Source organism: Hyperolius riggenbachi, chromosome 8 (assembly GCF_040937935.1).
Source record: "Hyperolius riggenbachi isolate aHypRig1 chromosome 8, aHypRig1.pri, whole genome shotgun sequence".
In the NCBI taxonomy this organism is placed as follows: Eukaryota; Metazoa; Chordata; class Amphibia; order Anura; family Hyperoliidae; genus Hyperolius; species Hyperolius riggenbachi.
In genome coordinates, this window is record NC_090653.1 from 106,519,795 (window position 1) to 106,663,973 (window position 144,179).

A 144,179-nucleotide genomic window follows, 5' to 3' on the forward strand; every position below is an offset into this window, starting at 1 on the left:
AATTTGCCCCGTGTGGGCTCCTGATCACTCGGCCAAACCCTCAGACCCCCTTCCGATCACCTCCCCAGTGCATTGATTGCATCTATTTTCCCCTCTAACCACCCCCTGAGACACCCATCAATCACCTCCTGTCACCCCCCTAGCACTCCTATCCATCAGATCAGGCCCAATACAACCTGTCATCTAAAAGGCCACCCTGCTTAAAATTCACCCCCTCATAGACCACCTGTCATCAAAATTTGCAGATGCTTATACCCCTGAACAGTCATTTTGAGACATTTGGTTTCCAGACTACTCACGGTTTTGGGCCTGTAAAATGCCAGGGCGGTATAGGAACCCCACAAGTGACCCCATTTTAGAAAAAAAAGACACCCCAAGGTATTATGTTAGGTGTATGACGAGTTCATAGAAGATTTTATTTTTTGTCAAAAGTTAGCGTAAAATAATTTTTATTGGTGTTTTTTCACAAAGTGTCATTTTTCACTAACTTGTGACAAAAAATAAAATCTTCTATGAACTTGCCATACACCTAACGGAATACCTTGGGGTGTCTTCTTTCTAAAATGGGGTCACTTGTGGGGTTCCTATACTGCCCTGGCATTTTAGGGGCCCTAAACCGCGAGGAGTAGTCTAGAAAACAAATGCTTCAAAATGACCTGTGAATAGGACGTTGGGCCCCTTAGCGCACCTAGGCTGCAAAAAAGTGTCACACATGTGGTACCGCCGTACTCAGGAAAAGTAGTATAATGTGTTTTGGGGTGTATTTTTACACATACCCATGCTGGGTGGGAGAAATTTCTATGTAAATGGACAATTGTGTGTAAAAAAATCAAACAATTGTCATTTACAGAGATATTTCTCCCACTTAGCATGGGTATGTGTAAAAATACACCCCAAAACGCATTATACTACTTCTCCTGAGTACAGCGGTACCACATGTGTGGCACTTTTTTACACCCTAAGTACGCTAAGGGGCCCAAAGTCCAATGAGTACCTTTAGGATTTCACAGGTCATTTTGCGACATTTGGTTTCAAGACTACTCCTCACGGTTTAGGGCCCCTAAAATGCCAGGGCAGTATAGGAACCCCACAAATGACCCCATTCTAGAAAGAAGACACCCAAAGGTATTCCGTACGGAGTATGGTGAGTTCATAGAAGATTTTATTTTTTGTCACAAGTTAGCGGAAAATGACACTTTGTGAAAAAAAACTATTAAAATCAATTTCCGCTAACTTGTGACAAAAAAATAAAAACTTCTATGAACTCACCATACTCCTAACGGAATACCTTGGGGTGTCTTCTTTCTAAAATGGGGTCATTAGTGGGGTTCCTATACTGCCCTGGCATTTTAGGGGCCCTAAACCGTGAGGAGTAGTCTTGAAACAAAAATGACCTGTGAAATCCTAAAGGTACTCATTGGACTTTATGCCCCTTAGTGCAGTTAGGGTGCAAAAAAGTGCCACACATGTGGTATCGCCGTACTCGGGAGAAGTAGTACAATGTGTTTTGAGGTGTATTTTTACACATACCCATGCTGGGTGGGAGAAATACCTCTGTAAATGACAATCTTTTGATTTTTTTACACACAATTGTCCATTTACAGAGGTATTTCTCCCACCCAGCATGGGTATGTGTAAAAATACACCTCAAAACACATTGTACTACTTCTCCCGAGTATGGCGATACCACATGTGTGGCACTTTTTTGCACCCTAACTGCGCTAAAGGGCCCAAAGTCCAATGAGTACCTTTAGGATTTCACAGGTCATTTTGAGAAATTTCGTTTCAAGACTACTCCTCACGGTTTAGGGCCCCTAAAATGCCAGGGCAGTATAGGAACCCCACAAATGACCCCATTTTAGAAAGAAGACACCCCAAGGTATTCCGTTAGGAGTATGGTGAGTTCATAGAAATTTTTATTTTTTGTCAAAAGTTAGCGGAAATTGATTTTAATTGTGTTTTTTCACAAAGTGTCATTTTCCGCTAACTTGTGACAAAAAATAAAATCTTCTATGAACTCGCCATACTACTAACGGAATACCTTGGGGTGTCTTCTTTCTAAAATGGGGTCATTTGTGGGGTTCCTATACTGCCCTGGCATTTTAGGGGCCCTAAACCGTGAGGAGTAGTCTTGAAACGAAATTTCTCAAAATGACCTGTGAAATCTTAAAGGTACTCATTGGACTTTGGGCCCTTTAGCGCAGTTAGGGTGCAAAAAAGTGCCACACATGTGGTATCGCCGTACTCAGGAGAAGTAGTATAATGTGTTTTGTGGTGTATTTTTACACATACCCATGCTGAGTGGGAGAAATATCTCTGTAAATGGACAATTGTGTGTAAAAAAAATTAACAAATTGTCATTTACAGAGATATTTCTCCCACCCAGCATGGGTATGTGTAAAAATACACCCCAAAACACATTATACTACTTCTCCTGAGTATGGCAATACCACATGTGTGGCACTTTTTTGCAGCCTAACTGCGCTAAGGGGTCCAAAGTCCAATGAGCACCTTTAGGCTTTACAGGGGTGCTTACAATTTAGCACCCCCCAAAATGTCAGGACAGTAAACACACCCCACAAATGATCCCATTTTGGAAAGTAGACCCTTCAAGGTATTCAGAGAGGGGCATGGTGAGTCCGTGGCAGATTTCATTTTTTTTTGTCGCAAGTTAGAAGAAATGGAAACTTTTTTTTTTCTCACAAAGTGTCATTTTCCGCTTACTTGTGACAAAAAATAATATCTTCTATGAACTCACTATGCCTCTCAGTGAATACTTTGGGATGTCTTCTTTCCAAAATGGGGTCATTTGGGGGGTATTTATACTATCCTGGAATTCTAGCCCCTCATGAAACATGACAGGGGGTCAGAAAAGTCAGAGATGCTTGAAAATGGGAAAATTCACTTTTTGCACCATAGTTTGTAAACGCTATAACTTTTACCCAAACCAATAAATATACACTGAATGGGTTTTTTTTAATCAAAAACATGTTTGTCCACATTTTTCGCGCTGCATGTATACAGAAATTTTACTTTATTTGAAAAATGTCAGCACAGAAAGTTAAAAAAATCATTTTTTTGCCAAAATTCATGTCTTTTTTGATGAATATAATAAAAAGTAAAAATCGCAGGAGCAATCAAATAGCCCCAAAAGAAAGCTGTATTAGTGACAAGAAAAGGAGCCAAAATTCATTTAGGTGGTAGGTTGTATGAGCGAGCAATAAACCGTGAAAGCTGCAGTGGTCTGAATGGAAAAAAAGTGGCCGGTCCTTAAGGGGTAGAAAGCCCTAGGTCCTCAAGTGGTTAATTATCAGCACTTATTCCGGTCCTCAGGCACAAGGTCCTCAAAAAGTAGCACTAAAAGCAAGGTCATAGTATTTCTTTTTTTTTTTTTTTTTTTTTGTAATCTAAACATCTGAAAGAAATACTATGACCTTGGTTTATAAGACCAAGGTCATAGTATTTCTTTCAGATGTTTAGATTACAAAGAAAATGAATCTATAGTACATAACAAATCTCTGCCACAGCATATGGAAATACAAACTTCTGTTCTGCTGATAGATATGCATATAGATTAGGGCCAACGACAACCAATATTAAACAGCCTGTTCACTCACCACCAAGAGCACATTTTATAGCCATTCTACAAGCACCATGTACAAAATTGTTTTTCTGTCTAATAAATATGTTTGCTAGAGCAGGAGATTATCGAAGGGATCTGCATTATATTGATGACACGCTCATCATGTAAACAGGAGAAACCAATCTTATTTCATATTATTTCCAATATGTAAAATATTTCAACAATGCCTTTTAGGCATCCTTTCCACGGACCGCTGATAGGCAGTGAAATGCCTCTCAACTGCTCACTGCTGCCTAGTAGTTGCTCGTTGGTGCATGATAACTGCTCACGTCTGCCTGGAAACTGCTTGCTGAGCACACAGCTCAACAATTCGTGGAAAGGAGGCCTTAGGAGTTGTCCTTTCTTTATTATGGGAACTCTTTTCAGCTGATTGCTACACAGATTAATATTCATAGATGAAAATAGTCATATCAACAGCAGAAATAATTTGTAAGGCTCTAATTAGCCCTCAGTCCTTTGATTGTCTGTCTTGTCACCAAGTAGTGGATTAAGGCACACTTGAACTTATACTAAACCTGTATACTATTAACTACACCAACCAGTGTGTGTAGCATGGGGTGCTGATACTTACCTGTCCAATTGTTTGAATGGGGTTCCCTCTGTTGCAACACTCTGCACCCATTCAATGATGAGCGGTGCATACTCTGTCCACTCCACACTCCCTGCACTCTTATTCTCCCACCCAGCAGTCTTGCCTGGGAGCGTTCTGAGCATGCATACTTGAGAAGTAGCCTGATCAACTCTTTATATGCCTAGTGGTGAACACTAAGGTCTAGTTCACACTCCAAATTCAAATGGCAAACTGTGATTGCAACCGTGACCGCGATTTTGGATTGCGATTTAGCCCGTGATTTGTGTTGTGATTCCCATTCAACAGAACGGGAATCACATTGTGATCACCCTCAAAGTGCAAATCCCAAACGCTGCAGTGACAGTGATCACATAGGGATACATTAGCCGCAGCGGTTTACTGATCGCACACGGTCGCGCACCGCCAGTGCGGGGGGGGGGTCGCGGCCAGAGCCTAGCGCCCGTTTTTGATCGGGTTTTAGGCCTATTCTTTTGCAGATGGAGTGGTCACAGGAGGGAATAGAGGAGTAGCTCGGAGCAGTATGAGGTCAACGGTCCCATAGGTTGTAGTGCATGGAGCATTGTCAAAGTGTCATATACCTATACTACAATGAATAGAAAATTACTTATATGAAGGGGGATCTGCCTGTATACTATACACTATTTATCTGCCTAGCTATATACAATAAAAGGGGGATCTGTTTACATGTACTAAAGGGGGGGGGGATCTGCCTATATACACTAAAGGGGGGATCTGCTTATAGATATCAAAAGGGATCTGCCTATATACACTAAAGGGGGGGGGGGGATCTGCCTATATATGCTAAAGAGGAGATCTGCCTACATACACTAAAGGGGGGATCTGCTTATATATGCTAAAAGGGGATCTGACTATATACACTAAAAGGGAGGATCTAACTATATACACTAAAGGGGAGGATCTGCCTATATACACTAAAGGGGATCTGCCTATATATACTAAAGGGGGGTCTGCCTATATAGACTAAAGGGGGTCTATAAATACTAAAGGGGGGTCTGGCTAATATATACTAAAGTGGGTTTGCCTATATACACTAAAAGGGGGGGGGGAGAGATGTGCCTATATATACTAAAAGGGAGAATTGGCCTATATAAAAAAAATGCAAATAAAATATAAAATAAATAAAATGCAAAGTCAGCTCTCAGAGTAAAATAAGTGTACTTTACAAATATAATTTCTAAATGAATAATAATACTTATGCACAAAAGCAAATATGCTAACCGTATGTCATATAAAAAGTAGGAATACATGTTTTTATTGAATATTATGTCAGGGTTTTATACACTTGAGGACCGCCCCCAGCCGATGGGCGGCGGCAAAGGCTGGGCCTAAACGACCGCAAAACGCTCATCGGCGGGGACGGCGGCGGGCGTGGTTATGTGGCGATCATTCGTGACGCGATCAGCCGGTGGCGACACGCTCAGCCCCCCTCGCGCTGTAACCCGCCGGCTGTTCGGAAGCGCCGGCGGGTTACTAGCTGGCCGATCGCCGCTGACACAGTGTATAATAGGCTTTGTAATGTATACAAAGCCTATTATACAGGCTGCCTCCTGCCCTGGTAGTCCCAGTGTTCGAGGGACCACCAGGGCAGGCTGCAGCCACCCTAGTCTGCACCCAAGCACACTGATCTCCCCCCCCTTCCCTCTGATTGCCCACAGCACCCCTCAGACCCCCCACTGCCCACCCCCCAGACCACTGTTTGCACCCAATCATCGCCCTAATCACCCATCAATCACTCCCTGTCACTATCTGTCAACGCTAATTTTTTTTTATGCCCTAAACTGCCCCCTGCTCCCTCCTGATCACCCCCCACCCCTCAGATTCTCCCCAGACCCCCCCCCCCCCCGTGTACTGTATGCCTCTATCCCCCCTGTAATAACCCACTGATCACCTGTCAATCACCCATCAATCATCCCCTGTCACTGCCACCCATCAATCAGCCCTTAACCTACCCCTTGTGGGCAATCTGATCACCCACCCACACCATCAGATCACCCGCAGATCCGACGTCAGATCACCTCCCAGTGTTTACATCTGTTCTCTCCTCTAAACACCCACTAATTACCCATCAATCACACCCTATCACCACCTGTCACTGTTACCCATCAGATTAGACCCTATTCTGCCCCTTGCGGGCACCCAATCACCCGCCCACAGATCAGATTGCCCTCAGACACCCGCCTTATCAATTCGCCAATGCATTATTTACATCTGTTCTTCCCTGTAATAAACCACTGATCACCTGTCAATCACCTGTCAATCACCCATCAATCACCCCCTGTCACTGCCATCCATCAATCAGCCCCTAACCTGCCCCTTGCAGGCAATCTGATCACCCACCCACACCATCAGATCGCCCGCAGATCCGACATCAGATCACCTCCCAAGTGCATTGTTTACATCTGTTCTCTCCTCTAAACCCCCTATCACCATCTGTCATTGTTACCCATCAGATTAGACCCTAATCTGCCCCTTGCGGGCACCCAATCACCCGCCCACGTGCTCAGATTGCCCTCAGACCCCCCCTTATTAATTCGCCAGTGCATTATTTACATCTGTTCTTCCCTGTAATAACCCACTGATCACCTGTCAATCACCTGTAAATCAACCGTCAATCACCCCCTGTCACTGCCACCCATCAATCAGCCCCTAACCTGCCCCTTGCGGGCAATCTGATCACCTACACCATCAGATCGCCAGCAGATCCGACATCAGATCACCTCCCAAGTGCATTTTTACATCTGTTCTCTCCTCTAAACACCCACTAATTACCCATCAATCACCCATCAATCACCCCCTGTCACCACCTGTCACTGCTACCCATCAGATCAGACCCCTATCTGCCCCTAGGGCACCCATTCACCCACCCACACCCTCAAAACGACCTCAGACCCCCCCCCCCCCCCCCGTGTACTGTATATATCTATTCTCCCCTGTAATCACCTGTCAATCACCTGTCATTCACCCGTCATTCACCCGTCAATCACCACCTGTCACTGCCACTTATCAGATCAGACCCTAACCTGCCTCTTACGGGCATCTGATCACCCTCCCACACCATCAGATTGCCCCAGACCTACCCTCAGATCACCTCCAAAGTGCATTGTTTACATCTGTTCTGACATCTATTCACCCACTGATCACCCATCAATCACCCATCAATCACCCCCTGTCACCACCTGTCACTGCTACCCATCAGATTAGACCCCTATCTGCCCCTAGGGCACCCAATCACCCGCCCACACCCTCAGAACGCCCTCAGACTCCAGCCTTGATCACCTCGCCAGTGCATTGCTTGCATCTATTCCCCCCTCTAATCACACCTTGAGAAACCCATCAATCACCTCCTGTCACCACCTGTCACCCCCTAGCACACCTACCCATCAGATCAGGCCCTAATTTGCCCCGTGTGGGCTCCTGATCACTCAGCCAAACTCTCAGATTCCCCTCAGACCCCCTTCCGATCACCTCCCCAGTGCATTTATTGCGTCTATTTACCCCTCTGACCACCCACTGAGACACCCATCAATTACCTCCTGTCACCCCCCCTAGCACTCCTATCCATCAGATCAGGCCCAATACAACCTGTCATCTAAGAGGCCACCCTGCTTATGACCGGTTCCACAAAATTCGCCCCCTCATAGACCACCTGTCATCAAAATTTGCAGATGCTTATACCCCTGAACAGTCATTTTGAGACATTTGGTTTCCAGACTACTCACAGTTTTGGGCCCGTAAAAATGCCAGGGCAGTATAGGAACCCCACAAGTGACCCCATTTTAGAAAAAAGACACCCCAAGGTATTCTGTTAGGTGTATGACGAGTTTATAGAAGATTTTATTTTTTGTCAAAAGTTAGCGGAAATTGATTTTTATTGTTTTTTTCACAAAGTGTCATTTTTCACTAACTTGTGACAAAAAATAAAATCTTCTATGAACTCACCATACACTTAACAGAATATCTTGGGGTGTCTTATTTCTAAAACAGGGTCACTTGTAGGGTTCCTATACTGCCCTGGCATTTTAGGGGCCCTAAACCGTGAGGAGTAGTCTAGAAAACAAATGCCTCAAAATGACCTGTGAATAGGACGTTGGGCCCCTTAGCGCACCTAGGCTGCAAAACAGTGTCACACATGTGGTATCGCCGTACTCAGAAGAAGTAGTATAATGTGTTTTGGGGTGTATTTTTATACATACCTATGCTGGGTGGGAGTAATCTCTCTGCAAATGGACAATTGTGTGTAAAAAAATAAAAAAAATTGTCATTTACAGAGATATTTCTCCCACCCAGCATGGGTATGTGTAAACATACACCACAAAACACATTATACTACTTCTCCTGAGTACGGGGGTACCACATGTTTGGCACTTTTTTGCAGCCTAAGTGCGCTAAGGGGCCCAAAGTCCAATGAGTACCTTTAGGATTTCACAGGTCATTTGCGACATTTGGTTTCAAGACTACTCCTCACGGTTTAGTGCCCCTAAAATGCCAGGGCAGTATAGGAACCCCACAAATGACCCCATTTTAGAAAGAAGACACCCCAAGGTATTCTGTTAGGAGTATGACGAGTTCATAGAAGATTTTATTTTTTGTCACAAGTTAGTGGAAATTGATTTGTATTGGGTTTTTTTTTCGCAAAGTGTCAATTTCCGCTAACTTGTGACAAAAAAAAATCTTCTATGAACTCACCATACTGCTAACGGAATACCTTGGGGTGTCTTCTTTCTAAAATCGCATCATTTGTGGGGTTCCTATACTGCCCTGGCATTTTAGGGGCCCTAAACCGTGAGAAGTAGTCTTGAAACCAAATGTCGCAAAATGACCTGTGAAATCCTAAAGGTACTCATTGGACGTTGGGCCCCTTAGCGCAGTTGGGGTGGAAAAAAGTGCCACACATGTGGTATCGCCGTACTCAGGAGAAGTAGTATAATGTGTTTTGGGGTGTATTTTTAAACATACCCATGCTGGGTGGGAGAAATATCTCTGTAAATGGACAATTGTGTGTAAAGAAATAAAAACATTGTCATTTACAGAGATATTTCTCCCACCCAGCATGGGTATGTGTAAAAATAAACCCCAAAACACATTATACTACTTCTCCTGAGTACGGCAATACCACATGTGTGGCACTTTTTTGCAGCCTAACTGCGCTAAGGGGCACAAAGTCCAATGAGCACCTTTAGGCTTTACAGGGGTGCTTACAATTAGGCACCCCCCAAAATGCCAGGACAGTAAACACACCCCACAAATGACCCCATTTTGGAAAGTAGACACTTCAAGGTATTCAGGGAGGAGCATAGTGAGTCCGTGGCAGATTTCATTTTTTTTTTTGTCGCAAGTTAGAAGAAATGGAAACTTTTTTTTTTGTCACAAAGTGTCATTTTTCGCTAACTTGTGACAAAAAATAAAATCTTCTATGAACTTACCATGCCTCTCAGTGTATACTTTGGGATGTCTTATTTCCAAAATGGGGTCATTTGGGGGGTATTTATACTATCCTGGAATTTTAGCACCTCATGAAACATGACAGGTGGTCAGAAAAGTCAGAGATGCTTCAAAATGGGAAAATTCACTTTTGGCACCATAGTTTGTAAACGCTATTACTTTTACCCAAACCAATAAATATACACTGAATGGATTTTTTTTTTATCAAAGACATGTAGCACAATAAATTTGGACAAAAATGTATACAGAAATTTTACTTTATTTTAAAAATGTCAGCACAGAAAGTAAAAAAAATCTTTTTTTGGACAAAATTCGTGTCTTTTTTGATGAATATAATAAAAACTAAAACTCGCAGCAGCAATCAAATAGCACCAAAAGAAAGCTGTATTAGTGACAAGAAAAGGAGGTAAAATTCATTTAGGTGGTAGGTTGTATGACCGAGCAATACACCGTGAAAGCTGCAGTTGTCTGAATGGATAAAAAGGGTCTGGTCCTTAAAGAGAATCTGTATTGTTAAAATCGCACAAAAGTAAACATACCAGTGCGTTAGGGGACATCTCCTATTACCCTCTGTCACAATTTCGCCGCTCCTCGCCGCATTAAAAGTGGTTAAAAACAGTTTTAAAAAGTTTGTTTATAAACAAACAAAATGGCCACCAAAACAGGAAGTAGGTTGATGTACAGTATGTCCACACATAGAAAATACATCCATACACAAGCAGGCTTCCTTTTGAATCTCAAGAGATCATTTGTGTGTTTCTTTCCCCCTGCAGCTATCTTCCACTGAAGTGTCAGGCTGTTTCTTCCTGCAGAGTGCAGACAGCTCTGCCTGTATGTAATTCCTCAGTATGTGAAAGCCCAGCCAGCTCAGAGGAGGATTTATCCAGCTTGTAAAAGATAATAGAGCAGAGAGAAGCTGCACTAATCTAAATAACACACAGCAGTGTGCAGAGAGGGACCTGGAGGGGGGAGATGCATCACAGAACCACAACACTGAAGAACTTGGCAGCCTTCCAGACACAGGCTGACAAGTCTGACAAGAGAGAGATAAGTTGATTTATTACAGAGATGGTGATAGTAGAACGTGCTGCAGTAAGCCAGAACACATTAGAATAGCTTTTGGAACTTGTAGGATGATAAAAAACAGGATGCAAATTTTGTTACGGAGTCTCTTTAAGGGGCGAAAAGACTGTGGTCCTCAAGTGGTTAATGTACAAAGGCAATGCGAGCATAACCTCCCAACCTCCCTCCCCCCCCCTCCCCGAAAAGATAAGTGCAGAAATTATACAGCATGCATGACCTGCAACAGTATTGGCCACAGTTTACCTAGACAGTGACATATCCAGTCAAAACCTGCAGTTCAGAAAGCTAAAATAGCCTGAAACAGCTGTCTGCAAACTGAATTACATGTCACTGTAAATGTAATACCTATAAGTGTGATATACAGTATTTCCATTGTTCTACATATGCTAAGCTTACGAGAATGAGGGATTTAAAGAAATTAATTTAGCAGCTTCACTCACTGCATCATGGCTGATACTTCCTGAATATGTGAAAGTGATATCTGCAAACTCCATCTGTTTTAGGAAGGTATATCTGTTACAAACCAGTTCAGTAGGTGACCATTGCCTAGTGATGGTCATGTCTAGGTAAACTTATGGAGAAGCATATGATTTCTCTGATCAGCTGATAGATTTGCAGAGCTCTGCTTTGCTTTGATAACATCTTGCTTTAGCACATGATCCTGACTAGCAAATCAGAGACTTACATATCTATCACATGTTACGGGTACTCTGACCCTTCATCAGGTGTCACACCTGATGAAGGGTCAGAGTACCCGTAACATGTAGTGTGTGCTGTTGCTCAAATAAAGAAGTCAAACGCAAGTTTGGAGCCTGTGGAGTGCCTTCTTCTACGTATTGGACTACGTTGTTGCTTTGCAGGAGTGGTGTACCTGCAGGAGAGGAGCACCGGCTGTTGCTACCTTGTCAAGCGTTAGCAGAGGTGAGACTCATAGGTGTCTAGATTGAACTTACATATCTACCTCCTGTTCAAACTGATCACATGCTTCCAGGGCCGGTTTAAGCCACACGGGGGCCCTGGGGCAAAAGTAACTTGGGCCCCCCCTACATCCCCCCCCCAGCGAAGTCAACCCCCGAACCGACTGCTGCCCCTCGTGGTCTCGCATAGATTTCTCCCATGGCCCCCGCACATAGTGTAGCTCAGCTGCCTTGTAATAACTCACCTGTATCAGCTGCTCCATCCTGTGCTTTGCCTTCAGCCCTGCTGCCTGTGTCTCCTGCATCCGGCACATGTTACATGTAAATAACATGCACAGGGTCATAGAGGCAGGCAGTGTGGCTGAAAAGGGAGCACGGGATGGAGCTGCTGCAGGGACAGGTGAGTTATTACAAGGCAGCTGGGTAGGGGCTACATCAGACCCCTCTGCAGAGATTTGTTGGTGGACACCCCCCCCCCCCCCCAAGTGGACCAGAACAGAGACATACCAGCAGAATCAATCAGTAAAGAAATTAAGAGTGTCGCCCAAGAATGTCCCACAGAGCTATGTATGCCATGTTCCAACAAGCTATTCAGTCATTTAAAAAAATTCACCAGGATTGCACTTTTATTTAGCTTTCCTGTATGACAAGAAAACACAGACACCCAGCACTAGGGGGTGAGGGAAACAAAGGTGAATGAGGGAGGGCTGGTGCACACCAAGAGTGCTTCTGAGCGTTTTTCAAATTGACAGTGATTTGAAAAGCGCTTGGCTAATGTTACCCTGTGACAGTGTTCTCACAGCAGCGTTGTGATTTTTTTCAAAATCACAAACACACTGCATGTAGCATTTTTTGGAGCAATTCATTCAAAAATCGCTCTGAAAATCACTTCACAAAATCGCACTCACAAATTGCTAGCGATTGCTATTGTGATTTTGGCGTGCACTAGCCCAGAGAGAGGAGGAGTGGAGAGAAATTGAGAATAGCCTGAGATGGAGCAGAGAGCTCATCTGCATTGCAGTCGCACATCACACAGAGGCTATTTGCCTGTAATAGGACACCTGTTCCTGCCAGTCTCTCACACAAGTCAGAAAGTAGCCCTCCTGGAATCTAGGGACTGTCAAAAACTTTTCAACTTGTATAACACCTTATCCACGCATGCAGTCATTATAGCAATGGGGAGAGACAAGACAGATGTTTGCCCACGGACCCTCCAGGCAAGCTCTGCATCATGCTGTGTATATTTATCAGCTTGCCTGCCCTCTAATTGCACTTTTATCAGCTAGCCTAGTGTTTCACATTGCCTTACAACAACAAACCTGAACACACCAGACAGGCCCTAAATCACTGAATGAAAGGCGGCCTGGGGGGAGATTGCCCCCCTTCCCCCCTGGCCAGTGTGGGCCTGCCTACCACTGCAGCTAAGCTGAACATGCAGGCATATGGGAACAGTCAGAAAGACCACCCTGGGGCAATTGCCACCTTTGCCTCTATGGTAGCGCCGGCCCTGCATGCTTCTCCATGAATTCTCCTAGACATGACCATCATTATTATTGACAAAACATTGTCATATGGATATAAGATGTATATATATTTCACTTTCCATAATAATTGATTATACAGTAGATTCTCGTTAAAGTAACCTCTGATATAGTAAACCTCTGGCTATAGTAAACTCAGTTCCCAGGTCCCGACCATGCACATATATGAATTTTCAACGTATGACTAATCCTGATATAGTAAACTTCTGATATAATAAACTACTTTGCCGGGTCCCTTGGAGTTAACTATAAAGGGATTCTACTGTATTGTTCATGTAAAATTTAAATAACATGAACTACATAACTCATTTCATAACCCTTTCTTAATTTCAGGCAGCAAGGCAGCGAATAGGTTAGCGCTCTCACCTTGCAGCAACCATGCCCGCAGTTCGAATCCCAGCCAGGGCACTATCTGCACGGAGTTTGTATGTTCTCCCTGTGTCTGTGTGGGTTTCCTCAAGCCATTCCAGTTCCCTCCCACATTTCAAAAACATACAGATAAGTAAACTGGCTTCCTCTAAATTGGCCCTAGACTACAATACATACACTACACGGTGCTCCTCTGTTAAATACAAGATGGATATGTGGCAAGTAACAGGCAGCCACATATATGCGTGTGGGGTTGCGGCTCATTAATATGCATGGCAGCTTTTACCTCCTGAGGTGTAGTAGGGAATATATGCTCAGGGATATAGTTGACTCTTAGCCCCTGATGAGTCATACCTATGATGAAACCGGTAGGGTGGAGCCAGGGATACACACACTGAGCCAGCAACTGGGGAGGAGAAGCAAGACGCTGATAATGCACCTGACAAAGAGATGGTGACTTTCACAGCTGTTATGAATGTTTTACAGTGTACCGGTATCACTGGTTTTAATGTTTGTTATTAAATTAGCGGTTTTACACATGATAGTGTTTTTCTGAGTTACTTGCAGAGATGCCCTATTGAACAGCCAAGGGCAACTATGGGGGACTACAGGACCACTGACCATCAGGGCTATAAGAGGCCATGGGACCACTTAACCACTAATCACCAGGTCTATAGGGTACAAATGAACCACTGACCAGCAGGAAAACTATGAAAGATCACTGACCACTGGGGGAGCTTTGGGGTAACCAGTGACCACCAGGGAAGCTATGGAGGGCCACTGACCACCAAGGGAGCTATGGGACCACTGACCACCAGGGAAACTATGGGCGACCACTAGTCCACCAGGGAAACTATGGGGGACCACTAGGCCACCAGGGAAACTATGGGGGACCACTAGGCCACCTGGGAAACTATCAAGAACCCCTAGACCTCCAGGGAATCTATGGGGTACCACTGACCACCAGGTCAAATATAGGGGACCATTAGACCACCAGGGAAACATATAGGGGCCACTAGACTACCAAGGATCCATATTGAGGGCCATGAGACCACTCTATGGAAACATATGGTGAATCAATAAACTAACTGGGATGCAGTGAAAATGTTACAACAAAAAATACTGTTCAACCACTATTAAAATATAAAAATACCTCACATTCTTTGTGAAATGCCATCAACCACACCCACCCCACCCTCCCAGTAATTAACGTGTTTGCTACTTGACATGCATCTTCATTAGAAAAAACAGATGCTCACACACAGGGGAGGGTGAACCACTGAAACCCAGCTTATGCTCACCCCAGAGGTGTGAGAGGCAATATACAGTACAGGGACAAATGCGTCAATGTAGCGAGGATCAGCCATAGGAGGAATATGTATGTGATACCGAAATGTGACACTGCCTCAAACACTCACAGACTCCTAATGATCATTGTCTGACATTTTCACCAAGCATAAGCCTGAACCCTGAAGACATTCCCATTATGTTTTATTCAAGTGTTAAAAAATACATGAGACTAACAAAAAAAAGTAAGATTAAACATAATACATAAAACGTACCTACTATGAAGCATAATATCTCTCTCATATTATTGTTTTAATGAATTCCAGCAGTATGTACTATGGTATCCATTTTTAATGTTCAGAAAATTAGGTTTAGAACATAATATGCATACATATGCAGCGTAAGCTATCTTGAGCAATAGGCTGATAGCATACAAAACGCAATATTTTATAACTTCTGTAGCCGCGCACGGCTGCAGCTGAGGCCATAACTTGAGTGACCCTCAGGTTACTTTACTTACAGTATGGGTGGCTTCAATGCATAGAGGGATAGAGTGGTGTGACTACAAAGTTCATCCAGAATTCAGAACTGTAGCGCTAGTAGTCTTGTCTTACTTTGAAATGAATTACGGTACATTTAATCAACACATATCTCTCCACCCCTAAATCATATTTTTACTGCTTTGCCAGGGGCGTAGCAATAGGGGTTGCAGAGGTTGTGACCGCATCGGGGCCCTTGGGACAGAGGGGCCCTCCCTCAACTGCAGAATTAGCTCTCTATAGGTCCTGTGCTCATAATAATTCCTTCTATAGATGCTTTGAATAGTGGTAATCATCAACAAGCTGTTCTCCATTCCCTTCTTGCACCTCTGACACTGTAGTTGCCATTGGCAGGTTTTAGTGCACCGTATCAATTGTTATGTATAGAGTGCTTGGGGGGCCCCATTGTAAAACTTGCATCGGGGCCCATAGCTCCTTAGCTACGCCACTGTGCTTTGCTTAAAAAAAAACCTTATCTAAGTGAGTTCTGAATTTATGATCTCTTAATACCAGGGCAGATTTTCCAAGATATTTGAGGCTTCCCTAAAATAATTTTTTTTAAAACCTGAAGTGGAAATTACACTGGTATGATAAATGACCAAAGAGCATATAAAAGCTCCCTTAGGCCTTGTTCACATTGTGTTCCGTTTGCGTGTCCATCCGCGTTGGGCGTTTTTTTCGATTCCCGGCGCTTGGGTGGGCAATTCGTTTTTGTGCTTAGCGGTTTTCTAAGCATTTATTTTGAGCAGTTTTGTAATTCACTCCCTGACGCAAGTCAGGAAGTGAACTCTTTGACCTGGAAAAGAATAAATACAATGTATTTATTCTTAAAAATGCTAGCGCAATCGCCTTATTGCGTGTTTTTTTACGCATTTTCCGATTTTCCTATACATTCCATTGAGGCGGAATCTCCCCCAAAATGGTACAGGCACCACTTTTGCTAGCCTCACAGCGCACGACCCGCGCTGATATGAACCTTCTTATAGACATTCATTGTCCACGCGGTCGGGGGGCGTTTTTAAAAAGTTGAAAACGCCAGCAGTGTGAACAAGCCGACAAAGTAAAGGTCCGAGCACAATAAAAAAAAAATCCACTTACCTCGGGCTTCCTCCAGCCCCTTGCAGCTGTCTTGTGCCCCCACCGCAGCTCCGGTGGTTCCCGATGCAGATGCCGACCTCGCCTGGTCAGCATCTGCTTGCACTTCACCATGCGGAGTCACACTTACGTCACCCGGACTGTACTGTGCAGGCAAAGAACTACTGCGCCTGCGCAGTACAGTCCAGATGACGTCAGCGTGACTCGCAAAGATGCAGTGGGCATCTTGCACCAGAGGGGACCCCGGGCCACCGGTGGGGAGCAGAACTGCAGCGAGGGCACAGGACAGCTGGCAGAGACTGGAAGAAGCCCCAGGTAAGTGGATTTTTTTTAAGGTGCTTGGATGTGTCCTTTAAATCACCTTAATCAGTTGCTCGACAGTTTAGGGCTGCATGCTGTACAAATGTTGGTGTGCCCATAAGTGATACACTCTCTATTGTATGTACAATTGGTAAAATTAAGTTATCAATTTTGCGCTGGGAATCAAATTAGTATGCTGCCACCACTCTAGGTTGATGAGGTAGAGAGACCTCGAAGTTAATTATTCCTAAAAAGAAGAAGACGGTTAATTGCAACCTGACTAACTTCGCCCACCAATTCTCCTCTGGGTAGACACAGTTGTAGAAGGAAAGTTAAAGTATCTGTTAACCACTTTACTACCAGCGGTGCGGATATCTTCGTCCCCTTTTCCACCCTGTCAACACCAGGGACGGAGATATCTGTACCTCCCGCCGCTCCCGCCGCAGTCTGCGCTCCCACTTGCTCGTGCGCGCGCCCCCGCGGTCATGCACGCCGCCGCCCACTCGCCCGGAGGTCAATGAACGGGGAAAAACGTTCCCGTTCGTTGATCTAAGCCCCCAGCAATGATTGGCTGCTTTTATGAGAAGCAGCGCGATCATTGTGTAAAAAAAAGTTTCCCAGCCTCATAACACTTCCTGCAAGCGTACTTCCTACGCTTGCAGGTAACATAAACAAAAAGTTACTGTGGCCGTCTTGTGGCCAAATAGTAAAACTACACCCTAAAGCATTTTTAATATACAAACACATTAGTTTTACACTAAAAAGTAACTCATTACCTCCCACACTCCCCAATTTTATTTTTGTTTGTAATAAAAAAAAAATGACAGTAAAAAAAATTACATAAATAGTTATCTTAGGGACTGAACTTTTTAAATATTTATGTCAAGAGGGTGTAACACTGTTACTTTATAAACTATGGGCATGTAATTAGGGATGGACGCAAAACTGAAAAAAATGCACCTTTATTTCCAAATAAAATATTGGCGCCAAACATTGTGATAGGGACATAATTTGAATGGTTTTATAACCGGGATAAATGGGCAAATACATTTCATGGGTTTTAATTACAGTAGCATGCATTATTTAAAAACTATAATGGCAGAAAACTGAAAAATAATTATTTTTTTCCCACATTTTTTCCTATTTTCCCATTAAAACACATTTAGAATAAAATAATTCTTAGCATAATGGTACACCTAAAGAAAGCTTAATTGGTGGCGAAAAAAACAAGATATAGTTCATTTCATTGTGATAAGTAGTGATAAAGCTATAGACGAATGAATGGAAGGAGCGCTGAAAGGTGAAAATTGCTCTGGTGCTCAAGGGGTGAAACCCCTCAGTTGTGAAGTGGTTAAAGGAAACCTGTAACTTAAAAAAAAAAAGTTAGATACTTAGCTACGTAAAGGGAAGCCTCAGGATCGTCCAGATACTTTCCGATCCATGTTAGAGCCTACCCCTGCTGTGCTGGGTCCCTCTGAACACATCTGACAAGAGTCTGTTGTATATGTTCTTGTAGCCATACTCCCCTCCTCGTATAAGTGCGGCTCACAAGAATGGACATACTTATGCATGCACAGTATGACCAAGCTCGCTCACAGAGGGGAGCATAGGTGCAAACAAGAAAAGGGTTCCAGCCATCGGTGGTGGGGTCAAGGAAGACGTGAGAAGCTTCTGCACCATCCAGCGGCTTCCCTCTATTTGGGTAAGTATCTAACTTTTTTTCTATGGTCACTTTAACCCACCCCAGTCTAGGCAGTTGCTTATTTTTCCCAGTTACATCACACTTTTGCATTTCCAGTATTCCTAAAATTCTAACTATTTAACGTAGTATTTTATCAATGTTATCCTTTTGAAGAATTTGTATGTTATACATCTAAAGTCTACTAACAGTGATACACCTTTACGTGAGGGACTCATACCTCACAACTTTTTGATATACGAAAGAGGGACACCTTCAAGACACACCCCTGCCACACCCCTTGTCATGCATACCACAAAGAATGAGCAAGAATTGATAAGCAAAAGACATAGTTATATAAAGAAACCACATTGGTTCTTTCTATCATCATTAGTTTTCTTAGCTGTGTCTAGTGATAGTAGTGTCATGGATCTTTTAAATTTATCAACACATGAATTGGCATAGTGAGAGGTCTAGAGGTTTGGCAGTTGTCACTTTTTTTCAGTGATCTCCAAAACACTCTTCCAAAAGGGAACAACCTTGGGTCACGTCTACCATATATGCAAATGGGATCCCTCCTTGCCACATCCCCTCCAACGGTCATCCAGATAGTCTGGGCAAAATCTCTTAATAATATCTAATTGGTTAAGCAGACAACTTCATGGGAATCATTTTAGGAAATGTAATTGCTTTTTGGAATACCAAGAAACGCAATGCTATAAATACACATCAGAGTGTTAGCTTATCTTGTGAATGATGAAAAAAGTAATTACCCAGTATGACATGATTATAGCTCTATCTGTATTCTGGCTGTACTGTATGGCCTGTTTACATATTTATGTGTATGATGTCTGTTTCTGACTACCACTCTCTAGACTTTTCAGAGTGGAATTTTGAAATTGTGTATAAAATATGGCGTTGCTCGTAATGGAAATTACAAGCACAACTTGCTGGCCGCAGGAGAGGGACGGTTAACTTACCAATGTTGCCGATGCGGTTCACCCTCGTTCCACATCACTCCCATACGTCCTCCTTCAACCTGAAAGGAGAAAGCATGGGAGTGACGTGGAACGTGAGCCTGTCCCGTGACCAGCAGGTCGTACTCATAATTTCGATCACGAGCAACACTAATAAAATATACAATATTACCACCTTGCCACAGTGTCCCACCTATTATTAGGTCAGATCTCAGTAGACCAGGGGCGTTTTTTGTACATGTTCGTCGTGGCCAATAAACAAAGTTTTATATGGAGAGTCCGCCTTTTCTTTTTACCTGAGATTGACTCATATGCAGGGAATACACGTCTCGATTCTGAGCCATTTAGATGGCTCGACAGATAATATCTGACATGTCCGATCTCCGGCCCGATCGTTTCGGCACTCGATTCTGCATTGAAGACAATGCAAAAAGATAAGAAAAAGGAGCGGAAGATAAGAGAATTACTTCCGGAATCGAGCGGGGAATCGATCGAGCGGGAGAATCGAGCAGCAAAATTGAGCCGTGTATACCCAGCATTAGATCCCTCTTTTTACCACAGCCGTTATACAGTATTTGTACTGCTAACTACAGTAAAAATTATGGAGTCTCTCTCTTGTGCCGTTCCTACCTGCGATTTCCCGAACAATGACCTTTCCCCATAATTATCCTATTGACAAACCAAACATCATGTGATGGGGACTCTTTTGTTTTCAAACATTGTTTTATTCAAGATTTAAAGAGAACCCGAGGTGGGTTTGAAGAATATTATCTGCATACAGAGGCTGGATCTGCCTATACAGCCCAGCCTCTGTTGCTATCCCAAACCCTTCTAAGGTCCCCCTGCACTCTGCAATCCCTCATAAATCACAGTCACGCTGCTGACAAACAGCTTGTCAGAGCTGGCTGTGTTTATCTCTATAGTGTCAGTCTGCTGCTCTCCCCGCCTCCTGCAGAACTCCAGTCCCCGCCTGCATCCCTTCCCTCCCTGCTGATTGGAGGGAAGGGACGGTGGCAGGGACCGGAGCTATGCAGGAGGCAGGGGAGCAGCTGAGACTGACACTACAGATGTAAACACAGCCTCACAGCACGGCTGTGATTTATGAGGGATTGCAGAGTGCAGGGGGACCTTAGTGGGGTTTGGGATAGCAACAGAGGCTGGGCTGTATAGGCAGATCCAGCCTCTGTATGCAGATAACATTCTTTAAACACACCTCGGGTTCTCTTTAACAAAGTTCACATTCATTCAAAACACAAAATTAGAATACAATTTTCAATTAGATTATTGTCAAATCTTTTGTCTCCTTTTTTGATAGAATTTTATTTAATTAAGTATTTTAATATCAAATCTAATCTTTAATCGATTTATTGAAAATTAGCGGATTTCTGTAATGCACAGCACCTCATCGCTATTCATTCATAACGTGAGCGTAACGTGCATATTGTCTAGTAGCACACAGAGAAGTATCTAGAGGGGTGCAGGTATAGCTTGTGCTCATGCCTGCTCCTGTGCTGTGCTGCCATGCCTGACCCCGTCACACAAACCTCAGATCAGATTAATTCTGTTATCTGGGAAACATGGCTATTTAACTTATGTATGTAGGGTGCACTTGGCTTACTGTTAGAAAAGAGGACAGAGAGGGAATAAGAAGAGATATTTCCAAAAAGTAACCTCAGCAATATTCTAAGCCAAAAAGACATAGCAAACCATAACACATGGGTGCAAGAAACTATGCAGTTTTCAGAAGGGAACAGGGCTCTGACTTGGGGGGGGGGGTTGCATTTCAGTGTTCGCTATAGGCTCTGTATTAATTACCCAGATACGCTCCTGGAGCACATCTCAGAGCCAACACACCAATATAAATGGGCCTATTGTGGGACCATGCAATTATAGGTTATGCATAACATTGTGCACAGTATGAATACGTCTATTCATTTTGTTGTCTATTTGCACAGCAGTATTGTCTATTTGTAATCTTATTCTCTGGATTTTCCATGTGATAAGGAATGCTCTATTAAATCGGAACTGAAGATAGATTTAAAACAAGCTGTTTCACTTACCTGGGGCTTCTGCAAGCCCCCAGCAAGTGTTCTGTCCCGCGCCGGTCCTCCACGCGCCTTCTGCCGCCAACTGCTTTCGGTTTCGTCCCCAGGCCACTGCGCCTCTCTGGCCACGCATATCCTTTCTTCGTGTTCCAGTCCGCAATAGCGCTATTGCAGACGGGAACACATAGAAAAGATACACTTGGCAGGGCTGCGCTGGCCTCGACTTACGACTTAAGTCGAGGAACGAAATGGAGCAGCAGCGGGAAAATGGAGGCTCGTGGAGGACCGGCATGGGGCCGAGCAGCTGCTGGGGGCTTGCAGGAGCCCGAGGTAAGTGAAACTGTTTGTTTTAATCCTATCTACAGTTCCGCTTTAAGACACTGCTTTAAGACACTGAATCGAAGAAAAATAGATTCAAAACTTGATTAATTTTTGATCGACACATAATTATTAAAACTTAAAGTGGGATTGTCAGCCATAAAATCAAATTCCATTTACCCACTGCTCTGTGTTTATTAGTCTACAACCTGACCCTGCATTGCAAGCATTCTAATCTAGTCATAAATGTTTCTGCTGTAGTAAATTTTATCTAAGTCAGCATGGCTCTATTCTGGTACATTGCCTGGGAGAAGGAAGCTTGTCTTCACCCCTCCCACATTCCTGCTCCTCACCGATTGGCTGAGGGCAGTTCAGTGTGACATGAGGCTGAATGTTACATACTTACATCCGTAGGGGAAAGCTTCTGGATGCTCCAGGAGCTTCCCAGATCCTGTGCAACCCTTCTGCCGCTGGCCAGGACCTTCTTCATCTTCGAGGCTGCGCTCCCCTCAGTTTAGGAGCACACTCGCACACCTGGCACTAGTGAATTCGCTCACACATGTGCAGTACAGAGTCACCCTTCTTTGGAAGCACAAGTGCTTCTGAAACCTCCCAAGGGCTCACGGAGGTGTATCCGACCAATTGGTCAAGTACACACAACAGGGGGGAAAATGCTGGAACAAGGGGTGCAAGAGAAGACAGAGTAGGCTCTATAGGATCCAGAGCCTTCCCTGTCCATAGGTAAATATCTGACTTTTTTTTCTGCCATTACATACACTTTAAACAGATTTTTACTGAAAACTGATAGGAATTGAGCGGTGCAAGGTGGTAAAATGACTGATACTCACCAATTGGTGAAACAGATCAGGGAGTTATTGATTATTTGACAAATCTTGTAAATGTTACACAGCATATGGCAGGCTCAGGGAAATTTATCAGGTCCAGTGTGAGAGAAACAATAAGTAGATTAGTTGTGCAGAGCAATAAGTCAGGTTTTAACTGGTAACTGAAACAAGGAACCTGACTGATAGTTCTGGGCAAATGCTCTACGTTTGCTCCAATTATCATTGCCTCGATCATGATAAATCAGGTCAGCTGTATCTAATACGCAGCAGTTGCTATGAGAGAATTCTTATCCTATCTGTATATAAAAGCACTTAAGGATTGGGAGTGTGTTGTTAACCCTTAGACTGCCGAAGAAAACTATAGGCGTTTCTGCATCTATATGCCATGGATGTCTGAGGCAGAAACACACTTGTAGGGGCCTTTTTTCCCCCCCACAATTCTCGAGTATCCATCACAGCGCGTTCCCATTTGCGATCACAATTTTTGCATTTGTTTTGCGATTTTTGTATCCAGCGGAATACATTGTAATTGTAAAGAAAGAAGAGCAATTTAAACACATATTTGCCTTCCGGGGCAAAACGTGCACAAATCTAGCAAGTGTGTTCCTTGCGTGAAGGCGATTTAGTACAAAAATACCTCCACCTGCAGCACACATCTATAAGCGTTTTTTATGATCCTGTATTTCTGTGTCCCTGATATTTTATCATAATTAGTATAATTCTGCATCATTATAATTAGCATTGCTATCGATGTGGGCAGCACAGTGACGTAGTGGTTAGCGGTCTCACCTTGCAGCGCTGGGTCCCTGGTTTGAATCCCAGCCCGGGCACTATCTGCAAGGAGTTTGTATGTTCTCCCCATGTCTGTGTGGGTTTTCTCTGGGCACTCCAGTTTCCTCACACATCCCAAAAACATACAGATAATTGGCTTCCTCCTAAATTGGCCCTAGACTACACTACACTATACATAAAAATTAGTAGCCATTAGATTGTGAGCCCCTCTGAGGGATATTCTGCGCTGCGGAAGATGTTGGCAATATATACAGTAAATAATAATGATCTAAAATGTATTTTTGCCTCAAAGGCAAATCCCTGCTGACTAATGTGGACTTTGGCACATATAGATGCTGGCAGATGCTGGATGGTGTACTGGTTAAGGGCTCTGCCTCTGACACTGGAGACCAGGGTTCGAACTGCCTGTTCAGTAAGCCAGCACCTATTCAGCAGGAGACCTTAGGCAAGTCTCCCTAACACCGCTACTGCCTATAGAGCGCGTCCTAGTGGCTGCAGCTCTAGTGCTTTGAGTCCGCCAGGAGAAAAGCGCTATATAAGTGTTTGTCTTTGTCTTTTTTTGTCTTTAGATTTGGCCAAGACACTTAATAAACACAGTACTGTACAAACATAGCTGATACTGGCATGTAGGTTTTTGTTTTATTTTTTATTACAAAATATACTATCAGTCTAAAGGTTAAATGAGTAGGTTTCAGTCACTATACCAAATTACAAACTACTGGACTGGACTCCACCAAATATAATGTTATGTAATAATAATAATAATTATGACACCTGTGTGCAAATTGCAGTTTCATTACACAAGTTACTAAAGTTAATAGGCAATGGATGCATGGGAGCAGCTATACCTGTCATCACTGTGTTTTATTATAACACAAACAGGGCTAGAACATATCCTGAGGGCACTATGACAAGTTTTATTAACTGAGAAATCATTCCTGTCAGGCCACATGAAATCCCTCTCTACAACTCTTCCCACCAGCAAGATGACCCTGACTTTCCTTGTCCAGCAACAGTACAGCTCTCAGCATATAGTTTCCCTCATCTCCCACCTTCCGGCGTCATGTGCTCCTATAGGCAAATCCTGCTCAAAGGGGGGAGTTCTATAGCCTTCTCCCAAGCATTGCTGGCAGCACAATATAAGATGTGCAGTAGCCCCTATCCTGGCTGGCAGTGGCATGTGGTGGGAAGTTGCAGTTCAGGTGCTGCTGATGGACACGAGGCTGCTGGTGGCAGAGATGGTGCTTGTCCTGGAGATGCAGAATGACAGTGGAGTTTTGAACATCAGCCTGGGAGACAGCATAGTGACAGCAGGCGGGACTGGGCTGAGCAGGACAGCTCACAATCTGGTGGCGGTGTGCCTGGGCTTTATCCTGGTGCAGGGCTCCATCTACAACTCCGTAGTGCTGCTCATCTTTGTCAAGTTTGAGTCGGTGAGGACTCCCATTAACATGATCCTGCTGAACATCAGCGTCAGCGACCTGCTGGTGTGCGTGTTCGGCACTCCGTTCAGCTTCGCTGCCAGTGTGGCTGGCGGGTGGCTCATCGGGCAGCACGGCTGCAAGTGGTACGGCTTCTGCAACTCTCTCTTCGGTGAGTTACTGCATAGGGATTGTTGGCTGTATAACTATTGGCAGCATGCATACAAAGTGCAGTACCAGCACAGTAAGCAGTGTTTGTTCACGTTTCAGTTTCAGTGGATATTTAAAACGTAAAAATGTTGTTTTTGTTTGTTTTGTTTTGTTTTTTGCTTACATAATGTATTCTTTTATTTACACTTTATTTTTTTTTTAATCTTGTGCCCCTAAAGTAAAACCTAGGTCTGTGTCACCTGCATAGATTTTGTGAGACTTCTATAGGTTTATTATGATTTATATATATTTATTGGGTGGTGTATTTTTCAGATGTCTGTGAGGTTTGGTTCACACATAAATCTGTAAGATTCGAGTCCAGTCCTGTCCTGTCCAGTCCAGTTTTGCATCAAATTTCTATCAGTTTTAACTGACTGGAGTGGAACTGTACACTTTTTATGTGTGAGCACACCCATAGAAAACTGATGCAAAACTGACAGGACTGGACTGGACTGGAATGGAAATGTACAGATTTTAGTGTGAATACATACATAGAAGAAACACAAACAAAACTGATGCCAGCTATCAAAAACTGACTGGACAGGACCGTAATGGATATGTACAGATTTATGTGTGAACACAACTGATGCCAGCTATCAAAAACTGACAGGACAGGACTGGACACCTTTTTATGTGTGAACCACTTAATTTGTTGCGTTCTTGACATCCAACCTCCCCTAACATTGACATCTTGTTAATGCCTATCCCTAACTTTCCCCTTTAAAGGGAACCTGAAGCGAGTAAAATTATTTAAAATAAAAACATGACATAGCTGCAAATAAATATTACATACTAACCTCACTGTCAGTTCCTCTCACAAGCTCACTACTTTCTTCTTACAGTGATCCCCTTCCAGTTCTGACAACTCTTCCCTGATGCCTAACCCTACCTCCCCTCAAAACATCAACTCTTTCCTGATGCCTAACCCTACCTCCCCCAAAACATCAACTCTTTCCTGATGCCTAACCCGACCTCCCCCAAAAACATTAACTCTTTCCTGATGCCTAACCCGACCTCCCCCAAAACATGAACTCTTTCCTGATGCCTAACCCGACCTCCCCCAAAACATTAACTCTTTCCTGACGCCTAACCTTACCTCCCCCCAAAACATTAACTCTTTCCTGGTGCCTAACCCTACCTTCCCCCAAAACATTAACTCTTTCCTGATGCCTAACCCTACCTCCCCCCAAAACATTAACTCTTTCCTGATGCCTAAACATAACCTCCCCCTTATTTAGTGTGCAAGTGAGTAGGGAGGCTTGCTGGTATCTCACTATTGTGGCAGATAAACTGCTGTTCAGGAAATGCCTTCTGGCCGTAACTACTTTCTCTCTCTGGAATTGGAACTTGATCTCTCTGAAAATAGTTCGAGGCTGAGTGCTGTACAGATGTGTTGCTAGAAGTTATTGGCCGTTTCTGCTGCTATAGAGGGGGGTGGAGGAGGAGAACAATGCGTTGTCAACACTCGGGCATTGCTGACCCTAAAGATCCAGTGTGTGATTCCTTTAGCCGATGTCAAAGCACACACTGAGGCACCCATGCAAAATAGTGGCAGAAGAGTTCCACTACTGTGTGGCGGAACTCTGTAGGAACAGTGGCGGGGGTGTGATAGCGAGTATCTGCTCGCTGGGAGCAGTAGTGCATCAGAGTTTGGTTATACTGTAGCTGAACTCTGAGCTTTTTAATTACTAGCCTGGCTTGGTCGGTTAATTAGTGGGGTAAGTGTTAGGAGTAAGGTGTGGGTAATTAGTGTTAGGTGTAGATAGTGGTAGGTTAGTGTTAGGAGTAAGTGGTGGGTAGTTAGTGTTAGGTGTAGATAGTGGTAGGATAGGAGTGAGTGGGAGTAGTTAGTGTTAGGTGTTGATGGTGGTAGGGTAGTGTTAGAAGTGAGTGGGGGGTAGTTAGTGTTAGGTGTAGATAGTGGTAGGTTAGTGTTAGGAGTTTTTCTCTGAGGCTACCGGCAAGGTATTTCCTTCTTCTCCATCTTCCTCCCCTCTCCATAGGACATAAGGTACACATCAGAGAGCCAAGTAGCATGTCTATCTGTCAGGGGCGTAACTAGGCCCCCCCCCCCCCGGACCCCCCTGCAGAATTTCAGAGCGCCCCCCCTCCCTGGGGCCAGCTCGGGGCCGTTTTGTGGGGGCTGGAGGGGTGGCAGCATGAGGGGAAAGCCTTGGCCACAGTCGGCAGGGAGAGGGGAAGTTCCCCCCTCTCCCTCACCTCGGGGCTCTCCCCTCTGCGCCCCCCTGCAGCTTAAGTTATAGTGTGGGCAGCGGCGGGCAGATACATACCTTCCGTGCCTTCCACCGCATACTCCTCGCTCTAGCGTCTGACGTCACTTCCGGAAGTGACAACAGACGCTAGAGCGAGGAGTATGCGGTGGAACGCATGGAAGGTATGTATCTGCCCGCCACTGCCTGCTGCCCACACTGTAACTTAAGCTGCAGGGGAGCGCAGAGGGGAGAGCCCCGAGGTGAGGAAGAGGGGGGAACTTCGCCTCTCCCCGCCGACTGTGGCCAAGGCTTTCCCCTCATGCTGCCACCCCTCCAGCCCCCCAAAATGGCCCCGAGCAGGCCCGGGGCCCCCAGCGGGAGCAGGGGCTGCAGGCCCTATTGTTATGCCAGTGCTATCTGTACTATCACTGTTATCAAACTGTCAGCCAAAATGATCACACAAAGTTTTAGGTAAAAAGTGTTTAATGTATTGCTTAACTTTGTTTATAGACAGACAATCATATTGTTAGGATTCCTTCACAATGGAAGCAGTGCTGAGTAACACGCGCAGATCAGTACCACTGCTGCATTGCTGGGTGGTGTGGTGCAGCCCTATCAATATAACTTCTTCTTTCCTCAAGTGGCATAGGAGCGTTTTCTGCCCCCAAGTGGTCCTCCTGCTAAACTCCAGTCCCCCTGCCAGGCATGCCTTCCAGCGGCACCACAGTCCCATGGCAGCTCAACATCCTAGCTGCCCAGCTTAAAGTGGACCTGAACTCTTGCACAGGACTGCGGGAAAACAGTAAGAAATGCACCCTGCATGTATTTAGAGAGTTTAGCCTGTCTAATTCCCCCTAATCTGTTACTAATCACTAGTGTAATATGATATCTCAGCTGTGTCAGCTGGCTGCCTCGACAGAGCAGCTAATTTGTAAATATGAGAAGTTAACACTATGGGCTTGAATCTCTAAAGCGTGATAACTGCTATCGCAGCAGTTATCCCGTGATCTTCTGCGCACAAACCTCTGCTTATCACGTGCATTAACCACCCTGGCGTTCAGTTTCCCCAGGATTTCCGTGCAAAAAGTGTTTCAATTAATTTCCAATAATTTGCAACCATTTTTTTTTTGCAACCAATTTTTTTGTAATATTAAATTTAATACAGATTATTGTATTGAATTCAATTTAAAAAAAAAAAAGTGTTTTCTGCAAGATGTTGATGACGCTGTGTGACCCTGGTGTCATCAACGCCGATCAACGGGGGACATGTGATCGCTGAGGAAGAAGCAAAATCCGCCAAGGGACATGGAAGAAGACACTGGGGAAGCTATCAGAGGTACGCGACGAGGGATATGCATGCCAATGGTGAGTATAAGACTAAGATGTATAGGTAGAAGATGTGCAGCCAGGTATAGTTAGCCAGATGTGCAGCCAGGTATAGTTAGCCAAGTATAGTTAGCCAGGTATATAGTGAGCCAGGTGTTTAGCCAGGTATATAGCGAGCCAGATGTTTAGCCAGGTATATAGTGAGCCAGGTGTTTAGCCAGGTATATAGCGAGCCAGATGTTTAGCCAGGTATATAGTGAGCCAGGTGTTTAGCCAGATTTATAGGTAGCCAGATGTCCCCCTCCCGATCCTCCCCCCCCCCCCCCAGCACGCTGTGGGTAGCGATCTGTGCTACCCACAGCGTGCAGAACAAGCATCCAGCCACCCTAGGGAATCCCTGGGCAGCCAGCGGGGCAGAGAATGTGCAGGGGATCCCCCTTGTATGTGGAGGCTGTGCTGGTGGGGGATCCCCCTCTGTGCGGGCGGGGGGAACCCCTTCATATGGTGGCTGTTGCGGGCAGGGGATCCCCCTCTGTGCAGGCGGGGGGATCCCCCTTCTATTGTGGCTTTTGCGGGCGGGGGGATCCCCCTCTGTGCGGGTGGGGGGATCCTCCTTCTATTGTGGCTTTTGTGGGCGGGGGGGATCCCCCTCTGTGCGGGTGGGGGGATCCCCCTTCTATTGTGGCTTTTGCGGGCAGGGGGATCCCCCTCTGTGCGGGTGGGGGGATCCCCCTTCTATTGTGGCTGTTGCGGGCGGCCTATCCCCCTCCTCCCCCTCCCTCCCGATGTCCCCCCTCCCGATATCCTCCCCCCCCCCCTCTCTAAGCCCATTGAGTAAATAGATTTACTCACCGAGGGCTTTCTCCAGCGACGGCAGCAGCACTTCCTCCTCCATCTCCGAAGTTTTGTTCTCTGTACAGTTACATTACGAGACTTGGTGACGTCACCAAGCCTCGTAATGTAACTGTACAGAGACCGGGACTTCGGAGATGGAGGAGGAAGTGCTGCTGCCGTCGCTGGAGAAAGCCCTCGGTGAGTAAATCTATTTACTCAATGGGCTTAGAGAGGGGGGGGGGAGGAGATCGGGAGGGGGGACATCGGGAGGGAGGGGGAGGAGGGGGATAGGCCGCCCGCAACAGCCACAATAGAAGGGGGATCCCCCCGCCCGCACAGAGGGGGATCCCCTGCCCGCAACAGCCACCATATAAAGGGGTTCCCCCCGCCCGCACAGAGGGGGATCCCCCGCCAGCACAGCCTCCACATACAAGGGGGATCCCCCGCACATTCTCTGCCCCGCTGGCTGCCCAGGGATTCCCTAGGGTGGCTGGATGCTTGTTCTGCACGCTGTGGGTAGCACAGATCGCTACCCACAGCGTGCAGTCAGGCATCCAGCCATCCTGGGGAATCCCTCTGATAAGAAAAAAATGCAGCCGGCGGGGCAGAGAAACAGGAAATCTCCCTGTCGGCATGGACGAGCTCAGCTCGTCATTAACGTTTTTTGCAAGTTTTTGCTGGACGAACTCAGCTCGTCCATACCGCCAGGGAGGCTAACTTCACATGAAAAGCTCTGCGCACAGAAGATCGTGTGATAACTGCTGTGATAGCAGTTATCATGCTTTAGAGAATCAAGCCCTATGGCTTCAATTCATCAAGCATTACCGCATTCGGTAATGCTGAAAACAGCTGACTTTACGGAGCACTTAGTAAAATGTTAATTCATCAAAGCAGTTACCGCATGAGAAGCAGACATTCCTGTGCAGAGAGATAAATTACCCACTTGTTAAGTGATTACCTCAACACATGTCAGTAAAATGTCAGCAAATGTTAATTCATCAAGCTCACAGCATTGTGACAGGACCGTAGAAACCTCCCCTGTCCCCTGCAAGTGCTGCTGATAGGTTGGCCAGGCTTCTCGGGTGGAACAGACCCCCCCAGGCAGCCAGGGGAGAGAAAAGAATTAAAGTTATTTTCCAGGCACCCTTCTTTTCTAGGCACCCTTCGGTAGTGTAACCCCTTGAGTGCCTGTTTAAATATGCAGGGATGCAAGTGGGAGCTCGTGGCAAAATTACCTAAGCAGGGAATGTGTAATGTTTCTCAGCAGTTCATCTAAGCTGTGGCAAGTAAATAGAAACTTAAGACTAATGAGACAGATTTAGCAAGAGCAGAGGCAGCACAACAAATATAAAAGGCACATGTATAGGGATGTCGGTGCTGCCTCTTTCCTATTGTAATGCCCTCACTGCACGGACCTCTTCGGTAACTTACCGAACATCTACCACATGTGTGAAAATATTGATGAATTAGCACAGTGAAGTGTAAAATACCGAATGCGGTATTTTAAGGACTGGGATTTTGTTATCGAACACCCTTTGATGAATTGAAGCCTATGTCTGGTTCCATGAAAGCAGGAAGTGGACACACTTCAGATTTATTGCAGTATTTGTATCAACTGTAATAAAGTAATGTTTTTCTTGAAAGGTTATTATGCTGTTGCTTATCTTCTAGAGTAGAGAGGAAGTTCTGAGTTCAGTTCCCCTTTAAAGTGGACCTGAAGTACCTAAATAAAAAGCGCGGAAGCGCCCTGTGCAGTTCGAAAAAATCTCTACTGTGTCTGCGCTGGCAACAGGAGTGTGAACGAGGACATGGCCTTGGGGCTGGGCAGGCGCAGTGGACAGCGACTAAAGAAAGGGAAACTGAGCCGCGGCGGAGGAACGGAGGATCGTTTGGTAATGGCACGGGCACAGGGTAGCTGCAGGAGGCTGGCAGAAAACCCAGATAAGTGAAACTTATCTTATCAGGTGCTCCTGATGAGTCACATGATGAAACGCGTAGGGCGGAGCCAGGAGTCACGTGGGACGCACCAGGAAGTTTGAGCAGCGGGGACTGAGGCGTGCAGTGGGATCCAACCGCGGCGGTGCTCACGCACATCAGATAAGCATTTGTTCCATTTTTATTTGGTACGCAGTATATATGCAGATTTTAGAATAAACTGTCTAAGGTCTTACACTATGCGGAGTCCACTTTGTATCTTTTAAGGGCTTGCTTTTAAAGATTGTGCTGCCCAGGTGTCTTAGAGGGCTTATATGCAATATACACAAGAAGTGAGTGTGACCCACTAGGGGGGCATAAGACCCCCAAATATTGAGTGTTTCCTGGTGGAGGCCCCTTTTTTTCACTACTTCTTTGAGTGATCACTGGGTGCTTCATATATGCAGTTTTGCGCTATGTAAAGTTATTCTTCTAGGTTTTATCTGGATTTTTGATTCAAGGATTGCTTTGCCCAGGTGTTTGGAGGGCTGATACACTTAAAATCAAGAGGGAAACACAGTGAGTGTGACCCACTATGGGGGCATAGTGTCCCCCAGAAGTATTTAAACAGCCTTGGTGGAAGCTCTATACACTTATTTTTTGGAGTACACTACGGGTGGTCCAAATTTTACAGTACTGTGCTATGTAAAGTTCGTTTCCATTAACAGCTTGCATGCAACCTATTAAGTACTCGTCTCTCCCACTGCGAAGAAGTCAATCCTCCATGGGAGGGGCCTAACACTAACTAAATCCTAACCTATGTATATGCATAGCCTGGGTGCGGCTAATCAAATAAAATTGAAAATTGCGCAAAAGGTGGATCAGCGCAACACCAGGCCGCCTCCGAATGGCCTCCATCAGAGATGCGCTGAGCGCCCCCAGGAACTACAAACGCACCTTGAACCCAAACAGAAGCTCTGCATATACACCAAAAGCATGGCTGTTAAGTGGGAGCAGCTGACCAAAAACGAATTACATTAGTACATAGCAAGGAAATGAGCAGCGCTACTTAAAAACAGACTAGTGCCTACCTGCAAAAGAGTGCAAGCCCCACTTGTGGGGTCGAATACACACCGAGCATACACATGACCTGTCTACCACTAGAGGAGGATGTTGGTTTACATTAACAGCTTGCATGCAGGAGGCGGCCTGGTGTTGCGCTGATCGACCTTTTGCGCAATTTTCAATTTTCGATTTTATTTGAGTAGCCGCACCCAGGCTATGCATATACATAGGTTAGGATTTAGGTAGTGTTAGGCCCCTCCCATGGAGGATTGACTTCTTCGCAGTGGGAGGGACGAGTACTTAATAGGTTGCATGCAAGCTGTTAATGGAAACCAACATCCTCCTCTAGTGGTAGACAGGTCATGTGTATGCTCGGTGTGTATTCGACCCCACAAGTGGGGCTTGCACTCTTTTGCAGGTAGGCACTAGTCTGTTTTTAAGTAGCGCTGCTCATTTCCTTGCTATGTACTAATGTAATTCGTTTTTGGTCAGCTGCTCCCACTTAACAGCTATGCTTTTGGTGTATATGCAGAGCTTCTGTTTGGGTTCAAGGTGCGTTTGTAGTTCCTGGGGGGGCTCAGCGCATCTCTGATGGAGGCCATTTGGAGGCGGCCTGGTGTTGCGCTGATCCACCTTTTGCGCTATGTAAAGTTTGTTTTACAGGGAAATCCTATACCTCTTTTGTGGACAAGCAGGATATGTGGATTGTGATCGCGACTTTTTATCTGGATTTTTAATTGAAGAATGTGTTCTTGTGGAGCCTGCGTATCCCCTATCTGATTGGTGAAAACGTTTTTTTAGAATTTTTTTACTGTGATACTGTGTTGTGGATTGCAAGCCTTAAAGTGAACCTAAAGTCAAGGGCAAAAAATGAGATTTACTCACCTGGGGCTTCCCTCAGCCCCCTGCAGCCGATCGGTGCCCTCGCAGCTCCGCTCCGATGGTCCAGGACCCGCCGGCGAACACTTCCGGTTTGGCCGTCACCGGCCGACAGGCATGGGAACGCGAGTGATTCTTCGCGTTCCCAGCCTGTATATCGCCCTCTATGCTGCTATTGCGGCCTCCTGGCCTCCAATAGCAGCAAAGGGGGCGATATACAGGCTGGGAACGCAAAGAAATCACTTGCGGTCCCATTCCTGTCGGCCGGTGACGGCCAAACCGGAAGTGTTCGCCGGCAGGTCCGAGGGCACCGATCGGCTGCAGGGGGCTGAGGGAAGCCCCAGGTGAGTAAATCTCATTTTTTTACCTTGACTTTAGGTTCACTTTAAGACTTTTGGTATTTTCTGTACTGGTACTCTACTGCGCTACCTGACTGTCTTATGTCATGGTGGGACAGTGATTTATACACAGCTGGACTCCCATGGGGTGCCCCTTGCTTGGAAACACTAGAGTTGAGGTGGCAATGTGAAATTCACAGGCACTGGCTACGGGCTGCTCATGTGAATAACTTCTGAATATTAAAGAGAAATATTTATTTTATAGTAGTGCTATTACTGAGATCACACTTCGCATCTGTAAATAGTCCACAAACAAGTTACGTTGTTTCTTGCCTGATCACAGTATCTATTATTTTGAGTAAAACGTATCACTTCTTCAGCATCATTTGGGACAGATTCATAAACGTACACAGTCTTTTTTTCCTCTAATTTGTGAAGGTGGGGAAAACCATGGGGTTTGTTAGTCTACAGCTGTAGAAAAATAACTCCAGAAGAGCATAGCGCTGTTCAGTATTCTGACATAAATGCCTGCTGTGTAAGAGAGGAAAAAATACATATTTACACTTCTGTATAATAGTGGGTTTCTATGGGCAGAGCTTTGAATGTGTTTCATTACAAACCTAGTAGATAGCAGTAGGTTGGTACTACAGTATGGATACAAACAGCCTGCGTGCAATCTCCTTCAAAACAAAGCCCCAGGACTTTACGCCCATCGGCGTGACGCGGTCGGCTACTAGTTAAAGGTCATTATGCTGTTGCTTATCTTTTAGAGCAGAGAGGTCCGCTTTAAGGCTGGATTCACAGTGGTCAGTTGCATAACACATGCGTTAAAATGTGTGTGAACTGCAGTTGAGACTGGACATAAACTTTAATGCAAAGCCTGCATGCAGCGAGTTAGAATAACGCAATCCATTACTGTGAACAGACTCATAGAATTATATGGGCAGTAAGTCAACGTGCAGAATTTTTCTGCAATGCAACTGAGCCCTGTGAACCTGGCCTAAAGGTACGATTCACCAAGCTTATCTCATGAATGATCTCTCCTTACTTCTCTTTCCCCTGTAAACTGTCAACTGTAATGAGAGGGATATGAAGACTGCCACGTGCATTTTCTTTTAAGGCCCCGTTTACACTTAATCAGTTGCTCTTAGTTATAACTGAAAGGACAACTGATTTTCAAAGTAATGCTCATGTTTTCCTATGGCACCTTTCAGGAACTCCAGTGAAAATAATGTAATAAAAAAGTGCTTCATTTTTACAATAATTATGTATAAATGATTTAGTCAGTGTTTGCCCATTGTAAAATGTTTGAAATCCCTGATTTCTGACATTTATCACATGGTGACATTTTTACTGCTGGCAAGTGATGTAGCTGCTGCTTGCTGTTTTGTCAGTTGTAAACAGCTATTTCCCACAATGCTACAGGGTTCACAGACAGGAAACTGCCAACAGTACGTACTCAGAATTTCTTTGTGTGAGGGGTTTCACCACAATATCAGCCATACAGCGCCCCCTGATGGTCTGTTTGTGAAAAGGAATAGATTTCTCATGTAAAAGGGGGTATCAATTGGGATAAAGTTCAATTCTTGGTCGGAGTTTCTCTTTAACGCGTTTTAACTGAAATCTTTTTCACAATGCACTGCTATGAAGAAGAAAAAAAAAACACGTACCAACTGATTAAGTGTAAACGGGGCCTTAGCAATACTAGTTGCCTGGCTATCCTGCTGATCCTCTGCCTCTAATACTTTTTAGCCACAGAGCCTCTGATATACAGATCAGGTGTTTCTGACATTATTGTCAGATCTGACAAGATTATCTGCATGTTTCTGGTGTTATTCAGACACTGCTGCAACCAAAAAGACCAGCAGGGCTGCCAGACAACTGGTATTGCGTAAAAGGAAATAAATATGGAAGCCTTCATATCCCACTTGTTACAGTTGTCTTTCAAAGCGGAACTGAATAACTTATTAAAACAAAGTGTTTCACTTACCTAAGGCTTCTGCTAGCCACGCTGGTTCTCCACAATCCTTCCGTTCTCCCGACGCCAGCTAGTTTGATTACCATCGACTTGTAAGTGAATGGCAACTGCGCCTGTGCGCCCCGAGCCACGTGTAACTTTTTCCGCGTTCCAGCCTGCAATAGCGTCCTGTGCTATTAGCGCAGGACACTATTGTGCGCTGGAGTGCAGGGTGCACAGGCGCAGTCAGGGGTCAAGTCCTGCGTAAACGTCCACCTACTTACTTCAGAGGGTGGACAACATTTGGAGGGGAGGCAGAAAAGGGGAGCGGTGGGCACAGCGGTGGGGAAGGGGGGGCGTCTCCCCCCTTCCCTCACCTTGGGGTCTCCCTTCCTCGCTCTCCCCTCTGGAATTTTTAAGTGTCGGTGGCTGACAGTGTGCGGGGACTTACCGCTGTTCTTCCAGCCTCGGGAGGGAGCTCTGCTCTGCTTGCCGCTAGTCTGGTCTACTCAAGACCAGACTAGCAGCACACAGGATCTCCCTCCCGCGGCTGGAAGAACAGCTACACGCGGCGCAGGGGTTTTTAAGGTGAGTCCACTCACCTCTTTTCCCAGGACTAGACCCCTGGGCGCAGGTGCCGTCGACGTAAGTATGGTAATGAAACTAGCTGGTGGTGGGAGTATCGTGGAGGACCGGTGCAGGACTGGAAGGCTGCACGGGGCTGACAGAGGCCCCAGGTAAGTGAAGCAGTGGCGCACCTAGGGCATTTGACACCCGGTGCTGGGTATTATATGACCCCCCCGCCCCCCCCCCCCCCCCCAAAAAAAAGTAAAGGGGCAAAAAATGGGTGGCGCTATAACATGCGGCGAAAAAATGGGCGTGGCCATGACCGGATGAGGGCGGAGCTAACTGTAATTTAACGTGAACCCGGGTGAGAGTGATATGGAGGCTGCCATATTTATTTCCTTTTAAACAATACTAGTTGCCCTGCTGATCTACTTGGCTGCAGTAGCGAACTAAATCACACCAGAAGCAAGCATGCTTGTTCAGGGTCTATGGTTGAAAGAATTAGAGGCAGAGGACCAGCACGACAGCCAGGCAACTGATATTGCTTAAAAGGAGATAAATATGGCAGCCTCAATATTATTCTCACCTCGGGTTCCCTTTAAAAGTGCAACGCAAAGACAGTGGACCCAAGTTTTGGTGACCCTTTCCCCAGAAAATTCACATACTTGTGCAGGTTTTCTCAAGAAAATAAACGTAATGTGTGCAGATTTGCCCAGAGAATACATTCAATCATGTCGGCAGATTTGCCCAGAGAATAAGTTCAATCATGTCGGCAGATTTGCCCAGAGAATAAGTTCAATCATGTCGGCAGATTTGCCCAGAAAATACATGGAATCATGTCGGCAGATTTGCCCAGAAAATACATGCAATCATGTCGGCAGATTTGCCCAGAAAATACATGCAATCATGTCGGCAGATTTGCCCGGAAAATACATGCAATCATGTCGGCAGATTTGCCCCAAAAATACATGGAATCATGTCGGCAGATTTGCCCAGAAAATACATGCAATCATGTCAGCAGATTTGACCAGAAAATACATGCAATCATGTCGGCAGATTTGACCAGAAAATACATGCAATCATGTCGGCAGATTTGACCAGAAAATACATGCAATCATGTAGCAGATTTGACCAGAAAATACATGCAAACGTGTGGCAGACCAGTCCAGAAAACACTTCAATCGTGTAGCAGACCTGGCCAGAACATAAACGCTACACCTGGCTGCTAATATAAATAAAAATAAAAAAAAAAAACACATTTACTCACCTGCAGCAGAGCTCCTGTTCCGGCCTCCGTCTGGTGCGCAGCTCCCACGATCCTATGCAGCCAGCAACTGAAACTCCCAAAGTCTCCAGAGCAGGGCTTCAGACATTTTACTATAGCCCTGCTCTGCTGATGCGGTGAACTGACACGGCATCTATTAGATGCCGAAAGTCAGTTTACGCTGGGGGGTGCTCGGAGAATTTTAGGGGGTGCTTCAGCACCCAAAGCACCCCCCCCCCCCGGTGCCGCCACTGCCCCCAGTATAGGTAGCTAGCAGTTGCCCCCAGTATAGGTAGCTAGTTGCCCCCAGTGAAGGTAGTATAGTTGCCCCAATATAGCTAGTATAGTTGCCCCCAGGATAGGTGTAACGATTGTGGGATATCTCCGTGTTCAGCGCACAAAGATGTGCGCTGACACTGCGGAGGTCCTCCACAAGCGTGTCAAGATACTAGAACCCAGCTTTTGGTGCAAGCACCAGTAGAGGGAAAATTCCTGTCGGCAGATGGCGCTGGGGAGTGCAGAGGAACCAATCCTCTGTACCTCCACAAATGCCAGACAGGAATTTGTACGAAGCGCAGAACGCAATCGCAAGAGAGGCGATTGCGAATGAGATTGAGCAAAAGGAATAGGTTGTATGTGTGTGCGCCAATCTAGTCGCCACCCCGCGACCGCGCAACAGCAGATACGAAACAGGAACGCGATCGCGAGAGGTGCGATCGCCAGACGTGACACAAGGCAGATCAGAATAGAATACGAGGGTAGCAAAGGCACAGCAAATACAATGAGAATATACGGAAAATAATAAACGCTAGCTAACCACGAACACCGCACTCATTCGCAACAGTGCACGCGGTTATGCGCGGTCTCCACGTGAGAAGCACAATAGAGACAAGCACGCCTAACTAACCATCAACAGACAAACACGAAACAAAGAACGTGAACGCTTGCTTAACGGTTACCTCATCGAGCCTACAGCAAGCGCCCGTAACAGACAAGACAGACAAACGAGAAACAGGAACTAGGCAGAAAGGATCCACCGCTCTTCCGCCAGAGCAAGTGTGATCCAAGCAGGAACACAGATCAGAAAGATCCACAGCCGCTAACGCTAGCGGCTAGTGCGATCTAAACAAGACAGATCAGATGAGGTAGCCGGTAGCAACCGCTGCTCCAGCTTACACTCCAGGAACTCAGATCAGAAGGATCCACAGCCGCTACCGCTAGAGGCTAGTGAGATCCAAACAAGACAGAGCGATTCGCTATCAACCGCCGCTGGTGACAGCGCAATCGCGACAGACAAGACAAGACAGAATAGGCAGTACAAATTATACACAAACTGACTGCACTAACTAGGAATGCAAGGAGCACTCCCCAAGAATTAACTATACTAAGATAGCAGTGGCTGACACTCCAGGTGAGTCCAGCAGGAACAAACCTCTATGAGCAGCGAAGCATTGTGGGACACACATACTACTTATAGTACACGCCTCCAATGAATGTGGCCAGGCAATTTGCATGACAACGTATGCAAATTCCTCAGCAAGCACAAGCTGCAAAACTGACAGAAGGTCTACTTTCCAGAGTCCTGCAGCATGCAGACCTAAATAATGATCAAAAGGCTGCCTGCCTGCGCAGGCAGCTGAGCGGATCGTTACAATAGGTAGCATAGCTGCTGCCCCCAATGTAGGTAGTGTTGCTGCCCCCAGTGTAGCTAGTATAGTGGCCCCTGTACAGCTTCCCTCCAGTATAGGTAGTATAGTGGCCCACAGTTTAGATAGTATAGTTGCCCCCAGTGTAGCCTCCATTGTAGCTGGTATGGTGCCCCTCCCCCCCAGTATAGGTAATATAGTGGCCCCCAGTATAGCTAGTATAGTGACCCCCAGGCCCAGTGTAGCTAGTATAGTGGCCCCCCGTTTAGCTGCCCCCAGTATAGTGGCCCCAGTATAGCTAGTATAGTGGCCCCCAGTTTAGGTAGTATAGTGGCCCCCAGTTTATGTAGTATAGTGGCCCCCAGTTTAGGTAGTAGTATAGTGACCCTCAATTTAGGTAGTATAGTGGCCCCCAGTTTAGGTAGTATAGTGGCCCCCAGTTTAGGTAGTATAGTGGCCTCCAGTTTAGGTAGTATAGTGGCCCCAGTTTAGGTAGTATAGTGGCCCCCCGTTTAGCTGCCCCAGTATAGTGGCCCCCAGTTTAGGTAGTATAGTGGCCCCCAGTTTAGGTAGTATAGTGGCCCCCCGTTTAGCTGCCCCCAGTATAGTGGCCCCAGTTTAGGTAGTATTGTTCCCCCCCCCCCGTTTAGCTGCCCCCAGTTTAGGTAGTATAGTGGCCCCCAGTTTAGCTGCCCCCAGTATAGTGGCCCCCAGTTTAGGTAGTATAGTGGCCCCCAGTTTAGCTGCCCCCAGTATAGTGGCCCCCAGTTTAGGTAGTATAGTACCCCCCCCCCCCGTGTAGCTAGAAGGAGGGGTGACAGCAGGGATAGCGGTGGGGAGGGGGGGACATATCTCCCCCCTCCCTCACCTGGGTCCCCTCCTTCTGCTTCTGCCTCTTCCCCCCCCCAAAATGTGGGCAGCGGGCAGCAAGCAGGCAGGGGGAATACTCACGTTACTTCCGCGTATCAGCCTGGAACATGTGTCGCCGTCACGTGCCTCTACTGTGCCTCCAATGATTGGAGGTGCAGAAGAGGCACGTGACGGTGACGGAGCGTTCCAGGCTGATACGCGGAAGTAAAGTGAGTATTCTCCGCGCTCGCCTGCTCGCTGACCACTGCCCCGCATTTTGAGGGGAGAGAAGAGAGGCAGAAGGCGGGGACTAGTGTTGGGCGAACAGTGTTCGCCACTGTTCGGGTTCTGCAGAACATCACCCTGTTCGGGTGATGTTCGAGTTCGGCCGAACACCTGACGGTGCTCGGCCAAACCGTTCGGCCATATGGCCGAACTAAGAGCGCATGGCCGAACGTTCCCCGAACGTTCGGCTAGCGCTGTGATTGGCCGAACGGGTCACGTGGTTCGGACCCGAACGCGCTCTGATTGGCCGAACGGTCACGTGGTTCGGGTAAATAAATACCCGAACCACGTCATATCTCCGCCATTTGTCTGTGGGTTTAGCTTTGGGTAGGCAGGCAGGGTAGTTCGCGCTCCAGCCACGCTAGCCAGGGTCCCCCCTGTCATTGTGTCACTGCTGGGAACAGTAGTACACCGCTTGCTCAGCCACACTATATAGCATTCTGTTTACTGCCACTCTGTGTACCTCGCTCAGCCACACTATATAGCATTCTGTTTACTGCCACTCTGTGTCTGCTGGGAATAGTAGTACACCGCTTGCTCAGCCACACTATATAGCATTCTGTTTACTGCCACTCTGTGTACCTCGCTCAGCCACACTATATAGCATTCTGTTTACTGCCACTCTGTGTCTGCTGGGAATAGTGGTACACCGCTCGCTCAGCCACACTATATAGCATTCTGTTCACTGTTCTGTGTCTGCTTGGAATAGTGGTACACCGCTCGCTCAGCCACACTATATAGCATTCTGTTTACTGTTCTGTGTCTGCTGGGAATAGTGGTACACCGCTCGCTCAGCCACACTATATAGCATTCTGTTTACTGTTCTGTGTCTGCTGGGAATAGTGGTACACCGCTCGCTCAGCCACACTATATAGCATTCTGTGCACTGTTCTGTGTCTGCTGGGAATAGTGGTACACCGCTCGCTCAGCCACACTATATAGCATTCTGTTCACTGTTCTGTGTCTGCTGGGAATAGTGGTACACCGCTCGCTCAGCCACACTATATAGCATTCTGTTTACTGTTCTGTGTCTGCTGGGAATAGTGGTACACCGCTCGCTCATCCACACTATATAGCATTCTGTTCACTGTTCTGTGTCTGCTGGGAATAGTGGTACACCGCCCGCTCAGCCACACTATATAGCATTCTGTTCACTGTTCTGTGTCTGCTGGGAATAGTGGTACACCGCTCGCTCAGCCACACTATATAGCATTCTGTTCACTGTTCTGTGTCTGCTGGGAACAGTAGTACACCGCTCGCTCAGCCAGAGTATATAGCATTGTGTTTACTGCCACTCTGTGTACACCGCTCAGCCAGACTATATACCATTGTTTACTGACACTCTGTGTACACCGCTCAGCCAGACTATATACCATTGTTTACTGACACTCTGTGTACACCGCTCAGCCAGACTATATACCATTGTTTACTGCCACTCTGATTCTGCTGGGAACAGTAGTACACCGCTCGCTCAGCCAGACTATATAGCATTGTGTTTACTGCCACTCTGTGTACACCGCTCAGCCAGACTATATACCATTGTTTACTGACACTCTGTGTACACCGCTCAGCCAGACTATATACCATTGTTTACTGAAACTCTGTGTACACCGCTCAGCCAGACTATATACCATTGTTTACTGCCACTCTGATTCTGCTGGGAACAGTAGTACACCGCTCGCTCAGCCAGACTATATACCATTGTTTACTGACACTATATAGCAGACTATATAGCATTGTGTGTACACCGCTCAGCCAGACTATATACCATTGTTTACTGACACTCTGTGTACACCGCTCAGCCAGACTATATACCATTGTTTACTGCCACTCTGATTCTGCTGGGAACAGTAGTACACCGCTCGCTCAGCCAGACTATATACCATTGTTTACTGACACTCTGTGTACACCGCTCAGCCAGACTATATACCATTGTTTACTGCCACTCTGATTCTGCTGGGAACAGTAGTACACCGCTCGCTCAGCCAGACTATATACCATTGTTTACTGACACTCTGTGTACACCGCTCAGCCAGACTATATACCATTGTTTACTGCCACTCTGATTCTGCTGGGAACAGTAGTACACCGCTCGCTCAGCCAGACTATATACCATTGTTTACTGACACTATATAGCAGACTATATAGCATTGTGTGTACACCGCTCAGCCAGACTATATACCATTGTTTACTGACACTCTGTGTACACCGCTCAGCCAGACTATATACCATTGTTTACTGCCACTCTGATTCTGCTGGGAACAGTAGTACACCGCTCGCTCAGCCAGACTATATACCATTGTTTACTGACACTCTGTGTACACCGCTCAGCCAGACTATATACCATTGTTTACTGCCACTCTGATTCTGCTGGGAACAGTAGTACACCGCTCGCTCAGCCAGACTATATAGCATTGTGTTTACTGCCACTCTGTGTACACCGCTCAGCCACACTATATAGCATTGCGTACTCTGCCAGTCAGTGTGTATATTGCTGGGATCAGTAATACTCCACTCACCGTCAACCACTATATGAGCTCAACATGAGTTCCCCAGAGACCTCCGCTGTGAGCAGCACTCCCAACAACAGCAACAGCCAACGCCCCACGCAAGCTATAACATCCACCCCAGCAGCCAGTGGTCAGCAGCAGCCCTCCCCGGAGGAGAACGTTGTGTCCATCAGTCCGTCGCCAGAGCGATTAATGAGGGCTGCCATTGAGGAGATGATGGGGCCTGATGTGGAGGAGGAGGTCTGGCTCAGGCCAGCATCCCAAGTTAATGTTGAGGACGATGAGGGGTCTGTGTCTGGGGATGTTGGGGTGGCAGAGGTGGTGGGTGGGTCAGACTCAGGAGAAGAGTTGTATGATGAGGATGATGATCGGGACCATCTGTATGTGCCTCAGAGTCCGACCCCGGAAAACATGTTGTATCGTGTGTTTAGGTACTAAAATCTGCGTTCCCTCCCAGTAGTGTTGGGCGAACAGTGTTTGCCACTGTTCGGGTTCTGCAGAACATCACCCTGTTCGGGGTGACTATATAGCAGACTATATAGCATTGTGTTTAATGCCACTCTGTGTACACGGCTCAGCCACACTATATAGCATTGTGTTTACTTCCACTCTGTGTCTGCTGGGAACAGTAGTACACCGCTCACCCGCCACTGTATAGCATTGTGCTCTGTGTCACTGCTGACAATAGTGGTACACCGCTCACCCACCACTGTATAGCATTTCTGTACTGCCACTGTACTGCTGCCAGTCAGCGTGTACTTTAAGGATAAGTGAAATGAGGAAGAAATCCGGTGAAAGAGGGAGGGGCAAGGGAAGAGGTGTTTCCCCTGACGGTTCACGTACAGGCCACAGGGGAGCACCCAAGAAAACCCACTCAATACTGCCCATGTTGTCCAGGACAACAACCCTCACAGATCCAAAAGAACAGGACCAGATAATTACTTGGATGACCTCTCAAGCGTCCAGCAGTGGGTTAAGCAGCACCAGCACATCACGCACGAGGTCCGAGTCCTCAGCCAGTTAAAGTCTGGGCTTTCTTTGAAGACTGCACTGAGGATGTTACCATGGCGATTTGCAAGGTGTGCAAGACCCGCCTGAGCAGGGGGAAAAGTATTAACAACCTCTCCACCACCAGCATGAGCCGCCACATTCTATCCAAACATCCCACTCTGTGGGCAAACGCGGCAGGACAGGGTACCACCAGCAACACTGCCTCCCTTGGGTTCACCAGACTCACCACCAGACCCGCCTCAGCAGCAGCAGTAGCCCAGCCATTGCGTGGTTCACAACATTCACAAACATCAGACGATGCTGACACTGTCACTTTCCGGACTAGTGCTCTTGAGGTCTCCCAGTGTTCATCAAACACAACAACCAACAGCCCTTCGGTGTGCAGCGCTACGGTTGAGTTGTCTGTCTCTGAGATGTTTGAGCACAAGAGGAAATTGCCAGCAAATGACCCCCGGGCCGTGGCAGTAACAGCCAGCCAGCATAGCCAAGCTTCTGGCCTGCGAAATGCTGCCATATCGAGTGGTGGAGACAAACAGCTTCAAGGGCATGATGTCAGTGGCCATCCCACGTTACGTTGTTCCCAGCCGCTACCACTTTGCGCGCTCTGCAGTGCCTGAGTTGCATGAGCACGTGGTCAGCTAAATAACCCGAAGCTTGAAGAATGCCGTTGCCTGCAAGGTTCACCTCACCACTGACACCTGGACGAGTGCGTTCGGCCAGGGTCGATACATCTCCCTTACCGCGCACTGGGTGAACCTTGTGGAGCCTGGCAGCGATTCCTCACCTGCTACGGCGCGGGTGTTGCCCACGCCGCAAACAGCTGGATAACAACAGCAGCACCTACCTCTCTGACTCCTTCTCCTCCAACGCATCTCAAAGCTGTACCTCATCCGGAAATGCTAACCCAGCACCAGCAGCAGTAGGATCGTGGAAGCAGTGCAGCACAGCTGTTGGCATGCGTCAGCAAGCGTTGCTGAAGCTGATCTGCCTTGGGGATAAGCAGCACACAGGGGAGGAAATTTGGAGGGGAATAAAGGAACAGACGGATTTGTGGCTGGCACCGCTGGACCTGAAACCGGGCATGAAGCTAGACACCTGGCACGAACTGGCAATGTACGCAATAGAGGTGCTGGCTTGCCCGGCAGCCAGCGTTATGTCGGAACGCTGTTTCAGTGCTGCCGGAGGCATCATCACAGATCGGCGTATCCGCCTCTCCACAGAAAATGCAGACCGTCTGACTCAAATTAAAATGAATCAATCCTGGATTGGAAACGACTACGCAACACTCCTGGACCCCAACCAAGTAACATGACCGATGAACATCTGGGATGGTTTAGCGTTTCCGGTCCCTGTTTATTGAACCTCTCATCTGTATTACATTTATGACTGCATGGCGGCAAAAAGCATTGCTGCTATATCCGCACGCTTTTTGTCCTCATGCAAGGCCTGGGTTGTTGTGTCTCACAAAGCGTGGCCTTCTCCTCCTGCGCCTCCTCCTGTTCCATCACGTGTGCTGCTGCTGCTGCTGCTGCTGCTGCTGCTGGGTTACCGTTGCCGGTCCCTGTTTATGGAACCTCTTATCTTTATTACATTTATGACTACATGGCGGTACAAAGCATGCTATCCGCACGCTTTTTGTCCTCATGCAAGGCCTGGGTTGTTGTGTCTCACAAAGCGTGGCCTTCTCCTCCTGCGCCTCCTCCTGTTCCATCACGTGTGCTGCTGCTGCTGCTGCTGCTGCTGGGTTACCGTTGCCGCGTGGTCCCTGTTTATGGAACCTCTTATCTTTATTACATTTATGACTACATGGCGGTACAAAGCATGCTATCCGCACGCTTTTTGTCCTCATGCAAGGCCTGGGTTGTTGTGTCTCACAAAGCGTGGCCTTCTCCTCCTGCGCCTCCTCCTGTTCCATCACGTGTGCTGCTGCTGCTGCTGCTGGGTTACCGTTGCCGCGTGGTCCCTGTTTATTGAACCTCTTATCTTTATTACATTTATGACTACATGGCGGTACAAAGCATGCTATCCGCACGCTTTTTGTCCTCATGCAAGGCCTGGGTTGTTGTGTCTCACAAAGCGTGGCCTTCTCCTCCTGCGCCTCCTCCTGTTCCATCACGTGTGCTGCTGCTGCTGCTGCTGCTGGGTTAGCGTTGCCGCGTGGTCCCTGTTTATTGAACCTCTTATCTTTATTACATTTATGACTACATGGCGGTACAAAGCATGCTATCCGCACGCTTTTTGTCCTCATGCAAGGCCTGGGTTGTTGTGTCTCACAAAGCGTGGCCTTTTCCTCCTGCGCCTCCTCCTGTTCCATCACGTGTGCTGCTGCTGGGTTAGCGTTGCCGCGTGGTCCCTGTTTATTGAACCACTTATCTTTATTACATTTATGACTGCATGGTGGTACAAAGCATGCTATCCGCACGCTTCTTGTCCTCATGCAAGGCCTGGGTTGTTGTGTCTCAAAGCGTGGCCTTCTCCTCCTGCGCCACCCTCCTCCTGTTCCATCACGTGTGCTGCTGCTGGGTTAGCATTACCGGTCCCTTTTCCTGGAACCTCTTATATGTATTACATTTATGACTGCATGCCGACAAAAAGCATGTTACCTGTGCAAAGAAAACAGACATTTCCCGCATTTAAAAGACAGTTTTCCCTTTGAAACTTTAAAATCGATTTTCTCAAAAACTATAAGCTCTTTTTGCTAAATTTTTTTTTCCTCTTGTACCCACTCCCAAGGTGCACATACCCTGTAAATTGGGGTATGTAGCATGTAAGGAGGCTTTACAAACCACAAAAGTTCGGGTCCCCATTGACTTCCATTATGTTCGGAGTTCGGGTCGAACACCCGAACATCGCGGCCATGTTCGGCCTGTTCGGCCCGAACCCGAACATCTAGATGTTCGCCCAACACTAGCGGGGACCCAGGTGAGGGAGGGGGGTATGTGCTGTCACCCCTCCTCCTAGCGCTGCTCTTCCCCTCCTGAGTCCGGCATCTATAGGGGGTCGTGGCAACACTCCCCTGGCTGTCTGGCACCCGGTGCGCCACACCCCCCTGCGCCCTGTGGTAGAAACGCCACTGAAGTGAAGCACTTTGTTTTAATACGTTCTTCAGTTCTACTTTAAGCATATAGAGAGGTTATACATGAAATAAACATAGAATGGAGGGTATTCACAAAGTAGCAATAAAATTTACATTGCAGACAGTTCATGTAAATTTTGCATCATACCGCATGTTAATAGTTTTCGTAACTCATGTTACACAGTTATACACATAAAGCATATGTTGCTTGTGTAATGCAAATAGCGTAATGCTCACTATGCGAACAACATACACCTTACCTTTTGTATATAATGCGAGTTATACAAACTATGTAACTCTCTGCCCAAGTACATTTTGACAGTGTTTGGTAAACCCACTCCATGCAGATATATTGTTATCACAGAAAAGAGCCCTTATGAAGTGAAAAGTACCAAAAAGTAGGTGAAAAAGTACTGTCAAAAGTATTTTGAGTATGTTCTTGCTTGCTGGCATCTTAAAGGACAACTGAAGTGAGAAGAATATGGAGGCTGCCATATTTATTTACTTTTAAACAATATCGATTGCCTGGCAGCCCTGCTGATCTGTTTAGCTGCAATAGTGTCTGAAACACACACTACAAACAAGCATGCAACTAATTGTATCCGATCTGACAATAATGTCAGAAACACCTGACCTGCTGCATGCTTGTTCAAGGTCTATGGCTAAAAGTATTAGAGGCAAAAGATGAGCAGGTTAGCCAGGCAACTGGTATTGCTTAAAAGGAAATAAATAAGGCAGCCTCCAGATCCATCTCGTTCCAGTTGTCCTTTAAAGAAAACCTGTAATAAAGGAAAGTGCCCCTGGAGGGTACTTACCTTGGGAGGGGGAACCATCTGGATCCTAATGAGCCTTTCCCCTTCTTCCTGTGCAGCACTGGTCCAGTGCTGGCTCCCTCAATCTGCAGCAGATGGCAATATTTACCTTTGGAATCCAGCGCAATCGCAGTAGCAGCTTCCTCCTCGGGTTCTGGCGAAAAATAACCAAGCTCAATTGGGTCCAGCGGCTCTACTGTGCAATCGCTACCGTGCCTGCACGTTTTTTTGGGTGGTGCCAGCACTGGATCAGGGCTACACAGGAGGATGGGGGAAGCCACATTAGGATCCAGAGGCTTCCCCTTGTGAGCTAAGTACCCCAAAGGGGCAGTTTTTTTCTTACAGGACCTCTTTAAAGGAAACCTGAGACACTTATGCTAGCAGCTTTTATAATTACCTGGGGCTTCCTCCAGGCCCATGCAGGCAGTGTGCTCCATCGACCATCCTCCTGGACCCCTCCGTTGCTCCATTGTCTCCCCCGATATATTTTCCAGTCACCGCCAGTCTGCTTCACGCGCATGCGCAGCCTGGCTGCCCCTGTCGGGTTCCCGTGGCCAGGGTCATATTTTCCACAACTGGAAAATATGCCAGGGGTCAGGGAGACAGCAGAGGAATGGAGGGGCTCAAGAGGACAGGATGAAGCCCACAGCCTGCATGGGGCAGGAGGATGCCCCAGGTAAGTATAAAAGCTGCTGGCATAAATGTCTCAGGTACACTTTAAAAGGCATTTTATTGACAAGGTGTGAAAATATCACCTAGGAGAAAACAGAATTGCATATGGACCCATGCCTGCTTTCTCTCATGAATTATGTCTTATATGTGTACCTCCTGAATGATTTCTTTTTACATAAAAAAATAAGTAGGGTGAGATAATTGTTTTTATTGGGAGAGAGAGAGAATAATTTATGTAATACAGTCAGAGTTCACGTTTAGGGTAAGGACACACATTGGGCTCGATTCACAAAAAGGTGCTAACCTAGTTAGCATGCCTAAAAGCTTTGGGCATGCTAACTAGGATGCTAAGCAGTTAGCATGCCCAAAGCTTTTATTGATTGCGTGCAAAGTTTAGCACTACGTGGTGCGCGCAAAATGTTGCACCAAGTGCGCACAAACCGGTGCACCGGATGCACCTAAACCGTTGCACCAGGTGCGCCTAAACCGTCGCACCGGGTGCAATGCGCAGCACTAATCTTTGCGTGCCCTAAAGGGCTTTAGGCGTGCTAAGGGACTTTTAGGTGTGCTAACTAATTTAGCACCCTTTTGTGAATCAAGCCCATAGAGGGTTGACCTGCATAATGGCCATGTAGTTACCAACTACACATCGATTTTAAAATGATTAAAAGAAAAAATGATGACATTTTCCGGTAGTAAGCTATACTGTGTAGCGGGTTCCGGGTTCTGCATACATATTTTATACATTTTAAAGCAAACCTGCGAACCAGCGCTGGGACCCTCTGGAAGTTTGCATGAATTACATGACATTAATTTCAAACCATAATTAAGTATAATCATAATTATAAAATTTTATGTGAAATTTTGCATCATTTTTTTTGCAAAATTTGCACATTATGATCATGACTAGCACAAAAGGAGGCACAAAGGGAGCAGAAGTGGTGCAGAGTGACACAGTGGGGGTAGAGGTGGCACAGGGGGGACACTAAGGGAACAGGTGGACAGAGGTGACAGTGTGTGGGGGGCTAGAGGTGTCACAGAGTGGGGCACTGAGGGAACGGGGGGGGGGGGCAGAGGTGACACGGGGCATAGAGGTAGCACAGAGGTGGACACTGAAGGCATGGGGGAACAAAGGTGACACAGAAGGGGGCACAGGAGGGCACAGAGGAGGTAAAGGGGCCAGAGATGACTTAAGAACAAATTCAGGTGAAAAACAAACCTACTGTCCCTATCTCATTCGTTAACTACCTGTATTGTTTTCTGCTTTGGGTGACTTACTCAACTAGGGACATAGCACAATGTAAAAGTACTTGAAAGAAAAACTTGTACTCCTAGGACAATATTTCTGTAAAGATGCAATATTTATTGTTCCAGCAACAGAAACACAGGCACATCCTTCAATACAGTATTTGAAACAGCCATATATTAGTGTGGTTTAAAGACCCTTTGTCAAGCCCATGGAATCCTGATAAAATAGTACATATGGCACTTGACGGGAAAACTCTGAGCCAAAGCTAGATGGTCTAGTGTGGCTCCTTGCATGAATTACTTCATATGCAACTTAAGTGGCTCTTTCCATTAGTGTATTGAAGTATGTGCTCTAGGTTGCTATTTCTTGAGCGATAAATATTACATCTTTGCACAAAAATACTCCTGAGAGTACTAGTTCTTTATTTTAGGATTTTTAGGTGTGGTGATAACCATACTACCTAGTAACCTCAAACCTTCCCTACTAAAGCCCAAATACTATCTGAAACAAAATGTAGAACAGAAAGGGTGCTCTTTTATTTCTATCATTGTTAAACAGAACCCAGTGTCTCAAAAAATGTAAAAACAAAACAAAACATACTTACCTAAGTAGAGTCAACAGAAACTGGAGGAGCCATGCAGAGAAGTGATCTAAGAAAACGTTTGGAGTTTAGAGGGAGTGTATAGTAGGGCTGCATGGACTTTAAAGGATGGTACAGAGAGAAAAAACATGGGTTAAGTAATAGGAGTGAGTGACTTAAATGACTTCTATGACTAAAGTGGAACCCTCCATAAAAGAGGTTGGCAGCTGAGACTGTGTCAGTAGGAGTCAGCCAAGTTTCAGTGACCCCAAAGATTGTGAAGGTATTGGAAGTGAAAAGATCATGGATAAAGGTATTTGTTACAGACTGAGTGGGCATTGCAGAGGGCAGCAGAGATAGGTGGGGAGGAGGGGGAAGAAGTGGGATATTAATAATGGTATTGCAGTTGTGAGGTGGATGGGGTTTGTTGCTAGCTGTGTAAATAACAGGGGGCAGTAAGGAAGCAGAGAGGGTCCAAGGTTTGGTGAAATGTCCCCTGCAACAAGGAGAAGGCAAAGAGAGTGAAGGAGGGGTGGGGTTTAGATTTATGTTTAGAAACCGCATGAGAAGTAAAATGAGGTTGTAAAAATAAGAAAATCCCATGAGAAGCAAGCTGCGGATAGGATAAAAGAGAGGGTGAAATTTACAGCATATTGCTGACAGCAGGAGGATGTAGTGTCTTTGGAGATTTGAGGATAGATAAAGCAGGCTAATAGTAAAAACTAGATAAAACATTGTTGCAATTAACCGTGTGCCAGATAAGCAGAGTCTCGTGTCAGGTCCTTCTGTTCCCTTCCGGTTCAATTCCGGTCAATATCTTTGTACTTAAAGGGGAACTTCAGCCTAAACAAACATACTGTCATCAAGTTACATTAGTTATGTTAATTAGAATAGATAGGTAATATAATCTCTTACCCACCCTGTTTTAAAAGAACAGGCAAATGTTTGTGATTCATGGGGGCTGCCATCTTTGTCATGGGGGCAGCCATCTTTTTGGTTGAAAGGAGGTGACAAGGAGCATAAGGCACAGTTCCAACTGTCCTGTGTCCTGATAACCCCTCCCAGCTGCACACGCTAGGCTTCAAATGTCAAATTCAAAATGTAAAAAAAAAAAAATTACACCAAAACAGCAGAACGAGAACAACACAATCAGAAATCCCATCATGCTTTGCACAGCATCAGGGGAAAAAAGCCCGGGCAGTTTTCTTCTGTGCAGCTAAAAATGAGGCTTGTATAAGAGAAACAAAGTTCTGATGCTGTGAAACTGTTAAAGAAACACAAAGCCTTTTCAGTGCTGCTGAGTCGATTTTTAGTCCGGAGGTTCACTTTAAAGGGACTGTTTGTACTTGGGCTAATGTATTATCAACCGAATAGCTCAGTTATATACTACAGGCTGATAACTTCATCATTACCATGACTGAGTGCAAACTGAGTCCAGGTGTGAAGTGAATGGTTATAAAGGAACCCAACTTCTAGGCAACTTAAAGAAAAACTGAACTGAAAATTAAAAGTCAAAATAACCATACACAGGTCGTACATACCTCCTGTGTAGTCTACTCCTCAATCTCTTTCTCCTCTCCTGCGTCCTGTTTGTCCACTGTGATCAATGGAATTTTCTGTCCTCCATTTTGAAAATGGCTATTATCCCATAACAGCTTTCTGGTCAGCACATTGTTAAACTGTAACATTGTCCACTTGAGCCATAGGGATACATGGACAAAACCTAGCACATCAGTTGTCCTTCTCAGCTATAACTGACAGCAACTGATATATAACTGACAGCAACTGATATATTTCAGTTCTGACAAAATGTTGTCAGAACTGGAAGGAAACATTTTCAAAAGAAAATGGTGAGCTTCTGAGAGGAACTGATGGCAAGGTAACTATGTAATGTTCATTTGAAGTTACTGCATGTGTTTATTTTAAATAATTTTACTCAGTTCAGGCTCCCTTTAAGGCCTGTCTCACCTTGGTGAATGTTGATTTTTCATGAGTCTACAACCAAGACAACAGTAAACAGCTACAGTGTGTATGGTAAGGTAGCAAGGAGAAAGTTACTGCTCTTCTTCTAAAGTGTTGCTGATCTACATCTTTTGCCAAATGCAGATATGTTGTTGGATTTTTTTTCAGTAAATGTAAATGTAAATAAATGTAAATAAAATATGTAATTCTTTCTTACTTACTAAAATAATTCTCCTAGATAATGCAATAGCAAAGTATTTATATAATAAAAATTCCTGGCAAACACTAAAGGCTGTGACTTTCCGGATATGTAAAAATAAGTTCACACCTGCTGTGAGCTGGACAAACACCAAGTGAGCCAGAAGAAGATGACAGGAAAGGACGCGCTATTACACGGCGGCGCCCTGGCCTTACGTGTATTACAGGTGATGATCCCGTGTCTTCAGAGGTCAGGGTTCACAGATAAATGTTTTATTAGGTGCACTTGGGGATTTTTTTTGTTAATTCCCTCAGTAGAATTAATTCCTAGCCTTGATACAATCTGCTGGGTTTTGTATCTATATCAGCTTATTAGCATAGTGATCGCATTACCTGGAAGAGGGTTTTTTTGCGTTTTGTATGCGTTCCCCATAAGTGGTAAGGACATTCCCACCTTTACTGTTTCAATCATGTTATAATAAACTTTTTAATACATCTATACACAGTGCAACTTATGTTAGTCATTTGTTTCTCTGGCATTGAATAGCAGATGTTACGACATACAATGTTCCTAGTTGCTTTGAGTTTAGCCACACCTTCTGCCTTCATGTCATAGATGTGCAATGTATGTTCTTATAATTAAACGGAACCTAAAGTGAAATAAAATGTAGCTGTAACGATTGGTGTCAGCACACAGATTTTTTCTGATTATTGGTGATCTGCAGTATCACTAATAATACAGATGCTATACCTGATTATGTGGTGATCTGCAGAATCACCAATAGTACTAGTATAGCTAGACACAGGACACCCAATGTGAGATTGTGTTTGGTGCAACAGTAAACAGAGAAGTTATCTCCCGAGAAGCGGGAGCTACAGACACTACTGCAGCCAAGGATTCCCTGAGGAGCAGGGAACCAGGCTGTACTGCAGCCAGTGAATACCTGAGGAGCAGGGATCACTGACTGGAGTAATATTGATGAGGATTGGTCTGCAGCTGGGGATTCCCTGAGGAGCAGGGAATCAGACTGTACTGCAGCCAAGGATTCCCTGAGAGGCAGGGAATCAGACTGTACTGCAGCCAGTGGACCTTGGAGAGGTAGAGAGCCACTGACTGTGCTGCACGATGGTCTCCAGTGGAGCTGGTGACCATAGGTCTGATATAGCAGCTAATAACCACCTGAAGAGTAGGCGTCACAGGTGCACAGTAAGGCCGGTCACCCAGGGACTAGGTGACAGCCAGAAAGGTCAGACAAGTCAGGTCGGCAACATACGGACAGACAAAGTACAGAAGCGGAAGACTGATTCGGTATCCAGGTACAGGCAATGTTGGCAACAGGTAATCAGATGGGCGGAAGTACCGAATCAGAGAACAGGAGAGTAGTCAGGAAAGCCAGAGGACATAACAGGTAACAGTATATATATCAATCCTAGTCTTAGGTGTGAGGTCCTTGGTCTCAACACCTGGGAACTAGTCTAACAGATGATAGTAACAATATAGCAATCTCCTAGTCTTAGGTGTGAGGTCCTTGGTCTCAACACCTGGGAACTAGTCTAACACATAAACAGTAGTAAGCAATAGTACTTTAAAGCTATCCAGGGTCGGGCCGAGGCATAGGCTGGAGAGGCTCCAGCCTCAGGGCGCAGTGTAGGAGGGGGCGCAGAATTCATTTAGCTGTCATTCCTAATTGTGTTTGAAGCAGAGAGAAATAAGAAAAAGGGATACATGGCAGTGACTGCAAGCCAGATAACTAGATATTAAGGTGTTGGGGAGGTTGTGGGCCCTGTGGCGCCTCTTAGTCTAATAGCAATCAGTGTGTGACGGCTGGGGTGGGGGGGATGGGGGGCGCACTTTGGTGTCTCAGCCTTGGGTGCTGGAGGACCTTGTCCTTGCTCTGAAGCTATCAATGGAATCTGACTCCAGGCTCCAGCTCCGGCTGGTTCTAACACACTGTGGTATCTGACTCAGGTCTGAGCGCTCACACGTATATGTTCGCAACAGCAGACAACTTGCAAGTGACAAGCGAGTCCTATATATACTAAAAGCGCTCCACAGCGCCGCCCCAGTCACTCAGCCAATCCGGAGCATAGCTGGAGTCAGCTGATCAGCATGATCAGCTGACTCCTCTTCTAGCAGCATAAAGGCCCTGTCGCCTGGCGCGTGCGCAGGTAGTTCTCGATCTGTGTGCACTATAAGGACCAGGCAAGGCAGCATCACGCTGCTGCGTGGCAGCAGCCGCTGGCTGGGACGCGGAGATAGTCGCCATGCCGCTCTCCCATGCGGCGGCATCTCCGCTATTCCTTACAGTAGCCAGTTTAAATTACCTGGGGCTGTTTTCAGCCCCCTGCAGTCCTTCAGGTTCTTGCCATCGTTCTGCTGTTCTCCAATCAGTAGCTGTGCTCCTCTGAAAGCTGCATGCATGGGCCCTGGCCGCGGACCTCCTGATTGCGTTTTTGGGAACGGGAGTGTTCTGTGTTTGCATAGTTAAAACCCAACAACTGTGCATGCGTCACAACTACATAGTGCACATGCGCAGAGCTCCCCTGCATTTCACACGCGATCAAGGACATGCATCACCGGGCAACGCCTGCACAGTCTTCACCGACCCTCCCCATCAGGAAGTAGCTTTGGAGGGTCGGTACACAGTAACAGAGGGTGCAGGAGGAGAACGGTGGGAAGGGATGGCATGTGGAGAGCCCACTACACATGCCTGCTACTCCCTATTTCAATTTTCATTTGTGCTAAGGTATCCTGTCTGTAATGGTTGAGTTCACCTGCTAGATTAAAAGAATCATAATGGAATCATAGTTGTAAAATGTGCATTTCTACAAATGTCTGAAAAACATTGAAACCAATATATTTAATTTAATATGGCATCATTTTAACCTCCAGGGGACCACCTAACGCCAATGGGCATGATCAGGCTCGTACTGAGCCGCCGAAGTGCCGATGGTCCCATTGTGGGCCCCGGCCGCCCACCTCCTGGGGGCCCCAGTGCTGAAAAGGAGGGAGGCTAAGCGCAGGAAGGGGGGAAAGTGGGCACAGAGCAGCGGGGAGAGGGGGAAGCCTCCTCTCCCTCCCTCACCTAGGGGCCCCCCCTTCCGCGCTCCCCCCTCCAGAATTGCAGTCAGCCAGCCAGCGGCAGCAGCGGGGAATAGCTTACCGTCCGAGATCGATAGCTCTGCGTGCCGCTGGTCTGGGCTTCTGCACTGACTGTCCAATCACGCTCTCACAGTACTTGCTGTGAGAGCATGATTGGACATTGCAGTGCAGGAGACCGGACCAGCAGCGGCACGCAGAGCTCTCTGATTCTCTCGTATGGTAAGTGATTCCTGCGCTTGCTGCTGACGCTGCTGGCTGCAGATTTGGACAGGGGGGAGTGTGGAACGGGGGCTCTAGGTGAGGGAGGGGGGAGGCTTCCCCCCCTCCCCACTGCTCTGTGCCCGCTGTCCCCCCTTCCTGCCTGGGGCACTACTGAGACACCTGCCTACCTAACTGGGGGGGGGGGCGCCAAAGGGGGGTCCCTAGGTGAGGGAGGGGGGAGGCTTCCCCCCTCCCCGACGCTCTGTGCCCTCTGCCCCCCCCCCCCCTTCTAAGCTGGGGGGAGCTTGCATTTTGTGGGGAAATCTGCCGCCAATCAGAATGCATTTTGTGGGGGGATATCTGCTGCCAATTTTATTGAATTTTGTGTAGGGATATCTGCTGCCAATCTGATTGCATTTTATGGGGGTATCTGCTGCCAATCTTATTGCATTTTTGGGGGATATCTGCTGCCAATCTGATTGCATTTTGTGGGGGTATCTGCTGCCAACCTGATTGCATTTTGTTTGGATATCTGCTGCCAATCTGATTGCATTTAGTGGGGATATCTGCTGCCAATCTGATTGCATTTAGTGGGGATATCTGCTGCCAATCTGATTGCATTTAGTGGGGATATCTGCTGCTAATCTGATTGCATTTAGTGGGGGTATTTGCCGCCAATCTGATTGCATTTTGTCGGAAAATTTGCTGCCATGTGACTACTTGATGAATTATCATGAGGCATGTAACTACTCGAATATTTTATCTAGATGCGCGCGCATCTCCGCATGGATGACGGAGCTCTGCTCTGCTATTAGTCTACCAGTGGCGATCGCCGCTAGGAGACTGTTAGTCGGCGGCATCACCTTCTTTTAACAGGGTACAGCGCTGCGATCTATGGCAGCGCTGTACAAGGGACTGCTGTGTGACACGGCTGTCCCCCTGGGTGGCACAAAAGTGATCCGCTGTCATAGGCTGAAGCCTAAGACAGTCAATCACGCTGATTCTCTGGCTGTGGGAGGGAAGGGGGGGGGGGGATTACAAAATAAATAAAAAAATTGGGAGAAATATTATGAAATAAAGGAAATAAATATTTATTAAAAAAAAAACATCTGTGGAACGATCAGGTCCCACCAACAGAGAGCTCTGTTGGTGGGGAGAAAAGGGGGGGGGTCACTTGTGTGCTGAGTTGTGCAGCCCTGCAGCGAGGCCTTAAAGATGCAGTGGACCTTTTTGTGAAAAATGGCCTGGTCTTTGGGGGGGGGGGGGGGTAAAGCCTGTGGTCTTCAAGTGGTTAATAGCAGGGTGCATTTCAGGGGAGAGAGAGTGTTTACATGGTTTCCACGTGAACGAGTCCTACTGAAAAACCGAAATTGATGGGTCATGTTAGCGTTGCTGCTGCATCAGCAAGAATTTTCCTCCCTTTGGTTCTGAGAAGTGATGTTATTCGTTAGAAGCCAGCATGAAAATCCTAAAATAGAATAAAAGGACTAATGGAAATTCAGTATTTAAAGCAAACCTGAAGCAGAAAATAAACTTATGAGATAATGAACTGTATGTGTAGCAAAGAAAAGAGTCTCATATTGTTTTCCAGTACAGGAAGAGTTAAAAAAATCAGTTGTTATCTATGCAAAAGATCTTCTCTGAGCTGTTTGATCCCGTAGGTCAAATGCAGTCCTGTTTTCTGAAGCACCTATCACAGCCAAGAAACAGTGAGAGGCAGCTTGAGATAAGGTTTTACTGTAGGAATGCTCAAAGGGTCATTATTTCTACTTTGTTTTAAACTGCAACTGTGATAGTATAATGCTATGTTATAAAAAAGGCTGTATAACTGAGAATAAAATATGAGACTCTTTTCTTTGCTACTAATATTCTATTCATTATCCGTACTATACACTCAATTTCATAGATCATATGTGCAGCTTAGAAGGGGGTTCAGAAGATCAATAAGCAGCTTCTACATCAAAAATATAATAAAAGCAATAGAAGAATGTTGCAAACCCAGGTGTACTACATTCCTGTATTACATTTCTTTTGCTTTAAAGATCATTATAGGCATGCTCTGCCTCTGCTTCTACACTCTACTTTGTGTAGTGTACATTCTTCTCTGTAGCATGATTATAAAACTGTGTGTTGTATGTTTGTATCCCCTCTGCCTTACTCTCTCAAATGTGTCCTGTAACAAAAAAAATGATATAAGATTTCAACTATTATCATTACCTTGGAACATCCAATCAATAATTCACCATTCATTATTCTGCATTTGATCAGTAGCTGCTGTTACTGCATTTTATGGATAATCATTGCTCTATGCACTGCTTTACTGAATATGTCTAATTTACTAAACCAAGGGAATATAGTCTTTAGTTCCTTTGCTTAGTGCAGTTGTGATTACCAGCAATTCGGCCATGATGTGTAGAAGCCATAGACAGCCATGACTTGGTGTTTCCTTGTAAAGCACTTTAAAGGGGCACTACAGCAAAAAAAATTTACATTTAAAATATGTGCAAACATGTACAAATACGAAGTACATTTTGTCCAGAGTAAAATGAGCCATAAATTACTTTTCTCCTATGTTGCTGTCACTTACAGTAAGTAGTAGAAATCTGACAGAAGTGACAGGTTTTGGACCAGTCCATCCCTTCATAGGGGATTCTCAGAGATTTATTTATTATTCAAAAGCACTTAGTGAATGGCAGTTGCTCTGTCCAACTGCCAAAAAACTGTGTAGCGAGCAGGAAAGCTGGCCAGAATCATTGTTTAAATCCTTTTTAGGCAATATCTTTATCAAGAATAAAAGCCTTGCTGAGAATCCCCTATGAAGAGATGGACTAGCCCAAAACCTGTCACTTCTGTTAGATTTCTACTACCTACTGTGAGTGACAGCAACATAGGAGAAAAGTAATTTATGGCTCATTTTACTCTGGACAAAACGTACTTCTTATTTGTATATGTTTGCACATATTTTAAATTTTACAATGTTTTGCTGTAGTGCCCCTTTAAGGGCAACTAAAACGAGAGGGATATAGAGGGTGCCAAATTATTTCCTTTTAAGCAATACCAGTTGCCGGGCTATCTTGCTGATCCCCTGCCTCTAATACTTCTAGCCATAGACCCTGAACAATATGCAGATCAGGTGTTTCTGACATTATTGTCAGATCTGACAAGATTAGCTGCATGCTTGTTTCTGGAGTGTTATTTAGGCACTACTGCAGCCAAAAACATAAGAAAGGCTGCCAGGCAACTGGTATTGTTTAAAAGTAAATAAATATGGCAGCCTCCATATCCCTCTCGCTTCAATTGTCCTTTAAAGATAAGGAACTCTTCCCAATGTATTAAGGAGGATGTGGGATTATGATGTTCAGAGAGGCTTATTTGTTACACCCCTGGGGTATAATGATATAACCATTCACAGTTAGCTAAATAAGCAAAAGGGGTCTTTCAACAGACTCCTTGCCTATTTTCCTTAAAGTGATCCTTAAGTTAGAAAATTCACTACAGGTTAGATACTTACCTACAGTATGTAGAGGAAAGTCTCTGGATACGGGTATGTCCCATCCTTCCAGCCATGTCCCCAGTTGCGTGTTTTGAACCTCATAGGTCAAATACCTCTTCTGCACTCCTTGGGCAGCCTTCAGAAGAACTTGTGTCTCCAAGTACTTCTAAAGATGAGCGCAAGCCTGGGCTCGCGCATGTGCAGTATGGATGGACCTGTCTTCTGAAGCACTTGGAATTTGAGTACTTCTGAAGGCTGCCCAAGGAGTACTTAAGACACAGCTGGTTATAGAACTTTAATGGATGATGTTACTGGACGACAGACTGGGGACTGTGAAGGCCTTGTGGTATCCAGAGCTTTCCCTATGAATCGGCCACCAGGAGAATTGAGCGCAGGGTAAAACCGATAAACTGCTTACCCACCTCCTGCACAAGTTCTGGCAGTATTAATTACTATTCCCCCACCAAGCCGCTTGGATAGTGGTGGAAAGATGCACTTCGGCTTCCAGCTATTGCTGGCGGTCGAATTACAGTGTTTTTGTAGTAGTTTGTGCTCCCTCTTTTGACGGCGCCCAAATTACTCACTGAGCTCCGCTATAGCCGTAATTCCTATTATGGCCTATAGTGGTGCCCAAATCTCCTGCGCTGTTTTTACAGCGCTTGTTTCCCTCAACTTAGCTGAGTATCTAACCTGAAATGAGTTTGCTTTAAGTGTAACGTAAGTTACTTTACCACACAGGGATTTTAGTATTTTATTTTCTTCTTAACCACTTGCCGACCGCCCACTACCAATAGGCGGCGGCAAAGTGGCACCCCCAGGACCGCATAACGCAGACACCTGGGGGACTAATTATCCGGGATGTGCGCGCATCTGCCGGCATTAGGCTCCGCCCACCCGTGACGTCAACCCGCCGGCCATTTAGCAGCCCGATCTAGCCCTGCAAAAGTGTATAATACACTTTGTAATGTATACAAAGTGTATTATACAGGCTGCCTCCTCCCCTGGTGGTCCCAGTGATCGAGGGACCACCAGGGGAGGAGGCAGCTGTGTATGTAAAATCACACACACACACTGATCCTGTCCCCCTGCCCCCCTGATCGCCCACAGCACCCCTCAGACCCCCCCCCCCCCTGATCCCCTCCTCAGACCACTGTTTGCACCCAATCACCCCCCTAATCACCCATCAATCACCCCCAGTCACTATCTGTCAAGGCTATATTTTAGATTAGGTCCTAAACTGACCCCTGTGGGCTCCTGATCACCCCCCACACCCTCAGATCCCCCCCAGACCCCCCCCCCGTGTACTGTATACATCTATTCTCCCCTGTAATCACCCACTGATCACCTGTCAATCACCCCCTGTGACTGCCACGCATCAGATCAGACCCTAATCTGCCCCTTGCAGGCATCTGATCACCCACCCACACCCTCAGATCGCACGCAGACCCGCCCCTCAGATCACCTCCCAAGTGCATTGTTTACATCTGTTCTCCTCTTTAATCACCCACTGATCACTCATCAATCACCCCCTGTCACCACCTGCCACTGCTACCCATCAGGTCAGACCCTAATCTGCCCCTTGCCGGCACCCAATCGCCCGCCCACACCCTCAGATCACCCTCAGACCCCCCCCCGATCACATTGCCAGTGCATTGCTTGCATCTGTTCTCCCCTCTAATCACACCCTGATCACCTATCAATCACCCCGTCACCCCTTGTCACCACCTGTCACTGCTACCCATCAGATCAGACCCTAATCTTCCCCTTGTGGGCACCCAAACACCCATCCAGACCCTCAGATTGCCCTCAGACCCCCCCCCCAATCACCTCCCCAGTGCATTATTTACATCTGTTTTCCCCTCTAATCAACCAATCACCCATCAATCACCCCCTGTCACAACCTGTCACTGCTACCCATCATACCCATCAGATCAGACCCTCATTTGCCCCTTGCGGGCACCCAATCACCCGCCCACACCCTCAGATCGCCCTCAGACCCCCCCAATCACCTCCCCGATGCATTGATTGCATCTATTCCCCCCTCTAATCACACCCTGAGACACCCATCAATCACCTCCTGTCACCACCTGTCACCCCCCTAGCACTCCTACCCATCAGATCAGGCCCTAATCTGCCCCCTGCGGGCTTCTGATCACCCGGCCAAACCCTCACCCGCCCCACCGCAGTGACAGAATTTTTTTTTCTGATCACTGCAAAAAACACTGTACAATAACTGTGGTGCTGTAAAGATCAGCTTTGATTTTTTTTTTTAATCAAAACTCAGTGACCACAGCTTTCTACTTCACAAGTGCTCCCTTTTGCTAGGTAGGTGCTCTTTTTCCTGGGTAGTCTCAGAGGAATACCCCATAAATTTAGCAGTCCACCATGGCAAAAAAGGGGTATTCTGCTGAAGAGGCCGCCGAGATTCTGGCCCAGTGGGGTGAATCCGATTGGGAAGCCTCATCCGACGAATCATCCGGGTCAGAATACGAACCGGTGAAAAGCTGTGGCTCTCTGACCAATAGCAATGATGAGGTTGAGGTCCCGGCTAGAGCCAGGTGTACCACACCCCATGTCACTGGACCGCAGGATCAGACTCAAGGGCAGCAGAGTGGTGCTAGCACTGATCTGAGTTTTTTTGGTGAGGCATGCACCAGCAGCGTAGCATCTCCTGGACCTAGCACCAGTACTACCGTAGACCCTGGTGAAGTGGCGAGCACCAGCATGGTAGTAGAAACTGGTTCGGTGGCACGTGCATTAAGACCTGAGTCGCAGCCACCAGCAAAACGGGCCCGTACTACCCATAGTCTCCCAGAGGTGCTGGCAAATCCCAGTTGGCAATCCCCTGGTTCCGCCGCACCTGTACTGCCCCCTTTCACCGCCCAGTCTGAAGTCCAGGTGGAGACAGATAATCTAGGATTGGCCCTAGACTTTTTTCATCTGTTCTGCACCGTGGATCTCTACGACTTGTTGTGGCTGAGACTAACCGTTATGCCACACAATACGCAACCGCCAATCCGAGAAGCTGCCATGTCCAGCCTTTTCGGTGGAAACCACTCCAAGTTTCCAAACTTAACTTTTTTTGGGCCTTCTCCTTAACATGGGTCTAGTCAAAAAGAATGTATTGCGGTCTTATTGGTCTACGCACCCAATACATCACAAGCCCATGTTCTCTGCTGCCATGTCCAGGTCACGATTTGAGAACATCCTGCGCTTCCTGCACTTCAGTGCCAATACAACCTGGCATCTAAGAGGCCACCCTACTTATGACCGGTTCCACAAAATTCGGCCCCTCATAGACCACCTGTCATCAAAATTTGCAGATGCTTATACCCATGAAGAGTCATTTTGAGGCATTTGGTTTTTAGACTACTCCTCACGGTTTTGGGCTCCTAAAATGCCAGGGCAGTATAGAAACCCCACAAGTGACCCCATTTTAGAAAGAAGACACCCCAAGGTATTCCGTTAGTTGTATGGTGAGTTCATAGAAGATTTTATTTTTTGTCACAAGTTAGTGGAAAATGACACTTTGTGGAAAAAAAAATCAATTTCCGCTAACTTGTGACAAAAAATAAAATCTATGAACTTACCATACTTCTAACGGAATACCTTGGGGTGTCTTCTTTCTGAAATGGGGTCACTTGTGGGGTTCCTATACTGCCCTGGCATTTTAGGAGCCCTAAACCGTGAGGAGTAGTCTGGAAATCAAATGCCTTAAAATGACCTGTGAAATCCTAAAGGTACTCATATGACTTTGGGCCCCTTAGTGCACCTAGGATGCAAAAAAGTGTCACACATGTGGTATCGCCATACTCAGGAGCAGTAGTATAATGTGTTTTGGGGTGTATTTTTACACATACTGGGTGGGTGAAATATCTCTGTAAATGGACAATTATGTGTAAAAAAAAATCTAAAAATTCTCATTTACAGAGATATTTCTCCCACCCAGCATGGGTATATGTAAAAATACACCCCAAAACACATTATACTATTTCTCCTGAGTACGGCAATACCACGTGTGACACTTTTTTTCAGCCTAAGGTGCGCTAAGGGGCTCAAGTTATGAGCACCTTTAGGCTTTACAGGGGTGTTTACAATTTAGCACCTCCCAAAATGCCAGGACAGTAAACACACTACCCCATTTTCAAAAGTAGACACCCCAAAGTTTTCAGAGAGGGGCATGTTGAGTCCATGCATATTTAATTTTTTTTTTTGCCACAAGTTAGCAGAAATGGAAACTTTTTTTTTGTCAGTGTCATTTTCCGCTAACTTGTGACAAAAAATAAAATCTTCTATGAACTCACCATGCCTCTTAGTGAATACTTTGGGATCTCTTCTTTCCAAAATGGGGTCATTTGGGGGGTATTTATACTATCCTGGAATTCTAGCACCTCACGAAACATGACAGGTGCTCAGAAAAGTCAGAGATGCTTCAAACTGGGGAAATTCACTTTTTGAACCATAGTTTGTAAACGCTATAACTTTTACCCAAACAAAACAAAAATCCAATAAGTGTCTATTTATGGATCAAAGACATGTAGCACAATAAATTTAGACAAAAATGTATATAGAAATGTTACTTTATTTGAAAAATGTCAGCACAGAAAGTTAAAAAAAATCATTTTTTTGACAAAATTCATGTCTGTTTTGATGAATATAATAAAAACTAAAAATCACAGCAGAGATCAAATAGCACCAAAAGAGAGCTGTATTAGTGACAAAAAAAAGGAGGTAAAATTCATTTAGATAGTAGTTTGTATGACCGAGCAATAAACCGTTAAAGCTGCAGTGGTCTGAATGGGAAAAAAGTGGCTGTTAAGGGGTTTTAAGACTGCAGTCCTTAAGTGGTTAATGTTAATAGAAGTCTTTGGGGTTCTATTCTGGGAACCAGTCTTGATCTGCTGCCCCATGTTGGTAGACATCTTCTGAATTGCTGGAAGTCTGCTATGTTGCTTGAATCATCTTGTCATGCAAGTTCTTCTCTGCATTGTTTGACGTTTTCTATGTTGATTAAAAAGATGTTGCCATAACTATCCAACCTCTCTACAAGCTCTGGAGCTCAACTGCTGTAATCCGTGCTCAAATCCTGCTGGCAGGGAGTTCCTAGGCTTATGTTAGCAATTATATAATGCATGAGTTTATGATATTTTTTTTAAATGAACCTTTTTCCCCTAATCTTGTTAGGAAAGATGTTTTATAAAAACATGTTGCATGAAATAAAACCTGATGTGCCATCTTGTATATTTTAGGCATGTGTGACATTTTTAACTTGGTATCAGTAATCTGTATTTTGTCCTAATTCTAACACGTAGGCAGTAGTGAATCAGGCCCTTTTTGTAATTAATTCCAGTCCTTTTCTGTAGCTTTCTGTCCATGTATATATGGCAATACCTCATATATTGATACTTTTTATGGTGTGTATTTGTACTTCCAACCATATATGGTTAAAATTTACGGACTTGGCATTCCAGGCGCACACTTATTACACATGACAAACTCAGTGGGTTTATTTTCGTTTTCCCCTGGAAGCCTTATCAGTGTACCACACTAAGCTCTCCAGGCTGCCTCAGGCTGCTCTCTTTTGATCACGGAGTGCAGGATATACTACTTTATGTATGTCAGGGAGCTTGCTGTATGTCTGCAAGCTACACTTACAGAAAGCTGTGTGTTCAATAAAACAGTGTGCTGTTTGCTAATTAACCTGGCCATTAAATTATTATCAACTTCTGTTACCTGCTTACATGGAAGAGAGCAAGTCAACTTCTGTTATCTGCTTACTTGGGAGAGGGCAGGTATGTGTGGGTCCCTTTACTTTTAACGATAATTGATCTTCAGAATTATTGCACACATTTTAACAGGTAGGCGCTGGACCCATGCATAAAGACCATATTTCCACAAGGCAGTTCCGCACACTCTAATACAGAAATCCTCAATTTATGGTGTCGGCATATACACAAACTCTGACTGACCTATGTGAGATTAGAGTGTGTGGACCTTCCTTGTGGGATTATTATTAGCAGGTAACTCAACCCACCCATAAACCAGAGGAGTTTATTGAAATGTATATGAACTGGCTTTGTGACAACATTTCACAGTCCCTGTAAGGGCCAAAGGAAAAAACTGTAGATGGATTTTTTTAGAAATTTAGCACTCTACTAGAACAAATGTGATTTCTGCTAAGTGCTACCAGAAAGATCAGCTAAAATTGTTTTAGCAAGAGGTACCAGGAAGGAAATACCTATAGCTGAAGTTACTTTAGACAAAGGACCAACAGCAAAGACCATTGGTGTGATGGACAAATTTCCAGGTTCGTGATGTTAGGAAATTATGTGGGCAATTTAAGGTGTACCTTAACATGCTTGTACATTCTTGTTCTATTCCCCCTCTTGAGAACTGTAGTGAAAAGAGAGGAGACCATAAAAATCATTTGTTATTTTAACCAACACCATGTTTGCCTCTGTACACTTTTATAATCCTCCAAGAACACATTCCACAGCAAGCATTCTAAATTTGTAAAGTCAGGGCCGCAAACATGAGTTGTGCAGGCATTTTGCAGTTATGGACCTTTAAGTCATATCTGGATTTGCAATTGTGGATTTCTGAATTCCATAGATGAATCATGGGCTGTAGCTGGATTAAATGGAAATATCTTATGTGGAGGTCAAGTACGAGTTGAACTGTCACATCCATCAAAAAGAAAAATAAATGGACTCCCACCTACATTTAGAAAGAGTAACTTAGCTAACTTAGTGTGCATGTACGCCAGATTCACCTGGGGGTCCATGAATGTGTGGGGGTAGCAATGTGATATACTGTATACTACGTGTTATATGCTGTAGACAAAGGTATTTCTTTTCTACAGAATTGTTTGTACACCTTGAGCTGAACATTTTTACATTGATTGAGATCATGGCTTCATGGGACTGAAACTCTGAGGCTAAGGCTGTAAGAAGAAATACAAGTGCCCATATGCATTTCACTTTTTCTCCTGAGTTTTCTCCTAGGTGAAATTTTCACAACTGGTAAATACAATTCCTTTTAAATCACCAGCTAGCAAACAAATACTACAATAATTCTGACAGTACTTTTTCACCTACTTCTTGGTACTTTTTCCATTGGAAAGTGCTAATAGTTTCATTTAAATTGAAGATGAAAAATTATCTCCTAGGAGAAAACTCAGAAGAAAGAGTGAATTGCATATGGCCCAAGGTATGATACTACGACCCTTATTAAATTCACCTTTTCTCCTACATTTTGTCCTGGGTGATATTTTCACACATCCTATATAATAAAACCCCTGTGTCCCTGCGTCCTCCTGTGTCCCTGCTTCCAGACTTGACAGTTTGCTGTCTGAGAACCTCATTGCATTGTGGGAAATAACAGCTTTTTCCAACTGCGTCCTCCTGTGTCCCTGCTTCTAGATTTGACAGTTTGCTGTCTGCGAACCTCATTGCATTGTGGGAAATAACAGCTTTTTCCAACTGCGTCCTCTTGTGTCCCTGCTTCTAGTCTTGACAGTTTGCTGTCTGAGAACCTCATTGCATTGTGGGAAATAACAGCTTTTTCCAACTGCCAAGCAAGCAACATCTCCCTGGGTGCATATACTTCAGACAGTGGTGGGGGACGGGTGAGCGGGTAGCGCCGGAATGCACTTTGCCGGGGTTTAGCGGCCGTGGCCTAGTACCCGTTTTTTTAACGGGCAGGCCTTTTTACTAGTTATCAATAAAATGCCTTTAATGCCACCAGCAAGCCATACAATAATATTTTGTTCACCTACTTTTTGGTACTTTTTCATTTGCAGAGTGCTGGAAAGTTATTTTTAACTGAAGACTAAAAAGTATCTCCTAGGAGAAAACTTAAAAAGTAAATTGAAAAGTAACTTGGATAAGGGCCAATGGCCCTGGCTCACCTAACAGCTTTCCCATTTTTTCTGCAGACTAGCTTGCTTGTTTTGAGGTGTATGTTGTCCTTACATTGGTTGTAGTTTTCTGGAATCTGAGGATTGTTTTTTTTTTTTGTCGGTTTGCTAGCAGACCACATTTTTTGTTCAGGAGATCTGGCGTTTCTAGAAGATGTTTGTTAGGTTGCAGGTCTACCAGCTTGTCTACTTGAGGGAGCCTGGATTCAGAAGTGAAGAGTGAAAGCTCTGAGAGGTTTGGATGTTCTTGAATGTAGGTTTCTACCACTTCAATTCGAAGAACTTGACCTACATCCAGTTCCATGTCTGTTTACTGTTTATGGGGAATATCTTCATCTGATATTATGATATGGTACTTTTGAACCATAAAATAGGTCTTGCTTCACTAAGCCAGCTTTTTCCCTCACCAAGCACATAGTTTAAACAATAACCGTCTGATTCAGGTGTCATTTCAGAAGGAAGTGAGGTAAAAAAGGGAGTTCTGTCAGCCAATCACAGAGGCTCTAAAGAAAGAAAATTATGTGAGCAGATGGGGTAAAGTCAAGTAAATCCAGATACTGATTGGTCCAATGCTTCCGAGTTCTGTGGCTGGGTTAAAATTACCGAGTTGTGGTAATGTGGTTTTTTGCAGAAATCTTATTTCCATTTTCCGAGATCTGATCAGAGATGCCAGTTTCCGATCTGTAAATGAATATTGTAAAAAATAAACAATTTTATGCATTATGGCTTCAATTCATCAAACGCTGTTCGAAAAAAAAGGAAAATACAGAATTCCGTATTTTAGACCTTTTTTGCTAATTCATCAAGATTTTCACAGATGCAGTAGAAGTTCGGTAATTTTCTGAAACCTATTGCTTCAATTCACAAAAACCTGTTCGCTAACAGCAGGGCAGTGTGGAATTTTCTCTGTTTTGTTACATGCTGTTCTGGCATTACACTGTAACGATTGTGGAATTCTCTCCGTGATCAGCGCACAAGACGTGCGCTGACACTGCGGAAATCCTCCACAAGCGTGTAATTTGAGGGAACCGAGCAAAAGGTGCAATGCACCTGTAGAGGGAAATTCCTGTCGGCAGGTGGAGCTGTGGAGTGCAGAGGAACAGCTCCTCTGCTCTACCACACACGCCAGACAGGAATTGCACGAAGGGAAGAAACGCAGGGCAAGATAGCCCTGAATGAGATTGAGCAAAGGGACAGATTGTATGTGTGTGCACCAAACTAGTCGCCAACCCGCGACGGTGCATACACAACAGCAGATGTGAAGTAGGAACGCAATAGCGAGAGAGGCGATTGCCAGAGGTGACACAAGGCTACAGCAAGGCAGAGCACGAGAGTAGCAAAGGCACAGCAAATCATACAATGAGAAGATAAGGAAAATAACAAACGCTAGCTAAACGCGAACACCGCACTCATTCGCAACAGTGCACGCGTTTATGCGCAGTCTCTGCGTGATAAGCACAACAGAGACAAGCACGCCTAACTAACCACCGACAGACAAACATGAAACAGAGGACGTAAGCGCTTGCTTAACGGTTACCTCACCGAGCCTCCAGCAAGCGTTCGTAGCAGACAAGACAGATACACGAAAACAGGAATAAGTGAGAGATAGGATCCACAGCACTAGCGCAAGAGGCTAGTGCGATCCAGGAAGACAGAACAGAAGGATCCACAGCACTAGCGCAAGGCGAGTGCGATCCAAGCTAGACAGGCAGATGAGATAGCTGGTAGCAACCACTGCTCCAGCTATACTCCAAGAACAAAGATCAGAACGACTTCCTGTCGACCACCGCTGGGACAGGACAATCGCAGAAGACAAACAAAACAGATAAGCAATCCTAACTGCACTAGGGAACCTGCCTAGTGCAGTCCCAGGAATTACTCTAAGCTAATCTTCAAACAATGAGCAAGGCTGACACTCCAGGAGTGTTTCACAGGACTAACCCTTATGACCAGCCCAGATCTGTGATATCACATTGTATATATAGAGCAAGCCTACAAAGGATGTGGCTAGGCAATCTGCATGACAAACGTATGCAAATTCCTCAGCAGCAAGCTGCCAAACTGACAAAAGGTCTCTCTTCCAGAGACCTGCAGAATGCAGACCTGAACAGTGGTCAAAAGGCTGCCTGCCTGCGCAGGCAGCCGAGCGGATCCTCCTCACATACACAAGTAAAGGCATCTCAGACTTCCCTTTAGAATGTACATGTTTGTTATACTGCCTCGGCTCCTTCTAAATCTGTCTACTAGTTATTTCTTAACATTTTATTTAATTGCCACAGTTTAGATGGATTTACAGGAGACATTACACATGCCATGTGTAGGTGATTTCCCCACTAGCTCCTATGTATCTTCAAACAGGAACCTAAAGGGTTGAATGTCTGAAGGGCCGCAGGAGAAACTTCTTTTGTACAGGATCCCTCTCTTCTGCTGCCTGGAGGGGTAGAAAAGCTTGACCCTTCTGACAAGGCATTGCATCCTATCACAGGGACTTGCAGGAGAGAGATGATGTTGCTATTAGCTCTCTGCTCCTGTCAGTCATAGGTAATCCCTCTCTGCTTCTGTGAGTCACTGCTACTGTACAATTTCCACACTATTTTTGAGATTCCAGAGCTGCCAATAATCATTGAACATGATACAGGGCTTTACCACATGCTGTAATCTTCATGAATTGACATTTGTTGAGGTGTTTACCGCACAAGTCAGTAATTTACCTCACTGCTCAGTAATTTCACCTTGCCATGTGGTAACAGCCTTGATGAATTAACATTTTACAAAATGCTCTGAAAAATCAGCTGTTTTCTGCATTACAGAATGCGGTAATGCTTGATGAATTGAAGCCTGTCATTTTTCTCTACAGTTCCTCTTTAAAGAGACACTGAAGTGAAAAAAAATTATGATATAATGATTTGTATGTGTAGTACAGCTAAGAAATAAAACATTAGGAGCAGAGACCTAAGTCTAATATTGTTTCCAGTACAGGAAGAGTTAAGAAACTCCAATTGTTATCTATGCAAAAGAGCCATTGAGCTCCACGACTTTCAAAATCGCAGAGAGCTCTGTCTTCTGAAGCTTGTTATCTCAACTGTCAGTCATTGTATTTTCTTTTTCTCTCCAGAGGACAGGTCAATAGTTCACAGGCCTGCTCTGTAAAAACATTTAGAATGTTGAGTAGTGTGTAAACTGCAAATATTAGAGAATGATGCAATGTTTTAAAAAAAAACACTATATAACGGAAAATAAAAATATGAGAATATTTTCTTTGCTACTAATGTTCTAGTAATTATCCCCACTACACAACCAATTCATTATATCATAATTTTTTTCGCTTCAGTGTCTCTTTAAATGGAGAACTCTACTTAGGAGGATTTAGAGCTTTGTGTACTCTGCAAAAAGTGCTATAAAAAATGTTTCGGTAGTATGAATGCTTAATAATAATTATGATATACAGAAAGCTCACCTGTACTTCACCAGCATACCCAAGGAGCAATTACATTGCGTAAGGTTCAGTAATCCAGAACAGCCTATATAGTTAATTGAAGTAAGAGCAACACAAGGTGACTGCTGTTTGATATGGATTGCTGTACTTCACACATTACTCTTTGATTTACCTATGGGGATTTCTAACTGATTTCCTCCTTTTTGGCAGCTCATCAGTGAGTCTATTAAACTCATTCTTTCTTCATAAATGTGCTTAAAGAGAAACTCCGACCAAGAATTGAACTTTATCCCAATCAGTAGCTGATACCCACTTTTACATGAAAAATATAATGATTTTCACAAACAGACCATCAGGGGGCGCTGTATGACTGATTTTGTGCTGAAACCCCTCCCACAAGAGGCTCTGGTACCGTACGGTACTCTGGGCAAACTGCCACAATGTAACAATGACACACACAGGAAATGGCTGTATATAGCTGTCTGTTAAAGCCAGAACAGCTACATAATCTGCCCACAGTAACAATGTCACCATGTAAAACATGTCAGAATGTGAATCTGGGAGATGAAAGATTTTACAATGAGCAAACTCTGACTAAATCATGTATACATAATTATTGTAAAAATTAAGCACCTTTTTATATTAAATTATTTTCACTGGAGTTCCTCTTTAAATTGATCTAGTAATACCAAAGGGTGAGCTATAGATCACATTAATATCAGAGGTGGACCATTCACCGCTTCTTGCTTTCATCTTAATGCACAGCTGCTAACATGTGCCCAAACCTCTGAGGATTGTGTCTAATTATAAATAGACCTTGTTGTCCATCTGTAAAGACTCTGATGCCTAATTAAAAGTGTTGTAACATTTCAAAAGTGTATTTTCAAAGGAACTTTGATACAGTTTCCAGACATGTTTTGATATTAACTCCTGATGCTGAGGTAGCTCAATGACAGAACAACAGTGACTGTCCAGCTGATCGAATTTGGTCTGTCCACAATGAAGCAACAACCTTATTTTCTTGGGTGTGCCCCCCAACACACTCATATAGGTCATTGCTTAATTGTGATATGCAAGCCCCTTTACCGCGGCAAGATAACGATCATGAAGGGGAATTGACACATGTACATGCCTTTTGTTTTGTTATTGCAGCCGCAGTGCAGCCAGAAAAATAAGCCAGGCATGTACACACACCAGAAACATTATTATTCTTTTTGTTAGTGGCTTTAAAAACTCAGGAATCCACATGGAGTCGTGGACCCTGTTGGTGGTGGCGGAGAAGGCAGTCAAGCGGCCTGCGGGCAGAGATGCTGTGTGGGGACTGACTTAGACTTCGGGAAAGCAGTTGCACCGCGTGCAGGCAGAGATGCTGTGTGTGGGGACTGACTTAGTCTTCGAGCAGGCAGTAGCCCTCCGGGATCCATGCCTCATTCATTTTGATAAAGGTGAGGTACTGAACACTTTTTTGACCTAGGCGACTTCTCTTCTCACTGACAATGCCTCCAGCTGCGCTGAAGTTCCTTTCTAGGACGCTTGAGGCAGGGCAAGCCAGATGTTGGATGGCAAATTGTGACAGCTCTGGCCACAGGTTAAGCTTGCACACCCAGTAGTCCAGGGGTCCGGAGTGGGAGCCTTGGAAACGGCTACCACCACACATCCAAGGAAGGACCCAATGTGCTGTATAAGTAATGTGTGCTGCACAGAAGAAAAAAGGGGATGTGTGCTCAGACCAGTCAACTCCTGACTAAATACTGGCTGCCTCAAGTCATCTGACTAATAAAAATGGCAAAGCGTATGCAAATTGCATCCGCCCACCAGAATATGCAGGATCTACCTATCCACCTAACTTCCTGCAGGAGTTGGCCCACGCAAAATTCTGCATCTCAACAGGGGTGCCGCGTGTAGGCCTCCTTGTACCCCCAAGAAATGAAGGGCAGCGCAGACACCCCCACAAGGCATCCACTGCCCGGGAGCGCTGCAACTGCCCCCCATGGGAGGGGGGAGCGAGAGAGCATGGCCAGCACCCCCCAGACATGGCCTGTGTCCAGGGGGGACCACCCACGCTGCCCCCCCAAAGGATAGATTCCCTACCTTTGCGAATTTACTTACCTGTGGTGCCATTTGCATGGTTTGGGAGCGAACACACCAATGGTGAGGTGAGGGGGGGGCGGGGCGCAGACAAGCCCCCCAAGCGCTGCCACCGCTGGGCAAGCCCATCCGCACCCCGCCCCCCCCCCCCCCACAACACCCCGCGAAGGAAGAAACGCAATTGTGTGCTGCACAGAAGAAAAAAGGGGATGTGTGCTCAGACCAGTCAACTCCTGACTAAATACTGGCTGCCTCAAGTCATCTGACTAATTAAAATGGCAAAGCGTATGCAAATTGCATCCGCCCACCAGAATATGCAGGATCTACCTATCCACCTAACTTCCTGCAGGAGTTGGCCCACGCAAAATTCTGCATCTCAACAGGGGTGCCGCGTGTAGGCCTCCTTGTACCCCCAAGAAATGAAGGGCAGCGCAGACACCCCCACAAGGCATCCACTGCCCGGGAGCGCTGCAACTGCCCCCCATGGGAGGGGGGAGCGAGAGAGCATGGCCAGCACCCCCCAGACATGGCCTGTGTCCAGGGGGGACCACCCACGCTGCCCCCCCAAAGGATAGATTCCCTACCTTTGCGAATTTACTTACCTGTGGTGCCATTTGCATGGTTTGGGAGCGAACACACCAACGGTGAGGTGAGGGTGGGCGGGGCGCAGACAAGCCCCCCAAGCGCTGCCACCGCTGGGCAAGCCCATCCGCACCCTGCCCCCCCCCCCCCCCCCCCACAACACCCCGCGAAGGAAGAAACACAATTGTGTGCTGCACAGAAGAAAAAAGGGATGTGTGCTCAGACCAGTCAACTCCTGACTAAATACTGGCTGCCTCAAGTCATCTGACTAATTAAAATGGCAAAGCGTATGCAAATTGCATCCGCCCACCAGAATATGCAGGATCTACCTATCCACCTAACTTCCTGCAGGAGTTGGCCCACGCAAAATTCTGCATCTCAACAGGGGTGCCGCGTGTAGGCCTCCTTGTACCCCCAAGAAATGAAGGGCATCGCAGACACCCCCACAAGGCATCCACTGCCCGGGAGCGCTGCAACTGCCCCCCATGGGAGGGGGGAGCGAGAGAGCATGGCCAGCTGTATAAGTAATGTACCTGTCACACAGGTGCACTGAAAGGTATGCAGTGACTGCTGGTGGTATGATACAATGTGACACAGGTGCACTGAAAAGGTATGCAGTGACTGCTGGTGGTATGATACAATGTGCAGTCACACAGGTGCACTGAAAAGGTATGCAGTGACTGCTGGTGGTATGATACAATGTGACACAGGTGCACTGAAAATGTATGCAGTGAATGCTGGTGGTATGATAAAATGTGCAGTCACACAGGTGCACTAAAAAGGTAAGCAGTGACTGCTAGTGGTATGATACAATGATACAATGTGACACAAGTTCACTGAAAAGGTATGCAATGACTGCTGGTGGTATGATACAATGTGCAGTCACACAGGTGCACTGAAAAAGTATGCAGTGACTGCTGGTGGTATGATACATTGTGACACAGGTGCACTGAAAAGGTATGCAATGACTGCTGGTGGTATGATACAATGTGACACAGGTGCACTGAAAAGGTATGCAGTGACTGCTGGTGGTATGATACAATGTGGAGTCACACAGGTGCACTGAAAATGTATGCAGTGACTGCTGGTGGTATGATACAATGTGACACAGGTGCACTGAAAAGGTATGCAGTGACTGCTGGTGGTATGATACAATGTGCAGTCACACAGGTGCACTGAAAAGGTATGCAGAGACTGCTGGTGGTATGATACAATGTGCAGTTACACAGGTGCACTGAAAAGGTATGCAGTGAATGCTGGTGGTATGATACAATTTGCAGTCACACAGGTGCACTGAAAAGGTATGCAGAGACTGCTGGTGGTATGATACAATGTGCAGTCACACAGGTGCACTGAAAAGGTATGCAGTGAATGCTGGTGGTATGATACAATGTGACACAGGTGCACTGAAACGGTATGCAGTGACTGCTGGTGGTAAGATACAATGTGCAGTCACACAGGTGCAGTGAAAGGGTGTGCTGAATGTGCTGAGCCTGGTACATTATAGCAATTAGCAAGGGCCAGCTGCGACAGACAGGGCTGTATATGCAGTGTCAGTGAGCCACACACACAAAAAAAAACCACACATCACAAGAACATTGGCTCTCAAAAGAGCTGCTTTGGTAGTGCTTTTCACCAACAAATATCAGCAAGGAGCAAGCTAACAAGAGCCTAACTAACCTTTCCCTATCTCTGCAGCAACCTCTCTCCCTTCTCTCACTAAAACAGCAGCACACAAAGTGAGAACATGGCCGACGCTGCTGCCTTTTATAGGGGGGGGGGGGCTCCAGGAGGTAGTGCAGCCTGATTGGCTGTCATGTGTCTGCTGACTGTGATGTAGAGGGTCCAAGTTTAGCCCATTGATGTAGTATAGGGGGCGAGTCAAACTCGCATAAAGTTCGCGTTTCGACGCAAACTCGCGTTTGAACCGTTCGGGCCATCTCTAATAGAGCCACACTCTCTCCCTTTTCCCATAACTCCCCAGCAAGCCTGTTTCCTCCTGTTTTTTTCCTTCTGGCAGAGGTCAACATACACATTCTCCACACACTAAAGTGCGGAGAAAAGACAAGAGGCAGACTGACAAAAGCTGCTGGGGGTGTGATGGTGGGAGAAACATGCAAATTTAGGACAGTCCCGTCCAAATCGGGACAGTTGTGAGGTATGACAAAACACATGTTGTAGCAGGTGTGAGGCCTTAGTATTTCATGATTTACCTTTTCCTTTTAGATTAATAAGCAAAAGTCTTTTCTTTCATTGAATATTCATAGCATTAAAAGTAAACTTTCATAACATTGTTAGACACACGATAATGTAACAGTCCGTCTGTCTACATGTTGGGTTGATGTGGCTCTTTAAAATGTAAAACTATAGGCTTGCTATACACCAGCGGCTCTGCATGTAAGCCTGGCTTCAGGGGCATAAATAGATAATTTGCATATTCAGCAGTGGTGCATTGTGGATAACCACACTTTAACACTTCAATCTTAACCACTTTACCCCCGCGCGTACGTATTTCTCCGCCCCTTTTTCCATCCTTTAAAAACCAGGGACGGAGAAACACGTACTTTCCGCGTTCCCGACGCTGCCCGCGCTCCCGCTCGTAAACACACCGCCCGCCGCTAGTAAAACCGCCGCCGCCCGCTCGCCCAGAGATCAATGAACGGGAAAATCCATTCCCGTTCATTGATCTAAGCCCCGCAATGATCAGCTGCTCTCCTATGGGCAGCGCGATCATTGTGAGAAAAAACTCACGTGTCCATGCTCATTATACTTCCTCCAAGCTTCCGGAAGGAAGCTTGGAGGTCGCATTAAAACAAAAAGTTACTGTGGCCATCTTGTGGCCAAATAGTAAACTACACCCTACACATTTTTCACATACAAATAAATGACTTTTACACATAAAATTAACTCATTACCTCCCACACTCCCCATTTTTTTTTTTTTTTGTAATTAAAAAAAAAATAAAAAATTTACAATTAAAAAAAATACATAAATAGTTACCTTAGGGACTCAACTTTTAAAATATTTATGTCAAGAGGGTATAACACTGTTACTTTATAAACTATGGGCTTGTAATTAGGGATGGACGCAAAACTGAAAAAAATGCACCTTTATTTCCAAATAAAATATTGGCGCCAAACATTGTGATAGGGACATAATTTAAATGGTTTTATAACCGGGACAAAAGGGCAAATACGTTTCATGGGTTTTAATTACAGTAGCATGCATTATTTAAAAACTATAATGGCCGAAAACTGAAAAATAATTATTTTTTTCCCCACATTTTTCCTATTTTCCCATTAAAACACATTTAGAAAAAAATAATTCTTGGCATAATGTCCCACCTAAAGAAAGCCTAATTGGTGGCGAAAAAAACAAGATATAGTTCATTTCATTGCGATAAGTAATAATAAAGTTATAGACGAATGAATGGAAGGAGCGCTGAAAGGTGAAAATTGCTCTGGTGCTCAGGGGGTAAAACCCCTCAGTGGTGAAGTGGTTAAATACCGCTAATCATTTCTGTTTTAAGAAGGCAAACCACACTAAGCATTGCTTTTCAGTAGGAGGGCTTATGAGGTCTCTTTTGGTCCCCTATACTTTCCTACTGGTTTTAGGTCACCCCAAGCTGCTTGGGTATTCTATGATAATGTAAATGATTCATTAGTTAACAGTGCTGAATTGAAGTTTTGGATTCCCTTTACATCATATCAGTTTGCCCATAAAATATGCTCATCTGTTCCTGAACTCTTAGGGCCCATTCGCACTGGGGTGATTTAAGGGCGCTTTCTGGTGATTCACGAATCACCGGCGATCGCTAGTGCTTTAAAAAGTGCTAGTGTAAGTAATAGTATATGGCAGTCATTTCACTGCAGCAATCATTGGCAATTTGCAGGAAAATAAAAACGCAGTGCATGCAGCACTTTTCTGAGATTTTAGAGTGATTCCTCTGACAGTGCGCATACATTAAATAATTAGCATGACCAGCATTGCCCATAGTAAGGCGAGTTCGCTAGGCCAACACGTCCTACAATGTGCATTACTCTGGAAATGCTCACATTACTTAGGTTAGGCTTGGAACCCACTACAAGTCGCAAATCGCTATTGCTAGCGATTTTAATTAGCATTTTGTAAGCGATTTCATGAGGGTTTCCCAACAATTTTCCTAGCGATTTTAAAAAGTGTAATCTTTTTGCCAGTGATTGTGATCGTCATTTGCAATTAGCGATTTTATCGTAATTACGAATTGTTTGTTCAATTGACTTTGTATAAGCATTGTTAATTACGCATAAATTTACGCGTTATTACGCAACGACTTTGGCAGTGAATAGCAAAGCCCCCATACAGGCTATTGCTACCAAAATTGCTACATGTGTTAAGGAGAATACAAGTCAAAAAGAATTTTTCAAAAAGACCTTTCAGTTTTTCAGAAAATTGATTTTAAACATGCAAAAAAATGTTTTTTAAATGTAAAAAATGAGTTTAAAAAACTTTTTTTGTATTTTTAAAATCTACTTTCTCAAAAGCTCCAAGGCCTTTTTGAAAAATTATTTTTTTGATGTGTACCCAGTATTCTCCTTAACATATGTAGCAATTGTGGTAGCGATAGATTATATGGTGCCTTTGCTATTCACTGCCAAAGTTGGCAAGAAATTACGCATAAATTACACATAAATTCATGTGTAATTACCAATGTTTACAATTACATACAAAATTATCCCCAAAACTTTGCATTACGATTACGATGCATAAATGTGAACTACGATGCGTAATAACGCATAGGCGTAATTTCTGCTCATCCCTAGTAGCGATTCATCAGCGATTTGTCAGTGCTTCAATACTTTATATTGAAGCGCAAATGCTCCCAAAATGCTGCATATCCTGCGATGATGGGCGCCTTTGGAATTTCTCTCCAGGCAGGAAAACCTGTGGCCAGATAGCATTTCCCCCACAGATCAAATGCAAATAATCTTCATCACAGCTTCCCGGACTATGCTGTGCTTGTTTGCAGCAGCTACTGCTGCGAGTACTGCCTTTCTGTGTCCCCGCCGCCTTGCACTGCTGTGATGTCACTCACCACTTCACAGCCACCCACGTAGCTCAGCGCTGGCTCTCCTCTCTATGTCTAGCTCCATGTCCCAAGCAGCTCCTCGCCGTTACTATCAGCAGGCATGCCGGGCAGGCAATCAGTGTAAATGCATGACAAATGCCAAGCCCGGCACCTGCTAATCCAAACTTCCGTGTGGGGGGTGGAGCTAAAAGTGGAAGAGAGGCAGAGCACATGTGCTCTGTCCCTATTGGTCCACTGGGTGGGGGATGCACAAAATGAAACTAAAGGACACCAGCATGAGATAAATGTGTATTAATGACCTAGTAGATGCAGTAGTGAGCAATGTTGCTATTTTTGCAGATGATACAAAATTGTGCAGAATCATCAACTCTCAGGAAGATAGTGTCATATTGCAACAGGATCTGGATAGGATGGCTATATGGGCACATACATGGCAGATGAAATTCAATGTTGACAAATGTAAGGTCATGCATGTTGGACGTACTAATGGTCTAGCACCATACAAAATAAATGGGATACAGTTGGGGACATCAAACTTGGAGAAGGACTTAGGAGTACTCATTGACAACAAGTTAAATAATCGTACTCAATGCCAAGCAGCTGCAGCTAAAGCTAACAAAATTTTGGGATGCATTAAAAGGGAAATAAAAACTCGAGATGCTAGCATAATATTGCCCCTGTTTAACTCTCTAGTAAGGCCACATCTGGAATATGGAATTCAGTTCTGGGCACCACATTACAAAAAAGATATTGCAGTTTTAGAGCAGGTGCAGAGACGAGCAACAAAATTGATGCGTGGGATGGAAGGTCTCACTTATCAAGAAAGGTTAGATAAACTGGGTTTATTTAGTCTAGAGAAAAGACGCCTTAGAGGGGATCTAATTAACATGTATAAATACATCAGAGGGCAATATAATACCTTGGCGGATGAGCTTTTTGTCCCTAGGCCTTCTCAAAGGACTAGAGGACATGATCTGCGCATGGAGGAAAAACGTTTTAGCCATTTATTTAGGAAAGAGTTCTTTACAGTTAGAGTGATTAAGATGTGGAATGCATTGCCACAGGAAGTCGTTATGGCAAACTCTATACCTGCATCTAAAGGGGGCTTAGATGCTTTCCTTGCGTTGAAAGACATCCATGGCTACAATTGCTAGGTAATGCCTAATGATGTTGATCCAGGGATTTTATCTGATTGCCATCTGGAGTCGGGAAGGAATTTTTCCCTTTAGGGGCTAATTGGACCATGCCTTGTGGGGGTTTTTTCGCCTTCCTCTGGATCAACAGGGATATGTGAGGGAGCAGGCCGGTGTTGTACTTTATACTGGTTGAACTCGATGGACGTATGTCTTTTTTCAACCAAAATAACTATGTAACTATGTGTACCAGGTTGACTGCAAGGTCCAGCTGCCGCACCCTGATGGCGGATGGAGCTCCAAGTGATGGCCCTGAGTACCTGTGCCTTTAAGCGCCCCTGCCTGGGATTGCGATTTTGCTAATCGCTACTGTGGAGTTTGTTACATTTATTTACATTGGCAGAGCGTTTCGGGAAATCGCTAGCAATTTAAAGCGCTCCCTAAATGCAAAAAACTTGCTATAGTGGGTTCCAGACCTAATGCGGGTTGTACTAGTTACACAATGCGCAATACACCACCAATGGTATTAACAGTAAAATTGTCGTGTGCTACCTGTGCACAGCAATCTTACCACAGCCTAGTGAATCAGGGCTCTCATTACAGTTAAACTGCAATTATATGATGTATACCAAGTCTTCACAGTATACCTTTATTGGGCTGGCATCTAATGCTGCTAGAAGGATGTGTATTAAAGAGGAACGCCAGTAAAAATAATGTAATAAAAAAGGGCTTCATTTTTACATTAATTATGTATTTAGTCAGTGTTTGGCCGTTGCAAAATATTTCCTCTCCCTGATTTACATTCTGGCATTTATCACATGGTGACATTTTTACTGCTGGCAGGTGATGTCAGTGGAAGGAGATGCTGCTTGCTTTCTTGGCAATTGGAAACAGCTGTAAACAGCTATTTCCCACAATGCAATGAGGTTCACATTCAGGGAACTGTCAGGACCATGGTCCTGACATCACACTGTGGGAGGGGTTTCACCACAATATTAGCCATACAGACCCCCCCTGATGATCCGTTTGAGAAAAGGAAAATATTTCTCATGGGAAAGTGGGTATCAGCTACTGATTGGGATGAAGTTCAGTTCTTGGTTACGGTTTCTCTTTAAGCTCTACAAGTGCCTTGCATTATTTTGAGTTTAATTTCTCTGTCATTTTTTTTTACAAGGGACTGAAGTACATCTTCGCACGGGGCTAATCAGATTTCAAAAGCTAATGACTGATTAGCTGAGAGCATCATTAATGACTCAGCTTTTAGATTTTTAATTATCATTTTTTTTAATGAAATTAATGCTGTGGAACGATGTGGTACAACCCATTATGGTCCCTACAGAGCAAAACGAAATCACTGAAAGTCAGAATTCATGTTCATAAGTAAAGCCTTTGCAATCCTGGTGAAGTGAAGATAATGTATTTTAGGAATGGTCAATGAGACGTAAATATTTTTGAGTAGATGCATCATTATGCAAGTTTTGTATGCTAATGTATGCAGCTTGCAGGTAGTAACATTTTAGGCAGAATTGCATATGCGGTTTCAATAGCACATAGTGGGGGCCAGAGACTGCTGATACGCAAGGGGTTCATATTTTTTGATTTCAGGTTTATTTCCCCGCGAAGGTAAATAAACACATATGAGGGCGATAGCAAATGTTAACCTGATGCTTCAGGAATCTGTCACTGTATGGGTAGCAGAATACAGGATTCACAGACATTAGATTAGATGAGAAAAGCATTGAGTGCAATGGAAATGCTTTTAAATGTCTACCTTGCTTCCAGAAGGTATCATCCAAAAGAGCAGGGATAGAAATCTACAGTATGTGCTACAATTTAATGTATCGATCTTCCAGTGACTATTTTCCACACACAGGCAATACATTGGAGATGAGAGAAGGCATAAGGGCCTGAATGCTATTCATTTTTTCTCCTGAGTTTTCTCCTAGGTGATATTTTTACAATTAGTACATAAAATGCCTTTTACATCCCAAGCAAGAAAAGAAATGCTCAAAATAATGTTGACAGTACTTTTTCACCTACTTTTTGGTGCTTCTTCCATTGCAAAGTGCTAAAAAGTTAATCTAAATTGTAGTTGAAAAATTATCTTCTAGGACAGTGATGGCTAACCTTGGCACTCCAGCTGTGACAAAACTACAAATCCCATCATGCCTCTGCCTCCCTGAGTTATGCTTAGAGCTGTCAAGAGTATTGCAATGCATCATGGGACTTGTAGTTCCACCACAGCTGGAGTGCCAAGGTTAGCCATCACTGTCCTAGGAGAAAAGTCAGGAGAAAAAAATGAATTGCAAATGGGCCAAGGTCTTAAATTCTGGACAAAGGAGAATGCAGAAGGCTAGTCCAGTTTTTAGGGATGGCTGATTGGCTGCAGTAAGAAAATAGCTTAAAGAGAACCTGAGGTGGGATTTAATTATGTTAGTGGGGCACAGAGGCTGGTTGTGCACACTAAGACCAGCCTCCGTTGCTCCATGGTGTGCCTCCAGGACCCCCCTGCGCGCCGATATACCCCCCGCAGTGCTAGCGACACACAGCGTGTCGCCAGCACAATGTTTACCTCTGCCTGTCTGTTAGCGCCGCTCCCCCGCCTCCTCCGTATCGGCGCTACCCGCCCGCGTCACTTCCCTCCACTCAGCGGGAGGGAAGGGACGCGGGCGCGTCGCACAACCAGCCTCTGTGCCCAACTAACATAATTAAATCCCACCTCGGGTTCTCTTTAAAGAGAATCTGTATTGTTAAAATCTCACAAAAGTAAACATACCAGTGCGTTAGGGGACATCTCCTATTACCCTCTGACACAATTTCGCCGCTCCTCGCCGCATTAAAAGTGGTTAAAAACAGTTTTTAAAAGTTTGTTTATAAACAAACAAAATGGCCACCAAAACAGGAAGTAGGTTGATGTACAGTATGTCCACACATAGAAAATACATTCATACACAAGCAGGCTGTATACAGCCTTCCTTTTGAATCTCAAGAGATTATTTGTGTGTTTCTTTCCCCCTGTTCTCATGCACTGAAGTTTCAGGCTGCTCGTTTCTTCCTGCAAACAGCTTTGCCCTTGTCTGTAATTCTTCAGTATGTGAAAGCCCAGCCAGCTCAGAGGACGATTTATCCAGCTTGTAAAAGATAAGAGAGAAGAGAGAAGCTGCACTAATCTAAATAATACACAGGCAGTGTGCAGAGAGGGGCCTGGAGGGAGGAGATGCATCACAGAACCACAACACTGAAGAACCTGGCAGCCTTCCAGACACAGGCTGACAAGTCTGACAAGAGAGAGATAAGTTGATTTATTACAGAGATGGTGATAGTAGAACGTGCTGCAGTAAGCCAGAACACATTAGAATAGCTTTTTGAACTTGTAGGATGATAAAAAACAGAATGCAATTTTTGTTACGGAGTCTCTTTAAGAAAAGTATAACAGTAATGTAATTTGGTATGTGTGTGTGTGTTAGGTGTGTGTGTGTGTGTGTGTGTGTGTTAGGTGTGTGTTAGGTGTGTGTGTGTGTGTGTTAGGTGTGTGTGTTAGGTGTGTGTGTGTGTGTGTGTGTGTGTGTGTGTGTGTGTGTGTGTGTGTTAGGTGTGTGTGTGTGTGTGTGTGTTAGGTGTGTGTGTGTGTGTGTGTGTGTGTGTGTGTGTGTGTGTGTGTGTGTGTGTGTGTGTGTGTGTGTGTGTTAGGTGTGTGTGTGTGTGTGTGTGTGTGTGTGTGTGTGTGTTAGGTGTGTGTGTGTGTGTGTGTGTGTGTGTGTGTTAGGTGTGTGTGTGTGTGTGTTAGGTGTGTGTGTGTGTGTGTGTGTGTGTGTGTGTGTGTGTGTGTGTGTAGGTGTGTAGGTGTGTAGGCTTCTGTGTGTACTCTGCTCTCTCCAGCCACAGCCAAAGAATGGACACAGTACTCACTTCAGCTTTTATCATAGACATCATAGGTTAAAGGGCAGAGTCACACTGAAGGTTGAAAGACGAAGAAAGCAGGATCTTTTGATGCTGACACAATAGGAAACCAGAAATAGAAAGATAAAAACAAGTTCCTTCAGAATCCTACTTTAATCAGTCAAAAGAAAGCACAGCGGTAAAGATTGTAAGCTCGCAAGGGCAGGGCTCTCTCACCTTTTTGTGTCTTCAAAATTGTAATTTATTTTGTACTTTGCAATCTGTTATATATTTTATTCATTGTGTTACATTTGTCACTAATTACTAGTTCTGTATTTAGTCCATATTTCGTGTATATCATTGTCTGTATTATTATATGTACCCCATGTTTTGTTTTTTCTTACTTTGTACGGTGCCACAGAATATGTTGGCGCTTTATAAATCAAAAAATAATAATAAACCTAACATTCAGCTTACCACTGCTGTAAAAAACAGAGCTGAGACAAGGTCCTCCAGCACCCAAGGCTGAGACACCAAAGTGCGCCCCCCATCCCTTCCACCCAGCCGTCACACACTGATTGCTATTAGACTAAGAGTCACCCCAGGGTACCTTAATTTCTAGTTATCTGGCTGGCAGTCACTGCTATGTAATTCCCTTTTCATATTTCGCTTTGCTTCAAACACAATAGGGGAATGATAGCTGAGTGAATTGTGTGCCCCCTCCTACACTGCGCCCTGAGACTGGAGCCTCTCTCGCCTCTGCCTCGGCCCTGGTAAAAAAAATAGTCCTTTAATTTTGTATGCCTCATATTTATTATACATTTCTAATTTGGTTGCCTGTTTATGAAATGTGTATTTAATGCATTCAAGGAATCTTGTTTCTTTTCTAACCTCCTAATCTGTGTTGCAGGTATTGTGTCCTTGGTTTCCCTGTCATTGTTATCCTATGAGCGATACCTTACAGTGTTAAAATGTACAAAAGCAGATGTGTCCAATTACAGAAAGGCCTGGCTGTGTATCATTGGATCGTGGTTCTACTCTTTGCTGTGGACAATGCCACCCCTGTTTGGCTGGAGCAGTTATGGTCTGGAAAGCTCTGGGACTACATGTTCTGTGGTATGGCACTCAAGGTCGCACAACAACATATCGTATATTGTGTGCCTCTTCCTGTTCTGTCTGGTCCTACCTCTGTTCCTAATGATATTTAGCTATGGGCACATTGTCAAAGTTATTCGAGGGGTAAGTTCAGTTTTATCATCCTACTGTTATTTGTAAACTTTTTACATACTGTGTTTCCCCTAAAATAAGCCCTCCCCCAAAAATAAGCCCTAGCTAAATGAGATGCTATATTATAGTGTGTATTGAGGTGTGCAGTCTCTGACTGCACCTCCCTTGTGGTTACGTTCCCATCCATTCGCCTACAATGGCTCCTGTATACTATTTAACCACTTTAGCCTTCAGTCGTTTTTCACCTTATGCATCGGAGCAATTCGCCATTCATTCGCCAATAACTTTATCACTAATTACCACAATTAATTGATCTATATCTTGTTTTTTCTGCCACTAATTAGGCTTTCTTTTGATGGGACATTTTTCCTAAGAATTATTTTTTTCTAAATGCATTTTAAACTGGAATATTAAGAAAAAATGAAAAAAAATCATTGTTTCTTATTTTGAAGCTATAATGGGCGAAAGCTAATACATGCTACCATAATTAAAACCTATGTATTTTATTTGCCCATTTGTCCTGGTTATTACATAATTTAAATTATGTCCCTATCATAATGTATGGCACCAATATTTTATTTGGAAATAAAAGGTGAATTTTTTCATTTTTGCGCCCATCACTATTTACAAGCTTATAATTTAAAAAAAAATATTCATAATATACCCTCTTCACATGCATATTAAAAAAAGTTCAGACCCTTAGGTAACTATTTATGTTTTTTGTTTTTGTATTTTTTTTTATTGTAATTTTTTTTCCATTAAACATTTTATTTGGGTAATTTTTGGTGTGGGAGGTAAGCAATTTATTTCATAATAAAATGTATATAGATGTAGTTTTACTATTTGGCCACAAGATGCCACAGGCAATTTTTTTTTTTAGTCCTGGAAGCGAGCACTTTCGCTTCCAGGAAGTATAAGGAGGACGGGAAACTTTTTCTTCTTCAGAAAGATTGCGGCTTCTCAAAGAAGCCATCGGTCTTTCTACCGGGGACTTAGATCAATGAATGGGAACTATGTTCCCATTCATTGATCTCCGGGCTAACGGCGGGTGGCAAGGGAGTGCACGGGCGATGGCGCGGGAGCGCACAACAGCGCGCAGCAGCAGCCTTTTGGAAATGACAGTCACGTCTAAAAGGCTAAAATGGTTAAGCTCGTCAGCGCATTGACCCAGTCTCTGTACAGGCTCTGTGACCGCGCTCCCCTGTCATAATCAATGTGTGCCGGGGACACATCTGCGCGCATGCACACATTGATTATGACAGAGGAGAGCGCAGTCACGGAGCATGTGCAGAGACTTATTGTTCCTCCCACAGCAAGCTTATCACTGTAGCCAACAACAACAAAAATTCTCACAATCCAGCTGTTCATGCAGTTAGGCAAAGGCACCCAAACAAGGTAAAAAAAAAACCAGGGGACATATAGGGACCTATGTTGCATATGTTTTTGGGACGTTAACTGTTTGTGATTTTTTCATTTTAGATGTTACATTCCCCTTTTCTGTCACTTACCTCACTTTTCCATATTTCATGACCCTAAATCATGACCTTGGCGACCTTATCTATTCATGACCATGTGACTAATATTTCATTCCTGTATTGATGATTGTTTGCAATTGAAGAGCATCTGATGGCAATCTTTATTCCTGTGTTATAAAGAAAAATGCTCAGAGCACTTATTTCTCCTTTTACGTGATGCATTTCTGTCACAGCGTTCATCACTAGGGCTTTTACATGGGCAGGGAGATGGACACAGCGCTTACTCTGGGGCTGTCTGTCACACAAAATGACTATGGAAGATATGTGTTTATCCTCAATCTTCTTGGGGTGTTTTGATGTAATCATTATGTGGCAAAGTCACAAAACAATCCAACAATCTTGTCAGTTTATAGAGAAAGTCTATTCCATAGCACAAGCAAGTGCAATTTCCTTAAAGGGAATACATAGACATATGACTATGGTAGAGACTAGACTGTGAGCCCCTCTGAGAGCGAGGTAGTGACAAGACAATATACTCTGTACAGCGCTACGTAATATGTCGGCACTATATAAATACTTAAATAAATAAATAAAAAAAGGGAATATAACAGAAGAATGTACAGTATAAATGCCTGTTACGTTAAATTTTAGCCAATCTTAACCCTACTCCTCTTTAGTATAAAGTCTATAAAAGTATTCACAGCTCCACAGATGCCTAAATAATAAACAAATTCTATAACCAGATTAAGATATTCTACAATATGAATCAGCGAACCACTGCATACAGAAATGTCTACAGTAGCCCCCTTGAACTCTACTGTGTAGTCACACCAGTTCCCTTATTTTCACTTTTTCAGTTGAATATTCCCAGACACCTCTGCAGCAGCCTCAAGCCTATGAAATGCTCCTAGGTGCCATTGCTGGTCCACTACCTAGTTGAGGCTACGTTCACAATGGGATATTGCATAGCACTGCAATGATAAGCCTATGGGACGTTCACAGTGCAACGTTAGCGTCACATTGTAATGTTTAGCGTTATGGTAATGCCCTGCTGCAGTGCGCTACCTCTAACGCATGCGACGATAACGCAGCGTTAATAGTAATGCATTACCACCTTTTTTTGCGTTGCGTTGTAATGCTGCATTGCGACTTTAATGAGGCATTACAATGCAATGACCCACTGTGAACAAACCCTAAATGTTTTCAGTTGACATTGTGGTAGTTTTTTTTCAATAAAGGCATAGTGAAATTTTATTTATTGATTATTATTGGATGAAAGCAATTATAGGGGATCCAGGGTGGAAAATGGTGTGAGGTCTCCCCAAAATTTCACGTCGTAAGCCCTAATCAAGTATGTAGCCTGGATGGCCGGGTAAAGGATGGAAAGCCAGCACATGTCCCCCATTTCCTGTAGCCACATCAGGATAAATGGGTGCTACCCTGCAAAAGAGGAATGGTAAGCTTTTTACCTCTTCCACCTTATCCAATGGTGAAGACAAAGGTCTCTATCCCAGCTTGGCGTGCCTCAGAAGTGGAAGTAGGGGTACCAGTGTGGAGACTTATGGCGTAATCTGAAAACCTACATAAATAAAAAGGGATCCACTAGATATCCTCACCCTTCCAAGAAGAATAAGTATATGGTAACATTAGTAAAAGAACAAAAAAAAAAAACATCACCTTGGAAATCCTGAACTGGAAGAAGGAGATAAAAATATTAGTAATGTTCCAGACCATAATTCTGGTCATATCATGATCATATTATAGTTACTGTATTCAATCTACAATGAGTTCCCCTGATGTCAAACATATTGGCCCTCATTCAGTTTCACAAGTTTTCTGCTAGGAGATCATCTTTCATCTTCTGTTTAAAATAACATTTATTTCTACACTGCAATTGAAAAAGTTAAAAATTACATGACAACCTCCTGTCAAAATTTATAGCATTCATTTTTTCTTGCTTGCTGGTGGCTTAACCACTTGCCGACCGCACGCTTATACCGTGCGTCGGCAAAGTGGCAGCTGCAGGACCAGCGACGCAGTACTGCGTCGCCGGCTGCAGCCTGATTAACGAGCGATCGCGCGGCTGTAGCCGCGCGATCGCTACGTCACACTCTTCGGCCCCCATGTGACTTCAGCCCGCCGGCCAATCAGCAGCGCCGGCGGGCTGTAAACATTCAAATTGCCCAATAGAATGAGTATAATACAGTTTGTTTACGTAACAAACTGTATTATACTGCCTGCCTCCCGCTGGTGGTCACACTTAGCGATCGACCACCAGCGAGGAGAGCAGGCACAGTAAGAGTGCACACACACACACTTTAGGAGCCCCACAGACCCCCCGATCACCCGCAGCACCCATCAGACACCCCCCTGTACCCCCCTGCAGCCCGCAGATCAGACCTAACCACCCCCCATATCACCCATCAATAAATCCCTGTCACCACCTGTCACTTCTATCCATCAGAGCAGACCCCCAACTACCCCTTAGGGGTATCTGATCACCCCCACACCTCCAGATCTCCCCCCGACCCCCCCCCCCCCCCTCTGTATACTGAACCTATCTATCTCCCCTGCATCTGTCTATCTCCCCAGTGATCAGCTGCCAATCACCTATCAGTCACCTGTCAATCATCCCTTGTCACCACCTGTCACTGCCCCCCATTAGATCAGACCCCCAACTGCCCCTTAGGGGTATCTGATCACCCCCCACCCCTTCAGATCTCCCCCCCCCCCCCGTATACTGCATCTATCTTCCCTGTAATTGCCCGCTGATCAGCTGTCAATCACCTATCCGTCACCTGTCAATCATCCCTTGTCACCACCTGCCACTGCCCCCCATCAGATCAGACCCCCAACTGCCCATTAGGGGCTTCTGATCACCCACCCACCCTTTCAGATCCCTCCGAGACACCCCCCCCCCCTGATCACATCAGCAGTCCATTGTTTACATCTGTTTTTCCCTGTAAACACCCACTTATCACCCGTCAATAACCCATCTATCACCACCTGTCACTCCTATCCATCAGATTAGACCCCCAACTACCCCTTAGGGGTATCTGATCACCCCCCACCCCTTCCGATCCTCCCCACACCGTCCTAGTTCATTGATTGCGTATATTCTCCCCCCTGCCATTGTGTATCTTATCTCCTGTCTGTAAGGCTTGATTGTGCTTTGTTTGGCTACAATTGTCTCAATTGCACTGTGATTGGCATCGATTGTCGTGTGATTGGCTTCGATTGTCACGTAATTGGGCTTCGATTGTCGCGTGATTGGCTTCAATTGTCCGTAATTGGTTTTGATTGTGCCAATTGCCCACTGATTGGCTGTTTTGCCCTGTGATTAGTATCGATTGTCGTGTGATTGGCTTCAATTGTCACGTAATTGGTTTTTGATTGTCACGTTATTGGATTCAATTGGTCCGTGATTGGCTTTGATTGCGCCGATTGCTGTAATTGTGTTGTAATTGTCTCGTGATTGTTTTTGATTATTTGTGATTGCTCTCTGATCCCCAACCCCCCCCCCCCCCCCCCCCTCACCATCACCATCACTATCACTGTCCTAGTGATCTAAAAAAATTTTTAGTATCACTAGTGGTAACAAACAGTTAGGCCAGTTATCTAAGCAAAAGGGTTGTTAGTGTCAGTTAGTGCTCAGCCCACTGCACCACAGTCACTAATTAGCGTCATCACTGTCGCTAATCAGCATTGGTACTATATAGTATCTGTAAGTGATTATTAGTGATCACAGTCAGATCTATATTAGGGTCTCTAGGATCCACAAAAAAACGCAGTGTTTGCCCGATCAGACCTGATCGTTCGCCTGCACTGCGTTCAGCCCGCCCCACCGCAGTGACAGAAATTTCTTTTTTCTGATCACTGCAAAAAACACTGTACACAAGCTGTGGCACTGTAAACATCAGTTTTGATTTTTTTTATCTAAACTCAGTGACCACAGCTTTCTACCTCTCAAGTACTCCCTTTCGCTAGGTAGGTGCTCTTTTCCTGGGTAGTCTCAGAGGAATACCTCCTAAATTTAGCAGGCCACCATGGCAAAAAAGAGGTTTTCCAATGAAGACATCTACAGGTACATGGACCAGTCGGATGAGGATGATTGGGTCGACTTATTCGACGAATCTTCGGGTTCAGAGTACGATCCTGTAGACAGCAGTGGCTCTCAGACCGATAGTTCCGATGACGAGGTTGAGGTCCCGGCTAGAGCCAGGCGTACCACACCCCATGTCACTGGACTGCAGGTGGCGGAAGATCAGTCTCAAGGGCAGCAGAGTGGCGCTGATCTGATTTTTCTTGGTGAGGCATGCACCAGCAGCGCAGCATCTCCTGGGCCTATCAACACCAGTACTTCCGCAGAAGACCCTGATGAAGTGGCGGACACCATCCTGGAAGTAGAAACTGGTTCGGTGGTACGTGAATTAAGATCCGATCCGCAGCCACCAAGTAGACGGGCCCGTACTCCCATTGGTTTTCCAGAGGTGCTGGCAAACCCTGATTGGCATTCCCCTGATCCCGCCGCACCCATACTGCCCCCTTTCACCGCCCAGTCTGGAGTCCAGGTGGAGACATTTGAACTAGGATCGGCCCTAGACTTTTTTGAACTGTTCCTCACCCAGGATCTCCTTGACTTAATTGTGGCTGAGACCAACCTATATGCCACACAATTTATAACCGCCCATCCGAAAAGCTGCCACGCCCAGCCTTTTCAATGGAAACCACTCCAAGTTTCCGAACTTAAAATTTTTTTGGGCCTTCTCCTCAACATGGGTATTACTAAAAAAAATGTATTGCGCTCTTATTGGTCTACACGCCAAATACATAACATGCCCGTGTTCTCTGCTGCCATGTCCAGGACGCGATTTGAGATCATCCTGCGCTTCCTGCATTTCAATGACAACGACACCTGTCATGAAAGAGACCACCCAGCTTATGACCGGCTCCACAAAATTCGGCCCCTCATAGACCACCTGTCATCCACATTTGCAGATGCTTATACCCCTGAACAGAACATCTGTGTAGATGAGTCCCTCGTACATTTTACCGGGCGCCTTGGCATCAAACAGTACATCCCAAGCAAGCGCGCCCGGTATGGGGTGAAACTGTATAAGCTCTGTGATAGGGCCACAGGCTATACATCTCGTTTTAGGGTCTATGAGGGAAAAGACTCAAAATTGGAGCCGGTCGGATGTCCTGACTACCTGGGGAGCAGTGGAAAGATTGTGTGGGACTTGGTGTCACCCTTGTTCCAGAAGGGGTACCATCTTTATGTGGACAACTTTTACACAAGTGTGGCCCTCTTTCAGCACTTAAAGTTAGAAGGAATCCGATGCTGTGGCACCGTGCGGCCTAGTCGCCGGGGCTTCCCCCAACAGCTCGTTAACACCAGACTTCAACGGGGGGAGAGGGCCGCCTTGTGTACCGATGACTTGCTCTCGGTGAAATGGAAGGACAAGAGGGACGTTTACCTTCTGTCTACCATTCACACAGACACGACAGTACAAATTACACGGGCAACAGAGGTCATTGAAAAGCCCCTCGCCGTCCACAGCTATAATGCCAACATGGGAGGGGTGGACTTCAATGACCAGATGTTAGGGCCCTATTTAATTTCCCGGAAAACCAGACGCTGGTATAAGAAAGTGTCTGTGTATTTAATTCAATTGGCGATGTACAACAGCTTTGTTCTCTACAGTAAGGCTGGGAGAACTGGATCTTTCCTTCAATTCCAGGAAGACATTGTTTCGGCACTCCTCTATCCAGAAGGTGACAGAGCCCAACCCCCAAATGCAACTAGCCGGCTGCATGGAAGGCATTACGCCTACCCGATTCCCAGTACCCCAACTCAACGCAACCCCAGAAAAAGATGTCGTGTCTGCAGCAAGGCTGGAATAAGGCATGACACCCCCGTTTACTGTCCCCGCTGTCCTGACCAGCCTGGCCTATGCCTAGGGGAGTGTTATGAGAGGTACCATGAGAAGGCACACTTTTAGAACCTAGGGAACTACAGACACAGCAGTAGGCACACAAGGGTCTCTCAGTGCTATTTCACACTGGCGCGATGCGTTAGGGCAAATTGCCTAGCAAAAGTCACACTTTGCGGTCCCCCCCTACGCCGGAAGTGCTTGACTTAACGCTAGTGCATGCCTACGTTACTGCGTGGCTTCTGCGGCAATTTGGGTCGGCCCGGAAGTCATGTTAGTCTACGGCGACGCAGTTAATTACTAGGCCGAATGCTACTCTTGTGGTATTCCCTGAAGATCTATTTTGGGCGAGACGGTGCGGCGGGCTCGACCGACCGGATAGGCCAGTATGCAGTGTGAACCCAAACATCAGGTTTTGAGAGATCCAAATACACTGGCCTGCCAGAAACCTCTCCTTTCACTTGGGACAGAATGCATAATGTACTTCGCCACATATCTGTGCGATTTGCACTTTGCACATTGACCCATGGGGGAGGAGAAGTTTATCCTCAGCTCGCAGGTAAAAAAAAACAAAAAAAAAAAAAACAGGTAAGCAAAAAAGTTAATATTTGGTTACCAATGTTATTGTTTGGTTTGAACATATTTAATAAAGTTTAAAAAGTTAATGTTATTGAAGCGCTTTGCTGCTTGCTTGCTTTTTTTTTTTTTTTTTTTTTTTTTCTTCTCTCTTTTTTTCCAACCGACCAATCAGCTGCAGCACTGATGATGCATCCTGACAGAAGCATTGCGCTTCTGTCAGGTTACACAAAATCGGTGCATGCAGCGCTGTAGGACGAGATTTCTCCTCCACAGTAAAAAAGATACGTTTGCCGAGGCATATGGGCCAAGGTGTGGTGTTGGGGATTCATATGCTTTGGCAAGCACTTTGTATCAAAAAAGAACTCAAGCAATGATTTCTCCATTCACATCGATCAATGTGGATGAATAAATCAGGATTGCCTGGGCATACGAGCTGGTGGGTTTGGATTTTTGGGGTGGCAGCTCCTATGTCCAGGCGGACGCCTTCCCCTCCTTTTTGTTTTGTTTTTTTTCGTTTTTCTTCTCTCTTTTTTCTATCCAGACCGACCGACCGACCGACCAATCAGCTGCAGCACTGATGGTGCATCCTGACAGAAGCATTGCGCTTCTGTCAGGTTACACAAAATCGGTGCATGCAGCGCTGTAGGACGAGATTTCTCCTCCACAGTAAAAAAGATACGTTTGCCGAGGCATATGGGCCAAGGTGTGGTGTTGGGGATTCATATGCTTTGGCAAGCACTTTGTATCAAAAAAGAACTCAAGCAATGATTTCTCCATTCACATCGATCAATGTGGATGAATAAATCAGGATTGCCTGGGCATACGAGCTGGTGGGTTTGGATTTTTGGGGTGGCAGCTCCTATGTCCAGGCGGACGCCTTCCCCTCCTTTTTGTTTTGTTTTTTTCGTTTTTCTTCTCTCTTTTTTCTATCCAGACCGACCGACCGACCGACCGACCAATCAGCTGCAGCACTGATGGTGCATCCTGACAGAAGCATTGCGCTTCTGTCAGGTTACACAAAATCGGTGCATGCAGCGCTGTAGGACGAGATTTCTCCTCCACAGTAAAAAAGATACGTTTGCCGAGGCATATGGGCCAAGGTGTGGTGTTGGGGTTCATATGCTTTGGCAAGCACTTTGTATCAAAAAAGAACTCAAGCAATGATTTCTCCATTCACATCGATCAATGTGGATGAATAAATCAGGATTGCCTGGGCATACGAGCTGGTGGGTTTGGATTTTTGGGGTGGCAGCTCCTATGTCTCTCTTTCTTTTCTTTTTGTTTCACATTTTTTGGCAGATATTTGTTCATCCACATTGATCGATGCGAATGAAGGGATGTTTGCCATTCATTTTTCCTTTCAGCCCAGAATGCACTACCTGTATGCCCAATATAAGGAGTATAGCAGAAATACTGGCCATACATGTAATGATTGCAGAGGCCCTAAAATGCCAGGACAGACCCCACAAATGACCCCATTTTGGAAAGAGGACACCCCAAAGTATTCCGTGAGGTGCATGGTGAGTTCATAGAAGATTTTGTTTTTTGTCACAAGTTAGCATAAATTGTTGTTTTTTGTTTTTTTTCACAAAGTATCCTTTTCTGCTAACTTGTGACAAAAAAGAATTTTTTTTATAAACTCACCATGCCCCTCATGGAATACTTTGTGGTGTCTTATTTTTAAAATGGGGTCATTTGTGGGGTTTGTTAACTGTCCTGTCATGTGGGGGGGGGGGCTAAATTGTGAGCACCCCTGTAAAGCCCAAAGGTAGTCATTGCACGTTGGGCCCCTTAGCGCAGTTAGGCTGCAAAAAAGTGCCACACGTGCTATCGCCGTACCCGGGAGAAGTAGACCAATGTGTTTTAGGGTGTATTTTTACACATACCCATGATGGGTAGAAGAAATCACTCTGTAAATGACAATTTTTTGATTTTTTTTACACACATTTGTCCATTTACAGAGATATTTCTCCCACCCAATATGGGTATGTGTAAAAATACACCCCAAAACACATTGTACTACTTCTCCCGAGTACGGCAATACCACATGTGTGGCCCTTTTTTGCACCCTAACTGCGCTAAGGGGCCCAGAGTCCAATGAGTACCGTTAGCATTTCACAGGTCATTTTGAGAAATTTGGTTTCAAGACTACTCCTCACGGTTTAGGGCCCCTAAAATGCCAGAGCAGTATAGGAACCCCACAAATGACCCCATTTTAGAAAGAAGACACCCCAAGGTACTCAATTAGGAGTATGGTGAGTTCATAGAAGATTTTACTTTTTGTCACAAGTTAGCGGAAAATGATTGTTAATGGGTTTTTTTACCAAGTGTCATTTTCCGCTAACTTGTGACAAAAAATAAAATCTTCTATGAACTCACCATACTCCTAACGGAATACCTTGGGATGTCCTCTTTGTAAAATGGGGTCATTTGTGGGGTTCCTATACTGCTCTGGCATTTTAGGGGCCCTAAACCGTGAGGAGTAGTCTTGAAACCAAATTTCTCAAAATGACCTGTGAAATGGTAACGGTACTCATTGGACTCTGGGCCCCTTAGCGCAGTTAGGGTGCAAAAAAGTGCCACAAATGTGGTATCGCTGTACTCGGGAGAAGTAGTACAATGTGTTTTGGGGTGTATTTTTACACATACCCATATTGGGTGGGAGAAATATCTCTGTAAATGGACAATTGTGTGTAAAGAAATCAAAAAATTGTCATTTACAGAGATATTTCTCCCACCCAATATGGGTATGTGTAAAAATACACCCCAAAACACATTGTACTACTTCTCCCGAGTACGGCGATACCACATGTGTGGCACTTTTTTGCACCCTAACTGCGCTAAGGGGCCCAGAGTCCAATGAGTACCTTTAGCATTTCACAGGTCATTTTGAAACATTTGGTTTCAAGACTACTCCTCACGGTTTAGGGCCCCTAAAATGCCAGAGCAGTATAGGAACCCCACAAATGACCCCATTTTAGAAAGAAGACACCCCAAGGTACTCAATTAGGAGTATGGTGAGTTCATAGAAGATTTTACTTTTTGTCACAAGTTAGCGGAAAATGATTGTTAATGGGTTTTTTTACCAAGTGTCATTTTCCGCTAACTTGTGACAAAAAATAAAATCTTCTATGAACTCACCATACTCCTAACGGAATACCTTGGGATGTCCTCTTTGTAAAATGGGGTCATTTGTGGGGTTCCTATACTGCTCTGGCATTTTAGGGGCCCTAAACCGTGAGGAGTAGTCTTGAAACCAAACTTCTCAAAATGACCTGTGAAATGCTAACGGTACTCATTGGACTCTGGGCCCCTTAGCGCAGTTAGGATGCAAAAAAGTGCCACACATGTGGTACCGCCGTACTCAGGAGAAGTAGTATTATGTGTTTTGGGGTGTATTTTTACACATACCCATATTGGGTGGGAGAAATATCTCTGCAAATTGACAATTGTGTGTAAAGAAATCAAAAAATTGTCATTTACAGAGGTATTTCTCCCACCCAATATGGGTATGTGTAAAAATACACCCCAAAACACATTGTACTACTTCTCCCGAGTACGGCGATACCACATGTGTGGCACTTTTTTGCACCCTAACTGCGCTAAGGGGCCCAGAGTCCAATGAGTACCTTTAGCATTTCACAGGTCATTTTGAAACATTTGGTTTCAAGACTACTCCTCACGGTTTAGGGCCCCTAAAATGCCAGAGCAGTATAGGAACCCCACAAATGACCCCATTTTACAAAGAGGACATCCCAAGGTATTCCGTTAGGAGTATGGTGAGTTCATAGAAGATTTTATTTTTTGTCACAAGTTAGCGGAAAATGACACTTGGTAAAAAAAACCAATAACAATCATTTTCCGCTAACTTGTGACAAAAAGTAAAATCTTCTATGAACTCACCATACTCCTAATTGAGTACCTTGGGGTGTCTTCTTTCTAAAATGGGGTCATTTGTGGGGTTCCTATACTGCCCTGGCATTTTAGGGGCCCTAAACCGTGAGGAGTAGTCTTGAAACCAAATTTCTCAAAATGACCTGTGAAATGCTAACGGTACTCATTGGACTCTGGGCCCCTTAGCGCAGTTAGGATGCAAAAAAGTGCCACACATGTGGTACCGCCGTACTCAGGAGAAGTAGTATTATGTGTTTTGGGGTGTATTTTTACACATACCCATATTGGGTGGGAGAAATATCTCTGTAAATTGACAATTGTGTGTAAAGAAATCAAAAAATTGTCATTTACAGAGGTATTTCTCCCACCCAATATGGGTATGTGTAAAAATACACCCCAAAACACATTGTACTACTTCTCCCGAGTACGGCGATACCACATGTGTGGCACTTTTTTGCACCCTAACTGCGCTAAGGGGCCCAGAGTCCAATGAGTACCTTTAGCATTTCACAGGTCATTTTGAAACATTTGGTTTCAAGACTACTCCTCACGGTTTAGGGCCCCTAAAATGCCAGAGCAGTATAGGAACCCCACAAATGACCCCATTTTACAAAGAGGACATCCCAAGGTATTCCGTTAGGAGTATGGTGAGTTCATAGAAGATTTTATTTTTTGTCACAAGTTAGCGGAAAATGACACTTGGTAAAAAAAACCAATAACAATCATTTTCCGCTAACTTGTGACAAAAAGTAAAATCTTCTATGAACTCACCATACTCCTAATTGAGTACCTTGGGGTGTCTTCTTTCTAAAATGGGGTCATTTGTGGGGTTCCTATACTGCCCTGGCATTTTAGGGGCCCTAAACCGTGAGGAGTAGTCTTGAAACCAAATTTCTCAAAATGACCTGTGAAATGCTAACGGTACTCATTGGACTCTGGGCCCCTTAGCGCAGTTAGGATGCAAAAAAGTGCCACACATGTGGTACCGCCGTACTCAGGAGAAGTAGTATTATGTGTTTTGGGGTGTATTTTTACACATACCCATATTGGGTGGGAGAAATATCTCTGTAAATTGACAATTGTGTGTAAAGAAATCAAAAAATTGTCATTTACAGAGGTATTTCTCCCACCCAATATGGGTATGTGTAAAAATACACCCCAAAACACATTGTACTACTTCTCCCGAGTACGGCGATACCACATGTGTGGCACTTTTTTGCACCCTAACTGCGCTAAGGGGCCCAGAGTCCAATGAGTACCTTTAGCATTTCACAGGTCATTTTGAAACATTTGGTTTCAAGACTACTCCTCACGGTTTAGGGCCCCTAAAATGCCAGAGCAGTATAGGAACCCCACAAATGACCCCATTTTACAAAGAGGACATCCCAAGGTATTCCGTTAGGAGTATGGTGAGTTCATAGAAGATTTTATTTTTTGTCACAAGTTAGCGGAAAATGACACTTGGTAAAAAAAACCCAATAACAATCATTTTCCGCTAACTTGTGACAAAAAGTAAAATCTTCTATGAACTCACCATACTCCTAATTGAGTACCTTGGGGTGTCTTCTTTGTAAAATGGGGTCATTTGTGGGGTTCCTATACTGCCCTGGCATTTTAGGGGCCCTAAACCGTGAGGAGTAGTCTTGAAACCAAATGTCTCAAAATGACCTGTGAAATCCTAAAGGTACTCATTGGACTTTGGGCCCCTTAGCGCAGTTAGGGTGCAAAAAAGTGCCACACATGTGGTATCGCCGTACTCAGGAGAAGTAGTACAATGTGTTTTGGGGTGTATTTTTATACATACCCATGCTGAGTGGGAGAAATAACTCTGTAAATGGACAATTGTGTGTAAAAAAATCAAAAAATTGTCATTTGCAGAGATATTTCTCCCACCCAGCATGGGTATGTGTAAAAATACACCCCAAAACACATTGTACTACTTCTCCCGAGTATAGCGATACCATATGTGTGACACTTTTTTGCAGCCAAACTGCGCTAAGAGGCCCACAGTGCAATGACTACTTTTAGGCTTTACAGGGGTGCTTACAATTCCGCACCCCCCAAAATGCCAGGACAGTAAACACACCCCATAAATGACCCCATTTTGAAAAATAGACACTTCAAGGTATTCATTGAGGGGCATGTTGAGTCCATGGCAGATTTCATTTTTTTTTGTTACAAGTTAGCAGAAATGGAAACCTTTTTTTTTTTTTTTTTTTTGTGACAAACTGTCATTTTCCGCTAACTTGTGACAAAAAATAAAATCTTCTATGAACTCACTATGCCTCTCAGTGAATACTTTGGGATGTCTTCTTTCCAAAATGGGGTTATTTGTGGGGTATTTATACTATCCTGGAATTTTAGCACCTCATGAAACATGACAGGTAGTCAGGAAAGTCAGAGATGCTTAAAAATGGGAAAATTCACTTTTTGCACCATAGTTTGTAAACGCTATAACTTTTACCCAAACCAATAAATATACACTGAATGGGTTTTTTTTCATCAAAAACATGTTTGTCCACATTTTTCGCGCTGCATGTATACAGAAATTTTACTTTATTTGAAAAATGTCAGCACAGAAAGTTAAAAAAATCATTTTTTTGCCAAAATTCATGTCTTTTTTGATGAATATAATAAAAAGTAAAACTCGCAGCAGCAATCAAATAGCATCAAAAGAAAGCTGTATTAGTGAGAAGAAAAGGAGCCAAAATTCATTTAGGTGGTAGGTTGTATGAGCGAGCAATAAACCGTTAAAGCTGCAGTGGTCTGAATGGAAAAAACAGCGCTGGTCCTTAAGGGGGGGTAAAGGCTGAGTCCTCAAGTGGTTAAAGGGGAACTGAAGAGATAGGTATATGGAGGCTGCCATGTTTATTTCCTTTTAAGCAATACCAGTTGCCTGGCAGCCCTGCTGATCCTCTGCCTCTAATACTATTAGCCATAGCCCCTGAACAAGCATGCAGCAGATCAGGTGTTTCAGACTTTAAAGGCAGATCTGACAAGACTAGCTGCATGCGTGTTTCTGGTGTTATTCAGATACTACTGCAGAGAAATAGACCAGCAGGGCTGCCATGCAACTGGTATTGATTAAAAGGAAATAAATATGGCAGCCTCCGTATACCTCTTATTTCAGTTCCCCTTTAAAAAGGCATTTTATTGATAAGTTGTGACAATGTCACCTGGCAGAAAATGATGAAGAAAAAGTGAATTGTATAAAGTCCATAGCAGAGGTAAATTTACAAGTTGCAACTGTCTGTTTGTTTATTTAGAGTCTAGCTACACCTAGCTTAAAGTGTACCAGAGATCTAAGCTATAAAAGTTATATACATGCCTGGGGCTTCCTACAGCCCCCTCCGCATCGGTCGCTTCCCCGCCGTCCTCCTCCGCCTCTTCGTTTACCCGGTAGACGCCCCGTTAGCTTGGCCAGTCTGGGCCAGTTGGTGCAGACCCATTTCACTCGTGCACGCACCGCCGTCCCGCTCCTGCGGCTGAACCTGGTGACATTCAGTCTGAAAAAATTAGTGTTTTAACCTCCCTGGCGTTCAATTTCCCCAGGATTTCTGTGCAAAAGGTGATCCAATTTTCATAACTTTTTTTTTTTCATATTTAATTCACTTTTTCGAAGTTTTCTTCTGCATGATAATTTTTCAGTTTCTCTTTAAAATAACTTTTCAGCATTTCCCAATTTAAAAACTACCAAAAGTAGTACAAAACGTACTATCAAAATTGAATTGAATTTGATTATTATTTTCTTGCTTGCTGGGGGTTTAAAGTGAAGCTGAAGCCGAAAAAAAACCCCTCATGATATAATGAATTGTATGTGTAGTACGAATAAATAATAGAACATTAGTAGGAAAGAAAAGTCTTATATTTTCATCTTCAGTTCTATAGCTTTTTTTTAAACTATTGCATCATTCTCTCATATTTGCAATTATAAACAACACTAAGCTAAGAAACAGTGCAGCGCTAATGACCCTTTGAACTCCCCTGCAGTAAAACCTTATCTGAAGCTGTTTTTCACTGTTTCTTTGATGTATAAGTGCTTCAGAAAATAGGGCTGTCTCTGACCCAAGTTGGGTCAGAGAGCTCAGACAAGCTCTTTTGCATAGATAAAAACTGTGTTTTTTTTTTTCTCTTCCTGTACTGGAAACAATATGAGGTTCTTTCCTTTGCTACTAATAATCTATTTCTTAGCTGTGCTACACATACAATTCATGATATCATAAGTTTATTTTCACTTCAGATTCTCTTTAACCTCCTTGGCGGTAACCCCGTACTACACACGGGGTAGCCGCCGCGGAGGGTCACATGGCCCCAGGACTTATTTTTTTTAAATGGTGGCATACGCTTTAGATAGCGGTTCGCTAGCTATGCGTATGCACAAAGTTGCTCCGGTCCCCTGCGATCGCACGCAATACCTTCCGGTATACGTACCCCCCAGCGTTCCCACAACGGTGCAGCCGCCCAATCGGCTCCAGTCTTCGCGATGACGGCAATCAGGATTGCGGATGACGTCCTGACTTCTATGACGTCATCTCCGATCTTTGCCATAGCAACGCCGGAAGCCAATCAGGAAACTGCGCTTTTCGTGGGATCGTGGCGAGGTATGTATAGCCGGCGGGCATGGGACCAGAGCAGCTTTTCACAAACGCTTAGCTAGCGAAATGCTAGCTAAAGCGTTTTAAAAAAAAAATTGGGGGGCAAAAAACCTCCCGGCGGACGCAGCCTCAGAAACTGCGTACCGCCAAGGGGGTTAAAGGGGATTTTATTTACAAGGTGTGAAAATATCAACTTAGAGAAAACTAAGGAGAAAAAGTAAATTGCATATGGCCCACTATCTACTGTATTTATCTAATCAATTATCTCTCCTGTTTAAAAAAAAAAAAAACTTTTTGGGGTACAGTAAAAGGCAGCTTCTAGCATTTTTACTTTTGTCACTCATTTCCTTTCCTTGTGACAACCTAGGTACAGAAGTTTACTATTTCCGAATTGATTATACATTGTATATTTATAAAGACACATTTGCAGGGAGCTAAGGATTGAGTTTACTATAGCTAGAGGTTTACTATATGAGAGTTTACTACAGAGGCGGACATAGGCCCGCGCAGGCTGTGTAGCCACACAGGGGCCCCATGTCCTCTAGGGCCCATGCAGTTGCACCAGTTAAGGCCTGGTTATCCTCTAGGCTTCTCTCCATGCATTTCTCTTTGAAACTCAAGAGAAACAGTGTTAATAACTTGTGTCCCAGTCATACACAAGTTTAAAATGTGTGCTACATTGATACAGTGCCTACAGAATGTGACCTAAGTTCATGTACTTTTATCTTATCGGCATTGTTTGGATCCAGCCATGATTTGTTATGACCACGCCCACTCACATGGGGTCCGCTTCATTTATTTTGCACAGGGGCCCATCGCTGGCTTTGTCCGCCACTGGTTTACTATAAAGAGATTCTATTGTATTTGGTATCACTTGGACAAGAAGCGGGCAGATATCTTTCCAGTAGGGGCACAGACAGCAGTAAGAATCTAGCAAACGATTTCCAAATTGAAAAAAACTTATGGGCGGAGTTGAGCTTTCCAGTTTGTTCTAATGCTAATCTTCATTTTCTTCACAGATGTGTCGTATTAACCTAAGTACGGCTCAGAAGAGGGAACATCACTTAATGTTCATGGTGCTCTGCATGATCACCTGCTATCTCTTCTGCTGGATGCCTTACGGATTAGTGTCTTTAATTACAACTTTTGGTAGACCGGGAATTATCTCCCCCGCAGTAGGCATCATACCATCTATTCTGGCCAAGAGCAGCACATGTGTCAATCCTCTCATATATATCTTCATGAATAAACAGGTAAGGTTTTGGTAGATGTATTTAGCTTTGGGGTAAATGCAACTGGGAAATTCCCCAGTTAGTAACACTTTTGCTAGCAGGAAATTGCTTGTTTAGCTTTGCATCATAGATGGTCAAGCCAGCAGCAGATTGTGATATCTGTCAGCATTTTTACTAGCAACATAGTATCAGCGTTCCGTACTCTTGAGGTTGGTGTCTGTCGGATGCCTGCTCATCACAATGGTATTAAGTAGGAAATCGGCCTTATGCAATGGCCTTTATTTGGATAAAGCAGTCCAAAAGTAGATATAAAGTACAAGATGCATAAACACACAACAACCAATTATCTGCTAAAAAATGATCTGAGCTGAGATATCTGATTTTTGTGGAAGTTTGATATTAGCACATTACATTTTGTATGAACTGCTATAGGCATAGGAGGGGACACACCGCTAGTCAGTTGGGTGCAGGGAAAGCTGAGAGGCGGGTCCTGAACATAATATAATCTAGGAGAATGTAAAATATATATTTCCCTATTGATTACTTAATACCTGCATATAATTCAGTATCTGGCTACTGCTGATCTCCATACTACAGTGTGTGAACAGCGCGCTTAAATCCGGCACTAAGTGGGCGCTGAGATAACCTGCTTCGCATAGCAGGCCCTGCCATTGCATACAGGCAAAATGGGCACCACGGAAATTTGGGTTCTGGAAATAGCCGCTAATAGAGTATCAGTAAAATAAACAATACTCTTCTATTGGGCAGTGGTAATTCAGGTTGAAAAATATTGGTCAATTTTGCAGATATTAATAGTCATAATACATTTCTCTGCTGTAAGACTATAGCGCAGTATGCTTCACTATTGAGAGGCCTAGCTAAGTTATGCAACCATGTCAGATAAAAGTTGATTAGTGAACTATTTCTAAACTACTTCTAAACAGGGGCATAACTAGAAACCACCAGCCCTCCTGCAAAAAAAAATCTGGGCCCCCCCTCCCTAGGGCCCGCTCAGGGACTTTTTGGGTGGCAGGAGGGGTCGCAACATAAGAGGAGAGCGTGGCCGCACACCGGTGGGGAGGGGGGACATTCCCCCCCCCCCTCCCTCACCTCGGGCTCTCCTCTCTGCGTTCCCCTCCTGCAATCATTAGTGGCAGTGGGCGGGCGCTGGCAGGCTGGACACATACCTCCATGGCGCAGGAGGTCTCCGATCACTAAGAGCTTCATGCTACTTCCTGTTTACACAGGAAGTAACATGAAGCACTTACTGATGGGAATCTCCGGTGCTAAGGAGGTATGTGCTCAGCCTGCTGCCGCCCGCTGCCACTAATGATTGCAGGAGGGGAGTGCTATGAGGAGAGCCCGAGGTGAGGGGGGTATTGTCCCCCCCTCACCATCGATCTGCGGCCACGCTCTCCTCTTATGTTGCGACCCCCATAAGTCCCTGAGCGGGCCCTACGGAGGTCCCGGGTCCCCCCACGGGGGCAGGGGTCGCATCCCCTATTGTTACGCCGGTGCTTCTAAAGCAACATATCATGACCCTGTATGGGGATTTTATGCTTAGAGATCCAGTTACCCTCAACAAGACTGAGAACACTTAACTTGTTAGAATACAGTTTACAGCTTTAATCGTGATAGGAGTTTGTAGGGGAACTTGAAGGAGAAAAAAAGAAAAGCCAAAGAGATTTTTAGATGATGAAAAAACAGAGGTGAGGAGAACTGTGACTCATTCATGGTAAAAGCTCCTTGTTTGCATACCTATTACATAACCGCCGGGAGATTTGGGCGCAGGATAAAGCCAATATACAGCTTACCCCGCTCCTGCACAAGTCCCGGCAGCGTTAATTACTATTCCCCCTCCAGGCCACCATGGATAGTGGGGGAATGATGTAATTCGGCTTCCAGCGATTGCTGGTGGCTGCATTACAGTGTTATAAAAGTAATTTGAGCTCCATCTTTTGATGGCACCCAAATCACTCACTTAGCACAGCTATAGCCATAATTCCTATTACAGCCTATGGTGGCGCCAGCTGCGTCCAAATCTCCTGCGCTGTTTTAACAGTGCTCACCTTGACTCATTTGATAGACAGACAGAGTACGGTACCTGCCCAATAGTTATCAAATCCATACACCTTTTCAACTTTATTTTTTAACTTAGTTGTTTTTTTTTTATTTAAAGGATACCCGAAGTGACATGATGATCATCATGTCACTTCGGGTATCCTTTAACTTAACCGAACCAGTCTGCATCTGAGCCAAATGCTACAAATTCTGCACCATCCTTGAAGTTTCTCATTTCTAATTGGTACAAGAATGTTCTCCTTTAGTCACAATTTGGATAAGGTATCTTTAGGTAGTTGTAGGCAGGGCAGTGTTGCCATAAAGGCAAACTGAGCTGCCGACCTCTGCAGGGGCCCCACGCTGATGGCCCTGCCAAATGCTGCTCACACTGCTCCCCGGGCCTTTGCGTGTGAAGCAGCAGTAATTACTCACCTCTCCTGGCAGGTGGCAGCTGCACAATCTGGGCACTATAGCCACTCTGTCCTCCTCCTTCTCTATGTGTTATGTGAAAACACGCACTGGGGCATAGAGAAGGAGGACAGTGTGGCTAGAGTGCCCGGACTGTGCAGCTGCTGCCCACCAGGACAGGTGAGTAATTGCTGCTGCTTTACACGCAAGTCCCCCAGAGAGCATTTAGTTAATGGAAGGGGGGGGTGTTTGGCCAAGTTGCCCCCCCCCCCTTCAGTTTGTCTCAGGGCCCTCGAGCCCCTTAACCCGGCCTTGGTTCTAGGCCACCCTATCAAATGTATTCTTAGCATTTGTGGAAAGTAACCTTCACCCACAAGGTATGCTGAGTCAGTCAAGTATGTATGCCGACTGCCTTGGGGGTTTTGTCCCGGTCTCTCTGCAAAGAACAAACCATGCTTGGTCCAGCTTTACAAACTTGGATAGGAAAGGGAAGAGTCTATTTTTGAGCACAGTCTGCCCTTTCATGTGAAACAGTGCCATTATATATTTGTGTGAACAGTTTGCCTAATTTAGGTTTTTTTTGTTTTTTTTGTTTTTTGGGGGGGAAGGGGGGCAGTCTGTCTAATAATGCTCTTTGAAGGGACATGTTGGCTAATTATGTTTATTAAGGTGAGGAGACTGCAAAAAGGTGAGGAGACTGCAAAATGATGTTGCTTGTGGGGAAACTGCACAATTTACTTGTTTGAGGAACGATTTAATCACAATGTTTGGAATGGAAATGCTGCCTAATTACGTTGATTGAAGCAGACACGGTACCTAATTATGTTATTGGAAGACATGTCAGAGAATAAGTGTTTGTTTTCCTTTCTTACTTTTTTTTGGGGGGGGGGAGGGCGGCTACACCTGCTTAATTACAACCTAAGAAGTAGTTATTGTGGAAAATTTCTATGTTGTTTTGTCTCGTATGGCTGACTGCAGGATGATTTGTGCCTTATGTTTTTATTCAAAGAGAGGGAGAGTTTATCCAGAAGCTTTGCTGGGCGGGCCCTGTAGATACCCTGCTGTTAGCTTCGCCTATGACTTGTCATGGCCACGCCCTGTATACGCCATCATTTATCATTTATACAAGCTGCCACATCATTGCATTCCAGCGGTTCTGGAGGTGTGTGTAGCTTCTAAGGGTACAATGGTTAATTTTCATATATTCAGCAGTCTTGCACTGGGAGACATCTCAAGCTCACTCCAACCTGAATTATCGCAAATTCTTTCTGTTTTAAGAAAGCAAACTTTTGTTTATCATTTATACAAAAAATGTAGACTTCAGTGAAAAAGATCTATGAGATACAGTGGAATGCGAACGCTTGGGCAACCTTGTTAATCATCATGATTTTCCTGTATAAATCATCGGTTGTTACAATAAACAAATGTCAGTTAAATATATCATATAGGAGACACACACAGTGATATTTGAGAAGTGAAATTAAGTTTATTGGATTTATATAAAGTGCACAATAATTGTTTAACCACTTAATGACAAGCTGCAAGAGCCTCTTAATGGCCCCAGGACGTTTTTATAAGTCAGACAGTGCTGCTGCCACTTTGCGCACTCTCGCGGGTGCACATGCGCGCTCCCGCGGTGCACGTGCATGCTCCAGTGCATGCACCTGCATCCCCTTGCACGTGAAAATTGTGAGAGAAAAAAACCACCAAAAAAAAAATACACCTTTATTTCCAAATGATATCTTGTCACCATACTTTGTACTAGGGACATCATTAAAATGTTGTGCTAACCAGGACAAATAGGCAGATAAAATGTGTGGGTTTTATGTACAGTAGCAGTGTTTATATTAAAACCATAGGGGATGAAATTGGAGGAAGTGTATTTTTTCATTTTTTTCCTTATATTTCCTGTAAAATGCATAGAAAATGAAGTAATTACTGAAAACAAATATCAACCCCAAAAAGCCCAATTGATGGTGAAACAAATAAGATATAGATCATTTAATTGTGATTAGTAATGATTAAGTTATTGGCAAATGAAAGGGATGAGCACTGAAGGGTGAAAATCGCTCTTGTCCGTTAAGGTAAAAACCGCCTTGGGGTGAAGTGGTTAAACAAAATTAGGCAGGTGCATAAATTTGGGCACCACAAAAAAAATAAATGAAATCAATATTTAGTAGATCCTCCTTTTGCATAAATTGTAGCATCTAAATGCTTCCTGTAGGTTCCAATGAGAGTCTGAATTCTGGTTGAAGGTATTTTGGGCCATTGCTCTTTACAAAACATCTCTAGTTCATTCAGGTTTGACTTACACCACATATTTTCAATTATATTCAGGTCTGGGGACTGAGATGGCCATTCCAGAATGTTGTACTTGTTCCTCTGCATTAATGCCTTAGTGGATTTTGAGCAGTGTTTACGGTTGTTGTCTTGTTGAATGATCCAGCCTTGGCGCAGTTTCAGCTTTGTCACTGATTCAAACAGTTATTGCACACTTTCTGTAAATCCAATAAACTTCATTTCACTTCTCAAATATCACTGTGTGTGTCTCCTAATATGATATATTTAACTGATACTTTTTATTGTAACAACCAACGATTTATACAGAAAAATCATGCCGATTAACAAGGTTGCCCAAACTTTCGCGTCCCACTGTATTTGTATTATACATCTTATCTTATCACAAACTATAGATCATGTGACTATAGCTGCCCTCTGATTTGCCAGGTAAAGCACAGGTTATTAGGCTTTCTGCCTCTTGTGTACACACATGCTACTACTGGGATACATCTGTTGTCAACTATAGTTCTTCTTTAAAGCGGACCTGAACTCAGAACTTCCTCTTTTCTCTAAACAATAACAACATCATAATAAGCTTAAAGAAAAACATTTGTTTGCTACAGCTGATACAAATCCTACAATAAATCTGCAGTTTGTCTACTTCCTGCTTCATGGAAGCAGACATAGGGTTAACATCCTGTGTTTACAAATTAGCTGCTCTGGCTGGAAGAGGAAATTCCTGAGCTGACCCAGCTAAGAGATAACATTACAACTTGTGATTAGTCACAAATGGGGGGAATGAGACAGCTAAACTAATGACATGGACAGACTAATGACATGTATTTATGCTTGAAAAAAATATCTGTTTTCCCTTTTGATGTTGCATGTATATAGCTGTCTGTACCACTAGCCTGCAACCTAACAGGATATAAGCCCGATGAAGGCTGCAAGGCCGAAAGCTTACTTATTTTTATTCATTTTTAGTTAGCCAATAAATGGTATCATACTGATTTAAAACGTCTTGCTAATTGGGCAAATTACTCAACTAAATTGTATGTTCTTTCATATTTGCTTGGAGTTGGAAAGTTATAATTTGCAATTAAATTTGTTCTGTAACTGTGTTCTACATTTAGGGGCCATTCACACTTGTCATTGCGATTTCTGGATACTATTTCCTGCATGCAGAAATCTGCATTTTGAGATTTTCAAGGCATTTTTTTCTTATTTTTCACGCACTGTTTTACGATTTTCATTTGCGCTCATTTGCCAAGTTTTGTTTGCGATTTTTTCCATGGATACCATACGTGAAAACGTATCTGGTTAATTTAAAAATTGTGCATGATTTTTTGTGCATTATTGCAATTTTTATGTGATTTTTCTACATTGCTATTGACTTGCATTACACAAAAAAGACCTTTCATACAAATTGTAAACACAGCAAAATCACAATATGCAAATTGCATAGAAATGCATGAAAAATGTCTGCGTCGTTAAAATACATTAAATGTGAGGCGATTGCAATTTCGATTTTGAACCCTTACTTATTAGTTTGACCTGTCCTACACTTCCTATAAATATGAGATCTGCCAATATAATAGTCCAGCTGTCCTATATATGACAGTAGGTGAGAGGTCAGTGGATCTGGGGAGAGAACTACATTCCAGGAAACAGTTCTGAATAGCGTTCTGCACTTCAAAAACATAATTAGGTTCAGGGTAGACATGTCACCTCTGGTGTCACCGACCATCTCTCCCCCTCACTAAAGCATCGTGAATGCACCCCCATAACTTAATTCAAACCTTTCTACCTAATATAATGCAATGACCCATCTGGCATATGCTGTTAATTTAAAGCAATGCTATTTTCAGACTCTTGTAAAACGTGATCTCCCTGACATATAAATTGCTTTTGTGTGTTCCTTTTCACGCTACTTCCATCTAGTGGAGATCAGCTCAATAACACAGGTGCTGCAGATAGAGAAAAAATATACAGCTTGCAGAAAAGAATGCATGTTTGAGAAACATTAAAGCACACCCGAACTGAGGGAAATATGGAAGCTGACATTTATTTCCTTTTAAACCATGCAGATTGCTTGGCTGCCCTGCTGAGCCTCTGTCTTCAATACGTTTAGTCATAGATCCTGAACAAGCATGCAGATCAGATGTTTCTGACCTAAGTCTGACTGGATTAGTCACGTGCATGTTTCAGGGTTGTGATTCAGACACTATGGGCTTGATTCACAAAGTGGTGCTAACTGTTAGCACGCCTGTGAAAACCCCCTTAGCACGTCTAAACAAGCTTTTCGCGCGCAAAATTTTACGCTCGCACTGCAAAGAGCGCAGGGCGCTCCGCGCGAAGTTCCCCGTTAAAGCCTATGGGACTTTGCGCGCGCATAGGATTTTGCGTGCGCAAAACTTTGTGCGCGGTACTTAGCGCGCGATCTGATTGAGAAAACCGGTGCTAACCTACTTAGCACCCTGGTTAGCGCGCCTAAAGACTTTAGACGTGCTAAGTAGGTTAGCACCGCATAGTGAATCAAGCCCTATTTGTGCCAAGGAGATCAGCAAGACTGCCAGGCAACTGGTAATCTTTAAAAAGGAAATACATTTTTTCTCATCCATACCATGCATGGCACTTTGCCGCTTGGTTACTTTGGCACAGGGTGAACCGAATGAAGACTCTCCCTGCTGCTGGTGAAATTTCGGTCAGTGTTAATTATTATTCCCCCTCTGAGTCTTAGCATCTTGGAGGGAGAAGTCATTTGGGTTTCCGAATTACCCTTGCGTGGGCCCACACTATAGCATGACTGCTATAGCCGCGCCACATTCATGCACTATGTGGCGTGCGACCTGCGCCGAGAAGCCCTGCCTCACGTGGATATCCCTATCAGTTCAGGTGTACTTTAAAGAGAACCCGAGGTGGGTTTGAAGAATATTATCTGCATACAGAGGCTGGATCTGCCTATACAGCCCAGCCTCTGTTGCTATCCCAAACCCCCCTAAGGTCCCCCTGCACTCTGCAATCCCTCATAAATCACAGCCACGCTGATGACAAACAGCTTGTCAGAGCTGGCTGTGTTTATCTCTATAGTGTCAGTCTGCTGCTCTCCCCGCCTCCTGCAGAACTCCAGTCCCCGCCTGCATCCCTTCCCTCCCTGCTAATTGGAGGGAAGGGATGGGGGCAGGGACCGGAGCTATACAGGAGGCGGGGGAGCAGCTGAGACTGACACTACAGATGTAAACACAGCCTCACAGCATGGCTGTGATTTATGAGGGATTGCAGAGTGCAGGGGGACCTTAGTGGAGTTTGGGATAGCAACAGAGGCTGGGCTGTATAGGCAGATCCAGCCTCTGTATGCAGATAACATTCTTTAAACACACCTCGGGTTCTCTTTAAATATAACTAACCATTAAAGGGCTTCCAATTAGAAATGAAAGCAGCAGGGTACGTGGAGGAGGATAGTGGGTACAAGAGGAAAAATCTAAAAGACCTTATAGTTTTTGACAAAATCGATTTTAAAGTTTCCATGCTGAGTGTGGGAAATGTAAGTTCTAGAAACACCAAATTTGCAGGGTATGTTAAGGAGGACAGTGGGAGCAAGAGGAAACAAAAAGACCCTATAGTTTTTGAGACAATCGATGTTAATATTAGAGGAAAAAAGTAGCAAAGTTACTGCTGTAAAATTACAGATAATATATTAACATGTATATACATTTATTTATTTAATTTTATATATGTTCAGAGTGTGCGAAATAAAAAAAATATTAAGTGGGGTCCCCCCTCCGGAGCCTCTTTAACCCCTTGTCCCAGGCTGGGATACCCAAAATACGGAGCCCCGTGGGGCTTCGCACTCTGAGCAATACCAGCCTGCATGGTTCATGGTATTGGGGGGGCTCTAGAGGAGAGGGGGGCCCAAGCCTCCCCCTCCCCCCCCCCAGATCCCTTGTCCAATACATGGACAAGGGGCTCTTCTCCACCTCCGGTGTCCCATCAGGTCACACTTGGAGGTCACTGTTGTTTAAAGGACAACTGAAGTGAGAAGAATATGGAGGCTGCCATATTTATTTCCTTTTAAACAATACCAGTTACATGGCAGCACTGCGGATCTATTTGGCTGCAGTAGTGTCTGAATAACGCCAGAAACAAGCATGCCGCTAATCTTGTCAGATCTGACAATGTCAGAAACCTCTGATCTGCTGCATGCTTTTTCAGGGTCTAGGGCTGAAAGTATTAGAGGCAGAGGATCAGCAGGATTGCCAGGCAACTGGTATTGCTTAAAAGGAAATTAATATGGCAGTCTCCATATCCCTCTCACTACAGTTGTTGTTTTAAAATCCAACATTCCGGAACGTTAAGGGCTGGATCACACAGATGTTTTTGCAGCATTTTAACGCTATGTTTCAGACGCTGCATTTTTTGGGATCTACTGCCATGCCATTCAAGTGAATGGGAGGGTTTAGAGCTGGCTTTTGCAGGTTTTCAAGAAAGCCTGGCGGTAGATCCCAGCATTGCGTCTCGTCTCGAAAGCAACATTTTGCTTTCAGAGGCGGTAAATGCCGGGAAAAAATTGCAGAGGTCTGAACTGCTAGCCTTGAAGGTTTCCCAAAAACCTTCAAAAGCTAGCGTCTAAATGCATTTGTGTGAACTAGAGATGGCTCGAACTTCCGATTTTCGGTTCGCGAACCTCCTGCGAAAGTTCGGTTCGCACAAACTTTTGCGAACCGCAATAGACTTCCATGGAGAGGCGAACTTGGAAAACTAGAAAAATGTATGCTGGCCACAAAAGTGATGGAAAAGATGTTTCAAGGGGTCTAACATCTGGAGGGAGGCATGACGGAGTGGGATAGACGCCAAAAGTCCTGGGGAAAAATCTGGATTTGACGCGAAGCAGCGTTTTAAGGGCCGAAATCACAATGAATGCTAAATTGCAGGCCTAAAGTGCTTTAAAACATCTTGCATGTGTATACATCAATCAGGGAGTGTAGTTAGAGTACTGCTTCACACTGACACACCAAACTCACCGCGTAACGCACCGCAAACAGCTGTTTGTGTAGTGATGGCCTTGCTGGACTGGTGCGCACAGAGTGCATGGCGGTTTTCAAGCCCATATGGTCGCCGGGCTGAGGTAGCTGAATGACAGAGCAGTGACTGTCCAGCTGATCAAATTTGGTCTGTCCACGATGAAGCAACGACCGTATTATCCTGGGTGTGCCACCCCCTCCCCCCCCCCAGGACACTCATATAGCCGGCGGTCATTGCTTCATTGTGATACGCAAGCCCCTTCACCGTGGCAAGGTAATGATCACGAAGGGGAGTTGGCACATGTACATGCCTTTTGTTTTGTTGTTGCAGCCGCAGTGGAGCCAGAAAAATTAGGCAGGCATGTACATGCACCAGAAAAATTATCATAGCGAAAATTCAGGAATTCGCCTGAAGTCCTGGACTCTGTCGGTGGTGGCGAAGAAGGCAGTCAAGCAGCCTGCAGGCAGAGATGCTGTGTGGGGAGCGACTTAGTCTTGGGGCAGGTACACGGCGTGCAGGCAGAGATGCTGTGTGTGGGGACTGACTTAGTCTTTGGGCAGGCCTGACCGTGCTTTGCAGACCACGTGGTCAGATGGTTCCTTGACCCAACGCTGTGTGCCAGAGATGACACCACTTGCCTTTCAACATCACAGTACAGTTTGGGTATCGCCTTTTTTGAGAAATAATTGCATATCTTCCACTGCGGTGTGTGGATTTGCTTTTGTGTGCTGCTTTCCCTCAGGTGGTCATCCCATTGCAGTTTGTGCTTTGTAATCATGTGCCTTCATAAGGTAGTTGTCCCTACGCGGGTCTTTCCATGGCTCAATTTTTGGTGGCAGAGAGTACAGATAGCATTGCTTTCATCTGAGGCAGACGCACAAAAAAATTTCCACACCGCTGAGCCCTGGGGTGATGGCACTTTGGTGGTGGCAGGCGACTGAGTATTAAGTGGGGTGCCAGAATCAGAGCAGGAGGTGGAAGATATGTCACGCTTCCGTGCAGAAGCTGAGAAAGATGAGGTGTTCTGTGTTAAATAGTCAACTACATCCTGACAATATTGGGGGTTGATGGCACGTGCTTTCTTCTGAATACTGTACTTTGGTCGCGGGCCACACAAAATCACGACAGTGTGACCTCGAACAGACCTGCCAGGTGGCCTCCCTCTGCCTTTTGTTTTGTCCATATTGGGGGTGATGAAGTGAAAGGTATGCACTGACTTGACTAATACAATGTGCAGTCAGTCACACAGGTGCAGATAACAGGTATGCACGGAGTGGTATATCACACTGTGTGCGCTCACGTAGGTAGGTGGGTGCACTGAAGCGAACAACAGGTAGTAGGTATATGCAGGGATGGGTATTACATGTGCACCTGTCACACACAGACAGGTACCGAATAGGCACAGTGACACTGTGTGCGCTCACGTAGGTAGGTGGGTGCACTGCAGTGAACAACAGGTAGTAGGTATATGCAGTGATGGGTATTACATGTGCACCTGTCACACACAGACAGGCACAGTGACACTGACTGACAGGACTGTATATAATGCAAATGGGCCACACACACACACAAAAAAAAAATAGATCACAAGAACAAGATTAGCTCTCAAAAGAGCTGTTGAGGGGTGCATTTTTAGCAAAAACAATCAGCCAGGAGCAAGCTAACAAGCCTACAAGAGCCTAACTAAACGAAACTAGTCCACTGCGCTCCAATCAGCGTGACTTCCCACAAATTATCGTTAAGCTTTCCCCAAAGTGCAGCTCCTGTCTTACTCTGGGAAATAAGTAAGTCACTGTAGAAAACAGAAAAGGAGAAGGGAGAACAAGGAGCGCTCTCTGGTGCATTAACTTTTTTAATATGCTTCTTTAAAGCAAGTAGAATAAAACGTACAATGTTAAAAAATAAAAAGTGCACTTATCACACTGTCGGATTTAAGTCGCCGCGTCCTCTAGTTGTTAACTCCAATCTGTGCGCCTCCACGCTGTGGCCAATAGCGGGGAAAGAAATGATACAATTCCAGCGCCAGCGGGCAGGAGAACGCGGAAAGGTTGTGGTAGCTACCTTGCGCCTCATGACGCGTTTCGGCGTTCCACGCCTTCGTCAGATGGCGCAAGGGACGCGTATTTGTATGCGTCTAATCACCAAAGCAACGGCCGCCATACTATACGGCGGCCTTCCTGGATCAAAAGTAGAACTGTGCACGCATAGGCGGTGCATAAAGCGAAACGGCTGTTACTATGGCAACATATACCAACAGTGTCAGCCAGCTATATATAGTGTGGCCACGCAAGGGAACTACAGTTAAAACATATAATGAATCACACAAACACGGGGGAAGGAATATAGCCACGTTATAGTGGAGATATCTAATCAACTCGCCGCTTACCATCCCCATGCTATTGCTCACAGCTTAAAATTTTAAAATTATAAAATTATTACAATAACACCAATTCATAGATATAAATATATACATAAACATGCACACATGTGCATAACTGATATTACACCATGCACATAAATATTTAAAAGTACATACTTGATTGACAAATTCATATATTGACAAATGCCTACAATGAGATTTAATATGATCACACTCTATTAGATGCATGATGGCAAAAACAGAGGAGGGCAAGGTGATGAGGCAGGAGAAGGGGCATGTAAAAAGAGGGATACCAGAGCTCGTGCCAGATTCTTACACAAGAGCTTGATGTAATCAAACTCTATGGAATATATACTTGTTTGGTGAAAACAGGGGAGGTGATATACGGCAAAAGAAGGGGGAGGGGAAAGGGGGAGGCCGGGGGGATGAATGGAAGTTTCAAAGAGATGGTTCTCCTTAAATATAAGTGGCAACTTGCAAACCTTCATTGAGCCCTACTGGGGTCAGGGAATTGAATTTAAAAATCCAAAAGGATTCCCGTTCACACAGCCTCTTAAACCTCAAGCCTTTATTAAGATTTTTTGTGATCATTTCTACACCCATTATTCTTAAGCTGTCTACCTGCCCCTCATGAGCTTCCTGGAAATGTCTAGGAACAGTGTGCTTGGTACAACCATCCTCAATTTTCCTCCTATGTTCCCCCAATCTTTGCCTGAGAGGCCTTGTGGTTCTACCCACATAGACTTTATTCTGGCATCCACAGGTGAGCAAATAGACAACAAAAGCGGAACCACAATTAATAAAATCTTTGACCTTCACAGTCTCCCCGTTCCCATCTAGAACCTCCAAAACCCGATGTTGGATGTATCTGCAACACCCACATCGTTTTTTATTGCATCTAATATTGCCGACTATCTGTGGAAAAAAGGTTGGTCCTTCGTTTAACTGATTGCTAATATTGCTGGGCGCAAGTGTATTTTTAATGGACTTAGATTTCTTAAAGATAACTTCTGGGTGAACTGGTAGTTCTTCCTTCAACCAGGGATCTTGCAACACTATAGGCCATTTTTTCTTCACTATATTCTTAATCTCCATAGCACTTTTATTAAACGTAGTCTAATAATGAAGGACCTCTTCTATTTTTTCTTTCCTTTTGTTGCTTATTAGATGGCATTTGTTTTTCCTTCCTTTTAGTCTTCACCTTATCCTTATCTCTGAACTCATTTATAACTCCACAAATAAACTCCCCTGCATATCCTAAGAGCCTAAATAAGCTTTCCCTATGAGAGTCTGCAGCAGCTATCCCTTCACTAATTACTGCAGGCACACGAGGTGAGTCCACTGTCTGACGCTGCCTGCCTTTTATAAGGGAGGGTGGGGCTCCAGGAGGGAGTGTAGCCTAATTGGCTACAATGTGCCTGCTGACTGTGATGTAGAGGGTCAAAGTTGACCCTCATGATGCGCTATGGGGGCGAACCGAACTTTCGGAAAAGTTCCCGGTTCGCCGCGATCGTGAACCATGGAAGTTCAGCGGGAACCGTTCGCCGTGGCGAACAGTTTGGGCCATCTCTAGTGTGAACGTGGTGCCAAACGAAAGCTTGGCAGAAGCCAGTGTGAACCAGCCCTAAAAAAGCTCCAGGAAACATTGGTACACAAGCTTCTGTGTCCACACCTTAAAAGACACATCTTAAAGTCATCAATTGTAAACAATGATATGGAGATAACACACTGCACTTGGCTGCAGAGACATTGGAGGATTAAACAGCATTTCACCTTTTCTAGGCATAAGACTGTTGGAGAGTTTCACTGTTATCACGTTTGCTGGATTGTTAAAGCTTCACAGAAGTGATCAGTGAAACAAGTGCATGTAGAGGGTGAGTTTGCTGCCAGGAAAAGGGGGGGGGGGGGGGCAGGTTACTTTTGCCCTGTGGCCTCATTGTAGCTAGAACGGCCCTGCTTTGAGAAGAGGATATAACTACTGAAACTCCTGAACAGCTAGTCAGCCCTGTACAGAACTGATGTAGTACCAGACTTCACTAACAATTCCTTTTGATGGGGGGGAGGGAGGAGGAGGGTTACAGAGGGCATTGGTTACGTCTATGAGATAAAGGAGTAACACTTCAATGACTGTCCTTAGGGTTCCCCTCTGGCAGTAACATTTCTTACTAACCCCTGCATACAGTATTCCCGATCACACAACTCACATCTCTTTCTGCTTTTATATGATAATTTGTTCTTTCTTCTTATAAACTTTTATTCATTTCCTTATGCCTATAAATGATTAAGAAGAACTTTTTCAATTCCAGTTTTACAGGTGTTTTGTCACTCTTCTGAAATGTGAATCACAGCTGCATGACAGCGAAGCCACTCTGAATTCCCGGCAAAGCAAAGAGCTGCAGATTAAAGAAAATGCCAAGATGATTAACGGCGGCTTCGACCAGGTTCAGCCTAGGAAGACCGCGGCGTCTTCCACCGGGCAACAAAAGAAACTAACTCTCGTAGTGCATTACATAAATTACAGGTGAACTTCCAGGTCAGGCCACCAGCTGGTTGATCATAGCTGTGATTTGTAAATCAAAAGAAATATGGAGAGGTCCAGCGGTTTGGAAGTGGAATCGCCTGAACAGACCTCATAGCTGGAAGCCATTTTATCGCACGTCAGATGGACTCCATCATCATTACCTAGAGTGCTACAGCCGGAGTCTGATGTTTGTGATCACAATCACGCAATTGTCCCCACACCGCGGAAATAGTGTTTTCTTTGTATTCATACAAAGCTGGAAGATTATGTCACCATTGTTACTACTCAGGATAGCAAAGAGGTCCATCACTGCCCATGACCTCCAACATGTACAAAGATAACCATCTCTACAAAACTGACCATTATTGTATGTAGACATTATTTAAGATGGCCAAGGCAAGGGCAGATGCTAGAAGAAAGCTACCTTTGGGCAGACTCAGCCGGGACTAGTCTGTTCTTGTAATAATGTACTAATTAAAGAGCACTGAATGATTCATGAGACACTTTGAATCACCTTGTGATCCTTCTGTGTATTAATATAAATTATTCTGCTCACCTCTGGTTTCCTGTTAATCATAAGGATGGACTCGGACCACTTTATCAAGAATCTGAGATTCCAGCAATGCTGTACTTAATGAATTCCTTCAGCAAAAACTCGGTATACAGAGGCGCCAGAGTAGAGTAAAACGTTTTAAAAACCGCTTAAAAGGAGAGGGGGATGTTAAGGTGGACTCACCTCCCTCTTACAAAAAAAGAAAACTCACTTGAGTCTCAATAAAATAGAATTGTCAAGTAATTTATTCAACTCCACAAATGCAACGCGTTTCGCGGGCGTGACCCCGCTTCCTCAGGCAAAAATGGGAGCACAACTCAGTGGGTCAAGCAATAAGTTTGAGCTCCTCTGTCTTATTGCTTGACCCACTGAGTTGTGCTCCCATTTTTGCCTGAGGAAGCGGGGTCACGCCCGCGAAACGCGTTGCATTTGTGGAGTTGAATACATTTCTCGACAATTCTATTTTATTGAGACTCAAGTGAGTTTTCTTTTTTTGTAAGAGGGAGGTGAGTCCACCTTAACATCCCCCTCTCCTTTTAAGTGGTTTTTAAAACGTTTTACTCTACTCTGGCGCCTCTGTATACCGAGTTTTTGCTGATCTTCTAGTCCACCCTGGGTGGAGGGGTGCATCCCCATCTACTACCTACAGAGAGCGACTTCTTAACCTGAGTGGGGTCAGGTCCTAATGCTCCCCACCTGCATTTAAAGTGGTTGCCTATTGGTAACCCGTGTTTGTGAGTATATATATACATAAAATTATATTGAACTCTTCATTTTACCTGACAATACTGCACCATATTGGGCTCTCGATTCTCTTCTTGTTTTTAAGCATTAATGAATTCCTTGGTTATACCAGAAATCACCAGTGGGAGGAGCAACAGGTTGGAGAGGAACTGTGCAATGAATGTTAAAAAAATTGTTTTATTTATATATGTGCAAAGGGATCTGAAGGTACTCTTGTACTTTTATTTATTAGTTGCAATTTGTATATTCCTGCATAGGCTGCTAACATTTCAGTATAGTCCCATTTCCTGTATTGGGATGAAAATGGGAGACAGTTACAGCTACTGTATTGTACTTTTCCATGGCCAGCAAAGCTACAATCTGGCACCCACCATCATTGTCAGTCACTGTTGCAGATCATGGAAAGTATTACTAACAGACACTTGGTACAAGCTGAGTCTGCAACTACTCCCAATAATTCATCTGCTGGGACAGCAGGGAGATGTTAAAATGATGATGTCATGAGGATAGTCAAAACGAAGGCATCTGCAAGCTATATATTTTAAATTTTTTTAAAAAACCTGAAGGGAGAGGAGTACGGAGGCTGCCATCTTCATTCCCTTATAAACAATAACAGTTGCATGACTTCTGTGCTGATACTCTGCCTTTAATCCTCTAAAGGACACCTGAACTGAAAAATAAAAGTCAAAATAAACAGACACATCATACTTACCCCCCATGTAGTCTGCTTATCAATCTTTTTCTGCTCTCCAATGTCCTGTCTGTCCACTGTAATTGATGGAACTCTCTGTCCTCCATTTTAAAAATGGCGATGACCACGTAACAGCTCCCAGGTCACCAGTCCGTTAACAAGTAATATCGCTTGAGCCATAGGGAAACAGGGACATGACCTTGTTAGTTGTCCTTTCAGTTCTAACCAACAGCAACTGAAATAGTGATGAAGGGGCCTAAAGGTGGCCACACACCATACAATTTTTTAAATATCTGTTCAATTCAAGAATAGCAATACATTTTTCTGACGGATTGTAACAATTAAAAAACATCTGACCAATGTACCACACACCTAATTTTTACCCAATCATGAATAAAATAATTGAGAGCTCAGAAAAAATGGATTGGAACTGTACATCAAGTAATTGACAATCCATCACACACACCATACAATTCTTTATAAAGTTGGTCTGAAATTTCCAACATGTCCAATCTCCAAAAAACAAAAAAAAACAAAGAAAAGTTCTCGATTTTTCGGGACAACCGATCGCAATTATTGAATTGGTGAAACATTGGATCTTTTAATTGTATGGTGTGTGGCCACCTTTAGGCTTTCAGCTTCCTGAGATTTTGTCAGAACTGGAAAATATCATTGTTAAAAGAAAATGGTGAGCTTCTGAGAGGAACTGATGACGATGTAAGCATGTAAAATTCATTTACAGGTTAATTATGTGTTTATTTTAAATAATTTCAGATGCAGATCAGATGCTTTGATCGTAGAGTCCACTGGCTACATGCTTGTTGCAGGTGTGACTGGCATTGTTAAAGGAACCCAAGGCAAGAGACATATAGAGGCTTCCATATCTTCGGTATTTATTTATCAGAATCAGTTTATTTTGCCAAGCATGACTGGGTCATGCCCGGAATTGGGTTTGGCACAACAGAGAACTCAGCGACACAACAAAATAAAAATACAAAATAAAAGGCAGCACAAAAGGCAACAACAGAGACATTGATAACAACCATGACATCTAGCACCCAAGCAAAAAAAAAAAAAAAGAAACAAAACAAAACCAACAGTAGATGGATGACGCATTACAGTAAAAACACAATAGTGCACGTAAAATGTACCCTGAGATAGGTGTAGCTTAGCGGAGTACGGCACTAATACGGACACGGGTGGCAGGGGAAAACAGCAAACACTGTATGATCTGACTACTGGCCTGACGGAGGGAGCCAGTGAATGGAATTCATGAGTTTAACAGCAGCAGGGAAGAAGGAGTTTCTGTGCCTAGCTGTCTTGGTGGAAATGGTCTGTAGCCTTCTACCGGATGGGAGCACATTAAAGTAACGGTGGCCTGGGTGTGAGCGGTCAATTGCGATCCTTTGTGCTCTGGAACGCAGTCTGGAGTTGTAGAGGAGGTCAAGCGAAGGGAGTGGTTTCCCAATGATTCTCTCCGCCGACCTGATGACCCTCTGGAGCTTGTATTTGTCCCTGTTTGAGGATCCAGCATACCACACCAGGATGGAGGTGCAGATGACGGATTCTATGGTGGCAGAGTAGAAGTTAGACATAAGCTCCTGTGCCATCCCAAACTTCCTCAGCTGGCGGAGGAAGAAGAGCCTTTGTTGGGCATTCCTCTGTGTGGTGCTTGTGTGAGTCTTCCAGCACAGGTCCCTGGTGATCTGGTTTCCAAGGAGGTGGACACTAGATACCTTTTCCACCTCCATGCCTTCAATGAAGATTGGGGGTGGGGTGGGGGCCTGCTTCCTGAAGTCAACAACCATCTCAACGGTTTTGGCTGTGTTGAGGACCAGCCTGTTTTCCTTGCACCAGTGGCAAATTCTGTTGACTTGTTGACGATAGTCTTGCTCATCATTGTTGGACACTAGACCAATGATGGTGGTGTCGTCAGCGAATTTGACGACCTTGACTGAGTCTGCTGTGGATCTGCAGTTGTTGGTGTAGAGGGAAAACAGGATTGGCGACAGGACACAGCCCTGTGGGGCACCTGGGTTAGTAGACCTTACTTGGGAGGAGTACTTGCCCAGCTTGACGACTTGTGATCTGTTGGTCAGTAAGTCCGTGATCCAGTGGCGTAGGGACGAGTGGACGCCAAGTGCCTCCAGGTTGTTCTGGAGAATGCGAGGGCAGATTGTATTAAATGCTGAGCTGAAGTCAAGTAGGAGGATTCTGGCGTATGAATCAGGCTTATCCAGGTGGTCACAACACGTTGCCTGGCAGTCCTGCTGATCTCTTGAAACTAGCATACATCTTGTCAGATTTTTGTCAGAAACATCTATGGATAAAAGTATTAGAGGCAGTGAGTCAGCAGGACAGAGAGGCAATGTGCATTGATTAAAAGGAAATAAATAACCTCCATATGTCATTCACCTTGGGTTGTCATTAATAAGGGGATGAAGATGGCAGCCTTCATATTCCTCTCACTTCAGGTACCCTTTAAGTAAATTAATCAGAGTTGGGTCATTAAGATGTACGAGTGATTTTGTAGGAGCTTCTAAATCCTCTGGATTGACTGGAGGATACTGTATTTAGATGGATATGGAGGCTGCCGTGTTTATTTCCTTTTAACTTCCTGGGCGTTACGGACGAGCTCAGCTCGTCCAGTAATGCCGCAGGGCACTGCTCAGGCCCTGGTGAACCGATTTGGACAATTTTTTTTTTCAAACACCCAGCTAGCACTTTGCTAGCTGCGTGTTTGTTCCGATTGCCGTCACTCGCCGCCGATGTGCCGCTACCCGCCGCGAAAGAGGGCCCCCCCACAGACCCTGTGCGCAGCCTGGCCAATCACTGCCAGGCTGCGCTGTGGGGTGGATCGGGACTCCCCCTGACGCCACAGCGTCGATGACGTCATTACAATCGTCGCCATGGCGACCGGGGAAGCCCATACAGGAAATCCCATTCAGAACGGGATTTCCTGTTGTACATAGGTGCCGGTGGCGTTCGGAGACGCTGGGGGGACGCCGCAGGGAGGGGGGAATCATGTAGCTAGCGCTAGGCTAGCTACTTGATAGAAAAAAAAATAGGGTGAAAAAAAACCCCAGAACGCCAGGGAGCAATGTCAGTTCCCTAGTTGTCCTGTTGATCTATTTTCTGACTTAAAGCAGGAGGATTAGCTATACTTAGTGGCGTCCCTACCATGGGGCGGCCAGGAGCGCTCCGCTCCGGGTGTCAGCTCCAGGGGGGGTGTCATCAAGGCCTCCCCAGAAGCCTTGATGACACAGGAGGGGAAGCAGCGCTGAAGGAGGGGTGGCAGCGTCGGCGGGGAGGGGGGAAATACCCCCCCACATCTCCCTCACCTGGGTCCCCTCCTTCGGCGCTTCCCCTCCACGGGCGCCGTCAACGGGCACTGACAGGGCGGCTGATAGCCGCCCTCAGTTTACCCGAGCAGGGCTACGGGAAGATGGCCGCCGAAGCCCGCACTGGAGACAAAAATAGACGGCAAGATGGCCGCCGACGCCATCTTGCCGTCTATTTTTGTCTCCAGTGTGGGCTTCGGCGGCCATCTTCCCGTAGTCCTGCACTGATGACGCAGCAGGAGACGGCGCGGGACATTCAAGAGGAGCTGCGGAGGCTGCCTGGGACTCGGAAGAGAGGTTTCATCTGCAGGTAAGGTTTTTTTCTTTTACAGGTGCACCGGCCCAGCCACCCACCGCTGCTGCCCACCTACCCACCGCTGCTGCCCACCTACCCACCACTGCTGCCCACCACCCACCCACCACTGCTGCCCACCTACCCACCAGGCTACCCACCACTGCTGCCCACCTACCCACCACTGCTGCCCACCTACCCACCACTGCTGCCCACCTACCCACCGCTGCTGCCCACCTACCCACCACTGCTGCCCACCACCTACCCACCACTGCTGCCCACCTACCCACCAGGCTACCCACCACTGCTGCCCACCTACCCACCACTGCTGCCCACCTACCCACCACTGCTGCCCACCACCTACCCACCACTGCTGCCCGCCTACCCACCAGGCTACCCACCACTACTGCCCACCTACCCACCACTGCTGCCCACCTACCCACCGCTGCTGCCCACCTACCCACCACTGCTGCCCACCTACCCACCACTGCTGCCCACCACTGCTGCCCACCTACCCACCACTGCTGCCCACCTACCCACCACTGCTGCCCACCTACCCACCAGGCTACCCACCACTGCTGCCCACCTACCCACCACTGCTGCCCACCTACCCACCGCTGCTGCCCACCTACCCACCAGGCTACCCAGCAGGCTACCCACCGCTGCTGCCCACCTGCCCACCGCTGCTGCCCACCTGCCCACCGCTGCTGCCCACCTACCCACCACTGCTAGCAGGCTACCCACCACTGCTGCCCACCTACCCACCGCTGCTGCCCACCTACCCACCGCTGCTGCCCACCTACCCACCACTGCTGCCTACCTACCCACCAGGCTACCCAGCAGGCTACCCACCACTGCTGCCCACCTACCCACCACTGCTGCCCACCTACCCACCGCTGCTGCCCACCTACCCACCGCTGCTGCCCACCTACCCACCACTGCTGCCCACCTACCCACCGCTGCTGCCCACCTACCCACCAGGCTACCCACCACTGCTGCCCACCTACCCACCACTGCTGCCCACCTACCCACCAGGCTACCCAGCAGGCTGCCCACCTACCCACCAGGCTACCCACCACTGCTGCCCACCTACCCACCACTGCTGCCCACCTACCCACCACTGCTACCCAGCAGGCTGCCCACCTACCCACCAGGCTACCCAGCAGGCTGCCCACCTACCCACCACTGCTGCCCACCTACCCACCACTGCTACCCAGCAGGCTGCCCACCTACCCACCAGGCTACCCAGCAGGCTGGCCACCTACCCACCACTGCTGCCCCCCTACCCACCATGCTACCCACCTACCCACCACTGCTGCCCACCTACCCACCAGGCTACCCAGCAGGCTACCCACCACTGCTGCCCCCCTACCCACCACTGCTACCCAGCAGGCTGCCCATCTACCCACTAGGCAATCAGGCTGCTCACCCTTCACCACCTACCCACCAGGCTATCAGCTTGCCAACACTCAAATCTGCTACCGATATTGTGTATTTTGTGGTCAGATCTGCTACCGACATTGTGTATTTTGTGGTCAGTTTAACTACCGTCATTATGTATTTTGTGGTCAGTTTAACTACCGTCGTGTATTTTGTGGTCAGTTTAACCACTTGAGGACCCACCCTTTACCCCCCCTTAAGGACCAGCGCTGTTTGTTTGGATCTGTGCTGGGTGGGCTCTGCAGCCCCCAGCACAGATCCGCGGCCACACAGAGCGATCAGATCGCCCCCCTTTTTTCCCCACTAGGGGGATGATGTGCAGGGGGGGTCTGATCGCTCCTCCTGTCTGGCATGTTGCGGGGGGGGCACCTCAAAGCCCCCCCCGCGGCGACATTCTCCCCCCTCCCTCTCCTACCTGCTCCCCCCGGAGATCTGGGCTGCACAGGACGCTATCCGTCCTGTGCAGCCAGTGACAGGCTGTCTTCTGTCACATGGCGGCGATCCCCGGCCGCTGATTGGCCGGGGATCGCCGATCTGCCTTACGGCGCTGCTGCGCAGCAGCGCCGTACAAATGTAAACAAAGCGGATTATTTCCGCTTGTGTTTACATCTAGCCTGCGAGCCGCCATCGGCGGCCCGCAGGCTATTCACGGAGCCCCCCGCCGTGATTTGACAAGAAGCAGCCGCTCGCGCGAGCGGCTGCTTCTTGATTAATTAAGCTGCAGCTGGCGACGCAGTACTGCGTCGCTGGTCCTGCAGCTGCCACTTTGCCGACGCACGGTATAAGCGTGCGGTCGGCAAGTGGTTAACTACCGTCATTGTGTATTTTGTGGTCAGTTTAACTACTGATATTGTGTATTTTGTGGTGAAATCTGGTGCTGACATTGTGTATGTTCTGGTCAAATCTACCGCAAGATTGAATGATTTTTTTCTGGTCAAATCTGCCGACATGATTGAATGTATTTTCTTGTGAAATCTGCTCACATAACGTGTAATGTCTGGTGAAATGTTCTCGCATTACGTGTATTTTATGTTGAAAGCTTCTGACATTTTGTGTATTTTCTGGAGAAAAGCTGCGCAATGATGTGAATTTTCTGGAGAAAGGTTGACTAAAACTTGGGTGCACTTTTAAATTAGCTCCGCCCCATCCGGTCATAGCCACGCCCATTTTTTCACCGCGGCGCGCTTCGCGAGACGCAGGTGGTGTACCGTGGGGGGGAGGGAGGGGGTGTCTTTCAATACCTAGCACCGGGTGTCAAATGCCCTAGGTACGCCACTGGCCATACTATGCCTGGGAAAAAAACACAGATATAAGTAGATAAATAAATACTTGATCTACTTACATAACAAATGTATTGTACTGTCCACGTTTTGATTTCATTGAATTGTACAGAGTAAATGAAGAGAATTCAGTTCCTAGTGGGAACTATGTCTTTTGCCCACAGTTTGAGGCTAAATACTGATGTAATTTCTTCTCAACTTTTTTTTCTTTTTTCCTCCACTCGCTGAGACACCTCAGCCTTGCTTGTAAACACAAGTGAGCAGAGGATCATGTTTCTGTTAGACAGCTAGGCAGGGAAAGAAAGGGAAGAGGATGAATATATTATAGATAAAAAGAACTCCCAGCATGCAACTGTTTCGCAATGGCAATTAAAGGGCCAGTGCTCCTAAGGTATGTGATAACTCCAAACCATAACAGCAGAAAAAGTTTTGAAATGAAGGATTAGCATCTTTATCACTTAATACACTCAGACCAGTTGCTGTTGAAATGTGATATTTATGGTGACAAATGACAATGCCGCTTTAAGTAGTGTCTGAATTACACACCTGAACCAAGTATTCTGTGTAATTAAAATTTAGTCAGAGCACGTGATTTGCATACTCAGTGTGGATCTGTATTGGAGGCAGATGATCAGCCAGACAACCTGACAATTGGAATTGTTTAAAAGGAAATAAATAAGGTAGCATCCATATTCCTCTCAATACTGGGTCACTTTAAATACAAAATCACAGTTTTAACTCTTACTGAAATGCAAGTTAGGATGCTTGCACACTAGAGCGTTGTGTTGCACATCCTGGAAAAACAGGATCGCAAAGGAGGGAAAAAGTGGCATTGTAGCTGCAATTCGGCAATAGCTGGAAGCCGAATTACATCATTCCCCACCATCCACGTGGACCTGGAGGGGGAATAGTAATTAACACCGCTGGGACTTGTGCAGCAGCAGGATAAGCCATATACCGGCTGTATCCTTCGTCCAAGTCTCCTGGTGGCGATTTTATACATATGCATATTTAGATGGACAGTTGAGCTGGCAGTAGGAAGTGGCTTAGGAGAAATAAATTAGTGCCCACCAACAGCTAAATTGAGTCAGATGAACTGTTTTTAATTGTTGTTATTTTTTTGTATTTCAGAAGGGAGATGCTGGAGAAAAAGTCTAATTTTAGTATTTTTTGTAGGATTTTGTTTCTCTAATGAGAACTGTACAGGTTGTCTAATTCTCTGCTAAAGCAGAGAAAAGTTCATTTTCAGCTAGAAAACAAGGACAGATTGAACCCCTCATGGATTATAATCAGACTGGAATTCATGTTTGATACCTTTGCTGCTATCTACAGGCCAGGCTGAGAAGAGATTGGACAGAAATGACTTCTGTAGAAAAATATGAATGAACTCAAACTGGTTAGATAGTCCCTCATTACTGACCTTTGGATCTCCACTGCTAGCACTGCAAGGGGGTGAAGAACTGCTGCCTATGCTCTGCCAATGAGAGACTTTGCTTCTTGGGAAATCACATTTTCCTCTCCAAATTTATGATTACATATATATTTTTTTTAATTGTTTGCATTGGTCTTATTTTTGTTCCTTTAGCTGCTATGAATGCTGGATATTTTGTGGCACATGACTAGGATGCTAAACTGGAATAATCACAGTGGCTGGAATTTTCAGCGTAAAGCCAGAAAAAATATATTGAATTAGGGCTTGTTCACACCTAGGGCGTTTTCGCTATTTTTAAGTGCTGGCGATTTGCAAAATTGCCCTGAAAGCGCTTGTGCAATGATTCCCAATGAAAGAGATCACATCAGAGCGGTTTGTTTCCGATCCGCTGAGCAAAGCGCTGCTTGTACCATTTTTAGGGCGATTTTGCTACAATGGAAGGTATAGGAAAAGTGCAAAACGCTCACACAAACGTTTTGTGTGGCGATTGCATTCGCGCTTTGATGAATAAATACATTATATTTATTAATTTCCGGGTTAAAGAGTTCACCTCCTGGCTAGTGTCAGGAAGTGAAAAAACAAATTGCTCTGCAAACGCCCTTTGAAAAGCACTTTACACAAAATCAAAGCGCACAGGGAAGCACCAGTGGGAGAAAAAACAAAGCGCAAAAAAATGGCGTCAGCAATTTCGATTTTAGATGTGAACAAAGCCTTATAGCCTTGTCTCAGCTGAAGGGGAATAGAAAGTGTATTACATTTGGATACATTTTCCTTTTTTTAAAAAAAAAAAAATTTGTATAAAAAAAAAATTGCATGTTAAAGCAAAGCTGAAGTGTTATTAATGTTTTTTGACATTAAAGATTCTTTTTTAAATGCCTGACTGTATGTAACCCACGCTGAGTATGAGGAGATACCTCCAGTCTGACTCCACTCCTGTGCTTGTCCTGTAATAATGAGTCAAATACAACCGAAGAGGTTCAGCATGAAAGACAGGTGTTATTTTGTGTGGCGCTAAATGTCCACTAAATGACCACTATCACAAAAAAAAAGAATCCCTACAGGCACAAGTAGAAGACATTCAGTATATGTATGTTGTGTTTTTCAATATACCTCTGTTAAAGGTAATCTGACCTGAGTAAAATTATTTAAAATAAACATATGATATAGCTGCTATATACTAATATATAGCTGATATATACTAACCTCACCATCAGTTCCTCTCACAAGCTCACAATTTTCTTCTTACAGTGATCCCTTCCAGTTCTGACAAGATTTTGTCAGAGCTGGAATACTGTAAACCAGTTGCTGTCAGTTATATATCAGCTGCTGTCAGTTACAACTGAATGTGCAAGGTAATGTCTATGTTTGCCTATGGTTCAAAGGCGATATGACAGTTTAACAGTGTGGTGACCAGGAAGCTGTTATGGGGTAATGGCCATTTTCAAAATGGAGGACAGAGAATTCATTGATCACAGCGGACAAACAGGACACAGGAGAGGAGAAAGAGATTGATGAGTAGACAACACAGGAGGTAAGTATGACGTGTTTATGTTTATTTTGACTCTTAATTTTCAGGTCAGGTTCTCTTCAAGGAATCCTGCAGCATACTTTTATCAAAACTGATGCTGACAGACCCTAGAATAATCCATCTGGCATATAAGTGATGTTTACTGCATCAACTACAGTATACAGCTAATGGTATACACCTTTCTTTTTTTAATCAATCCCTGTCCTTTATCAAATACCCGAGGCGCACTACTTAACTGTCGCTCCTCCTCCATGAGTGCACGCTTTCAAATGTCCCCAGTTTTCCCTTAAAAAAACCCAAAATAAAAACATGGTTTTGAATTAAAATTTTTCGTGATAGTGATTAATTAAATGAAATTGTTAGTTTCCATACTCCTCCCACTTCAGCCGTCATTTCAGAAAACCCCAATTATGAGCTTTCAAATTCTGTTTTAGTTTTTGCCTCATTAACAGATCTGGCCACAAAACGGTAGAAATGATAATTCTGAAATACAATACATGTCCATAGCCGTAATTTACAAAGAACGCATCTAATGACCTTGCAGAGCTGGAATCCAATAAGAATCATAATTAGGTCAAGATAATAATTGTACTGTTGCATAGCTAATTTGTGTGCAGATGACACGATTTTAATAGCAGATCATGTGCTACTAGTGATGGGTATAACTTCTCCTACAGGATATGGAAAAGAAAATAGGCAAACATTCACTTGACACAGGCGTAACTACAGATCATAGGGTCCCTCAGGAAAACTTTGATGGAGCACCCTAATGCTCACACCTCTTCCCTTGCCTGCCCCTGGTGACCCTCACAGCCTGGGGGGCCACCTTGCAAGGGTCAAACAACAAGTATGGCCTTGATTATGTTCACACCTATAACGTGTAGCCACAAAAACACCCGATCTGAAGGATGCACTGGCGCAACAATAGTGGATGCGACCCCTGCCGTCGCGGGGGGGGGGGGGCCTAGGGCCTGCTCGGGGACTTTTGGTGGGCAGGAGGGGTCGCAGCATAAGAGGAGAGTGTGGACATTCCCCCCCTCACCTCGGGCTCTTCTCTCAGCGCTCCCCCTCCTGCAATCATTGGTGGCAGTGGCAGCGGCAGGCAGGCTGTACACATACCTCCCATCTCGCCGAATGTCTTTCGTTCTCAAAGAGCTTCATGCAACTTCCTGTGTAAACAGGTATTGCTCTTAGAGAACGGAAGACCTCCGGCGAGATGGGAGGTATGTGCACAGCCTGCCTGCCGCCGCCGCTGCTGCTGCCCGCTGCCACCAATGATTGCAAGAGGGGGAGCGCTGAGAGGAGAGCGCGAGGTGAGGGAGGTGGGGGAATGTCCCCCCTCCCCACCGATCTGCCACACTCTCCTCCTATGCTGTGACCCCTCCTGCCCCCCAAAAGTCCCTGAGCAGGCCCTGGGGGGGGGGGGCTTTTTTTCTTTTTTGCAGGGGGGCCCGGGGATTTTTAGGTACGCCCCTGGAAGCAGGGCCGAGCCTGGGCGGGTGCTGCGGGTGCAAGGCACCCAGGCGCCTGCCTCTGAGAGGCGCCGCCCGGCCGCCGCTCTCCCCCAGTGGCCGCCGCTCGCTCGCTCCCTTCCTCCCTCTAGCCGCCGGCGCTGCGTCAGACCTCGATCAGGCGGGCGGGCGCTAGGACCTAGCACGCCGCACTGATATGCGGAAGTGACATCACTTCCGCATATAGAGCGGGTGCGCCTGGCGCCTTCTTACTGGTCGGGTCGCCCGCTGATTGAGGTCTGAAGCTGCTGCAAGGTGAGGAGGGAGCGGCGGCGGCAGAGGCAGCAGCGGCGGGAGGGGAGGGTGGGGTGCGCTCCTGTCACTACCTAAACGGGGACCCTATACCCCCTGGCTACCTATCCTGGGCACATATTACCCCCTGGCTACCTATCCTGGGCACATAATACCCCCTGGCTACCTATCCTGGGCACATAATACCCCCTGGCTACCTATCCTGGGCACATATTACCCCCTGGCTACCTATCCTGGGCACATAATACCCCCTGGCTACCTATCCTGGGCACATAATACCCCCTGGCTACCTATCCTGGGCACATAATACCCCCTGGCTACCTATCCTGGGCACATATACCCCCTGGCTACCTATCCTGGGCACATATACCCCCTGGCTACCTATCCTGGGCACATATACCCCCTGGCTACCTATCCTGGGCACATATACCCCCTGGCTACCTATCCTGGGCACATATACCCCCTGGCTACCTATCCTGGGCACATATACCCCCTGGCTACCTATCCTGGGCACATATACCCCCTGGCTACCTATCCTGGGCACATATTACCCCCTGGCTACCTATCCTGGGCACATATTACCCCCTGGCTACCTATCCTGGGCACATATTACCCCCTGGCTACCTATCCTGGGCACATATTACCCCCTGGCTACCTATCCTGGGCACATATTACCCCCTGGCTACCTATCCTGGGCACATATTACCCCCTGGCTACCTATCCTGGGCACATATTACCCCCTGGCTACCTATCCTGGGCACATATTACCCCCTGGCTACCTATCCTGGGCACATATACCCCCTGGCTACCTATCCTGGGCACATATACCCCCTGGCTACCTATCCTGGGCACATATACCCCCTGGCTACCTATCCTGGGCACATATACCCCCTGGCTACCTATCCTGGGCACATATACCCCCTGGCTACCTATCCTGGGCACATATACCCCCTGGCTACCTATCCTGGGCACATATACCCCCTGGCTACCTATCCTGGGCACATATACCCCCTGGCTACCTATCCTGGGCACATATTACCCCCTGGCTACCTATCCTGGGCACATATTACCCCCTGGCTACCTATCCTGGGCACATATTACCCCCTGGCTACCTATCCTGGGCACATATTACCCCCTGGCTACCTATCCTGGGCACATAATACCCCCTGGCTACCTATCCTGGGCACATATACCCCCTGGCTACCTATCCTGGGCACATATACCCCCTGGCTACCTATCCTGGGCACATATACCCCCTGGCTACCTATCCTGGGCACATATACCCCCTGGCTACCTATCCTGGGCACATATACCCCCTGGCTACCTATCCTGGGCACATATACCCCCTGGCTACCTATCCTGGGCACATATACCCCCTGGCTACCTATCCTGGGCACATATACCCCCTGGCTACCTATCCTGGGCACATATACCCCCTGGCTACCTATCCTGGGCACATATACCCCCTGGCTACCTATCCTGGGCACATATACCCCCTGGCTACCTATCCTGGGCACATATACCCCCTGGCTACCTATCCTGGGCACATATACCCCCTGGCTACCTATCCTGGGCACATATACCCCCTGGCTACCTATCCTGGGCACATATACCCCCTGGCTACCTATCCTGGGCACATATACCCCCTGGCTACCTATCCTGGGCACATATTACCCCCTGGCTACCTATCCTGGGCACATATTACCCCCTGGCTACCTATCCCGGGCACATATACCCCCTGGCTACCTATCCCGGGCACATATACCCCCTGGCTACATATCCTGGGGACACTGGCTGTTTGTCATTATGTGCATTTGCTGGTGAAAAGCAGTCTCTTGTTATGTGAATTTGCTGGTGAAAAGCAGTCTCTTGTTATGTGCATTTGCTGGTGAAAAGCAGTCTCTTGTTATGTGCATTTGCTGGTGAAAAGCAGTCTCTTGTTATGTGCATTTGCTGGTGAAAAGCAGTCTCTTGTTATGTGCATTTGCTGGTGAAAAGCAGTCTCTTGTTATGTGCATTTGCTGGTGAAAAGCAGTCTCTCGTTATGTGCATTTACATGGGGAAAAGCAGTCTCTCGTTATGTGCATTTACATGGGGAAAAGCAGTCTCTCGTTATGTGCATTTACATGGGGAAAAGCTGTCTCTTATGTGCATTTAGTGGGGAATTTTTGTCAGTAAAAATCTTTTGTCAGTAAATTTTTAGGTATTTGTCAGTAAAAAATAACGTGAAAGGTTGGCAACACTGGCAGGCTGTGTGGTGCAACGGGAAAGATACAGGCAGCCCACCTTGGGCTTGGCAGGGGGGAGGAGCCGACGTCAGCGAGCGAGAGTAGGGTGGCCGCAGGCAGCCATAAATACGCAGTGTGTGACTGCGTCGCACTCGCAGAGCCTCTCAGCCTGAGTCAGTCCAGAGACTAGCAGACTGTCACTCGCAGGAAGCCAAAGCCAGCCAGGAGCAAGCCCATGGAAGAGGGGTAGGAATGGGGTATCACATGCATGCGTAAAGAGGTGGAAGGTGTGGGTGTGATTAGGAAGGACATGGGTGTGGTTATGTGGTTGGGCGTGGTTAATTTAACCACTCCCATAGGCGCCAGAGAAAATCTTGCACCCAGGTGCCAGGCACCCCAGGCTCACCCCTGCCTGGAAGGATGGATCCATTAGGCCTCTTTTCAGCCACAGTTGATCTGTGTGCTCGGCAAGCAGTTACCAGGCAGCAGTTATCTGGCAGCAAAAAGCAGTTAACAGGCAGCAGCAAGCAGTTACCAGGCAGCAGCAAGCAGTTGTGAGAGTTTGAGAGGCATTTCACTGCATATGAACTGACCGTGGAAAAGAGGCCTTAGTGTTTCCACTACACTCGGATTCTGGATGCAGAGTCAGTTTTCTGCATCCAGAATCCGTGTGTAGTGGAAACAGGTCCTGAATTGGAGAGAGTGATGCATTAGTTGGGGCCCATTAACAGTTCTGGGCGCCCCTGCGGTTGCTGGGTCTGCTCCCCTGTAGTTACACCCCTGCTTGACAGACTGCCATCCGAAATAATCACAAAAAGGTTGTCTGTACAGAGCTTTGTGCAGATTGCTTACACAGGGGTGTCAAACTCCAAAATCTAAAACACAGTATAAGTAGCAGACCAAATTGTTTGAGAATTAAAGTGAACCTAAGCCTCCTGAAAGCAAAAAAAAGTGACTTTGCTAGGTAGAGGGTAGCATTCAGATAGTACAGAAGCTTCCCACCTCCTCTGCGACCCCATCTTTGCCACGCACTGACCCACTGAGGTCTATTTTCCATGGACAGTTGATAGGCAATGAAATGCCTCTCAAACTCTCACAATTGCTTTCTGCTGCCTGGCAACTGCTTGCTGCTGCCTGATAACTGCTCACTGCTGCCTAGTAACTGATTGCTGAGCACACAACTCAACAGTCCATAGAAATGAGGCCTAAATATACCCTGTGTGGGTACAGCCCCACTTGTACAGTAGCACGGAGCCACTTGTGGGTGAACAGCTCTGTGCTACTGCGAAGGTGAGACCGTACTGGTACTGGTGCAGATGCTGTATGGTTGCACTCAATACACGCACTAAAAGAAGGCCAGCGACGGTGGGATCAAGGAGGACTTGGGAAGCCTCTGGAACATCCAGAGGCTTCCCTCTTCTTAGGTAAGTAAGTGGTTTTTTTTTTACAGCCAGCTTTGGTTTGCTTTCTTAAATTGAAAATGTTTCAACCAGAAATAAGAATTTATACAAAGTGCAACAAGCTTTTCCCTTGTACCTGTTCACACACTTTTAGCATGTACTGCTTCAATTATACTCTCCGAAAAACGGGTAATTTCTAGCTTTCACTGTTGCAGCATTGACTGTAGTTTTACTAAGCATTTTCAATTGCTGTCTCACTTTCATTCTTGAGCAAATTGATGTTTTTCTTGGAGAGTGTATTTATCATACTTACTGCCATGTTTTGTGCCAAAATGCTATGGTAGCCCTTCACCTCCCACACTGCCTCATGACACAAAACAGAGACCTCTTTGTCTACTCAAAGTACAAACATGGATTCGCTTTCACATCTTTCATTATAAATGGTCTTCCTTCAGCATCTACTTTTCTCTTCTTGGACATTTTGGGTTCAAGTCTTGATATTTCTAATCCCTGCTCATTGAAAACCAGCTATGAAATGCTGAAGTAGAAACACTGCTGAAATCCACATACATTGCGGGGGATGTAGTTTATGGGCAATGTGTGCTTTTAATGAAAATAGTCCTTATTTTTTTAATTTTTAATCATGCACATTTGATGTTCTCAAGGGCCACATAAAATGGCGAGGATGGCTTTGAATTTGACCCATGTGGCTTGAGGCTCACAGAGGAATAGCACACCCCTCTCCTCACTCTCAACCAAGCAGTTTAGTCTCCCATCTGTCCCCCACCAGTGCAATTTGGGCGCAATTTAAATGCATCCGAATAAGGTCAGTAGTAACAGCACACGTGTCTAGCGCTGACACACGGTGGTGTTACAGGGCGGCAAAGGAACACAACATGTCGAGTCTGGGCACTGCTGCAGATGTGCTCAGATCTGACTCCATGGGTGGGTCGCCTGTGCATCACTGGTACCGAGCACTAACGCTAACAAGCGCTTGGCTGATGCAGGAGAGGAGCTGGCAGGCGCTGACTTCATTGCCCGTGTCAAAGGAACCTCAGGGCTCAAACCCACTAGCAGCATTTTCTAAGTGCTAGTGATTTGAAAAGCTCTTGCTATGGGTTATTTTATAAAACCACATCCCTCTAGTGGGACCACACCCATAGCGTTACTTAAGCAAGAGCTTTTCAAATGGCTTAGTAAAATACTGCTAGTGGGTTTCTGGCGTTAGGGCCCGTTCACACTTACAATCGCAGAACGTTGCGGGAGTGATTTTCCCGCGATTAGCGTGGAAAAATCACTGGACACTGTGGCGGTTTTGGAGCGATCGCGATTAGCGTGCTTTGCACGCTAATCGCGATGGCTAATCGCGGAACGCTCGTCGCCGGCAAACCGCTGCATGCAGCGCGGTTGCGGTTATCGCTAACCGCAACTGCAGAAGTGAGAACACTGCCACTCGCTACATTGTGTATCGTTTTTTGCTAAACCGCCAGCGGTTTGCCGTGAGCGGGAATCGCGCGATTCCCGCTCAGGTGAGAACGGGCCCTTAGGGAGTATTGTCTAAAGTAAACTAAAATGTTATACTAAAATAAAGCACGATTTCCAGGCATTAAATGCAAACCAAAAAGTGCTTAGAGTTTCCATTCACTGTATACTTATAAGCCTCGTTTCTCTTGCAACTTAATTTCTCCTGCAGATACAACTCCTACATGATGTTGACGGCAAAAGCTTATCTTGCAATTACTCAACTGTAAAACAACAACAGCTGGTTTACATTGAATGCTGATAGTTCTGCAGCAGTGCATTGTAAAAAAGCGTTCAGTTAAAATGCATAGATGTGAACTAAACCATAGGGAAACGTAGACATTACCTTCATCAGGGCTGCACATCAGTTGTCCATTCACTTATTACTGACAGCAACTGATTCAGTGTAAACCAGACCTTAGTAATAAAAATAATGTAGTAAAAATGTGTGCATGAGGATATAATTACGGTAAGTTGAAAATTCATATCACCAAAACCTTCACAAAAGATGGAATGAGTAAACACTCCCCCATCTGTTCCATTCTGCATAATTAGTTGACACCACTGACCAGGTAAGATCATTAATGAGATATTGGCAGCCATCTCGGTGTTGCTAGGCAGCAAAGCATCCCATATTGAAATGCATCAATTATGTAATTTTCCTTACTACTGTTGTGATGTGATGATACACATGTTTAGAGCTGTCAGACAGCAACATAAAATAACATTCCAGTTCCTTCCTGTGTATGCCTTCAATGTAACACATAACTTTACAAATAGTAGGTGGCATTTAAATGATGCCTTTTGTAAACATGGCATAATCAATAGTATAGGGACATTCTTTCCAATTAACACGTCCAGCTATTAATAGGTAATGAAGATGCAACAGGTGCATAATAGTAATCATACAGTTATCTTCTTACAAAAAAAAATTGCAGCAGAATGTTTCATAGCAAAGATCTCTGTGACCTTCAGCATGGAATGATCATTAAATGCCACCTCAGCTTGTCACATTCTGCCCTGCTAGACCTGCCCAAGTCAACCTCTAGATATGTTACTGTGATGAGAAGATGTCTAAAGCTAAGTAATCACCGCAGCGATGCAGGAAGAAGAATCCAGCGACGTCCTCCAACAACAGGCGCTGCCTGATCTATCTTCCTGCGGGCAAAGTCACGCAACGCTACACGAGGCTACCCCACAGGAGCGAAAGGTAAGTCAAGTGATCACGATACTTTACGCAGAATTGTCGGGGATCTTAAAGATCCGATCCCCCGTGATCGGCATGCGACGCTAAACGATGTGTGCGTGATCGCGCACCTGTACCCACGTCGCGAGATCATGGAAACGATCACTCTTAAAAAAATCGCCGGTGCTCGGAAAAAGCATTGGGAAGATCACGTGGTAGGTATGGGCCTTAAGTGTAGCGTCAACACAGTAATAAAGGTAAGTCAAACAAGTTCACTGTATGAAGCCACTGAGTATGGAAGCAGCACATAGAAATGTCTGTCCTCACTAGATGATCAATGAGGCCCAGTGCACACCAAAAACCTCTAGCAGATCCGCAAAACGTTAGAGGTTTTTGAAGCCGATTTTCAGAGAGATTCTAGGCATGTTTAGAGACGTTTTCTAAACATGCCTAGTGTTTTTTGGAGCATTTTTGCGTAGCAGATTTCATATATTGGTACAGTAAAGCTGTTACTGAACAGCTACCGTAACAAAAATGCCTGGAAAACTGCTCTGATCTAGCGTTTTTCAGAGCTGTTTGAGCGTTTCCTATACTTTACATTGAGGCAGAAACGCATCTGCAAACCACAAAAATGCTGCAGGAGCCACGTTTACGGTTTGCTAAAAACCTCAAACCACTGGTGTGCATCATCCCATTGAGATACATTAGCCAAGCGTTTTCACAAGCGGCAGTGGTTTTGAAAATGCTACCAAAAACGCTTGGGGCTTGATTCACAAAAGGGTGCTAACTGTTAGCACGGCCATTTTCGTGCGAATTTTCGCATTGCGCGCGATCGCGAATTTTCGCGCGAAACGATAACGTTTTCGCGTGCAAACGCGATTTTTACCGCGAAATCGATATCGTTTTCGCGCGAAAATTCGCGTTTGCGCGTGAAACCGTTATCGTTTAGCGCGAAAATTATAGGTTATGGGGCAGGAACTCGCTGTCCAGTGGCGAGAGAGTGATAAAAGACAGCGTAATAGTTATCATGTAGCTTATGCTGCATGACAGTTCAACAAACCTAAGGCATTGTCATGCACAGTGATACATAGTGACAAACCTTGTTACTAAACATGCTTAATGTGGTAATAACAATTTATAAAATTAACATTCACTCATTGGGCTCTATTCACAATCATTTTCCGCATGCGGAAATGCACTTGCCGTAAATTCCCGACCATCTTGACATTCACAAACTTGCACGCATGAACATTTACCGCATGCGTAAAATTTTACGCATTAATTTCCCACATGCGTAAAAAAATACGGTAAAACCCCGCAAAAGTCGGTAGTTCCCGCAAAAATTCAAAATTCACAAAAAAAGGGGGCACCTTATTTCTGACTTAACTACCGATTTTTTATCACCTATTAGTACTTGGTGATATATTTTGCTTCCCATTGACATAAATGGAGTATGGAGCCTTGAGCGCTGTGTTTGCTGAACTTTAATTTTTTTTTTTGGACAAGTTTTTATGCCACTTTTTTTCCGCATGTTTACTATGTAATTGCGCATGTTTCCCAAATTTTTTGACGTATTGTTCCCGCATGCAGGAAACATGCGGAACATTTTTAGTGAATGTGGAAAAAATGCGGAAATTATCACTGGCGGTAATATAGCGGTAAATAATCTCTTACCGCATGTGTGATTGAGAATAGAGCCCAAGATGTGCAAATTTGAAACTAAGTGCAAGTAGAAGTGAATCTGCCTGATGCAACGTTAATGTGGCACAGTTAACTCCTGCCTTTTATTTTTCTCCCACATCCAATAAAATTAATTTTTTATTTATTGAAAAAGACCTTTTTCATTTATATATTTATTGTACATATGTAGCACTTTGCTACAGAGGACAAACATTTGTTTTGTACACTGCTTGTTTCCGGATACTCAAAGGATCAACATCTACACTGTATTCTTTATCCCCATTTAGATTGCTCTACACTGACTATACTGATGTCACTTCTGTATGCTTCTATACTTGTCCAGAGATCATTGTATTTGGCTGGCTGAAACCTTTTCCTATTGGGCTTAACTTAATGGGTTTAACTGATATATTTCAACTCACGGCTCACTTTCTTTCTCTAACTTATCATATCATTCCTGGACACGAGAAGAGCAAATGTTCTGCTAGGAAATACTCCAAACTTCCACAAAAAGCATGCCACGGTCAGTACGAGAAAGTATACATTTACATTAGCTTCCTGCTTCTTCCACACCTCCCACAATGTTAATATACTTTTAATTACTGTATTTTAACAATTAACACACATTTCATGGTATGCATATAGAGTGGGGTATAGTACTGCATTAGCTGGGCCTATTTGTAAGGCACCAGAAAGCACACTTATCTGGCATCAACCAATGCAAGATAACTGAGACTCTACTGTATTAGAAAAAGGCAACTTTCACTCTCTCAGAAGTCAGTTTTATAAACCATCCAATTAGAGAAGCGCAGCCACAGGTAGTTTCATTGAGGTGATGCAGGATTGAAATTTGCATGCAGAATGCCTAAACGCAACAACACATTCTACAAACCAAGATCAACTCAAACAATCTTAAATACATGAAATAAGCCAAAGCACAAGGGTAGCCAGCAAAGGAAATGAGTTACACCCCTCTCTGAAAATCATTGCATTTGTGAGCTTCTTTTGCCAGTAAATGCTTAAAGGGAATCTGAACTGAGAAAAATTATTTAAAATAAACGCATGATGTAGCTGCAAATGAATATTACATACTTACCTCGCCATCAGTTCCTCTCAGAAGCTCACCATTTCTTCTTACAGTGATTTCTTCCAGTTCTGACAAGATTTGAAAGTGATTGCAATTTGCAAATCGAATCACTATAGTGGAAAATACTTCTCATGATTTTTATGATAAAGTAGCAACCCTAGCGATGTAAAAATCACTAACGATTTACGATTTTGCGATTCAGCTGTGCAGTGAAAAAAGGCCCAAAGCGCTGATCACTCGAAAACGCTCAGAAAAGCGCTTATAGTGTGTCTGAGCCAGGTAGCCATGTTTTCCTATGTCAGACTATGTTGGACATTGGTGCTGAACTGGAAAGTGCCAATGTGGGACTTAGTCTGACTTAGGATTGGAAAGGGTTAATGCTACAGCTCCACAAAAGTCAAGGATGAGACTTCATTACTAAGCGGTGCACTGTACAGGGTGGGCTGACAGGATGATTTCTGACCCCTGTATTTCCCCCTTTCCTGTGAATAATCAGGATATTATGCTGAAATGCCACATGTGGCCTGAGCTGCAAAATAAATTGCACTCCACTCAGCCTCTATTCTCTTACAGTGTGTGGTCAGATTTAGAGGAAAAAGAAACTGTGTCATTACGCAGTATTTTACTGAAACCGCAGGAACACTTGTGACTCAGCCCTGCTTAAGATTCATAATAAATCACTTTAGTTTCTGCACCACATTTACCCATACATGTCCCGAAAAGTCCAAAAAATGGAAAATAAACGAAAGCGAAATGTAACTGGGTTGCCTGGGATTGTATGCACAGCATCTATATGACTCATAGTGTATCAGTATGTTTGGCTATCCATTCTCCGTCTTCACATGACCGCTGCATGAGGCCAATGTCAAATGAATGATAAAATGCCAGAGATAAATCAGTGGTTATTGTCAGTGATTTTCTGCTGCTAATGCTATTTCTATAGGATGTAACAGCCAGCAGCAAATCTCCCTATAAATACTTGGATGTGCAGGGTGGCCCAGATGATAAATATTACACCATTTTTTCAGGGCCGGATTTCTGGGAAGGCAACAAAGGCCATGGCCTTGGGCGGTAACAATTTTTTTTTTTTGCTTAGGGGGTGACAGCAGCATTCTCTGTGCTACAGTTTAACTCTTTCCTGACTCATGACTGAATTTTATTGGCAGTTGAGCTGTGTACCGTTAAGTGGAAGCAGGAAGTTTTGAAACAGGATGGCAACTGAATTGCAAAACAATCTATGTATCTCCTTCTGATGTTTAACCACTTAATAACCACAGGACGTATATATACTGACTGTATTTGTGGGGAGTCCACGCCAGATTGTTACTAAATGAGGCACATGTGATATCATTTTAACCGTGCCGAGTTGTAGAATACATTTTGGTGGTTCTTAAAGCTTGGACACTCATCACATAAAAAATAGGTAGGGAGAAACTCAATCCAACATAAAAAAAACTCATTTTAAAAATTATGATCAAACTTGGGAAAGTTTTAGCAAAACTATAAGAGACATATGTGGTAACATTTTAACCGTGATTAGCAGAAGAATAGAGTTTGGAGAGTTTTAGGCTTGAGGCCCATGTCTTGTGTATTATTTTTAGTCACAAACTGAATCAAAGGCAATTACATTTTTGCTTATTCTGTACCAAAATAAAAGATTTGTAAAATGAAAACAAAGTGACAGAAAATAAAAGAAAATACCTATATTGTTACCTTAGGAACTTGGCTTTTTAAATATGTATGCCATGAGGGTATATTACTATTAGAGTGAACAATGAGAAAGCAAAAAAAAGAATATTGTCACCATACATTGTGCTAGGAACATAATGTAAACGTTTTAAAAACCAGGATGGATAAGCAAATACAATTTGTGAGTTTAACTTATAGTAAGCACTGTTTATTGTAAAGCTATAATGAGTGTAAATGGAGACATAGCATGTTTTTTTCTTTTTCCCTTCTTTCCCTTCAAAATGCATTGACAATAAGGTAATTACTAAACAAAATTATCACCCACTAAAAGCCTAATTCGTCCTGAAAAAAACAATATATAGATGTAATGGATAGCGGAGATGCCGCCGCGGAGACAAGCGGCGTGTCGGCTATCTCCGCGTATCAGCTGGCGGCTTCGGCCGCACAGTTACATGCTGGTGCTCTGCCTGGTCCTTCTATTGCACATAGATTAAGGGCTACGCGCGCGTCAGGCGACAGGACCTGTTGCCGACCCTGCCTGAACCTAACACTGAATCAGTCTTCTGTCTTTGTACCTTATCGTTGCCGACTCTGCTTGTCTGACCTCTCTTGCCTCACCAGTGGGCCTAGCCACTGGCAAGGGATCTGTAGCTTTGCACCTGCTCCTCAGGTGAAGCTCAACTGCAGTACTGTCTGTAACACCTGCTTCTCAGGTGTCCCTTGGCTGCAGTGTAGTCTTAATCACCTGCTCCTCAGGTGAATATCCTCTGCAGCACTGTCTGTAACACCTGCTCCTCAGGTGTCCACTGGCTGCAGAATAGTCTTAATCACCTGCTCCTCAGGTGTATATCCTCTGCAGCACTGTCTGTAACACCTGCTCCTCAGGTGTCCACTGGCTGCAGAATAGTCTTAGTCACCTGCTCCTCAGGTGAATATCCTCTGCAGCACTGTCTGTAACACCTGCTCCTCAGGTGTCCACTGGCTGCAGAAGAGTCTTAATCACCTGCTCCTCAGGTGTATATCCTCTGCAGCACTGTCTGTAACACCTGCTCCTCAGGTGTCCACTGGCTGCAGAATAGTCTTAGTCACCAGCTCCTCAGGTGAATATCCTCTGCAGCACTGTCTGTAACACCTGCTCCTCAGGTGTCCACTGGCTGCAGAAGAGTCTTAATCACCTGCTCCTCAGGTGTATATCCTCTGCAGCACTGTCTGTAACACCTGCTCCTCAGGTGTCCACTGGCTGCAGTATAGTCTTAATCACCTGCTCCTCAGGTGAATATTCTCTGCAGCACTGTCTGTAACACCTGCTCCTCAGGTGTCCACTGGCTGCAGTATAGTCCTTATCACCTGCCCCTCAGGTGAATATCGTTTGCAGCACTGTCTGTAACACCTGCTCCTCAGGTGTACACTGGCTGCAGTATAGTCTTAATCACCTGCTCCTCAGGTGATCATTCTCTGTAGCTCAGTTGGTGATACCTGCTCCACAGGTGTTCACTGACTGCAGTACAGCCTGACTCGCCTGCTCCTCAGGTGGTCAGAGGCTGCAGTATTGTCTGAATCACCCGTTCCTCGGGAGACTTCATATTCCTCATTACTGTTGCACCAAACACTATCCTACATTGGTAGTCCTGTGTCTGACTAAACTAGCATTATTGGTGATTCTACAGATCACCACATAATCAGGTATAGCATCGGTATTATTGGTGATCTGCAGTATCACCAATAATACCGATGCTATACCTGATTATGTGGTGATCTGCAGATCAGAAAATCTGTTTAGCTAACACCAATCGTTACAATAGATCAGTTAGGTGTGATTAGTTGTAATAAAGTTATTGGCGAAAGAATGGGAGCAGTGCTGATATGTGAAAATTGCTTTGGTCCTGGATGTACAGTATACCGGTATATACAGTAGCTGCGTGTTCTCTCATCTTGTCCGTACTGTAGACAGGAACATAGTCTGAAGAAGGCTTATTAGCTGAAAGTTAATCTTCTTCTTTTAAGTTAGTCAATAAATGGTAACATCCTGTTTCAAAACATCCTACTGACTGATTTTATGATCTTCCATTTCATGTCTTGTCTTAAATCACCCCCAAGTACTGAACTGTCACTGTTTAAAGGACACTTCAGCTAACACTACATCTTTGCCAGCATGTGTAAATTGGGATCTTTCTACTTACCTGTCCTCTGCTTTAGATGGGCTTCTTTCGATTGTGCTGCCGTGTCCCCGTTTGTGGCTCCGACTGCAGCCAGTCACACAGAAGAGGCATGCTCTGTCCACTCATGCTCCCTGTAATTTTGCGCTCCTGCCAATGCCGGGAGTGCTATGGGTATGCGTATTTGAGAAATGCTACTCATACACGACCATCATTTCTCAAGTATGCATGCCCTATGGGCTGCTGTGCACATCTGGTCAGGAGCATGAAATAACAGGGAGAACCAGTGGACCAAGCATGCACTGCTTCTTTGTTGAAAGGGGGGCAGCACAGCAAAATGGAAGGGGAATTACATAAGAGAAAAGTAATTTATTTCTTATTTTATTCTGGAAGAAACGTACTTCTTATCTGTGTTTGTTTACATATATTTTAAATTTTAATATTTTCGCCACAGTGGTCCTTTGAGTATATAATACCTAATCAAGCTTATTAACATAAAAAAATATCAAAACAACCAAAACATTAGAAGACAATACCTCTCAGCTGACCAAATGTAATATATGTTTCAGAATTTCATAATATAATTGCACTTGACTCGCAAAAGCTTGATAGTTGATCGATACTTTTGTACGCTGAATTTAGAGCACACAACGTATATGAACTCGAGTTCAGTATAGGAAAAAAGTGTAATATGCCATTTATGGCCAGACAGGTGCATACATACATAAATAATCAAAATACAGTGCAAAGGATTGTACAAAGGCAAATAAACCATCCGTGAAAACAAATTCATAAGCAGTTCATGACAATTGATAAGGTAATGAAGTTATTTTTCCTGTTAGGCAGTGCTATGTTGCTGGTTAAGGTGTCTCAATGCATAGGAATAGATACAAATACATTATCCAGTAAATAGGAATGAGGTGGGCAAGGCAGGTCACCGATGCTACGAGAGGTTAACGGGTGTTTGGGGGTAAACAAGACCACAGGTTCCACAGGCGTCACTCTGCTTCCTTAAGAAGGGCTACCTTTGACGTCGGTTTCACAACACTCACTTCTGCAAAGAGGCAGCATGACAAATAGCCATGGAAGCTTTTGGTTACAAGCAGTGAATTAACAAGGCCATTCAGGAAGAGTCTCCCATAGTTCTGTGTGCAAACAGTTCCCCAGTGAAGGGAATTCCAAACGGTACAGTCTTTCAGTGGTAGCCAACCACAACCTTATGCTCTGCAGGTGGGCAGTGCCTGCACAACATCCCCCAAGGGCATCCCCAAAGCTAGCAAGGGCATTGCGCATGTCAGATCTCACACACCAACCTCCATCAAGTTAAGTCACTCATAG

General features: G+C 45.1%; 1 protein-coding gene across 1 annotated transcript; it reads left to right on the forward strand.

Moving 5' to 3' along the window:
• Window positions 1-24,622: 24,622 nt before the first annotated feature.
• On the forward strand, window positions 24,623-117,447 carry LOC137528284 (pinopsin-like). Its single transcript, XM_068249575.1, has 4 exons — window positions 24,623-25,077; window positions 84,134-84,462; window positions 101,946-102,179; window positions 116,616-117,447. The coding sequence occupies exons 1-4, from the start codon at window positions 24,663-24,665 to the stop codon at window positions 116,832-116,834; spliced, it is 1,197 nt and encodes a 398-aa protein (XP_068105676.1). The 5' UTR covers window positions 24,623-24,662; the 3' UTR covers window positions 116,835-117,447.
• The last annotated feature ends 26,732 nt before the right edge of the window (window positions 117,448-144,179 follow it).

Coding starts and splice junctions, on each gene's coding strand:
- LOC137528284 (XM_068249575.1), top strand. CDS start 24,663: ATGTGGTGGGAAGTTGCAGTTCAGGTGCTGCTGATGGACACGAGGCTG. Junction 25,078..84,133: donor CTTCTGCAACTCTCTCTTCG/GTGAGTTACTGC, acceptor TCTGTGTTGCAG/GTATTGTGTCCTTGGTTTCC. Junction 102,180..116,615: donor ATATCTTCATGAATAAACAG/GTAAGGTTTTGG, acceptor TTTCAATTCCAG/TTTTACAGGTGTTTTGTCAC.